We start from the raw sequence: 115,587 nt of genomic DNA, 5'->3' as shown, positions 1-115,587 counted from the left end.
TCAGGCCATCTGCTGACAGAGGACCAGAGGAGGAAATGAGCATGTGGCTAAAGCTGCTGCCGCTTACCAACAGGGCTGTGGTTCAGCGTGTGTCGGAGTGTCTCTGGATGGATGGTCCAGAGCATGCGTTAAGGTGACTTATGGTGTCTTTATCAAGGATTTTTACCCTCCAAGCTTTAGTAATCAATCTTTGATGTTCAAAGCAAAGCAACACATCGCTTGTTTTACAGTGCAAAAAACACAACATCTAAACTCTCGGTGTGGAAAGACATCAAAGTCCCTAAAAATGGGAGATGTCCAAATCTTCACGGTGAGCGGTACTTTGAAAAATTCTCCCTTTTACATATTTCTTTGTTCTTGTTTTTGTTATTAACATTTCAGATCATTAAACAAACTGTAACATCAAACAAAGAAAGCATGAGTGCATGCAAAATGTGAATAGTTATTTCATGTTGAGTCATGAATTAACTATGATTTACCTAATTTAATTTCTTTTGTGTCTTCAGAAACATCCAGTCCTGCTCAACGAAAGAGACGACATGAAGAGGTTTCAGAAACAAAACGCATCATGCTCCATTCTGGAGAAATAACAAGATGACAAAGTCACTGACATCTACTAGCCTGGGAATGTTCACGAAACCATTTCTAGGACTTTGGGACTCAAGAGAACCGTATTGGAAAAAGAAACACCTAAACTACAGGCCTCACTTGATTTTGTTTAGTTAGTTAGTCAGTGTTCAAGACATAACAATGAAGAGAGACTGGGCAGAAATTATAGGAGAGTGTCAAGGTGAAAATCACTGCTGACCAAATATGACTCAACAACCCGTCTTACATTTGCCAAAAACTTTTCGATCCTGAAGACGTTTATAAAAAGTTGTGTGGAGTGAATGGGACGTTTTGCGTATCGTTGAATCTCATATAAAACCAACACAACATTTTAAGAAAAAAACATAATAATGATGGTCAAACATGTCGGTCGGTGCAGCTCATCACGAGGTCACAGGTCAACATCGAGTGCATCTGGCCAATGATCTGCTCCCAACAGGATCTGCCCAGTCTGGATTTAAATCCAATTGATGGAGATCCAGTTGTTCAAGCTGGGAAAACTCTCCACTGTGGCTGAATTTTAACAGCTCTGCCACTTATCTTCATAGAGTTCCTTCGTGAACAGCTCGATTCAAATTCACAGACTTGTGAGTGAAGTTTCAGCTCAATGTTTCTTCACTCATGGTCAGTTGACTAAATGTGAGTGACACTGGTTTCCTTCGCTGTGTTCAATGAGTAAAAAAGCTGTACAAATATACAAGATGTCACCCAAACCAATGATGCTCATTTTCTCACTGAAAACAAGACTTTGAATCTTACATGTGGCTTTGAGAAAAAGGAAGATGGCCTTGATAAGCTGAACATTTATCCTCTTTGAGTCATTTTGGCTTCTAATCTTTCTAAAAAAAAAAAAGTTACATTTAAAAGCATTTCGGTACACAAGCCTGCTCTCGGTTGTTTCATTTAGCTGATCTGAGTGGATGTGCGTTTGGTGTTTTCTGTTGTGGACCCTCCACGGCTGCATGTGTGGGTGGCTGCCTCCACCCATTAGAACGGGTCACCTCTCGCTCATGGAGAGTTTTCACGGCTGTGGAGCGGATTAGGAGCAGGCAGAGGGACGGAGGAGAAGGAGGAGGAGAGATTATAGGGCCGTCTGGAAGGAGGAAGGAGGGAGGCACAAAGAGAGAGCATTAGCATCACTTCAGCATTTTTTTGTTTGAGCTGGAGCTCACTCTCATCCGGAGAGCACGAAGCAGAGGGGAGGATAAATAGAGGAACAAACGAACGCTGCCGCAGAATCACGAGTGGCCTTCACGGGAGAGGAGAGGAGAGGAGGTCTGGAGAGAGGACGGAAAAGTAAGTTGGGTCAAGAAGAATCTGTACTAACGAAGTTTTAATTGCATCTGCACCACATCTTAAACCTACTCTTGCTCTTTAAGTGGTTTCAAGCTCCTCCGCATTCACCTTGTGCTCCTATTGCTATCTGCAGACATACCTGGCTCAATCAGAAGCAACCAATCAGAGCCAGGAGGAGGGTCTTAGCGCTGTCAATCACCCATGTGTATGTAGGCTACAGCTAGTTTTCCACAACCGAGCCTGCCACGATTGGCAAGGCTTGTTACCATGACCACCAACGACAGCAAATAAACAGTTTTCCTGTAACAGTAAGTTGTTTCTCTGCCGTTTGCGCAGCTGCAATATTTCTCCGATTTCATTGCCGTATCAAATGCTCTCAATAACATTCCCTACAGACACAACTGTAAACTTGCGGATTTTAATAAACCCTACTGGGATTTAACTGATGTAAATATAAGAAAAAGCACATCATGCCGAGTTTTAGATCACCCTTGGGGAATGTTGTGTCATGCCATTCTTTCCCAAATTTGCTGGGAACTTTTGTGAGAGAGCATAGCAGAAGAAGGAGAGTTTTCTCAGATGAATATCTAAAACATAAACCCCAAATCAACACAGAAGGTTCACTACATATAAATAACCTTGTTCTATGGCTGCGCCAAGACTTACATCCTGTAGAAAATTTGTTTGTAGATCTAATAAGACGCGAGTATAAGACAGAATCCAGGATTCTGGACTACCAGACTGAGAGTTTGAGAAATCCCCTTTACTCTAATTAAAGGAGCAGTTTTACGCGTTTTCCAGACACATAGTATCTTTTTTTTATTTTAGCATAATCAAGTAACTATGTTCCCTTCAGTTGCTATAAAAATGCTGTATATATCAAATACGACCTAAAAGAAATTTGACTTTGCAATTTAACGCTTGAAATTGGGCCTCTGTCTTTTTAAGAAAGTCTTGCTATTTCCAACACTCCACCTTCCGGAAGTCCTCACAAGATGGCTCCTCTATTAACCCTTTAACAATGTTTTTACCAGTGATTTATTGATTAGTAGCTCGTATAATGAGCTCAGCAGGTGCGTATCGCTACCAGATATTTGCTAATTGCTGTCAGCTAGTCTGGAGGAGCTGAATGAGGAAGTCGTTTTGCACAGCCGAACGGTTGCCACGGGATTTCTCAAACATGCATGAAAGAATCAAAGCAACACTCTTTTGATGAGGGAATAACATAAGAGCATGATGTAAAGCTAAAAAAAAGTTAAAAAAAAAAAGTCACACTCATACATAAGAGCTCTTTAGAGTGTTGAATTAAGCAACCAGTCATGTCTGGACTGTGACAGGAAGCCGGAGTACACGGAGAGAACAGATTGGAATTCAAACCCAGGACCGTCTTGCTTTGAGGCAACAGCGCTACCAACCACACCACTGTGCAGGGCTCATTGTGCTTCACATCACATGAATGCTAGTTAATATAAGCAGTCTACAGACACTTTATTACAGCAAACAGTTTATAGTGCTGGCGATATTGATTTCAAACTTCTACAGTAGGCTATATTCCAGTAAATCTCTTTCTCGGTGATGGGAACATAAAAAATATTCCGCCTGATAGCGAAGCCGTCGGAAGAAAATTTGAAAGCACACCGCTTTAAAGCATCCTCGTGTCCCGCCGCACATTCCCGCTGATTTACAGCACCGGCAGTCGGAGACGCTTAACGGGAATAGACGAGCGTTTTTATGGAATGTTTACTTCCCGTCTCGGTGAGCGTCAAAGTAAAAGCCTGAAGGTGATTAAAACCTAAAGTGAGCCCAACATTAAACCAGACAAAGTTCCTCGTTTACAATTAAGAGTTTGACTGATGGCCTTAATGGCCGCCTCTCTCTGTCTCCTCTCTTCTCGCGCACACACACACGCACACACACACACACGCAGACACACTGAGAACCTGCTGCCAGTTGGTCTTAAAGAGGCAAATTCCTCTGCAGCATTTCCTCAACGTCGTAAAGCGACTGCCGTTAAAAGCGATGCGTTTCCGATCCGTCTGCTCTCCCTGACACTCCCAGATAAAGTTGGCGTTAGGTTGATTTGGGGGGAATTTGCACACCATATGCTGCTGTGTCGAACAGCGACGTTTAGGCGGGCTAGGTTTCTGCATTCCCTAATAGCTGCATCATTGGAGCTTGTTTGTCTAATGTGCTTGTAAACGTTATTTATTGGGAGTCTGCCCACCACCCAGCTCCTCCACGCATGCTAAGGAGACAGACATAAGATATGCAAATGCTAACGTCGACCAAACTTCGCGGCAGTAAAACAGAACATTTGCATTTGATGTAGTACATAATAAACTGGTTATTAGCATTTTAAACGCGCGGAACAGCATTGAAAAAATGCAGCCTGAGCTGGTGCAGTTTTTGTTATTGCTTCGCACAATCAAAGCCCACGCAGGGGCCACATGTGCCATGAGACCCGTCCGTGTGTGTGACTCGGAGCGTAAATATAAAGACAGGTAGATATACACCAGATAAATCGAGATATAGTTTTTTGACTGTCAGGGCTTAATAGCGGAGGGATATTTCATCATTTGCAGCTGCAGTGAAGAGGCTCTGGTCTTTACACGTCTTTTGTCTACACCTGATTACCCTTGAAGGGTCACGGAAGGTCAAAAGGTGGGGTCATGTAAAAATCCTTACAATTAATTAGTCTGTCCTTAAAGCTGCATGATCTCATGCTGAATTTCTTTCAATCTAACCTTTGAGTGGCTGAATTTCATGTTAAGAAATAACAGTTTTTTGTGCTGGTGCTTTTAATTTTTGCCTAAGTTAATCATAACTTAGGCACTTCTTAAAGATAGCCCATGACCTTCTGTTTATCTGTAAATTTGATATGACACAGTTGCTAATTTCTTTTGACCTTTGGCCAGAAGGATGGATAACACACACACACGCACGCACGCACGCACGCACACACACACACAAACACCGAGCAAAATTTGAGAAATAAATAAGATGAAAGAAATAATCAAAGTCAACAAAACCCCTTTCAGAACCTCCTTTGACTTTGAGCCCTAAATGTGTTTATTGCTCCACACAATCAGAACGAGGGATTGAAGTCGGCCAATCCTGAGCCACCTCAGAGCGAAGTCATGAACCTCTATAAACTGAAAGGGATTGTAGATCCACCGTTTTATGTACAGCGGAGGATCAGTGATGTTTTAGTTACTTTACGAATCTGCGAGGGTTGCAGCTTACACCTTCGATCAGTAACTGTGGTTTTTTTTGGTCGTTAGAGATAATCTTTTACACTCCAAGATAACAACAATCTGACCTTTTAGACAGACGGACGATCATCTCATGATTGACTTTAATGCAAAGTTCAGCCACCATCCTGTCATTTCAAGAATGTGAACGCTTGACTGGGTAAAACACAGCATTCACCTTCACAGTTTGACGCAAAACACAAGCAGCTGAATTTAGCGTCTTCTGGTTCCTACAAGGAAATCAAAGCAAGATTATTCATGTGGATAAACCTCTATTTCAGTTCTGTCTAAGAGAAACTTCCAAATATCAATAATCACACAATTTAACTGAGATAACTGGATAAACGACCTGTCCTGATGGTTGACTTCTTATGGATTCTCTTGAAATCCTGTGATTAGAAAAGCTTGCTTTGACCAAATCTAAAAGCGATTTGACGTCAACTGCAAAAAGACAGTCAAACGAGTTCAGGTGAGTGTGTGTCGTTGCTCGCGGTGACCTGACAGCTCCTCAGAGAGCGCTGTGCTTGTCGACGTGCAGCAACAGAACCGATCCTGGGACTGAGCGCTACAGGTAACCCCGCTGCCCCCCAAACTTCACCCCGACACACCGGCTTAAATCCAGCACATTAATCTCTCCCCTTCTCTCGCCGTCGCCTCAGACATGCTGGCTTTCATTCCCCCCGCTTGCAGAGACCTTCGCCTGATTTTCTGGTCATGTGCACCTATTGCAGAGGGGGCGAAGCGGACACAAAGTGACACAGCAGAAGCAGAATGGGGGGGGGAGGAGGAGGCGAGGCTGCGGCCTGAAAGGCGTTTGATTGTCCTACGCTGAGAGGGACAGTTAAAGGACGAAACTTGTTGCTGAAACTTGAGGAGGGGGTCGATCTAGAAGCTGGTTATGTGTTGCTATGTTTATTTTTCTGTAGGTCTAACAACCAGGAGGAGAAGGACTGCTGTCCAAAGAGAGGATCAGCTTGAAAACAGGGAGTAAAAGAGTTAAAAGACTAGCATGAAACATTGTGACATGCATAAAGAAGATCATTGCAGGGTTTTACATTGGCTTCACATGAGGGTCTAGCTGCTGTATCCTGAGTCTGACAAAACTTTGTCAGAGTTTAGAAGTAAAGCACAGAATCAAAGTGAAGCTGTGGCTTCCCAGACAGAGATCAAAGCGCACACCTAAGCGAGGAAAAACGCAATCCGAGATGCCAAATCCTGCCTCCGTTTGCTCGAACGGAAATCAATAAAAAGAACATGAAGGTATGCTTCTTCATCACTGAAATGTTAATTTAACTTGTTTTTGCCTAATTAACGGCAGTGTCTCCCAAGAACAAAACAGCCCCACCAATAATAATTAGGACGTCAATATTCATGTTGGCAGAGACGGTTGTGAGGTCTGTAATTACCGAGATCCTCATCATTTGATCGTCTCTTTAATTAAAGGCTTGCTGTAATTTCCGAGCTTTGTTTACGTCTCGCAAAAAACGAGAAGTCTTATTGATATTCGCTTTCACACGGAACTCGAACCAAACAAATGTTTTTAAAAGTTGCCCCGGCATTTATTTGTTTTGTGCATTTTAAGAAACGTCAAGTCGTCGTCTGCATGAAACGAACCTCTGAGCCGGCTCTGGCGACGAGTCGTGTTGCTGTCTTCCATCTGGCGCTCAAACACTGCGGGCTTTGTGAAGCCTCCTCTGAAAGCTTCAAACTGTGGATTGATGGGACCTTTGATGAGGAACATGAATAACTGTATATCCTCGCTCACTTAGCTGAGTGGCTACCCAGCTTCCCTTCTATCATCTGGATGAGTTTTTCTTTTGGTGGGGGGGAAAAAACTACTACAATCCAGATCCAGATGAAATATTACAGCTTTCTGGTCTTTCAGTTGTAAAGTTAAAGTAATTCATGTACTTTTAGTACACTTTTAAGTTGTTGTGTTGCTTTATCACAAAGATGAACATGTAATTAAAGATTTTTTCTTTTCTGCAGTTAGAAACAACCATACCGTGTTTGTTTTTTAAAATAAATAAATAAAACTGGGCCAGGATATCTCCTGTAACAACAGGATTATAACTCTTTAACATCTGAATGTTTTCTACAGATTTTAAAAAACTTAATTTTCAGTTTCCTTATTGACATGGTAATTTTTATTTTTTATTTTTTCAACTTCATTATTTCATGACCATGACTGGTAATGATGATAATTAGAATAATCACAGTCACACTCCAGTGGGACCAAATCAACAGATGTTGATTTGGTCAACATCTGTTGACCAAATCAACATCTGTTGATTTGGTCAACAGATGTTGACCAAAACAGGTAAACAGGTAATTTACCTGTTTAACCTCAGTAACAGATGTTGAGCAACTAAACAAAATAACCAAAATGCTGGGATTTAAAAGTACAGTTTTGAACAGGGCATGAGTGTCATTTTATTTTAGGGTGCATTTAAAATACATGATACATTTTATTTTTATAAACACTCAGGCTAAAATAAATAGACAAACACTCTTGCTGTAAATATTCCTGTGAGAGTTGTACTTACGCCGCGCATGATCTCAGATTGGATGGTTGATTGACTTTGCATCTTAAGCGTAGTCTGAATTATCCATCCAAATTTATGAAGAGATCAGAAACAAAGTCTTCTGCTTGAAATAGATCGGTCAGACATTTCTGTGGCTTTTGTACTCCAGAGAACCTAAATGTGAGTTTCTATCCACTGGGGAAAAACGTTTACCTGCTGCCACATCACTTACCTCAGGCTCGTTTTCGGTAGATTGTGTTTAACCTCTTCCTGAGACAAACTAAATTATTACCAACATTCATTTTTTTTTTTTTTTTTTTGCATAAAACAACTTTTAAAAATTTGTAGACATCCAAGTGGCATGACTGTGTTTCATAATGTGTGTAATTAACCAGATTTTTCATCATGAAGGATTGTTCTCCACAATTTATTTTCAAGGGAAATCTAAATCTTTCAGAACTTTGCCTTCTGCATTCAGTCACAACTCCACTGGCTTTGGAGGTCAAAGTTCATGGCAGGGTCACAGGGCTGACCTGAAGGGTTGTCAGATGAGTGGCAAAGAAATGCATACTAAAATATAACTCTCATTTTATAAATCAATAGCTTTAAAAAAAAGAAGTAAAAAAATAAACATTTCCAGATAAATTCACTTCTAGCAAAATTATTTTTTCCCATGTTACAAGTAAAATACTAGTACTTTATCATCAATATTAAGGAATTATTGTCTTAAAACAAGTTCCTGAATATTGCTGAAATGTTATCTATAAGTTAGTTTTTGTCTTATTTCAAATTGATCTACTCTAGGAACCAGACCAAAAATACTTTGTGAGATTTTGTGTTTTTGCAGTAAATCTTGTCAACTTATTTTAATAAACATTTCCTAATGTTACACTTCTCCTCTCACTATTTACAGACATCTTATTTCAGATTAAAATTCAAATCTGAATCTATGAATGCAGAATATCTGACTGTCATTCAGACGAGGAACTCTGGTGTTTCTCTCCTCTGCCACAAATGCAAACAATCTGGACGTCTGCATCCACGAAGCACAGCCATGTCTCGTTACAGTGACACATTTCCAGAGTTTTGACGGATTTTACATTTGCTGTTGAGTGAAACGTCCATGTAAGAATCACTGTTTTTTGCTAAAATCATCTTTTTGTGTGCAGCGGGATCCTTATTTCCTTTTCCCTTAGCAACACTTTAACGGACCACAGTGTTTCTGAGGAGGAGCGGTCTTCTCTTTAAATGTAAATAAACATAAATAAACATCTGTGGAAATGCAACCAACTCACTTCAATGATTCCTATGGACTTGTAAAAGCCAGGTTATTGTCAAAAACCTTCCAAGTTATAGAGTGTAAATACCTTGAAAATCTTTTGTGAAGAAGGACAGTTCTGTCTTTCAAGGGTTTCACATAAAGTAACGTGTGAATTATTTTTTTAATTCCATTCTTTGTGTTTACTACTTTCAATACAGGCCTACAATATTAACAGCAATAGCAGGAAAAAAAACAACAACTTTTGTCTGATAATTTTTTTTTTCTTTAAGAAGGAAGAAAACAGGCAGAACCAGAAGGGAACCAGTAAGACGGCCGGAGTGATGAAGACGTACGAACAGAGGAATAAAAGAAAAGTGAGGAGCTTACGCAGTGAAAAGAGCACATCATGGGCAACCTGCTGCGATGGCAGGCTGGGAGAACGCTGAATAACTGCCTTCATTTAGGCCAGCGTCCTGGTGGTGTGCAGCTGAAGGCCTCAGATGGACACACACACACTGAAAACCAGCACTTTAAAAACCTCTGTGTTCCTGCACAAGCTAATACCTGACACAAACACACACACACACACACACACACACAGCTCATTCAAACATTTCTCCACATTGGCCGGATTAGGAACACTTTCTCTTGGATGTGTGAGGCTGCTCCACGCACAAAGAAACACTTGGGGACAGGATTAGTAGGCTTAGAGCGGATTCACATATGTCCAGTTCAAGCAATTGGTATTCAAAGCTTTACACTTTCAAATGCCACCAGGAGAGAGCAAAGCCGACCAGCACTTTTCTTTGCATTGGCAGCATCTTTATGAGGAGGCGCTCCTTTGCCGGGCCCACAATGAGGCCGTGAATACACATTTTCACTGCTCTACCAGGGGGATCCGGTCGGGGAAGGGCAGAGGCAGACGTTATTATCCGGTTCTGGAGGGCAGTTTGGGTGAGAGGGTGCAGACGGACAGGACGGACAGATGACAGATGGAGGGATGTCGACGTGGCGATCAGAGGAAGGGCGCTCCGGCTACTTCCACGTGTTATTTGTTGGTGGGCAGGTTCTCCACTCCACCTCCACAAAGCAGGTCTGGAGTGGATCCTTCAGAGCAGACAGAGGCTCTCAGCGCCTCAACTGATCATGCCCAGTCCGACCAGGGAGCGGTAGCATTTTAGACGGCCATTTTTTTCACACTCTCACTCAATCCGTTGGTGTTTCATATTTGTAGATTTGTTTTTTTGGTAGCCAGAAATTCTGCTTTCACTTTCCAACAATTTGAGTGATTTTGTGTTTTTGACTGATAAATATAGGTAAATGGAAATCCCGCCGTATGATTTCAGAGCTGATGGGATGACAATAAGAAGATCAACACAGTCCAGCCATACAAAGTGTCATATGTCTGTGTTACAGAAGATCCTGGGTTTGATCCAGGTCAAGCTTTGTTTTGGCTACTTGCTGATTTCAAGAGACTGTGGTGACGTCACTATAAGATGCTGTAACTATGAGCTGTACTTCAGTTTGTCAAAGTGTGTTGAGATGAAACTTTCTCATCAAAATTACAGCAGCTTCCCGATGAATGGTGCAATTTTGTGTACATTTTATTGCACTTATTTCACCTGGATTGCACTGAAAAAATGTTTTCTTTGAACCAAGTTTAAAAACTCACTCTAATTTGTTGCAGCTAATTTTATTACCGGTAGTTTTGATCAAGCTGTAGTTATGATTTCAGAATGATTCAGATCAGAATTAAAATTTGAGCAAAACCAATAAAAATTGTTGTCACAAGTTGGAGTAATTTTTAAAAAAAAGTTGATTCAAAGAAACAAATTTTCAGTGTCGTTAAAAAGAATAAACTAAGAAGATACTTTAATCTTCGTTACAACCTGTGACTGTTTGCACAACATGGGAATAATTTAATACTTTATTTACTTCTAAAGAAGATGGTTTAGTGCAAATTTCAGTACGGATTATTTTTGTGTCAAACTTTTAATTTGAATCTGGTTGCAATTTTTGACATGTGGAAATGTTCAGTTACGGTTTAAAGAGACACATTATTTACTTCTAAAGCAAATGCTTTAGGAAACAGAATCTATTTATTATTGACTAACATGAAAAAACTAAAGCTAACTTCTGATTGGTTGCTCTGTAGCACCAGAAAAAAATTGCTCAGCCCAGAGAATCGAGCTTTTTCAGATGAATTTGGAGATTCAGACAGAACCTCTGAATCCATTAGGGAACATTTCAGCTCTGTCGTGGTCAGTTCTGGTGAAACACTGCTAATGGACCTAGTCTGGTTCAGAAACATTGTCTCTTCCGCTCCTCTTTTAGGTTAAAGGTAATTATAAGAACTTGGGACGAGACAATGGAGTCTTCTTTAAGTTTCAGAAGGACTGACAAAGTTTAAGGTGCAGATCAGTTTCCTAATGAAACATTGTTTTCATTTTCAAAGCAGGGCACAGACAAAGATGTGCCCCTCTAAATTAGATTAATGTAATTGTGATTTTATCCAATCAGGGAGCTGGAGCTCATCCAAAGAGACCCGACCAAAACCGGGAAAATGAATCATCTTAGTTAATATTCCCGCACCGGATCCATGTTTGTAAAAGTAAAGCAATGTTTTAAATCTTGTTTATGTGTTGTTGTTTTTTTTTGTTTTTTGTTTTTAAACTAGAATTAGTGTTGGACATACAAACACCTTGGAGATGCTTCTTTGGTTTGAAACACGTTGATTCTTCAGGTCGTCTCAGATGTTTTCACAGAGCGATCAGAGCTAAACAGTGTTTTGTGTTCTCAGCTCTGAAACCAACTCACTGAAAACCTGAGATATTCCACATATCCGGTCGACGAAGTCTATGATTTAGAACAGGTTTGTAGAGAGGGCCAAAAATATAGATTTAGGCTATATTCAGTTTAAATTTTATTTTTAATTTACTTACTTTCTCCTATTGTGTGACACATGTATTTTCATCTTTTAACCGTTTCCCTCTAGTCCTGAAAATCTATTAAAATTATTATTATTATTATTATTATTATTATTATTATTATTATTATTATTATTATTATTATTATTATTATTATTATTATAGGGACTGCGAAGAACTTTCCAGAGTCCGTAGTGATCTGTGTTCACTACACTTACGGGAGTTTACAGACGGATTGTCTCCAGACTGAGGCAGCAGGAACCGATGAATGGAACAACTTACCTTCCCAGTCCTGCGCATTTTCTGGTCAGTCGCGCAGTCCAAGGCGTGTAACTTCATGGAACTCACCATTTTCTGTTTTATAGGCTTCACAAAGTTTGTTCTTTTTCCAAGTGAGTTTAATGTTTATTGTTTTCTAGGCAAACTTAGTTTGAAAATGATGGCCTCCTTCAGGTTTTACGCGCAACTCGGCTGTGCGTTAAGTGTTTGTCGTAGTTGCGGCAAAACTTTAGAAATGAAGCTGCTCAACTTTGTGCGTTGATGCTATTGCTGTGAGGTCACTAAGTGCACTGCTTTAAAAACCGGCCGGCTTGTTCCTGTGTTTGCTGGAGCAGTGGAGCACTTTGGGCCCCTGGCAGCGTCCTAACAATGCCAGGGGATCGCCGCGCAGCGCGGTCAGTGGGACAGTCAAAGCACGCCGCCCCTTTCGCGCCGGCACGTCACTCTTTTAACCAGGCGTTATGAATGGGAAAGCCGCTTTTGTCTGTCCCCGCGTATAAATACGCGCCATGAGTGTCCTCCTCATGCGCACACGGAGAGAGAGAAAGTCGGCAGCCACAGAAGCAAAGCGGCCACTGCAGAGCGGGACGGGACGCACGCAGGCGACATCAGGCGACCAGAGCGAGTAGAAAGGCTCAGGAAGACAGAGGAAGAGACCGACTGACGGAGTGACACGAGAGAGGGGAGGGAGAGGAGAGAGGGAGGAAGCCGACAGCGACCTCCTACCCGACAACCTCGGAAGCAAACCCATAAAATGAATTCAGACTCCAGCCCGAGCAGCAGAGCTTCGTCCCCGGACATGGACGGCATGTTTCTTAGAGACCACCATCCGCACCACCACCACCACCACCACCTCCACCAGCACGTCGGCTCGTCAGTCACCTCCTCCACGCAGAGCGGCGAGCAGCAGCGCCAAAAGATCACTGGCAGCGAGCACCTGCGCGCAGGAGACGCAAAGTCCGCGTCGGTGGGAAGCAGCAGCAGCAGCAGCAGTAGCAGCAGCAGCAGCAACAAGTACAAACTGAAGAAGCAGGTCACCGAGGAGGAAATGTACCAGCTGAGACTCAAGATCAACGGCCGGGAGCGGAAGCGCATGCACGACCTCAACCTGGCCATGGACGGGCTGCGCGAGGTGATGCCGTACGCGCACGGGCCGTCGGTGCGGAAGCTCTCCAAGATCGCCACGCTGCTGCTGGCCAGGAACTACATCCTAATGCTCACCAGCTCCCTGGACGAGATGAAGCGGCTGGTGGGGGAGATTTACGGAGGGCAGCACTCGGCGTTCCACTGCGGCACAGTGGCGCACGCGGCCGGCGCGGGCGGACACTCGGCGGTCCCGGCCGCGGCCGCTGCGGCGGCCGCCGCCGCCGCCGCGCACCAGGTGCACCCTCTCCTCGGCGGCGCGCTGACCTCCTCCACGTCCTCCACGCTGTCCAGCGCGCTGCCCGGACTCACGTCCATCAGGGCACCCCACGCGCTGATGAAGGGCTCCCCGGCGGCGCCCCCGGCGCTGCAGCTGGGTTCCGGCTTCCAGCACTGGGCCGGCCTGCCCTGCCCCTGCACCATCTGCCAGGTGCCTCCTCCTCCGCACATCCCCATCACCTCCACGGGCTTGACGAGACTCACGATGGAGGGAAAGGACGGCCTGAAATGATGTCCGACACGCAGCAGAGACTGAAAGATGGTCCGACGTCTTGTACATAAAGAAATCAGGGCATGGGATGCATGTTGTCGTTTAGTCTGTTTTCTTGATAAACGTATATAAGAGAAAAAGAAATGTAACCTCCTTGTAACAAGGACATATAAAAACTGACTCTTGATTTTTCACCCCTCGCAGGTGAAAAAGCGCAACAGGACTCCACGTTCCTTCCTCCGGTGTTTGGCTGAACTTAGTTTCGCGGAACATTGTGACAAGTGGCGGAGGCTGCGTGAACGTTCTGTTTTTTGGTTTCGTATCAGGCGTCATTTTGTGAAAAACGAAGAAAGCTTTCCGTGCCTTGTACCAAGGAGTTTATGCTCTTACACGAGAGTTAAGAGATTTACGGGGTTTGGCTGAAATGAGTAGGGGTGAAGCTGTTTTAGATCCATTTCAGCAGATACTTCTTGTCTGATTGTAAAACAGTTCAGTTTTCTTTTTCTTTCTTTCTATATATATATATAAATATATATATAAAAAGTTGTTTTTTTTCTTGCATGTTTGTGTAATGTTCTCGGCATTTCTGTTTTTGCGGAAAAGACTTTGCCCAGAGACAATGTGTGTTTATTTTTGTACATTGTTGATGATTAATTCAAACAAATATTTATTATCGTCCAGCGTTCCTGGAAGAAGTTTCAATAAAACTGGAATTATGGATCATAAATGGTGCCTATTTTTTTCTTTCATAAACATTATTATTAATTATTATTATTATTATTATTATTATTATTATTATTATTATTATTATTATTATTATTATTATTATTATTATTATTATTAATTTTACTATTGAATGTGCTATGAATTCGTTTACGTGTTTACACCATATTGTACATCTAAAATTTTACTCTAAGAAATACAGAAGGATTTAGCAAAAAAAAAAAAATCAAATATGTTTATGAAAATATTTTCAACCAGATTCTTTTCTCAGTCATTTCTATGCTACACACTAACTTTACTACAGCTATTTAAAACATATATTCTTCAAGGTTAGCCCAGAAAAGTGTTAGTCAAGCGTTTTGCAAATTCTAAGTAGGAAAAAGCAAAAACACAAAACCACAACAAAAAAAAACTACATATGTGTGTGTGTGTGTGTATATATATATATATATATATATATATATATATATATATATATATATATATATATATATATATATATATATATATATATATATATATATATATATTAAATGTGTTTACTTCTACTAGCCTTTCCTTCTTAACGTTAATAATAATAATAATAATAATAATAATAATAATAATAATAATAATAATAATAATAATAATAATAATTTCCCCAAAGTGCAAACCTTTTCATTCCAACATCTTGCTTTTCACTAAAAAGCATTTTGTTCTCAGAACAATTCGTTTTCTTTTCTTCATTTTTAAAACTTTTTTTTTTTTTTTTTTCATTTTTCTGGGAGGCCTCACGTCGCACAATAATCTTGAATGAACATCGCTCATTTCAATGCGCTCAGAAAGGAGAGACGGACATGAAATGACGCAGCAGCAGCAGCAGCAGCAGCTCCATCAGACGGGACGCGCCCCGCCTGGGGAAGCGCAGAGCGGTTTGTCCGCCGGCTCCCATGGGTGTTCCCTCCCGTCTCATCTCCGCAGCCGACAGAATGCGTGTTTGTGCAGATTACAAGTTAATTGTTCATGGGGGACCGAGAGGAGCAAAATCACATCAGAGAGAGGCGTCGGGATTACAGGCTGCTAAATGTAGAAGATTATACATTCACACCACCACCCCGCTCCTCTGCCTCGCCGCATGCAAATGCGTGTGTGGATTAAGTAGGAGGGCGGCGGGGGGAGAGGGCGAAAAATAATAAAGAAAGACTGAATAAAAGTGAGCTGAGAAGGCCTTTTGTAATTTATTCGGCCGGGAGAAAACACAGCAAGTTGAGAAAGAGTGAAAGAGTTGGTTTTCTGCGCCTTGTTTTGTCTTTAGGAATGAGCGCGGCCTGGCCGTCCCCTCCGCAGGCCGCCAGATGGGATGTAAATAGCTGGGAAGCCGCAATGGCCTTTTAACCGCGCAACACTGAGGAGGATGTTGTCAAGGGAAGCTGGCGGTTTGCGAGTTAATAGTCATGAGTTGGGGTAATTACTTAAGGTTTATTATGCTCGGGGTTTCAAAGGAAATGGACTCTTCAATGGGCCGAGAAATACTTCTAATTAGGAGCCTCAGTAAAGCGGACACAACTGCTGCTGCTGCTGCAGCGGCGATCAGCGGCCCTTTGTGAGTAAACAGAAATAACGCAATCATGCACGTGTAAATTGCAGGCAAATACACATGCAAATCAGGTTTTAAAAAGGAAAAGGAGCAAATGCCAGATTACAGATTATCCAGTTTTTTTCTCTCTCTCTCTCTCTCTCTCTCCCTAAGAGTTTGCAAAAAGCATTCTCATTAAACTTTTGTTTTTAAAATCTTGCTGGTGTTTAGATCCACTTATTGAAGCAGACGGACAAATCGGATATTATGGAAAATTGAATATTAGGACAAATTAAATAAATGTGGCAAAAAGAGAGAGAGAGCGAGAGAGAGAGAGAGTAAGATTCCAACTTATTTTTGTAAATTTAAATATTTCCCACTTGTCCCCCCCCCCCCAAACACTTTGGTGGGACTTTTGTTGCTTCTCCTTCTATTTCACAACTACTTCAAAAAATAAATACAATACCCACGTTGCATAAAAACGTACAAAACCGGTCATCACGTTAAAAATACTGAAATATGAGAAGAGAAAATGCAGGAAATAGGCGTTTATGGGGAGAAAAAAAAATCAAGATTCTACAATTCTTCCGATTGCAAAACAGAAGAACATATAAAACCACACACACATAAATAAAGCGTCTGGGTAAAGCTGAGTGACGGAGAAGCCGCTGAGTGTCTTTTGTCGCTGATTACTGGAGGGACTTGTGAGCATCAGCTCCTCTTTTCACAAGGCTTGACAAACGACTGGTCCTCCAGAGAGCACACACCTGTTACTGCGAGCTACTGGAGGTTTATCACTTAGAGCAACACTGCTTTGTTCAGTGTTGCTCTAAGGAGAGCGCGTGTGTGCGCGCTCTCCTCGAGCGCGCGCACACACACACAAACACACACACGCACGCACGCGCGCACACTTGAACAAGGACACCAACAAAATGCTGTCCGCCTCTTTCCGTGCACTCAAACCTCCAAACTGAAACTCTGAAAAGTTTGTTTTAATTAAGCTGTAACTGCCAGCTCATTTACAGAAACGAGTTTTATTTATTTAACTTTATTTGTTTTTTTATTTTTTACGGAGAACTTTCCTGTGACGGACATGTCTTTTTACTGCTGCTGCGTTCATGGCTGCAGGGTCGACGCGGTTTCAGTGTGAAGTGGTCTTCCGCTGGTTTGTTTGCTCACTCGGGCGGCGAACCGGAGCGGGGCAAGGGCCCGAGGGCAGCAATTGAAAATAAATTTCAGCTTGAATAAGGGGCGAGCGGCCGCATCAGTGGAGCGGCTGTAGAACAAAAGCAGTTAGGGGATAAGTTATTGGAGGGGCTGACAGGCTGAACGAGGCTGATTATAACCGCCTGGTCCTGCTCGCTCTCTCTCTCTCTCTCTCTCTCTCTCTCTCTCTCTCTCTCTCTCTCTCTCTCTCTCTCTGTCTCTCTCTCTGCGTGTGTGTGTGTGTGTTGAAGTGAAGCAGGTGCAAAGGCCATTCCCTCCGTGATTCTACCTCGGTGTGTCCGCCCCCTCCCCAAACCCTGCCCTCCGGGGGGGGGCTTGGGGTCCTTCCCCCTGTCCTCAGCTGATTCCATCGACTAATGTTTAAGCCATACTGCCAAAAACAGGAAGCATATTTCCATCATAAGAAGCGCTCAGCCGTCGCCATCAGCGGCTGCACTCATTTGCATGTTAATTGCGTGGATGGAGAAGGGGTGTTGACACCTTCTTTTGTCCACGCGGGGTCGCGGGAAGTGAGAGGACGGGCCTGCAGGAGGACGTCCGTGTGTGTTGCTGTTTCAGGCTGCCTGCGTCATCTGTTAGCATGGGGCGTTCAAACAAAAATAATAATAATAAAAATGTTCAAGCTGATTTATTATTGGGGTGTTTATAAATCATTACAAACAAACTGCACACTTCACTCCAGCTCAAGCACTTTCAACGCACTCACTTTCCTACTGTATTTGAATTAAAATGTCTAATTTCTTGTTTTCACAAAGTGCATCTCTGAATCTAAACTCTAAGCAGAGTCTTGTTGAACTCGTTAGATTCATCTCCGATAGTTAATAAAATGTCAGAGTCAAATGTATTTTTCAATATTGTGTTTTTTATCATTTCACTCATATTTTTTAAATTTTCACAGTATGTAATATGTTTGAACTGTTATAATCCAGATAATTACTGATTCACATAAAGTGGAGCTCTGTAAAGACGAAAGTTTAGAGAGTCTATGCAAGTGATTTACACGCGAAATAAATGAAACAAAACAATTTAATTTTTGTAAATAAATGACTTCTTAAAATGTAGGAAAACTTACTGATGAAAATAGAAACTTTGGTTTTGCAGCTCTTTGGATTACAACGTACTGGATCTGATGGGAATTTACATAACTGGTTCAAACAGGGAACTTACCTGATATACCTAAAGGTGTTCCACAGGGTGCAAGGTTGGGTCCAATCTTTTTTAAATTGGAAAACCAAAATTTTACAGAATATAAATCTGTCACCCACGTTGCATCAGTACTATTAAGTCTCATCGCCAAAACTCAGTATGATGCTGATTTTATAGAAAAGAAGGTAAGAAGCTTCAAAACACTCCTTAATAAAGAAATACACAGTTTCACACAGAGTCTCACAGTATGTTCATTTGTGGCTGGTTTTTATAACTGGTTTTTTACTTATTATTATTATTTTTTCTTTCTTTGATGGTGATGATAACAATGTTCTTTATTTTTACTCAGGACGGCTGCATCAGATCTGTAGCATCTGCATATTAACCACATGACTTTGGTGACGTATTATAGACAATAAATGGATGAGCTACATGACCAACAGCTGAGCAGGAAGCACAGCTGACAGCTGACAGCGGAGTCCTTCATCTACATCCTGAGGTTGTGATGAATGTGTGCTACCGCCACCCACAGCAGTTTGTTGCCATGGTGACTGAATGCCGGTTGGTGGGTAGACATTGTTGAGCAAGGAGTCAGATAAATTTCCTAGCACAGAAACATGCAGCATGGGGACATGCCCATAAAGCTTCCTGAGGTCTTTTAGTCAACATCCTGCTCTGTCGAAGTGAATTTTGATGCTGCACATTAAGTAGCAATAGACCTGGGGAAAATTCGGCTCAGTTGTCATTTAAGGGAGAGCAAAAGCAGAAAGAAAGAGAAAAAATTCTGTGAGCAGAGGATTACTTTCTTTCCACACCACCGCTTATGTGAAAATACGATAAATTACACGTTAGCTGTTAGCATTCCAACTCTTGAGAATAAGAATGACAAGAGCATTCAGTTCAGTTTTTGTAAATTTCGTAACACTCCTTCAAACTCAGCCCATGATATTAAAAATAATGCTCGGTAGGCCCATTGATCAGTCCTAACAATTGTCTTTTTTTTTAAATCACCGTTTATTGAACAAGTTTTCTTTTTGAATAAAATAAGTGTCAGTGACATGTTGCGTTTTTGTGTACACACACTTCCACTTGTTCACACACAGGCCTGTTAAAGAGTCAGTTTTGTGTATTAAATACAAATTCAGTCAAACAGAAAAGCCCCTGCATGTGTGCGTACGCGTGTGCAGTGTGTGCGCGCACATGTGCGTGTGTATGCGTGTGTGCGTGTGTGTGTATGCATGTGTGTGTGCTAGCATTAACATCCTCCTACAGTGACTGACAGATGGCGTTCAGTGTTTGGCCGTAAATGTGCTCTCTGAGTGTTTGTCTGTGTGCCAGTCGCCTGTAGTTTGGAGACTCCCTGTGAGAGTCTAACTGTCCTGACACTGCTCAAAACCAACTGTCCTTGATTGTCGACCATGTACGGACCGCAGCGCAAGTGTGTGTGTGTGTGTGCGCGTGTATGTAGGTGTGTGTGAATGCAAGGGTGTTTGTAATGTGGTGTGTACCAGCAGCCTCCTGGAAAGAGGAGCAGAGCAGGCCGAGGGAGCAGCTGTTGATGGGAGAGATATGTCTATCTAAATCTCTGGCCGCCACATGCTTTGAATCTGCCCAGAGGAACGAGTCTTGCACCATGATGACAAGAGGAAAGCTGAGCAGAAGGAGTAGTTTTTTTTTTCTCCCTAAAATATTGAAGATGGAGCGAGGAGTGTATGTGTGTGTGTGTGTGTGTGTGTGTGTGTGTGTGTGCGTGTGAGAGAGAGCGCGTGCGTGTCAGTGCGTGCCAGCTTCAGGCCTGGCACAGTGCTGGGTGGCAGTCCCCTCTCAGCGGGGGGGGCAGCCGGGCGACAAAGTGAAACATGATCGCGAGGAGAGCGAGCCACGACTGAAGCCAAGAACAGACAACACAAATAGAGAGATCAAACCACGTCTTTGTGGGCTCCGGTCCGAAATGGAATTAAAAAATGTGTTTGAAAATGTCTCTCTTATTGGAGGAAAGGGACAAAAACTTTTAAAATGAAAGAATTTTCCACTATGACCAAGTTTGCTTCTTTTTTTGTTTGTTTTGAGAATTTGAAACCAAAACAACTTCTTTCTGTAATGAGAGAAGAAGTTTTACTTTTTAGCTTTAAACTATTTTGAACAGAAACTGTGTTCAGGAAGCATTTCTCCTTCCAAAGAAGTAAGACAAGCGTTATTCAGCATCAGTACGGAGCCCAAATCCGTTGAAACCTTCTACAATAGTTTCTCCTCACAGTTTTACTTTGCATCCTGCATCATACCTTAACTGTGGTAATAAATCCCAAAGGTGGATCACAGCTGGGTTTGATGCGACTGAAGACAAATGGGTCAGATCACTGAAATGACAACAAATGTGACAGATGACTATTCCAGTTTGTATTCAGATCTGCACACTTGCAACGATTTCACATTTCATCATGGAGGCTCAGTCTCTGTTTTCTAAGGAAAATAAACTTTTCAGCATCATTTCCTCTTTTCTCTGCCATCTTGAATGACCACAAGATGGTCATTCATCCATCTTGATGGATGAATGACCATTCATCATTTGAGCACATTGTGCTCAAATGTTCTTGAGCACAATGTGAATCATTTTTACCTCTAAGATACAAAACCAGTCAAATCTCAGTTTTGAAAAAAAAATTAAACGACTTGGGTCGGTATTGAAATCACACTTTGACCAGTGTTAAGTTTCACAAAAAAAGACCCCGAAAACAAATACCATAGGTAAAATGGATTGTTATTATACACAGATGTTTATCGGAGGAGAAAATGTCAAATCAAAACTAAAATCATATAATTCTTTCCCAGCCGTTCATAGTTTTAAGGGGAATGGTCTGTCACGCATCCTCATGTTGCATGTAGATCATTAAGTTTAAATCTGAACTGAAAAGCATCTTCTCCCACTTGTGTGCGCAAAAAGTCGTTAAAAACATGGATATTCTTTCTTCTACCATCCCGCACACTCTAAATACATCAGTGTTTGTAGTTGTGATGCAACAAAATGTAAAAAAAAAAACCCATAAGTCTCATTTTCAAGGAGATTCTAGTTAGAAATAACTGCAGGAAAACGCTATAATACAAAGTAAAAAGCAACACTTTGTTGCCATCTCACAGTTTATGATCCTTTATTAGGACGTGAGCAGTTGTCATGTGCTCTGAAGTGAGGCTGGGCAGGAAGAGACCTTTGTTTCAGCTTTGTGTTTATCTTTCAACTGAACTCAAAGACGACAAGCTAAAACATCCCTGAGGGAATTGATGTAACATCTCTGCTGGCAGCATCATAAAGACAGACATAACAACCTCCAACTGGAGGTACGTGGCTTGGCATCAGCCCACGTTTGCCTCCTCCTCCCCCCACGCTCCGTCTAACCTTCCTGTCATCCGTCAGCTGGCAGAAGAAGAAACACACTTTACACCTCTCCTCTCTCTCTCTGAGACCAGGTGTTGTGAACATTTAAAGAAGAGGGCTCTACCTCTACTGAAGTTGTTAAAGCTTTTCATGACGCTACCTCTGTGATCCGAAGGCTCTGCTACTCCAGCCGCTAAGCCTGCTACCTAGCCCTCCCCATTAACTGGCGCTGATGTTAAGGCAGACGTTGTTCTCCTGCCTTTGGCCTGGATTCAGCTGGCGCAGTCAGACCTCAGTGTCGGCGCTGCCAGGCCGACTCTACCGTCACACTTGGTGGTTTTGATCAATATCAACATTATCAACACCCAGACAGCTTGTTTGGAGAACAAACAAACAAGCAAATGATGCATCAGCACCTCGTGATGGTCTGGATCAGGAAGGTATCGGTCAGGAACGCGGAGACAGACACAAAGACGGCTGGGTAGAACTTTACAGATGTTCATCATCGGCACAAATGAAGTTTTTTTGGTTTATTTCAATCACTCCTTTTTCACAGTGGGACGACGACACAGTATTTTAAAAGAAGTGAATTGGGTGCTCACAAGGTGTGCTTCCTGTAGCCATTGGAAATATCTGAGCTTTATTCTGAATGGATATCTCACCAATCTTCTCATTAGAAGAGGTAAAGGCTTCTGGCACATCATAGTGAACCTGCTTCATTCGATCAGAAACCAGCTGTGATGCTTTGGATCATGGTTCTGTTGATCCAACCGTGTTCATGTTTTAAACACTTTGTTTATTGTGTAAAGTTGACCTGTTTTGCGCTTTACATCCTGTATCAATGTTATTTTCTCATCAAAAACATAGCTGCCTTGATTCTTTCATGCATGTTTTAGAAATCCTTTAATCTCCCATGGCAACCGTTCTGGGGTGCCTTTTCCACAAGGCTGCTCCTTGGAGCTACAGTCTCCAGCTACACAGAGCAACCCTCCACTGCAGCTACTCCACTGTGCTCCTTCAGACTAGTGGTAGCAATTAGCAAACACCTGGTGGAACTGAGCTGGTTACACAAAGTGAAATGCACTTGGCTTAATTGTTGTGATGACCTGCTGAAGGCGGAGTACTGGAAAGAGCAGGAGCTTCTTAAAGAGACAACAGCCAATTTCAAGGTGTCAAATTTCTTTTAGGTAATGTTTGATATATATGTTGTTTGTACAAACATTGAAGGTAACATAAATTGATTGGGCTATGCGCCTCAAAAGTATATTAAACAGCCTCTTTACTGCAGCACTGTCACTAGGAGTTAAACCCCAACCCTGATGCTACTACCACCATGCAATAACCTTTAACGTTATTGCTAAAAAGATTTGTACTGTCATACTGGACAATACAAAACCTGCCGGCCATTTTTGTCCTCATATCACTATACTATTTTTTTTTCTTCACTTGAAAGCCCTGAGGTGTGGAAGCATTGCTGGGTGGGGAAGCGTGAAGGAAGGAACAGCTCTAATAACAGACACGCATTATCGTGGGCGTGAAACCATAAGTGACAGCACCATTGGGCAGCCTTTAAAACACACACGCGCACACGCACACACGCGCACACACACACACACACACACACGCACACGCACACGCACGCACGCACGCGCACACGCACACAATCAGTGGACGTATGGGCCAGAGTCATCATATGGACAAATCACAACTGTTCTGGCTCAGTAATGTCTGGCAGATGTTAACGCTTTGGACTTAATGACTCCCCTGAGAGCTCACCCAATCAGACAGGACACAGTCATACGCCGGGGGAAGTGTGCCCACTGTGTCCATGTGTGTGTGTGTGTGTATGCGTGTGCACATGCATGTGCAGCAGAGAGTGTGTCTGTAGTAAAAATGAGGATCTGAAAATTGACACACATCATTAAATGCTGTTCATCTGTAATATTTTCGGCGCACGCGTCTCGGCTTAATCAAGTTCAAGTAAGTAGTTTAAATTATTTTCGCATGTCACACCATTCTGCTCCTCGAGTTAATAAATGCCAACACATTTTATTACAGTGTGTGATAATGATCTACTGTGATAACAATGGAGTTATGTTTACAGAATTTACCCTTCATATTTTTCTAAAATTATATATTTTATATGTTTTACAACAGGGAAAAATGTTGTAACATTTTGTAATGTGGCGTTATTTTGTATCTGATAATAATTAGGTAAAAAGTTTGATGAGTTGTTCATCCATTTGATAAAACGAGATTTTCTTAATTCCTTATGTTAGCTCTGTCGTGTGTGTTTTATAATGTCCAGATGAAATAGGAACTGAGAGCAGATACATAAGAGTGATGTTTACTGCAAACATCAATGCAGAAGCAGAATATACTAGAGGTGAAAACGGGTTTCAGTTTAGTCATATCAGACATTTACAAGCCAAATTGCATAAAGATATAATTCGAATCTTTGAAAAAATTAAGTAATTTTGCAGACTGTAGCAATACTCCTTACTAATGTCTTACCTGCTAAATATGACATATAAGCAGAAGCTCTCTGTTCCTGTGGAGTCCAAATACAGAGAGCAAAGCTCTTGTTTGCAGCATTCAGTTTAAACTAGAAAGCTTAAATTTCTAAAATCTAAATTGGAAAATAAAATAAAAAAGTCCAAAAGTCAGAGGCCCAAGAGTCTCCTTGTGTTTGTCCATTCAGTATGGCTCCCGTTGTCAAAACTGCAGAAACTGTTTATATTTACTTTGGAGGGTTTGTACCGCATTAAGCTAGAAGCAGGTACATTAAAGTACAACCTCTAATTCTTTACCATGAAATTGTTGTAATTGTTTTTGGTTTATTTTTGCTGATGGTTGTTAACTTGATCACCGACCACAGCAAACAAATAGTTTCTTGAAAGCACCCGACTGGGATGTGACATCATTCTCAGATTTGACTTCTTCCTAAATCCAAAAATGAGAAGAGTGTGACTCGATTGCAAGTCTGAACTGATTGACCTGGTGACGAACGTTAACCAGAGAAGCAGCCAAGACGTCCTTGGTAACTCTGGGGGATCCACAGCTCCGATTGGAGAAAATATAAATCAGACAACTGTAAGTCAAGCAAGATAAATAAACTGTTAAATCTCTTCCTCAGTTTGCCATCAGCCTTGTTGGAGACACATCAAGCATGAGGAAGAAAGTGCTTCACTCAGATGAGAACAAAATGAAACTTCTGGACCTACATAAAGACACTTGGTGGAAAACTAACACTGGACTACTAAGAGGAAGGGGCAAAAATCTCTGTCTAATGTCCAAACCAGGTAAAGACATCCTGAGAAGATTTGGTTAATTACCAAGTTGGAAACAATTACCAAGTTGCTCCTACAGTATTTTCTCCCTTCCTGAGGAACCCTAACCCACCGAATGCAGTTTGTTTGACCATAAAAAAGATTTTATCTTGGGAACAAAAATTTACAAAATAGGACCACTGACCACTGTTCATCGCAGAAAAAAGCATCACTGATCACGGATCTACAGCGGATCTTTTATTTTTGAAAAACTTTTTGTGTTTTTGAAACCAACACAACTTCGTCACAATCATGCAGTCCTTGTGTGTCGCGCAAAATGCCAGTAAATCTTTGGTTGCAACAGGAACAAAATGGGAAAACCCAGTTCAGTTCATGAACACGCCGTCCTCAGAGCGCAGTCACTTTCTGACACCTCACCAGAGCTGTCACTCATCCCCCACCCCACTCACCCCACTCATCCCCGTTGTCTGTCAAACAGGAAGAGTGCTCCCCCCCACCCCCAACCCCTCCATCTGCTATCATCTCCCTTTCTCAATGAATCCTGGGGGCCGGCAGGGGCCGAGCGCAGGACGGTTATCCCGTTAGAGGCCTATTAACGGCCCCCTGCTCTCTGCTGGGGCCAACCAGAGAGAAATCCATATCAATACCTGCCTATTTTACCTCCAACTGCTGGACACAGCCGAGCCGCCAGCCTGGCACAGGCAGCACTGCATGGGGCTCCTGTGGAAACACTCAGGGAAAGGGGTTTCAGCGGGAGCCTCCTGTCGGTCCTCCTGTTGCACCGACGGACAATGCGGAGTTTGAATAGGCACACTTCCTAGTCCTGTTGGTTCCTTTAACAGTGGTGGTTGTGTCTTTCAATCACATCTGGCCAGCAGAGCTTAAAGCGTGCCACTTCCTCTAACGAGGCAACAGACAGGACAGTGAAGGCGAGAAGAATGGACAGGAAAGACATCTGTCAAGACTTAGCAGATAATCATCCTAAATTCTTTGGGTTCGTTTTATTTTCTGCTGTACACGTAACAGGTGAAACTGGACGTTTACACACAACAAATAAAGAATTTTCTTCATTCATCAAGCTTTCCCCCCCAACAGTTTGCTGGAGGTCTGACCTGTTCTCCCTAACAGAACCCACTTGCACACGGCTTTTATGATTTAACCTCAACTTCTCTAGAGGACAGAGATCAAGGTTTTATGACGACCATGCTATAAGATGAACTTTATTGCCCTGAAGGAACTGCTTTGCTCTGTTACTGCACCTGACCTGCACCCAAGCTTTATCTGTCTGTCTGATGTCTTTAGCCGTTCTAAATAACGTTCTTTATTTAAGGTGACGTACATGACTTCCTCCTACAACAATACAGCTCCACACCATGACGCTGCCACCGCCACACCTCACCGTTGGGATGGTACCGGCATTCTGGTTATTTCTCCAAATGTAACAGTGGCCGATCCAAACTGACCTAAAGCGACAGAAGCTTGATCCGATTTGACTCCAGAGAGTGGGGAGATAAAAGGTAAGTGTCTGTTTATTTGTTATAAATGTCTGGTTTCAACTGGACAAGCATGCTGTCCCACTAAACCTCCTCCATTTTGAAACAACAAAATTCATTTCTGTTTCTTTCGTAAATTATGGTAACGACTGGATGGCATTTCAAAGCAAAGTCAGCAGTTTTCTTGATTTTTTTTAACCAGATTTTAGTCTAGTGCTGTCTGTGTCGTCATAATAATGTTTGTCAATATCTTTTTATCCTACAACTGTGCAGTGACTTGGGTTAGTTATGTTACAGCTGCTGCGATAAGCTTCCATGAGCACATTTAAATAAAACTCAACCTTCTGTCTTTGATTTCTGATCATCTACAACCAATCACGTGCCTTTTAAAGGACTGACCAGCACCGACCAGATACTTTCTCCTTCTCATCCATCACAGCAGTAAGGAGTTTAAAACAAACACGCCTTGAGCATCCATCTGTCTTGATGTTAGCAGAGCACAGAGGTCTGTTTCCTCATTAGCAGCCTATTAACAGCCCCGGCTCAGCAGAGAGCGCTCTCCCTGGAGGGCTGGAGCCCCAGGAAGATGGGTGGGCATCCAAACGGCAGAGAGAGAGAGTGGTGTTTTGTTCCTGGACCGGCCCTCCCCGGACCAGCCCAACCCAGGGGACGCTGTGTTATGCATGCAGGAGACGAAGGGGAGCCAGAGGAGAGGGACGGACAGAGGAGGAGAAGGAAGGACGGAGATGACGGAGGGATAGTTGACCCGAGGTCATCCGTCACACTCGCTGTCAATTTTCCCGCCTCCTGCCGAGACGCAGAAAGAGAGAGTTTAAATCTTGGTGCCTTCAAAACAAACTAATGAATCACAAAACGTCAGAGTTTTTACCGAGGCAAAAACTCGCGTTGCGATGCCTCCTTATTCAAAGCAGGATATCAAAATTCTCATCTTTGACATTAGCTTATCATGCTGTCATGTTTTACTTTGAATGAGTGCAGTAGTCTGTATGAAGAAGCAAAGAGGGTTAGGAGCTGAGTGATGGCGCTGAAAGAGTGGAGAATAACGTGATGCCACGTGTAAAATGTGAATGCAATAGATTTAGCAGACAGCTTTTTTGATATTTAGCATACTTTTGCTACATTTAGCACATGTTTGTGCTGAGAATGGGAGAGCTAGGTAAGAGAGGGAAGGCCGTTCTGTTTCTGGACCTCCACAATAAAATAATGGCGAGGGAGAAATGTCTGGTGTTTGAGTTACGATACTGATGTATTGGTATTAGTCAGAGTGGTTTCATTTTATTGTTTTTAAGGGATTTATCATTTATAAGTATTGAGCGTTGGGTTACCTTTAATCATGTTATATTCATGTTTATTGTGTGTTTATGTCAAAGTTTCTGTTTGGCAGGAAAGCTGACTCACCTAACTGTAACCAAATCTGCTTAACGGAATAAATAAAGCTGATTTATTGGATGATTTTTTTTACATCATGTTCACAAAAGAATACATCAGTTTCAGGCTACTTTGATCATCAGAAAAGGGTGACAGATGTACTGTTTATGAGAGATGTTGTGGTAATATAATTTGCAAATTGTGAAACTGTCCTGGTTGCTATTTATGGGGGGGATGCCATCCCCCCTTATTAACCAGCCACCCCAGTGCTCCCAGTGGGAAATAATGGGGCCATTAGAATATGGAAATCCCCGACTGTGTTCTGCATGTTTTACTGCAGACAGGTCTGTGCAGGTGTAAAAAAAATAAATAAAATACGTTCAGTTTGCAAAAAGCTTTATACTCATTCAAAAACAAATACAACACATTCGGTTTTTAAACAAGCAAAAAAAGATTCATAAAGGACAGATGTTTAAACTTGCACAGGGCTTTTACCCTGCAGCACTTTTACATATAACACATTTATTCCTAATTACATCAAATAAGACAAGCAATTAACACAATTATGCAAAACACAAGCTTGCAAGAGTTGGGTTTTTTTCTTGTACCTTTTCCCACATCTAACGGTTCATATTTAAATCTGTTTGCTTTCTGCTTGTGTGTTTGCCTACAGAAAATTGGGAATGTTTACTTTGCTTTTACTTGTTGAATGCTGCTTCGCCATCTTAACAAGAAAGCGAAGGACGTATCTGAGCTGCTATCTGTCTCCTGATTTGAAAAACACATCTGTTCGCTGGGCGTTTGTGCCAGCACAGACATGTGTTGACCCCCGACCGAAGCTGGACCGCGCAGCCCTCGAGATATATACGCCGGGTTTGTGCCGCCAATCAGGGCCGCCGAGTTCAGGTCTCTGCTGATCAGCGACCATCTGTCCAGCCGCTGATATGTATACTCTACATGTAAGAGGACCGACGGATGCAGTCGGTGTGATTGCAGACACACACACTTGCACGCACTCACGCATGCAGGAGTGCATATGTTCACACACACCGGCACATTCAAGTTTAGCAACAGACACGGGCGTCGTCCCAAAGCACACACGTTTTAACAAGGAAAACACCATATTCCACTAGTTAACCGTCTAATTATACAGTTACCCTCGTATTTACAGTACTGTAGGAGGCAAAAGCAGATGACACAAGCTGGCAGTTCCTCGCTGTGCTTTACTGGGCTCTGCAAGGCAGCTGGTAAGCAGAGGGTCTGAGTAGGAGGAGGGAGCTGGCAACAGCTGCTGGAACGAATGCGAGCAGTTAAACACAAGTTCTCCAGAGGCTCCGAGCTTGGAAGGATCACCTGAAGCTTTTTTTATCTCCACCGTCGGCGGAGGATGGAAGATGAAAACTCACGCTGTGGGCGGGGAGGGAGACTGGACTGTTGGGTGTCAAAAGTAGCAAATTGTTGGAGATAAAACCTAAAAAAAAAAATAAAAATAAAAAAATAATATAAAAAGATGGATGGTTGGAATTTAAGTCACAAAATCGCCTCAACACAAAATCAGAAATGGCAGATATTTCTAAAAATAAGAAAAATGTTTTATGAAAAGCAGAGTTTTAACATTTTGAAGCTCTTTGTGATCCCTCCTCCTAATCCCCCCCTCTGCCCCCCGGTCCTCATCTTCTTACCCAGCATGCCTTGCGGTCCCGGAGGCGCCAGCCGCACCCTGTCCCGTGCAGCCTCCCGCCGGCCCACTGAAGACCGTGAAATCGGCATGATTAATAATTATAATTATTGGCAAACGTGCCAGCTGCTCTGTGGCGATGGGCACCTCTGATTTATGGTTCTGTAAACGCAAACAGTCATTGTCCACATTCAGGCAGAGAAAGGCAGGATGGCGGGAGGGGAGAGCGAGGCAGACTGGGAGTTTTGGACGCCTGCCCTCAGAATATGATGTTATCTTCGGAAGTCAGCAGCCCTGTCCCGCGGCCTTTGTCCCCGTGTCCCGCCCTCCTCGCTTCCCAATCATCTGTCTCGTATTCTGCTCACACTCCTCACCTAGTCTGGGATTCATTGAGCGTCGCTTTTTGATCTCAGTGGGCTTCAAAGGGGCCCGGGGCCTCGGGGTTTCCAGCATTGTGCCTGCAGGCTGCCACTTTATGTAGCGCCTGTTAGCGTTAGCGTTGTCAGTGCAGAAGTGTCCATTCTGCTCACACCGCAAACAACGCAAAGTCTCACCAAGTACTTTGGGTTAGTTTCTTGTGCAAATATCTTAGTACACTTCAAATAAGACAAAACTAGCTTACATGTAGCTTTTTAGTAAGATATAGGAGCTTGTTTTTGAGTTGATAATTGATCAATATTGACTGAGAAGCACTTGCTCCACTGGCAGATAATTTCACTTATAACAAGACATTATTGTATGATTGAGACCCTAAAGGATCTATTGACCCTCGTGCCAAATGGTGGAAAACACCAGAGTGAAGCATAGGGTGGCAGCAGTGTTGTGCCACACGGTGGTGGCACCATCATGCTGTGGGGATGCTTTCATTTCAGCAGGTTTTCTTCCATGCTTGGCAATAAATCACATAGTTAACATTTCCAAAAAAATCTGTTGAGAATCAGTGGAAAGATCTAAAAGTTGATATTTGCAGACATATGTAAACATCAAGTAGTTTTTCATCTGCATCGGACCAAATTACATCAATGTGAAAAACTGCTAAATGTTGCTTAATCTTAAGAAGTGCAAATTGAATGCTATAATGTTTCAACAATTTTTTAATAGGTCGTGTTCCTTTTGTATTTTGCCACAAGCGGCCCTTTAAAGACGTTAATGATCTTTAAAAATGAGATTGATGAGATTGACACTCCTGCACTTAGGCTACTGTACTTTTTCATTTATTTATTTATTTTTTTTCCAGTTCTTGAAAAGCCGACTTGTACATTTCCAACATGTTCAAAGCCAGAGCCACCCTGTAGCCCTCATAGTGCTGAAGCTCGTCCTTCTGTACAAACATAAAGACACTTTGGCAAATAAAGAAGATGAATGTGTACAAATCTGAAGGCAAACAGCCGAGATTGTCAGCACCGCCGGTGCGCGATCGGGGCCAAGTGAATGATGATGTCGCTTAAAGCTCGCTGACAGATGACTTAGTGGGCTCGACGAGGCTTCTTCCAGATACTCGTCTTCTCCTCGCCTCGCTCTCCCTCCGTCTCCAGGGACGGAGCCTTCGTCCGGAGCCATTTTTCAGCCAATTTATTTCTTGATGTGGCCTAACCTGGGGCATCTCCCGCTGGGAGGGCTTTATGTGGTGATTAATGACGGGCATTTAGCTCAGGTACCTGGGGGAAAACCGGAGCCCATCTGTACACACACTGACAGGTACAGCGCTGCGCTCCAGGATGGGGCAGGACTGCGGCCGACTGGAGAGTGGCAGACGGGTGTGTGCCGAGTGTCATCGTGACACCACCAACCACGCTACGTCTCCTTCTCCTTTGGACGGACTTTTTCCTTCTCCTCTTTGTTTTTACAGCTTCCAAATTTGTCGTCCAAACCATTAAAGCGACGGAAGCCGCGCGATTTAGACATCCATTATACGCTTGAACGGCTTGTCTTCTTCACTCCATCACGGCGCATCTCTCTGCAGGGCAGGCCCAGATGCCGGGACCCTAATGAGATTAGGCCGCGGACAGGTTGGTGGCCAGTTACCTGTCACAACCGCTCTGTCTGCGTGTGGAGAGATTTATGAGTGTGCGCGTTTGCGTGGAGGCAGACTTTTGCGAGCTCTCTCGGTGCTAGCGTGTCGGCTGCGAGTCTGCTGCCATGTTGATGGTGATTAATGAGCGAGGTAATCCATAGTCTCGTTCTGTCAGTGATAGACACATCAACGGACTCCCAGAGCCCGATGGGCAGGCGGACCCACATGCAGGTACCGCAAAGCAGGCGGAAAAACCACTGCTGACTTTCTGACAGATTCTTGATTGTTTTCCAGGTTGTTGTTGTCTCAGAGGCTTTCGGATATTATCCCTTTAAAATAAATCTCACCGGAGCAAATTTTCATACAGAGGCTAATTTTGCTAGGATCTCGGGTTGGTTAGTTTAGTGTGGTTCCTTTTCTTTCATTAGATCAGCTATGTTTCTGTTTTGCTTTGGTTCAGTTGCTACTTAGTAATTCTAGTTATGTTTATTTCTTCTTATGTCTAGTCCATTACTCTAGTTATTTCTTAGTGGTAGATTTATTTCCTGTTCCCCTGTGTACATTCCTCAGTCTGTCTTCTGCTCACACCTGCAATCAGTTAGCTCATCAGCTAAGTTTTGTTTAGCATCAATCCTTTCCAGTATTTAAAGCACCTTATCATCAGTCACTCCTTGCTGGTTCCTCCTGTTAGTTACTCATTCCGCCACATGTTCTCCTTGCTGGTTTCTTTCCTTTAGATTTTCCTGGGCTCCCATGGATTTTTGTAAGTTTTTGTTCTTATATTTTCATTAAATCTTCACCATCAACTCAACGCCTCCGTCAATCTACATTTTCCTGGCTGCTGTTCAAAATGGGAATTTCCGATTCCTGTGAATGAAGGCAACAACCGTATGACATATACAAAAATTACTTGAATAGAAATATTTAATCTTCTTTCTATATGAAGGACATGAAGAAACACCACTGCTTTCAGAATTAAGGCAAACAGGTCGAGTTCTCACTGAAAACTTGTAGAGTTTGCTTTGGAAAATAAAAATTACTTAAGTTTAAAAAATTAATAATATGCAAATTTCTTTACCAGGCATTTTAATTTAATGACATCTTTTCTTACTGACTTTAGTTGAACCAAAACATCTGGAAACCAAAATGAGACAAAGACACAAGAAGTTTGAGAGTAGAGAGTCAAATTAAACTGATAAGCTTACCATCTTTTACTTAAATTAAATAGTTTAATTTACCACTGTGGTGTGTTTTTTTTAGTGATGACCCCTGCTAATGTTATTATCACCCAAGTATGAAACAATACTCCCTCACAAGCTCAGAGGAGACAATAACAAACTGAAAGGAAAAAGGGAAACGCTGCCTTTGGTCACAGACCATGTGATTTAATCAGTGATTCAAAATGTACTTAATCTACAAAGATGTACTGAATTTCAAAAAAATACAATCAGTAATCTTAAGAATAAGAAATTGAAAGAAGCACAGATAAGGTCAAGGACAGGTTGCAATCCAGTTGCACAGACCTGTCCAGTCCCGAGAAGCTCGTCTGTGGCTGTCCGGTCCGATGATTAATGACCGAAGGGATCCGCTGGTCCAGCGCAAACCTCTGCCCCGGTGACACCGGTCCATCTTGCACCGTATTCTCCAACACCTCTGGGCGGCACAGTCTTCAGGTGTCAGCTGCAACCCATCAAACATAATGAGGATGATGTTGCCTTAAATGGACACAAATCAAAACCTGTAGATGACGGATTTAAGTTGCTTCTTAGTAGTGTATCTCCAGTACTGAACCTTATTTTCAATGTTTACTCGTAGCAACAGGGAGCAATGTTCCTACGTTGTAGAACATTTCTTTAAGGGTTTTTGTGTTTGTGTTACAGCCGGTGCTTTAAAATGTTGTACAGTAGAACAATAAAGATTGAAATTCTTTGGTAAGTCTGTGGAAATGCTCTTTATTTAAACAGTAATGTATCAAACAGGTTTTTGACAGTGAGGATATTTGATGTGGGCGATATGGGTCACTGCCAGAGCAGATTCCTTAATTACTGGCAAATCCTGTGTTATGTTCATAAACCGAGGATTACTAATGAAGATAAAACTGGTATTTGATCTGCTCCTTTCTCTTTCACTCTAAAATAAAGAGGTATTTTACTTTCTTCTTTAATGATGGATTCTTTTACATCCTTTACTTAGACAAGGCAAAATTTGCCTGAATAATTTCACACTGAACAGAAATTGTTCAGAACATAGTTTGATAGGCTTTTTTCTGCCTGTGAGAAAAATCTGAAAGCCCGTAAAGCGTTAAGCGTCAAATAAGCAGCTGAAAGTTTGATTATCATTTTGACCAAAGCTTCTTTAAATTCTGATCAGTAGGAGTCAGAGATCTTTGTGAATCACAAAGGTAATGACTTTATACTCAACTTAAAAGCACAAAGACTTTGGAGTTGACTTTTGAAACACCATTTTGCAGAAACACTGAGCCTCCTGCCCGACCACAACTGAAAATAAAATAAGCAAATATAAGATTGTGCTATAAAATTACAACTTGGAAATATTCAGCACTGGTTTTACATGACAACCCAAATCGGCGTTACTCACTGACACTTTGGACATTGTGTCAATAATAAATATCTACTTGATAATTGAGATTTTTTTAATTATTTAAAACACAAAAAAACCCCAATAAAAACAAACACAAATGTATGTACACAGTTTGATGCAAGCCATATTCAAATTGACACAGATGATGGTTCGCTTCGGTGAACGGTTTTAAATGTTTGACAATGATCTCTGCAGACACTCCACCTTTGATCAAGTCTCTCAGTGCAGCATCTCTGCACGTCGTTTCTCAGAAACACGCACATTTAAAAGGACGGCAGCCCATTACGCACTTTAAAAGGAGAGGCATGGTGAGCAGCCAGGTTATGCTCTTCTATTCTCCGTATTCTTTCTTCAGCGGAGCGGCCGGTGTCAGTAGGAGACGGCAGAACAATAGAGGTGAGCTCTCTGATCTCAGTGCTCCTATTGTGACTCGTCATATTATTAATGTTCGTCTCTGAGAAAAGTCATGGCCTCTGCCTCGCAGCTCCTGAGTCGCTCTGTCATCTCCGCTCTGCTGGACTTCCTATCTTCTCTCTGTTGTCCTTCATCCACATGCGGCTCTGCATCCTCTGTGCCGGATCGCGCAATAAATCTCCCAGAATTAAACGGCACTGGGAGAAATTCGTGACAATCTCGCAAATCTTCTTGAAACTTTTAGACCAAAGTGATTGAGGTAAAAGCGAACCTGTTGAGTCTTTAATGAACTCAATAGCTGTGGGAAAGTAATAAGCTTAAAGAACAATCCTGAAAAACAATTTTTTGTTCTTTTACAGTTCTGCTAGAGGGGGAATATTTTCCGAGTCTGTCATCTGAATTCCTTTTGAAATACAGCAGGAGGAGCTGCTGTTCATTTATCAGTGCTACCATGGACTGCCTGTGCCTTGCTGTGCTGTGCTCCAGGTCAGGCGTCCTTTACTGAGGACTCAAAGTAATTATTAACCTTATGGGATTGTCCCAAAGCCCGCAGGTCAATCACTGCCAAGAGCCAATCATCAAAGGTCATGACATACCACCGTCGTGGAGATAAATACTCAGGTTGGAAAAACCCAAGTGAAACCAACAATTTACACAAGCTCATGAATGGCCGCAGTTTAAAATATTAACTGATGACAATGTGCTTAGAAATTAGTGTGGTTGTTTTTAAATTGCAAGTTTAAAGTAAGATATTTTGAAGTGTAGCAGTAAGGAGAGAGGTTGGATTTTCAGCAGACTTCACAGTGACATTTATGTCATTTTGATGTATTCAGCATTAGAGGTCTCAGCCCTGATTAACACGTCCATCCCTCTCTGAAACGTGGATTTAATGAAATATAAAAAGGCAAAAAAGTGGTTATAATCTGACAAATTAAATGTTGAAGAAAAATATTCATGATCATGTTGCTGTCATCCAACAAAGTAATTTAAATCAGAACTACTGAAACAGAGAAAACTACTCTTCTTTACTTAATTTAAGGTGTTGATAAATATAGCAATACATTTATTGGTTGAGAAAACATTTGGCAGATTCATTGCTAAGCAACACAGATCTCCTTTTCGTTCAGGTGTAATATTAAAGATTTTTGTGATGCTGCAGCTTTCAAAAAGAAGAACATCAAACACAACAAATATCCTGCAGCCTCTTGAGTGCCACACAACTTGGGGAAAAGTTTATCTTTTTTTTTCTAATCATGGGAAGAGAAGACTGTGAATGCTCTCTACATAAAACTCCCTACCTCAAACCGAAGGTAATTTATGCTGCTGCGGCATTTGTTGCCCACGGAGTCTTTGTGATGCGGCCAACAACAACTCTTCCAGAGATGTTCGGGTTTCGCGGGGAATAAAGCACCCGGTTCCTCCGGTCCAGCTCTATATCATATTCGGCTGGCTTGTTGGTGCCGCTGCGACAGTGAATGGGACGCCAGAGGCCCAGCTGCTGGCGGGTGGTCTGACACCGAAAGGTTAAATATGGTTCAGCCGTGGACTCTCTCAAAAGATGCTGCTGTTGGAAAATAAGTTATGTGGGTTGTACGTCTTCTCGCAGTCAGGAAATTGACAATACTGCCACAGCGAGGCAGAGGGCTGTCCTGGAGCTGAACTTCATGGTTGACCATCCAGTTGGGACAAAAAAATAAAAAAGAGAGAGAGAGAATCCCAAGATCACTTTCACGGGGTGGATTTATTGACGGCTCATCAAAGCCCCGGCTAGACGAGAGGTGTAAAATCAGCACAATTGACCAAGCCTCTAAAATTGTTATATGGTTATATTCAGCGAACTCCTTGGCAGCTGAAACTATGACAACATATTTGAACTCTGTGACATGATGCAATTAAACAAAATGAATAGCTAAAATCCCAACAAAGTACAAGCATTTGGTGCCTCAACTTACATTTATTGTGACTGCATTACTTGTATAGTTGTAATTCTTTTATCATCAAAGCATCATTAACATGTCACCAACATGAAATAGCATTTGTTTCTTTACACTTTTTCTTTTTTATATATTTTCCCCTGTGATGGATGTAAAGTCTTCAACTAAACAATTATTATAAACTTGTCATTTCTTCACTTGTGATAAAGTTAAATTTTTCCAATCCACAGTTTAAAATCAGTGGTACCAAGCGCTGGTTCTTGAGGAACGCCCTGCATTTCTATGCCTGTTCAGTGTGTTATGTTCTACAAAGGTTTGTTAAAGACCCAGTTATTTAATTTGGGTGTATTCACCTGGTTTAAATTTCATCGATAGTTACTAAACTGAACTGTCTACAAAGATACTTACATCTATCCATTTTCTTGACACCCTTGTCCCTCAGTGGGGTCAGGAGGTGCTGGTGCCCATCTCCAGCTAACGTTCCGGGCGAGAGGTGGGGTACACCCTGGTCAGGTTGCCAGTCTGTCGCAGGGCAACACAGAGACACACAGGACAAACAACCATGCACATACACACTCGCACCTAGGGGCAATTTAGACAAACCAATTAACCTGACAGTCATGTTTTTGGACTGTGGGAGGAAACCGGAGTACCTGGAGAAAACCCATGCATGCACAGGGAGAACATGCAAACTCCATGCAGAAAGACTGGGGCCGGGAATTGAACCCAGAACCTTCTTGCTGCAAGGCAACAGCGCTACCAACTGCGCCACTGTGCAGCCCAAGATACTTACATATAAAAATTAAATAAATTATGGTCTTGACCTTGACAAGATTATGTTCGTAGAGTAAATAAAAGTCTGATAAAACTCAAAGTTTGCAGCATAAACACATGTTGCCACCGTGGTATGATGGAAATGTTTGGTGTGTCTGAAGTGAGGTTTTGTCAAAGAGTTGTAAGATATTAATAATATACCAGGAGTGTGTCTTCAATCAGTGAAATTAGTTAGTCGTGGAGACTCGTGCAAAAGGACCCAAAGGCAAAGCAAACCACCTTAAAATGACACCAGCCTTGGGTTGCTGTGGTGGCACAGGGGTTAAGCACAACCCACATAAGGAGGTCTTAATCCTCAACGCAGCCATCACAGGTTCAATTCCCGGCCTGGTGACCTTTGTCTCATGTCTTCCCTCTCTCTCATTACCCTACTTTCCTGTCATAGTGCTTTCAAATAAAGGCCACTAGAGTAAAAAAGAACTTTAAAATAAAATGACACAAGTCTCCAAAACATCAGAGCAATTGAATCAACATTTAAACAGTCAACATGTTTCATTTGGAAGGCAATTAGAAGTCACTTTGTGTTTACAAAATGAATGGAAACAGGAAGTGGTGCTCCACCTCAGAAACTACCTTACAGAGAAGTAATGATCACTAAAATAAAGTTAAATTGCTGAATGGTTGTACTTTTCTAATTCCCATGTAAATTATGACTGGTTTCAGAGTAAATAACCACCCAATGCAAACATGATGATGATTAAAAGGGACATAAAACACAGCTCCTTTGAACCATTCTGACATTTATCTTGACCCCTGTTGGACTAGCTGTTGGCTTCAGTCTCTGGGAACAATGACTCTGGATTCAGACCAAAAGAAACATTCAATTTACCTCAGACATCCAAACTCTGCTGTGAGTAACTTGTTAACTTTGCAAATAAATAGCTTATTCAACTAAATTTGTCTATATGTTGTATGTGTGGGGGAACAAAGGCAGGAATAAAAAACAAACCTCATGAAGCATTCATGTAAATTTGGCCTCTATTGTTAACTTTCTTCTTTCTCTCATTATTTAAAGCACTAGATCAAAATAGCAATAACAGACAAAATAGGAACTTTTGTATTAAATGTCATCTTCTGAGCACTACCTCATATTAAGTGAAGATGTTAAAAATCACATTAGTGAATCAAATTTTGTGTAACGTGTCAGGACGAAGAATGAATGGTAATTTCCACAGAATAGCTTTGACAAATAATTAATGAATCAGGAGGGATTATATGTTCTTTTAAAACTACTCTAGTCTACACATGTTAAAATAATCTGAAAATAGAGGTGCAATTAAAGGGCTGGACTTGCAGAGAAGAGGTGTGTGTGTGTTTGTGCAGAATGGTTCACAGGATGGGAAGGATCTTCAAAGTATGGGGAAGGGGTCTCTTGCCCCCTACTGCAGCCTTGTTCACATGAGAATCAATCTGGTCCCAGTGTTTGATGTGAACCGCAGATAAAAGAAACGCAACAAAGAGCGACAGCGGGAAGATTTGGAAAGATGGGGAACAAACAGACAGAAAGATTAATGGGACACGCAAATAAAATTTGGAAGGTTATGAGGAGTGCCAGAGGTCAAATTTTACTACTTGGTAAGAGTTTAAGAAAAAAGAAAACAACCAGGGTGATAATATTGGCGAGAATCCAAAGAGGGATGATCAAACCAACTGATTGACAGAAGCATGCAGGCAGACTGATGAAGTGTCAGTCTGACACAACCCATCAGTCAGAGAGACATCAGAGGTTCAAAGCCAGCATGGTGGACACTAACGCAGCGTCTCCTCACACAGTGTCCCCCGTGACGCCAGGAACTCAAATTATCATCACAATACAAACTGCCTTATCATCATCACCATCACCATTATCATGAAAAATGAAAATCGGATTGAGCTTGCCGCAAAGGTTTCAAAAAAGGACTCGTCCGTTTAAATCGCTATCTGTCTCGCCCATGAAGGCTTTCGCAGTAGCTCGTCTTTCCCCTCGTGGACTTGTGTAGGAATGTTGTTTTATTTGTTCTCACCTGAATAAGACACCATTGGACTACATGGGGACAATGAGAGTCGAAGAGAGCAGATTTTTTTTGTTTTTATCTCATCTAAAACCGGCTCCAACAATGTTGTTCTTTCTGCTAATTAAGATGTTAGAGAGAGGGGCTGGTCTGACAGGGCCCTGCTTGGCAGGGAGGCAAAGAGTCAATGGTCCGGAGCTGAACAGGAGACATTTATGGGCTGCCTCGAGCCTTTGTCTCAACCCCCCACCACCACCGCCACGGATCCTTTCAGGCCGGCTGCCTCTGTCTCGGTGACCTGTACAATGGGAAGAATGACACACCGAGATCTCAGAGTTGACCACAAAGAGCAGTCCCGCCGAACGAAGATTTCACGGCACTGAGACGAATCCGGACGCTGCCAAGATTCCACGGACGGTTATCACTTCTTCTCGGCTACTCCGTCCCTCTGCGAATGTGTCCCTACGTGAAGACGGAACAATATTATGTGTGCAGTTGCACACTCACTGGCCACTTTAGTATGTACACCAATACAATTGTTTGTTGACACAAATGAGTCAGTCGCATGGCAATGACTGACTACATTTAGGCATCTAGACATGGTGAAGATGACTTCCGAAAGTTCAAACAGAAGGAGGGAGAAAGTGTTTTCACACCTGAAAGTCCAGTAGACCCGGTTCAATTTGGGACCAAAATTGCCATATTTGTTACATTTTCAGGTGCTGCAGTTCACATTCCCACATCACTGTGTCAAACAATCCAAACCCTGTGGAAAACCTGCTTACCCCCTCGCCACTGGAGGCGCCTCACCAAGAACTACTACAGGAAATGACACAAAATCCTAAGAAGACACTGATCGCAATGTCTTACTTCACAAAATGTAATAAAAAATGGAGTGGCATCAGAGTTTAGCTTATGTAGGATTTCGCTGTTATTTTTGGTAAGAGGGCAAAAGCCATTTCTCCGCTAGCACTAGATTTACACGCTTGTTTTAGTTGTATTTACCCAGAATTCCCTGTGCTACACTTATTGCTTATAGTAGCAGTCTCTGATCTGCTTGGCGTTCACATATGATTTCAAACCATTTTAACTGAATATATGTTTTTTGGGGCTGCACAGTGGCGCAGTTGGTAGAGCTGTTGCCTTGCAGCAAGAAGGTTCTGGGTTCAATTCCTGACCCCGGTCTTTCTGCATGGAGTTTGCATGTTCTGCCTGTGCATGCGTGGGCTTTCTCCAGGTACTCTGGCTTCCTCCCACAGTCCAAAAACATGACTGTCAGGTTAATTGGCCTCTCCAAATTGCCCCTAGGTGTGAATGTGTGTGGTTGTTTGTCCTGTGTGTCTCTGTGTTGCCCTGCGACAGACTGGCGACCTGTCCAGGGTGAACCCCGCCTCTCGCCCGGTACACTAGCTGGAGATAGGCACCAGCAACCCTCCAGATCCCACTGAGGGACAAGGGTGTAAGAAAATGGATGGATGGATATGTTTTTTGGTGGGCCAGGGTCCAATAGCACACTTGTACTTCCCCAAATGAACCAGACTTTCTAGGCAAATGGACAAGAGTTCAACTAAAGTGGACTAAACAGAGCTGGCGTGAATGCACCCTAAGTGACTTTGGACGTTGCATAGCTGTTGGTCCTAAGTGAGCATTTCAGATACTGTTGTTGTTCTGATATTTTCATGCCCAAACATCTCAGGTTTATTGAAAATAAGTCAACAAAAGCAACAAAGTGCCGCCGACAAATCTGTAGGAACTGAGTGATGCAATAACGTCAATGTGGACCAAAATCTCTGAGAAATCTTTTGGATACCTTCTTGAATCTATGCCATGAAAACTTAAAGCAAGTCTGAACACAAAGGATATCTTAACTGTGTATTTGCAAGTTGTACCTCAAAAGCAGTACATCTAAGGCAAGATCATACCACATCTGCTGTAAAAAGTAATGCAAAATGAATTGGAAAATACAGACGAACATCAAATCTGAAAAAGCTAATAGTAAAATATATCTTTCCAGAAGGGATTAAAAGACTTTCAACACAGTTTTCTCTTTTGCAGCAAGTGTTTGAGCCACCTGTCTTGTTGCAGAAGTGTCAGATCACCCCAGCAGGTTAAACAGGTGAGACTAAGGCAAAGCTCAGCATGGGCAACTTGCAGAACATCCCAGTGCATGCACATTCCTTCTGTGATTGCGTGTGTTTTATGTGTGTATATGAGCAGAATCCAGTCCATTTGATGGTCATCCAAGCATCTCAGTGTGTCAACTTGGACTTAGAGGCCGATCGTTTTTCTCTCTTCAAGTCACTCGGCTCTGTCGCTGGCTTGAAGATGAAACTGCGTTCTGCTCAGGAACACTTTTTTCTTTTCCTGTCTTTAAATTGAAGCTTTCTGTCGACTTAAAACAAATCATTTCCATGTCAACACCACCTGTTCCTGTCTTATCTGCTTGCCAGTTTCGGCTTCTTTAGTAACGGCCATGTGTTGTTGTAATGTAACTCCATTTACCACAAAGTGTTGAACAGCACTTTCAGACGAGCCCGCGCCTCGCACAACAAAGCGGCCCAATTATAGAGCCATTTATGTGTTTGTCAGGGGCTTCAAATGGGCACTGGTTTCTCAGGGTGGACATATTGGCGAGGTCAGGCACGGCATCAAAAAAGGCAGCTTTATTACAAAACGACCCGTCCCTCTCTTAGATGAACACCCAAGAAGAAGAAGAAAAAAAAACACACACAAAAAATAGGAAGAAATAAAAAAATTACAACTTTGTTCTTCACAACGGTTTGGCTCAGGCTGTCTGTCTGGCTGCTCTGCGGAGCGCAGCAGCATGTGTTTCAGGGATTGTTCTGGAAGGGGGAGAGCAGAAACAGCAGGGAGCAGAAGACAAACAGGCAATTCGTGACTCATTAAACACTGCTACTGTGGCCAGCACGGCGTAGGGGTGTGAGGACCACGTTCCAACCGGGCGATAAACCCCACCCCCCAGCACCAGCTGGAGCAAGCATCTGTCTGCCGCACGCCGCACAACGCCTCGCCGCCGATTATCAGCAACAAGCCACATCCCTGCGGCTGGCCGCCGCCACCGCCATTTTCAAAAGCCCTTACATAACCCGCCTGATTGGCTCACATGGGACCTTCAGGTCCACCGACCTGACTGGATTGTTGAAGCAATCCCTTTGACGACGGAGGAGCAAGAATGCCTTTCTACTGTAGGTGTAGGTGGTGCACAAAATAGCCACTTGTTTATCATCTGTCTCACTTTCAGGGTGCGAAGTAAAGTCCAGAACACACTCTTAATGTCTTCCCCACCCATTACCTGTTATTACCAATTAAGTGAAAGCCATGTGAAATCTCAACAAGGAGCAGAACTGGGACAGTGCCTTGCAAAAAAAAATGTTTACCCCACTTGAATATTTTCACATTTTCTCACTAACCTATAACTGTGTTTTATTGGGATTTTATGTGATGGATAAAACACAATCTAATGCATGATTGTCAGGTGAAAACAAAACGGTGAATAGTTTTTTATGTGAATAGTTCACATAAAAAAAAAATCCTGAACAGTCCATCTTTTATTTCTATACACTAAAATAAATTCCAGTATGACCAATTGCCTTCAGAAACCACCTAATTAGTAAACAAACAGAATCGACCGCTGTGTGATTGAATCTCAGCATAAATCCAGCAGCTCTATGAAGGCCTCAGACGAACGTTATAAAAAAAAAAACCTAGCATCATGAAGATGAAGAAACCCCGCCGACAAGTCAGGGAGGAAGTTGTCTGCCGCACGCAGTGATAAAAACAATATCCCAAGCTTTGAGCAGCTCCAGGATCACAGTTTAAGCCAATCATTCAGAAACGAAGAGTGTGGTACAACTGCAAATTGACAAGCCGGGCGAGGAGCGCACAGGGATCCACAGCAATGTGCCATATTGGCTAAATAATAATGTGTTTTGTGACTAACTATTTTTCCCATCATGCAGATGTCAACAGTTACTGGTGAACATTTAGTTTAGTTTAGTTGTTCGGTTTTACACAAAACCCATCTATCAAGTGATGTCCATAATTTAATGTCACAATATGAATCCTATGAAAGGCACAGCCATGACACCAAGTGCTTAGTTTACCTTTTTTTTTTTCACTGATTTTATTATCCAAACAACAATGGGCTTTTAAAAGTACCTGCTAGTGGAAGTTTTTCATTCAGGAACTCTCCATTAGACCATCTGCCTCAGCAAGAAGAAACAGAGATCAGAGCAGAATATTAAAACAGTCGTGCTAAAGCACAAAGACATCATTAATCGACAATAACTTATGGACGCAAGGCAATTAAAAGCCTCCCTCAACTGGAAAAGCTCAATATCAGCACAACTTTGCAACGCTTTAAAAGTTTGGTCCCAGTAGAATTTAATGAGCTGCTAACTGCCTAATTAAATGCTGAGAGCAGATAAAAGCATGAAATATAGATAAGCTGGAAATGCTGCCTATGGCTTTGTGGTCCTTGTAGAGAAAGACTGTGATGTCTCCTGAAGCCAAAATCAGCACAACCACTAAACAGCGCGTCACCCTCCTCCAGCTGTGACTGTTTTAATAAATAAGAGACGCTAAGCAAGCTGAATCACCCTCCTATGGAATAATGTGTTCAAAAAAAGTCCAACTATGAGCGAAAAGCTGGCGTTGATGTGCCGCTCCAGAAGCCCGTGCCACTTTCTGGGACTGAGGGATTGGGGAGGTAATGGCGCTAGCGGTGTGACAGAAGGGGCCTCTCCTCGGCAGCGGTAACCGGGGTTGTAATTCTGACTTTTTTGAGGTCTTTACGAGTCCCTCTCCTCGTTTCTCTGGAATATGAAAACATCAGCATATGGCTGCTGACAGCACCGAGGCTAAGGAGTCAATTTCCCCTACGTAACATTGGGACAGCGGTGACATTCGCTTTCACTACTGCCCCCCTGGCTCAGGAAGGGGCACAGAGACAGCCAGGGAGAGAGGCCGAGACAGAGAGGAGACAGATGGTGAGCCGTGCAAGGACAGAGAAACTCAGATGGAAAGAAGGAGCGAGACTGACATGGTTTGCCTGTATTTTTTTTTTCTTTTGCAACAGCAGGTCTTCACTGCCACTCTGTTCACTGAGTTTCATGTGGCTACCAGGAGCAGAAAATCTGTCCGTCAGCTGCCAAAGGTTCCAGCTCTGCTCCATTCCTCTGAGCGCCCTTAAAAACCTGCTGTTTCACACCCATGAATTACACTGTTTATGGCAATGGCTGGAATGGGCACTTTCTGGGCACCGTGCATATGTGCGCCTCTATTTCTGCACGCATACGAGGGTTGCCGTGTGGCAGATGGGAAGCAATATGGCACACCTCTGCCCGGACAGATGTGTCACGGAGCATCACTGCGAGCCAGAAGAGAGACGGAAAAAGCTCAAGAACATCTGGACCCGGGTGGCAGCCTTCACCTCCCTACCAACAAGCAAGCTTTTCTGAGGTGCCGAGAACCAGAACAGAGAGAAGGGAACATGGGGACGGGCTCGTTAGGTGGCGCTTACATCATTAACTCCAGCGCCATCATGACTGACAGACGAGGTGTCCCACCTCCCTCAGTGAGTGCCGTCAATCACTGCTCCGTGGAGCGCCTCGTTGAGGCCGGTCCCAACATGGGCCTGTCATGGCCTGCTGCACAGCAGAACATTCCCACCACTCAGGGGGCAGCCGGGACAGGAAAAACCGGGAATTCTGCAAAGGCCAACCTGGGGAGTGTGTAAAGACGAGACGAGATCAGCGACCGAAGAATCTCTGGTTATATTTGGAGAGAAAAAATAAAGTGAGAGACTCTCAAAACTGCTGTCGTTTCTTATCTAATATAGATTATTTAAAATCTAGTTAAGGAATCTTTGTTTTTGTGAACACCTTTCGTTTGCCATCTATAAAAGCTCACAAAATGAGGGATCGCTCATTTTGTACTGGAATAAAATCCACAAAATTATCAGAATGCTTTCTTATGTCTATATTATGTACTTCTCCAGCTCTGACACCCAATATGTTCAAGGGGTTCTTTTTTTCTCGAAAATAACAATTTTCTCTGAGGTGCAAAAATGAAAAATATAATGTTCAAGATATTGAACGAAAATAGTCTTCTGTTATGTGAATAGTCTGTATAATACTAGTATAAAGCTACTAACTAGCAACGGCTTCAGCAAAATGGTGCTTTAGCAGCACAATTAGCGTTCAACAGTTCATAATAAATGGCATCTCTAAAAGAGGACAAACATGACGTCAGCAACATCACTTCTGCTTCGTACACGGAAAATAATACAGTTCAGACAATAATTACCAAACATCTGGATTCTTCACCCTTTTTTCCATGAAGTCGTACGGAAGAGGATTAGGGCCACTGGAAAAAATAAAACAGTTCTGACTTTAATCTCAGATAGTCAGATTTATTTTATTTTTTTCCCAGTAGCCCTAATCTATGGAATATGGATACCCATTTCCGCCATGAAAGGAAAAATAAAAGACCAACAGGAAGTCATAATTATGATTTTCAAAGTCATAATTTCGACTTTCAATCTCATAATTATGACTTTGACATAATTATGAGATTGAAGTAATCATTTCAACTTTGAAAGTCGAAATTATGACTTTGAAAATCATAATTATGACTTTGAAAGTCGAAATTATTACTTTAAATCTCATAATTATGACTTTGAAAGTCGAAATTATGACTTCCTGTTGGTCTTTTATTTTTTTCTTTCATGGCGGAAATGGGCTTCCATACACTAATCCTCTTCCGTAAAGTCCGACAGGTCTCGGCTCAAACATGTCTATGGACTCAAACACATATGTCTTTGCTCAAACATAGACATAAATACATGTCCTTCTCTTCAGAGGTTTTTTTCAACTTCCGGTGCTTTTAGACCTCTCTGTAACCACAGCACCACATACCGACAAAAGCAAGAATTACATCCAGTACGTGAAATAAAAGCAAAACAGGGTTTACAAAATATATATTTACAGGTAACAGTTTCTCACCTGGTTACATAATACTCTTGGAAAAGTTAGGTTATAATATGCTATACATTTTTTATTTTGGTTATTTAAACCAACTAATTAAACAACCTTACAGTGTTGAGGTTGTAAAACTTATTAAAAGACCTTCATTCATTTTGTTTGACTTCATATTTATGCAGTTGGAAGATACTTTTGAGTGAGTCCATTTACAAATGAGGACGTAGCAAGGTAGTTAACACCAGACTTAATAATAAGGTTTTTGGAGTGAAGGTCTCTAATCAGGCTATGTGGCTTTGGTGCAAATATTTAAGCAAATTTCATTCAAGGTAAAATAAATAAATAAATAAATAAATAAATAAATAAATAAATAAATAAATAAATAAATTTTGGAAACAAATGAAAATTCACCATATATTTTAGACTCAAATTTGCAAAAACTGCTGGTAAGGATTAATAGTGCTAATAGCTAATAAGAGCAGATCAGATATGATTTTAGGATTCAGAAATAACAAATGACCTGCAGTGAACCCCAAGTATTTGTAAGAGTTATGGACCACAACCACACAATACACAGCTGAGATATTTTCAGCAGATCTTACAGCACAGAAAAGTCAAAATAAATCCACAGTTGACTTAAAAAGCCAGATCAATTTGAATTTTCACGTGACTTTAAATACATTTGAGCCTGTTTGTGACATTTGCTGAATCTGAATTTGAAAAATGTAAAACAAGAACATGCAGGTTTTCTTTCTTTCTTTGTTTTTGTCAGAAACTTCCCCTCCTGCCAAGCCTATGAGGTCCTGTTCGGCTGATGATGTTCAGTTCAAACTGCACCATAATAATAATAATAATAATAATGATAATAATAATAATAATAATAATAATAATAATAATAATAATACACTGGAGCAGGCAGCGAAGCTCAATTAAACAATCTCGGAACAATTTCACAGCAGAGCAGTCAACATTGTAATTAGCTGACTTTCTTCAGTGAATATGAAGCCTGCAAATTAGCAAAGATTTGGTTTACGTGGAAACAGACAGGACTGTGGTGGAAATCGTTTAGAAAACTCAAATCTGTCTATCACTGTTTGATCACTGACTCGTCCATTGGCGCCTATGTCTCTGTCGCTCTCATAGATTTGCAAAAACGGTGGTGTGAAACAAGAACAGCCTTTTATTTACATAAAGTTACTTGAACATTAATGGTGTAGCTCAATGGAGATACTCCCATACAGAGTGGATCATTTACTATGAGTCAATATTAATGAAGGATCATATGAAAAACTTTTTTAAAAATTAACTGTGTTGCAAAATAATAATATTACAAATAACCAGCACATTATTTATGTATTTATTTTATTCATTAAAGTATTACGTCACACGTATTACTCTTTTATTTATACATCAGAAAAAAATGTACATTAATCTCTAAGGTTGTGTCTGATGCATTTGCAAAAAAAAACTACAACAATGAAAAAATGATTTGTAATAAGAGGAGCTGCAAGTATCTTATCCAGACGCTATAAAGAATCATTAAGCAATTTATGATTTCACTGAGATTTTTAAACAGCCTGAAAAACATTCTCTACAATCAATGTGGCAATGAATACGAACGTACTGGCGCAATATGAGGCGCTGGTTTTCCACTGAAACAGCTTATATTTCACCTTTTACGTGGAAATAGTCTCAGTTTATTTGCATTTCAAACATCTGGCAAACAAAGGTGAGTGTGCACGTTTGAGCGCCACTTTGAAAGTTTTCATTTGTCAGAGGGAAAACCTGAACATTGAAATACAAACGACTGAAAAACGCAGTATAAAAACTAAGTTAATTATTTAGTTGAATGAAGTAAGGAAGGAGGTCAAGAAGTCATTTAAGGCTGCTGTTTACTGGAACTAGGGAATGATGGTGTCCTTTTATACCGCTGTCAGCTGATTCACTAAACATTAATCTTTAGACATTTTTGCAGCATGTTTCACCCTCAATTAGGTAACAACATTTGCATCTGATGAAGAGAGGAGTGGAGAAAACCAGATGTGAATGAAGATGTGGGACATCCAAGCAGCATCTCCTTCAGAGTCAGAGCCATTTAAACGTTACTGCGTAACCAGCTTATTAAAGTTTAAGCAACCTAAATGTCAGATGTTATGTAAGGCTTTTAAATGAAGCGTTGGTCTTTTCGGTTGTGCTGAGCTTTCTGAAAGCGTCCCTGTGTGATCTATGCACATTAAGCAGTGGGAAAACTGACCAGGAGCCTCGTCTCCTTCCTTTCTCCAGCCCTCCTTCAGGTTCCCTCGGCTCTTTGAATAATTAGTGATGTGTGTCAATATTGTGGCCCATAGTAACCATATGGTGGGTGCAGGCAGACAGGCCATTGTTGCGAGCTGTGAAATATTGTGTATCCCTGCGAGGGCTGGAGCCAGCAGAGGCAGGAAGTGTTGTCGGGACTGACAGGGACATTGTGCGCCTGAATGGGCGAGTCCTCCGTGGCAGGGAGCGCCACGGACCCAGACAGAAAGTCTTGACCCTGGCGAGAAAGGCTGATTAGGCATGGTGCTGCAGGCCGCTCCTTCATCCACCCCCGCCTCTCCTCCACCGCCTCCCGCCGCTGGACGCTGCTAGGCTGATACAACAAGGCCACTTAACTCAGCGCTGCCTTTTCAGTGCACACATAAAAACACTCATATATTCGTGTCAAGGGTGGAGAGGAGGACCAAGATGCGGACCGGAGGCTTTGGTCTCGGAGAGAGTCCACGCTGAAGTGATCTGTGGGAATGCTGACTGAATTCGTAACTTGCTTAAAATCTCAACCAATTTCTTTTTTTTTTTGGTGGTTTGTTTGTTTTTTGTTGGGGGTTATTTTTTCACAGCCTTCCAGCCTTTAAACAGAAATGTAATGAGTGTGCTAAGGAGACACCAGATTGGGAATGATGCTTTTTGTTGTTTACAACTGCTGCATGTCGCCAAAGTGCAATCACACAAACACATTAGTGCAGATGTAAGAGAAGGAGGCCAGCATTCATTTTTTGTCATTAACAAGCTGTGTGCTGCAGTCCCCGTATTAAAAAACCTTAAAATGGCACCAAAAAAGAAAAAAAATCTGACAAATATCACACAGTTAACTCTCCATCAGCCTTTCCACTCTCTGCAAACATTTAATTTCAGGATACACTTTTGTTTCTATTTTGAACACCATGAAACAAACTTTTTGTTTGGTTTAAATTTTAAAAAGCAATCCACTGAAAGTGTACATCATTTTAGATCAAACTGGATGATAAATTGTTTTTGGATGTAAAACCAAACTATCTATTTTGTGCATATTGAAGGAACTAAACTTCTTTCTTGGCAAACAATCTGGACAGCTTGAGGCAAAGGAGCAACTTCATCTGCTTGAGTTTTTACTTCTACTGATTCGGCTGACATCTTTTTTTTTCTCCCCTCCTCCTTCTCCTCGTCTCTTTCGCTTCTTTCATTCCATCAGCCTTTCCACTCTCTGCCAATTATCTCTCTGTAACTCTGTCACACTTTGTAGTGTCATAAAGGCAGCCCAAACTGGTGCCCGGCCCACCTTTATTCCCCCGATAAAGCGCGACAATTAAGGCTCATGTCTCTTTGCTCAGGGGCTTTGAGGAAACACAAAGCTGCACTGAGAAAGAAAAAAGGAAGAGGTGATTTAGCAGACATCTCTCTGCCAGTAGAGGAACGTGGGCGCGAAGATGGAAAACAAATCTGATCACATTAAGCTGAGGCCAGAGAAACTCTTCCCGACACAAACTCATAAGGTCGCTTGAACTTTAACCTTTTGAACTGGAATCTTATCTTTGCTTGGATGTTTGGTTTTTTTCTCAATTAAAGGTAAAAATCATTATTTAGAAGACCGATCTAAAGAGAAAAGCAACGTACATTTGGGTATTTTCCTGCCTTCCTTTAATTTCTCATTACATATTCATAACTTAAATGGCATTTCAAGGTTTTTGATATGAAGAATTCAAGTTTTGCACAAATAAATTTAATTAAATTTTCTTTTTGGAACCAGTGCAGAGCTGGATTTAGTCAAATAAGGGATGCTTTGTGCCATACCCCTCCGCCCCCCCCAAAAAAACCTTTTATGCAAATCACAGAACATTAGCAGGTAGATCTCCATATTTCCAGGTACAAACTGAAGGAAAACGTCTGGCAGTTGATTCCATGTTGGTCCCAAAAAGATTATAATTTTCAAATATTTTAGTGTTAGTGTTGTAATATTTTAATGAAAGACCACATGCAAAATGAGCCCGTGACTTTAATATGAGATCCAATGTTTGCAAAACATTAACAGTATATACAAAATACTATTTTTCTGCTGGGGCTATCCCCCAAAACTTGCAGCCCTGGGCTACCGCCCAAACCTTTTTTAAAGTTTGTCCCACTCCTTGTGAGCCACCTGCTATTTCCTCCCTTTCTAATAATGAAAAATAAAAAGGTTTAAATATCGAAACAGATTATATACATATACACCGCTCAAAAAAATAAAGGGAATACTTTAACATTTAAATAAAGTGTTCCCTTTATTTTTTTGAGCGATTATATATATATATATATATATATATATATATATATATATATATGAAAACATTAAATTTTCTAGGGCATGTTCTTAAATAAAATGGAGTTATAAAATTATTCATCTGACCTGTTATGAGATTGTACATCAGTTAAACCAGAACCAAAATGACTGCAGTTTGGACCTGCAGCAGAGAAGAGGTTATACAACATACATCACTGGTCCTGTTATGCACTGAAGGGCTTTTCCGTCATTAGGTCGGTAATGGCCAAGAGTGTCTGCTCGTTTCCTCATTTAAACACTAATATTTGTGTTAATGTAATGTTCAATAGGCACTTAATCTTAGGTTGCAGAATGCCGACTTGGAATCAGAAACACATGGTGCCGGCTTTTAATCGAAGCATTGTCTTTGACTTTCCTGAACTGGTTTATTTTATTCCCAGCACATCATTTCAACATGTAGCAACCAAGTAAAAAAGGATGGTGAATAAAGAGCAGAAGTCCAAACAGAGAGTAAAAAATTATAATAATGAAAAAACACATCTCAAGTTTGTACCTGATTGCTGAGTGCAATTTAGTCAAAGTAAAAAAAAAAAAAAAAGGTTTTCTACTTACCAAGGCCTGAAAGTTAAACATGAAAGAAAAGTCTTGAAAGAACAGGCAATCGTGTTCGCAGAGAGAGCATTTCAATTTCTGCTGATGACAATTAAAGCAGAGATAATTACTGAGCGAACGCTAAAACATTTAAAACAAACAAATGAAAAAAAAAAAATAGAGGAACATTTAAAAAACACAGCATGAGTCCCTGCAGAAATGTCCAACGTGCTAGTTTTCTGTTTATTGAGCTTTCCCCTCCCTCCCCCTATATGCCAGGACTCCGGGGGGTAAGCTGAGAATGTGACTAGTCAGTGAACGCAAATTGAAACGTGTGAAGGAAAGCAGAAGACACAACGTTGTTAAAATCCATCTTCGGTCTGTGGAGGATTCAGGAACGCAACCTGTTATTATGCAGCATCTTTTCAGCAGAGATGATCGGAGGAGGTGTAAACACAAACTTTTCCACTTTAACTTTCACAAATTGATTCAGGAACAGATAGAAATGACTTAAATACAAAGTTTATTCAACTCGCTCTCATGGACTCTGTCGCTGCCTTTAAACCATACAGCTAAAAGGAAATCTGCAGAAAAGTCACAGCTTGTATAGAAACATCATTTATTTTGTGTATAGTATAGGAAAAAAAAATCTTTTATATGTACATATATCTTCTGTGCATACTTAAGTCTGCTTAGGGCTGCAGGGAGATAATGACAAACCATATGAGCGATCGGATGGATCCCAGACAAACTGCCCGTACATGTCAGGGCCAACACAGACAAACAAGCAGTCGGTCCTGAGGGACACTAGAGAGTCATCAATCCAACACGCATGAGGGAGGGAAAGGAAGCCAGAGTAACCAAAGAAAAAGCCACAAATCAGAGGAGACAGCATCAAATATCCAAAATGGACATGAAGGAAAAGTCTGAGCCACCACTCTACTGTTCAGCTTATCGTGGAAAATGAATTATTCTCCTAAATGACTCCCACCAAAGTGATTCAGATCCTAAATTGTGTGTTAAACTCTGTAGAAGAATCAGTTTGGGTGTTTTCTGCAGCCTGGAGCAATAACACAAAGCCAAGAAGGAAAAACATTAGCAATGAACTTTAAGAAGCAATCTTTGACCTTTAACCTTAGAAATTTTTAAATGCAATGCCAAAAACTGCAGGTGTAGGTTGAAAAATTTACTTTGACTGCATTGTTTTTATTATTTATTTTTATCTTTCAGAAATTGTTGTAAATTTGTGGCAGTGTTTAGATAACAGTTCTGATGGCATCACATATGACGAAGAGGTGACTATAAACTTAACATGGCTGCCTGCTGGGATTTTAATGCATGCTCACCTCTCAGGTTTATAGCGATTGGTCTAAAAGAAAAAAAAAGTGTAAATATCCAGCAGTTCTGTGCATTCATGACCGGACGGTACCCCGTCTTTCCGAAGGTTGTAAAACAAATACTGCGCCATGCAATGTTTAGATCAAACTGGTTTCTTAAAATGTACTCCAGAAGACCTAAATCTACCTGAACACCTTTTTGGATGTGGCCAACATGAGCGATTTACTACATCTGCTTCCGACCGGCTGCAGCTACTGTGTGATGCTATCACACAGTAGCTGTGATAGCACAGTAGCTATGTGCTACTGTGGACCAAAAAAGCAAAGGTATTGCTAGTGTCCATAAACGACACTAGCAAGATGTACCTACAAAAATGGCTGGTTAGTGTATCCCTATCACATATTATTTAAAATACACACTAAAAAAAACCCCTGAACTTTTTTTTTTTTTACAACTTTTTTTATTTTATCCGATATACGATATAAAACATAAACATGCACATACAGTTTTGAGTATTTTGCAGGGGAGGATGATACTTTTTTCGTTTTAATGATCTCTCATGTCTGTGACAGGTACCAAACCGACCTCTGTCAGCACAGATCTTTGATCCAGCAGTATCACGCTGCGCCACCTCTTCGCTGTATCAGACTTGCTTTCCCGTCTCATCAGAGGTTATTTGGAAGTGGGTGTGCTTTATGATCCTGGAAAAAAAACAAAAAAAACAAGAAAAACAAGTGAAAAAAATGCTTCAAAAAATTGGCAAATTATTACAGGAACCTGTACCTGATGCATGAAATTTTCATTTGCAGTAGATAACCTAATTTTTATTTGACTCATTTCTATCATATTAAGGGAAGATTCCTGAATAATAGCCAATTGGAGCGACGACAGCATGAGAAAACCTCTAAGACCCGGTTTGGATCTTTTCTAGAGCCGCTTTCTTCTTGGCGATCCAGGTTTTTCCAGACCGTGTTTTCGCTCAGAAGAGCCAGCTCAGCAGTTCACAGTTACCTGGGAAGCGGGGCCTTGCGGCCGAGCGATGCGGCTGAAACAAAAGCTCTGACAGCAGAAGTGTGGAGAGAGTGATGAGACCCCATGCTGGTGAGTGAGCGCGCCTGGCCTCTGAGCCTCCTCTCCGGCTTTCCCTTTCACATCGCTGAACCCAGAGGGCTTCGCGCCACGGAGGCAGGAGCTCCCCGGGTTAACAGCAGTCACCTCTCAAGCTTCCTGTGGCCTTTGCAACATCTGAGATATCTTAGAAAGCCTGCTTCATTCATCACGAAGCAAAAAGCAAATGCACTTCAAATTTAAAGGATGGTATTGTGTTTTTTTGATGGCTTGAGAGTGTCCTGTGTAATGAAGATCGTATAGGACACAATGTGAAAATACTTCATCTTTTAAATATTAACATGCCTCACAGCCATATCATGTGCAACAACTATATTTCTGTTGTTGTTTTAATGAGGCACGTCCTGATGAATACCGCCTTCTGTTGATGCTAATGAGTGTTTTCTTCTTACTCTGAATTAATCCGTCCATTCCTGTGTCAAAACTGTTGCTAAGGTCCTGGCAACGGGAAATGAAGGTTGTTGGGGGTTTTTTTCTGATTATATGATTTTTCTGTTGCTATTTTTGTAGCAGAATAATTATTTTAGGAACCCTGACATGGGACATCTCAATGTGTTTAAGATGACGTGTCAATCACTCGATTGCGCTGCTTCAGAATAATCTCGTCACCTTGGAGACCTGGCTTTCAACCCCTGCATATGTTTGATACGAGGAGCCACGGCGACACCAGCTTCCACCGCCTTTGCCAGCGTCTTGTTGTTGCTGCGCTGAATGTCAAAACAAGCACTCGGCTGGCTGTAGGGACGGAGCGGGGCGGGGGTGGGGGGGACGTCTGGCTGCGACGGGGCGTGTGACATGATACGGGACAATCAGACACCATGACAACCTGGCTGCAATGCTGTTGCTTCAGCAAACTGGCCGAACTGTATAAAGAGCCCGAGAGGGGAGACGATAAATCAGATGCAGGGCTGACACGGGATGTTTTAATTTATGCAGAGGATTTAGCAGAAGTTTGAAATGCGAACGTTATCCCGACTCTTGCTTTCTGTCAGCTTCCTTATGTCACTTTAGAGATGATTAAAAAGTTAATGTTGAAGAGGATTAACATAAGCGTAGCATGTGAAAATTATAATCCTAGTGGACTTGCTTTCTCCCCCCCGTTTGTTTGTTTATTTAGGTTTGTTTCTTATTCTTCCAAGATGACATCAAACAAAAATCTTTTAATAACTCTGGAGTTATTTTGGAGCTAATCCATCTACAACCCTCTGTGTAATCCTCCTAATATACAGACCAGAAACTAAAGACTCTGCAAACAACGGATTTAGATTTTAAGACTTGAAATGAGTCAAAATCTCACCCTCCCAGAATATAGTTTTTATCCTGAAAAAAAGTTAGTTTTATTTGGAAAAAACATAAACTTAAGAAAAGGTCAAATAAACAGGATGAGACTTTAAATTCAGAAATAAGCGCCTTTTGTCGATGCCATCAGCTACAGTCAGTCTGATTAAACTGGAATAAACATCAGCTTTGCTGGCAACATTTTACTGCCAATTACTCATTTACATCACTAGAGTTTAGAAAAGTTAATGTAGAACTGTGCCAGAAGAGTACTGATTTATCCTGATTATGGGTGGATATTTCATTTAAATAGACTTTTCTCAGTTCATTTATTTGGTTTAACAGAAACATTGATGCACACCCAGAAAATCCCAATGATGCACCTTCAAAAATGAAGTAAGTTATGTATTGAATAACAAGGGACAAAGGATAAAATTAAATTGCTTGGTTTGCTGGATCAAACTGATATTTTTCTGCTGCAGCAGAACTTGGTGGTTTCAAGAATGTGACTATGTGGAGAATCAAGTAAAATTGTAAAAAGAAGCCAAAATTCCAGGTCTGACACATTACACACTCTAAGACCTTGATGGAAAATGTCTCACATTGTGGTGAAACAACATTTAGTCTGTCAGGACAAAATCCCAAAAATTTAGTTTAACACAAAAGACCTTGAAAGTTTTGGACATCAAGATGTGCTGCGGTAGAGTACCAGTTTAAGGGCATACAGGCTTCCTGAAACAGATTAAAGAGAGATTTTTTTTTATCTTCCTCCAACAGATTTGTGTCATTAGTGTACCATCAAGGCTTCATTTGATTGTAATGAACCAACTATAAAATCTAGCCAGCAGGTAATTAAAGGAGAACCTTTGGAAGGGCCTATCTGCTGACTGCAGTGCAGTGGTTGTCCATAGTTTAGTTTTTAGATAAACTAAGCAATGATTTAACAGCATATAACAATTATTTAGTTCTAAAATTCCCAGTTTGTCCTTGTGGATAGGCTGCGTTTAATAAAAGTAGCTTTAATAACGTGAACCTTAAACGATGACAGCAGACAAATGGCAAAGCTACGCAAATATGTACACGCCTACATTGCCACCTAGTGGTAGCAATCTGAAGTTTCTCATTTATCCTCAGCTTCATAGACGTAACTTCGTTCCTGAGACTACAGAGAGTACATTAAATGCCAAAGAGGGTGAAAAAAAATAAAAGAATTGCTGCAACATTTAGTTAATTTAAGAGGTGACATTCCTGGAGATTACTGTTAATTTTATACTGCAAGGTCACTGCGAGTAAAGTAAAGGAAGATCATATATAAGGACCCTAAAATTAAGAGCATGGGAGAAATAGTATCATACATAAAGACATGATTATACAATAAATAGTATCTATTGTCCCTGGAAGTTATTTGCACTGTTCCAACTTATAAACGTTATCTGCGGTAGGCATCGGTTCAGAAAGTTTTCTGTTGTGAAAAAAAAATTACATTTACGAATGTCTCTCTTCTAACTTCGGCTTAATTTCTGGTTCAGAGCTGTTTACTTTTTATTTAGCCTATAAAAGCCCAGAGATGGCTCTCAGAAATGATATTTTCAGTCTGGTGTTTTCTTTTGTTATTGTTGTTTTTGCGAATTAAATCAGATGCTGTGATTGGTCACTCAGTTTGGTACTCTGTCGTGACTATGTCCACCTTTTATAAAAACCCACTGATTGAACTTCAGTAGAAACAGATTGAAGACTGAAGTGTACCGGCTGCGGACACTAGAGGGAGCCTTTTGTTTAATTTAATCAGTGAACATGTCCGCAGAAAAACGTGACGGTATTGGAAATAGACCATCAGTTTTAGAGGCCGACTGAGTTGTACTCCAGTTTTTCATCAGTGGCAATAATGGCATGAATACATTTAAGAAAAGAAAAGCAAACTTACTCTTCAAACAACGTCCAGGTGGATAGGATCCTCAGACATCTCCTGTAAGACGCGTGCTGTTGCTGTTTACACATCTGGTGACGTTAGCTTCTCCTGAACCTCCCTCTAAATTTATCAGGGCCGGTTGTCACGTGTGTTTCTCGTGTTTCTGTGGCCGGTGGGAACAGCTAAATTTAGCTCAGCCGCGGATTAGCACAACAGGTTTGCCCTCCTACTTACTCTTTAACAAAATCTATTATGATTCATGCGTTGCTCTTAGAGTGATGAACCCCCATCGTCTACATGTGCCCACCTTCACCTTTCCCCCGTCTTTATAACTCTTCCTGCTACAGAGTCGGCACGTGATTGGAAGAGGTCAGGTAATCAGACAAGGACGCAGCATTTAACAATCGGATCATGTCTAGAATGTACCGATAAAACTAGATATGTTTTGCCATCGCCTGCCCTTAGTTTCATACAGGAACGACTAGAGAGTGACCCCTAAATGTCACATCTAATCCGGGGATGAAGACGGATCTCCTGGTGGGCTTGCCCCTTGGAGAGAAGTGGGCTCAATCAGATTCTGTTTATATAACCCATGTAAGTAAAGAAACTAAAACACAACCTATTCTACCACAGGATTCCTCACATTGAGCTCCACCGTTCAGCTGTTTTTAAGTGTTGTGAAACTCTTCAAGCTGAAAGTGCATTTGGCAGCTTTTCCCAAAAAACAGTAACCTAAGCACACATGTAGAAAGGCCAGTGTAAACACACCTGACAGTTCCTGCTAACACAAACAGCCTGGACCAAGGCTACTGAGAACCAGCTAAAAACAAATAACTGCAGAAAGCAAACTTTATTTTGCTGCCACTTCCAGTTCAGTCGCCGTTATGAAGGATTTGTTTGACTCCAGAAATGAGTCAAACAAACAAACAAACAAAAAAAATCCGAATCAAATTTTTGATCACATTAGCACAAATGAAAATGCAGTTGTATGTGTTGCCAATATAAAAGATGATGAATTAATTAAAGTCATTAATGGTTTCAAATGGCGCTATTAAACTAAACCGCCTGCCCTGTTCTACGAAATTCAGCATTATAGAGCCCGAAGAACAGCTGCCCTCCTTTTTCTGCATCTGTGTCAGCACTGAGGCTTTATGGGTATTTATTTGAGAGTCATCACAACTGAGAGCAGTGAAAAACATTATAAACTGCAATAAAACGCGGCAGCATTTCCCTCTCTGATGCATCACAGTCGTAGAACTTATCAGCAGCTTATCTTACCTGGCTGGGCAGAATAATAAACGTAACCTTTGTGAGATGAAAGCTGTTTATATTTAGATCATAAGTAAAGCATTAAGGAATAAATGTCCTGAGTTTTTTTTTATTTTTATCTTTTTAGATTTATTCATCTGGCATTCTTAGAGAGTTGGGTTATAGTAGAAACAGAGTTTCTACTCTGCCAGAGGCCGACACGTTTTTTGTTTACATCTTTTTGAAACGCGAGATGGCGTGCGCTCCAACAAGTGCACAAGACCATGTTGTTGCTGCAGACACGAGTCAGGCAGGGTCATGCTGAAAGGGAATTTTAATGGAGAATGAGAGAGCAACGAACTTAATGTGCAAACAAAATTGAGCACAAGACGGACCCGAACGGCGAGGCACGAAGCGGGTCATGTTGGGATCTGACAAAACTGTGGAAACTGTGCCAGTGTACAGCTGAAACCAGATCTTTACAAAAACTGCACAAAGAGTCACACCCTTATTTCTTATCGTCTCACATAAACTCAGTCTAAAACTCTTTCTGTTTTAGGTCAGTTCCAAAAATGAGTGAGAGAATTTTAAAGTACCGTATATATTTCCTTAGTTTTCAGTAGAACTGTCTTTTAGCTGTATGACTTGAGTCAAATCTTCTGTTTCTATGAATTTGCTGAAATTCTGGTCCACTCCTCCTGACAGACCCAGTGTAAGTGAGTGACGTTTATAGACCACCTGCTAATACATAACTTTTCAGCTGTGTCCACATATTTCCCATAAGACTGAGATCAGAGGGAATGGCCACTCCGAAACATTGACTGTGTTGTCCTTTTGAAATGTTTAAGCTAATTTATTGGCATAATAAAGGCAAATGTCCATTGAAACAACTTTTTTCTAGTTATGCTTTCACTTCCTTTTCCAAAAAATTGTATCTTCTCATGACACCAGTGCCTTCTGCAGCAAAAAAATCCCAAAACATAATGCCAAAAACCCTATTTTTCAGTTTGTATTGTTTCCCGGCCTTGCATTGTCATTTTCAAGCTGTAATTTGTTTTTATCTTGCTTTTAGATTAATGGCTTCTTCATCTCTTGAGTGGCCTATCAGTGCATGTCACTACACTTATGTTCCACTGTGGATAATGACACTTTCTGACCCTTCTCAGCCTTCACCTTCACAAGCTCTTGCTGTTGCGGGACTGATTTTTGCACCAAACAGTTAGAACAAGTCTCCTTCCTGGAAAACATAATGACTGAACATTCCTGTGCTGTTAATACTTGCATGCAATTGTCTTTGTAGATGAACGTGTCCCCTTCACGTGTGTTGCTCTGTCTCCAAGGATGAACCAGACTTGCGCCACGATTGGTTTCTGTAGATTTTTTTTTTCATGATGTCAAACAAGGAAGCAGTGTTTAAGGTGTCGCTTAAAGGGTTTATTTGGAAGTTATTAGTGGTAACTATTTCCTTAACCTGCAGGAGTAGAAAGATGTCATGTCACGTTGGAAAGGTGAATACACAGAATGGTGGAAAGCTAACACATACTATCAGTCAGCTGATTGGCCAAGATAGTGATCATTTTTCAAAAAAAAGCTATGAGAGCAGAAAATCACATGTACATACCAACAGTCTGGCGAAATAGCTACAAGTTTTATCCATTTTTGATGGAGATAGGTTGGATTGAGTCCCAGCTGATCTGGACTGATAAAGCCCAAAGGCTAAACTAGCGCTAGCTAGCTTAACACGGGAACAAGAAAACTGTTATCACAAATTGTAACAGTTGTCTTGTGACATTGTTATTTTGTCAGACTTTTACTATTCCCTTACATACCACTCTGTTTCACTGTTATGAACGGTTTCAGAGTAAGTTGTTTCAAATTTAAAGTCAGTGAAAAGAGAAGGCCTACATCTGGCTAGCTTGTTAGCCTTCCATCACTAAGAAGATTGTTTTACATTCCAACAAGCTCAAAGTGACATGACGTCTTCTTCAACAGGTAAGGGAACTGCTACTTAGAATAACATCACAAAAACTTCAAAAATATTTCAACGAACTCTTTTGGCACATCCACGGGTGAGTCTCCAGTTTCCCAGTCAGAAGATTTCAAAGTCATGACATCACCGTCTGGGCTTTCCAACCTAAATGTCATTCATTGTCATATAAATGACAATGAATGACACTATATTCTATGTCCATTTCTGACTTTGATTAAATAAAATAAATTAATTAATTTAATTAAATTAAATTAAAAAATAATACCTCACTAAAAAACTAAACATAACACAGAAATCCCTCTAAGCATAAGAAGAACAAACCAGACAAAACTAAACTCAGACACTTTAATATCATGACAACAAGAAAAACAGGCACACATCATCATCCTCTACCGTACCTAAAAGTGGGTGTGAGGTATTTTTTCCTACATATTTTCTTTTTTCCACCAGGAGTGGATTGTTTTTGCCAAAAAAAACCCACCAAAAATCACAGCTCACGTAAAAGGTTTATAGCATTTAGAGAAGTCTACATACTTGTAATGGAAAGATATAAATACTTTCTTACTTGCCTCCAAAACAACCAGTTGGCATGTAGATATGGGCAATTATTATGGAGATATGGCGATCCCAATCTCACATTCTTTGCTCTGGTTCTCTGACTGATGTTTGAAGTTGTTCCCAACCCTACCTGCTAACTCACTGTGAGTATGCTGCAGTAGAGAAAATATATACTATGTAGAAATCAAGCTAAACAGGTCCTTAGCCAAAACTTGTTTCTCATTGCTCCAGTTGTTTAAATCTTTTTACATTTTGGTCTGACTATAGATATGGGCAGGTTTGGGCAAGTAATATTTTTCATCCCATACACACATCTGTCTTTCTTGAATGGCCTGTTTCTCTTTCTGGGGAAACAGAAGTTGTGGATTACTATTTCAAGCTTCCTGGAAATGGTGAGTGACTTAAAAACAAAGTGTTTATGAAGAAAAGTGTAAATTAGATTATAAGGATTTTATTAGGTGCAAATGAATGTGGCACATGTGATATACACATGCATTTCTTAATAAACAAAACTTTTTACCACTGTTTAAGCGTACTCAAACGAAAGACAGAGTTTCTCTATAGCTGTGAGACGATGCTACTGCAGCAAAATTTGAATTATCTTGAAATGACGCATCCTGACCAAAGTTGCCATACAAAAAAGTGGGACTGAGACTGGACAGACTGCTGAGACCTTCTGAGGAAATTATGCTAATTTCCTCAGTGATAATGGCTCAGATATCTCAGTGGAATGTTGACTGAGATAAAATACACTGAATGGGATCCTGTCAAGACAAAAGAGGAACACGGCCAAAGTTTAGTTGAAAACATTGCCATGAGATTCTGAAGGAGTGGTAAAAATGTGTTTTCAGGGATGCAGTTATATTTTATTTTAAATATTAGATATTCTATAGTTCATTCGGGACGAAACTGAAGGCTGTCTTAGTAGATGGCACCAACCTTCAAAGAGCAAATTTTACTGTAAAACTGAACCATTCAGATAAAGTTAGAAATGTAATATCACATATGATTCAAATTTTGCTTTTTAAAAGTCTCAATAAAAATGTTGCCAAAAAATATGTTTTGTTGAGTTAATAATGTTGCTAGAGTTAAACTGTTAGTCTCTCAGTCTATTGCAGAGACACAGTCGTGGTTATATGGTTTTGAACACTATTCACACTGTAAGGCTATATCTTGTGGTTTTGAAATTTACCTTTTTTCTTTCTGTTTTTAAACTTCCTAATTTCATTTCTTATTGTTTCTTTAGGTCCTTAGCCTCTATAGTTATTTTTTTATAATAATGGTTGTTTAATTTTATGTATATATTATATATTTAGATTTTCAATAATACGTTTGAATATTCTAGCAAAAACACAAATCATATAAAAATCAATAGTCTAGTGGTGTACTTCCATAACATTTTCAGCATTTGAAACAAGTACCACTCACTTTTTTATTTAGAATATATTAATGAGAAATATACTTTCAGTGACATTTATATATGGGTAAGTGTATTCAATTTACACTTTTTGTAATACATATTTCTAATCATTGAAAAAAAGTCACTTTAATTTAATATTTTGACCACTTACTAGAAGTAAATTTGTGAAATATAAATAAAACTAAAATTGTTTTAAGCATATGTTTACAAATTATGTATATTTAATTCTAGTAGGTGTAGGAATTCCTGCTACATAGGATAAGTATTACTGAAAGACCAGAACGTCTCGAGAAGCTCAACAAACATCATTGTCCAGTATCATTAATTCTCTGTTTAATATCAAGACCAACGGGATCCTCTGTCTTGGTGCCAGATCCTGCTCTGTCCAGGACCTGATGTGTAAATATGGTGGCAGAAGGCGCAGCATGGACAGGATGTTTTATCTTTGTAAATCATCAGTGGAGCTCTTTCCAACCACATTTTGTGTTCTTGCTTGTTGGAAACAATAATAAACACTGTATTTACAGTAGCAACAACACATTTGGCTGGTGTACTCTTGTAGAAGTACATAGCTTTTCACCACGGCCAAAGAAATCAAATTTAACATCCGCGTAATATTTTTATTTATTTATTTATTTATTCAAATAAGTAATAAAACGTGAATAACCAACCAGTTTAATGATAGAAAATGAGCAGATGAAAAAAAAACAACACAGCGCAGCTTTGCAACTGCTGCAGCCTGGGGGCGGAGCCTTTTCCGGCAAGCAGCGCGAGAAGAATTAAAAATGCTTGACGTCAGCCACGTCAGATTTCAGTAGTCCAAGATGGCGAAGGCGAGCGGGCCGAGGAATAGAAATCACTTCGGTTGCAACTCCAAAAGCCGACTCGAAGACGAAGGTAAACTCCCGCTGAATTATTTAGTCGAAATTTTCGAGAAAGAGAAAATAAGTGCTACGTTTAAACGGGATAGAAAGAGAAAGCGTTTTATTAAGGTGGTCTTTGTTCCTCTCGCTTTTCCGTTAGTCAGACGTTTCTGTTTTCAGTTGGAGACCCGCGGTGTTGTGCCAAATCTGGGTTCCCCGGCCAGAATGCGTCCTCTCTCCCTCTGAGACCCAAGCAGTAGCGACAGGCGGATGCAAATAAGCTCTGGTTCGGCATATTCGGTCTAGCCGTGTTTTGGCTGAGCATGTGTTGTTTGAATCAGATACTGACCCGGATACAAAACTCAACCCCGACACCTGTCGCCTCATTTATCCTAGCATTAACTTTCACCTGGCCGCTCCTTGAAAACCGCCAGTTTCCTGCTGTTTTTATCTTTAAGTTGGCCTGTTTTCCCTTAGGTCGCTCAAAAAAAATGCCTAAAAACCATTGACATTCCGCAGGGTATATACTGTGTATACGCTAATCTTATCCCAGTACTTACTCGGATATTTTTAAATGCACTATAAGCGGGCTGGAGAGTTTGCCAGCAAGTTTATCCCCTTAACTGTGAAGGAGCCCAAACAGTGGCATGCAGTCACTGGCTCCCTTGTTATCATGAAAATAACATCAGTCTGGTAAATAATCAAATTATAACTACCAGTGTTTGTTTCATGTTTATTTGGTGCAGTCATATTTTACAATAAAATCTCATACTTTCAGCTTAAAAAAAGGTGGAAAAGTACAGCTCAGTCTCGCATCCCAGAGGACGGGTCCACTCATCAGTCCAGTCAATCTGGTTCATTTTCTTTTCTCAGTCTATGACACGTCTGTAATTCAAACGAGAGATTTAAAAAATGAGTGTGCCTCTATTTTCTGTTAACTTTTTCAACTGAATACAACTGTTTACTTGTTATATATTCTGCCATGCATTTGTAAATGTGATGCATGCTGTGCTGGTGGTCTTCTACGCAGAAATTGAGCATCAAAATATTAGCTAAAAAACATCCAAAATCATGCAGTGCATGATGTTTATTTTATTTTCTGACTGAAAAAAAAATGTCTGGTAGCTTTTAGTATATGGACTAATAACTAGAATAAACACTTGCAAAATTTAATAGTATTGTGCTCATCCTCCTAATCAGCATTGGAAGTGAGGGATTGCTTTAGTTGGATGACCTAAGTGTGTCGTAACAAGTGGGGGTGGGGTAGAACTGTGTTGCTCTATACCAGGGGTCTTCAACTCCACAATTCAAGGGCAGCTATCCTGCTTCAACACACCTGAATCTAGTAATCAACTCTGGAGAACTTTACTGCATACTTTAAAAAAAAATCAGTCTTTTGATTCAGATGTTTTCATAATATGTAGCAGTTATACACTTAACCATGTGGTCTTATTTAACCTTTGTTTAACCGGTCAGGATATCAACCTTGATATGTTTTATTTACTTCCTGGAGTGGAAATCTTGTGCCATTTTCTTCTGCTATATGTGATACCATTCATATCTTTGGATTTTAAAATGTAGGATTAACAGTTTTAAAGACTTGGTTTTAGGGAAACTAAGAAAATATAATTTATTTTTTTTAGCCATTTGCTTTTTCACTGTTGCCCCATAGTTGCTCAAGTCGTCTTAGACCAGTTGTGTCAAACTCCAGTGACAGAACCCAGAGTCCTGTAGGTTTGAGACGTTTGTCTGCTCCGAAGTATCGCAGACAGACTGCTGACTTACTTTCTCAGCATGCATCACGCTCTCCAGAGGCCTGGTAATAAGTTATCATTCGATTCAGGTTTGCTGAACTCGGCGAAAGCTCTAACAGATGTGGGATCTTTGCTCTAAGGGTTTGGTCGCCACTGTCTCAGACTTTGTATTTCTGAATTTGACCATATGGCATATGAACTCAATTGTTAGAATCTGAATTTTAACTGTGGGGATTTTATGTACGGATGCCGCTCAATAAACTAGAATATTACCGAGAAGTAAATTTATTTCAATAATAGAAGGTAAAGAAAACAAAACATTTATGTTGAATAGATTCGGTGATACATTTCAAGTATCACTGAAATGTATCACTTGCTTTTGATCATGGAAACCCAAAATTTAATCAGAAAATCTGAAATAAAAAAAGGAGATGGCAATAGAAAAAGGATTTTTAAACAGAAATGTTGGTGTGCTAAAAGTATGTTTGTGAAAGCACACTTAGTACTTGGTCGGTTTCCGTTTTGCATGATTTACTGCATCAGATTGAGGTGGCATGAAAAAGGTCAGCCTGGATCAGCCAGCTGAGGAGGTAACGTAACAAATGTCTGCAATGTTGGATCTGATGTCCCTCGTATTATTAGTATTACAGCTCTACAACACTGGGAAAATATATAATTTGACTGTTGAATATTTGGATGGAAATATCAACTAGGAGAGCATGATTTCTTGTAAACATGTAATTTGTCATTTTCCTGACATTACTTCCTTTTCAGTCATTACAGCGGTTCCACCATAGAGATGAAGCTTTAGGACCTAACTATTGCAGCTTTGCCTTGCAGTCCTCTCAAAGCCATGGCTATTTCTGCTGCATCTTTTCCTAACATGTTGTCCTTCCACTGAACTTTGCATTAATATGTTTGGATGTAACACACTTTGAACAGTTTCTGTAGCTTGACTGGGGAAACCAAGCAAGCAGTCTTGACCATGATTGGGTGCACAACTACGCAGCCACAGTGTCTGCTGCAACCCGTAAGCATCTAAATGAACAGACTCTTGTAAATGATTACGCTGTGTGTAATGCCTTTTTATAATAAAATAGGCATTTCGGATTGAAGCAATGAAGTAACCTTATTTTTCAGTAATCATAAGTAGTCTCACTTGTGACTGGATGGCAGTTGTAGCTGCCTTTTTAAAACCTTGAGGTGGCATTTACTCAAAATAATGAAACAAAATTAATTTGAAGATTTCTAAGCGTATGTTTTTGAATGTGAAAATTGATCTTTTGGAGAGAAGTGACATTTAGTTACATTTTCGGAGTGATTTTTAGAGGCTAACGTACATTACGAGTATAAATCTGTTATCATATTGACCTTTATGTCTGATTTCATACAGGCTGACTCCATCTTAATCTGCACTTTGTCCTTGTTAGTTGGCCTGAAGCAACCAAACATTTGCTCTCCCTGAAGCAAGGATCAGATGGTTTGATACTGTAAATGTAAAAATGTTGAAGTGTTTGAAACATCAGATTGCTTTTACTCTCTGCATCACTGTTTTTGTTCGAGTTGAAGCTTTAGGACAGAGTTTTTTGATCACTCAGATAAAAGAGTAATCAAGAATATTTCAAAATAGAACTTTAGTTGCTTGCAATTTTGCTTCCCATTTCTTACTCAATAAGTGTCATTACATCATTTTTTTAAAAGTCTAGATTAATGATTTAGAGCATTGCTATAGTTAGTGGACCTTGGTGTCATCAAAGGCTATGTCAGATGTAGAGCAGGAGTCACGGGAGTTGAAAGCTGAGTTTTGTGTTCGGTGTACTAATGTAGGTTAGACTGCACAGATGCAGAGTGAATGATGGAAGCTTATGCAAATTACAAAAGAGATGTTTCCTGTTAACATACATCGAACCAGTGGCATCCTTTGGTAAAATTGTGAGGCTATTTATTTATTGGGTCAGGTACAGGACGCAGTGTGTGTTGTAAAGTATCTGCTGCTCTGCAATAGTCCTTCTAGCCACTGGGGAATTAACCAACACGGTCCCTGGTTGGACTTTTCCTGGTAAAACCTACAACAAATTCTACTAGTAAGATGTTAATCCAGGGGTGGACAATCCTGGTCCTGGAGGGCCGGTGTCCTGTAACTCTTAGTTGTCTCCCTGGTCCAACACACTTGAATCCAACAGCTGAATCGCCTTCTAAGTGCAGTCAGGTTCTCCAGAGTCCTACTAACGACCTTATTATTTCACTCAGGTGTGTTGAAGTAGAGACACATCTAAAATTTGCAGGAGACGGCCCACGAGGCCTGGAGTTGCCTCCCCCTGGGTTGATCTAAAGCTCTCCATTACAAACAAAGATAAGAGACTAATTTGACTCTTCAAGTTATTGATAAACTAAACATGAAGGGATACTTTCAATAACTGCCCCAAATGGATAGAAGATGTATATAAAAAAAAACACTAGAAAAGCATTTCAGACTAGATGTGACTGCACATTTTGTTCCTGAACTAGCAAATATTAAACCTGTTTCCCGAAAAGATACAAATTTACAAGAGTTCAACTGAGCAGCTGGTGTTTAACAGCTTTCCTCCTTTGACACAGAACGATGACTCTGGGCAAGACATACTTTGCAAAATTGGTAATCATTTATTCTGTTGCAGTTCTGTAGTTTCCTATCGTAATTCTAAAACAGCAGTGATGCCAGTGCATTTAAATACAAACCTTTGGTAACAAAAAAAAAGACAATGAAGTTTGCAACAAGTCTACACATTATATCAAATTGCAACCATCTCCTCAGTTTCAGAGTGTGCAATATTGTAAGCACAAAGGACTGTTTGGATGCAACATTATTGCAGCCTATAATAGTTCAGGTTCCAGTATTAGTTTGCCTCTTGGTTAGACTTTCAATGTCTTCATGCCCACAACTGATGCAGCTTTAATTATTGAGATGCCAAAGCTCAAGGAGAGTTGTTGGGATATGATGATGATGATGATGATGATGATGATGACGACGACGACAAGGAAGACACTGAGCTGTGAATAAAATGTCATTTAAGGACAGTTGAAATTTACTACATTTACAATTAATGTAACAATTTCTTATTTTGCTTTTGCCTTGCAACCCGATTTTCTTAAACATAAAGATTTTCATAAAGAGTCTCTATAGATTTGGTCATTTATCGTTGATTTGACACCATAAGCTAAATGTAATATTAAAAAGAAGACAGTCACATGTCTGTTACTTCTAATCATAAAACGGTTCAGAATCAAAATCAGAAATCCTTTTCTTCCAACTTTTTCATTTCTTAGAGTGCAGTGCAGTAATTGTTGGCTAATAATATATTCCTAGTGTTATGAACTTGCATATTTCATGCTAATGTAATACTTTGCCAGTTACAGTCTGACTCCAGCAGATGTTCACAGCGGACACAAAGGACGTTGCTCAGAACGCTAGAAGTCACAGTGATAAGCATACATGAGAACTAGAAAAAAGGTTCATATCTGATGCGCCTAATGACAATATTGTCAATATTATTCCCATCTCAAGATTTTCTAATCCAATGATCTGATATCTTGGTTACTTAAGAAGGATCAAAGTATGATGGCAGATTTTTCTTTTTGTTGTTTTTTGTTTTGTTTTTTGTTCGTGCTTTGACCTCTTTATTATAAAGGTCCAGTCGGGATATTTGAACCATGCTGTGCTTCCTTGTGTACTTTCTCTCCTCCTCCACATGTTCTCTGTTGCAGTGCAATGCTGTCTCCTTGCAGTCTCTGCAGAATGCTGTCTTTGTGTCAGTCCGCTTCTCTCTACGGCTCCAGTCTGCTCCACTTTATTTCGCTAAGTGCTTCTCTGGGCTGGATGGGAACCTGCAGTGCCACAAACTGAGGAAGTGTTCAGGGCTCATTTGTGTGCGGAGCAGATTACAGTAACCGACTTGTGCTTTAACCTTGCAGCAAGTCCAGGTTGATTACGGAATGTTAGATTTACTTTTTTTCCCTGGTATAATAGTGTTGCCTTAATGTTTTTAAATATTCCCCTTAACCAGATTCCAGAGTTATTGGTATTATAGTATGTAATTAATTATCCTTTGATCTTTACCATTAGAAAATGGGGGGAAAAAAATCAGTCAATCAAACTGAAAGTTAAAGATTTAATTTCTTTGTCAGCAAGTTTGACTTTGAGGAAGCGTCTCTTAGACTTGTAAACAAACTAAAAGTGACGAGTCTTGATGGGAGTTATTTGAGATGCTTAACTCCCCAGGTAACTTGGGGCGGCTAAGTGATTGAGTGACTGAGATATTCGGATGAGTAATGTTTAAAATTTGTGGTTCAACTTGTCTTGATACATTTTTGTCTGAGTTCAGGAAGTTTTATTCAAACCTTTAATCTGAAAGAGTTCCCCGATTGAAAAGAAGGAAGGGAGGTTGAAATGTTTTGCTTTCAAGAGACTTGATTTAAATTAGCAACAGATTTACAGCTTGAAGAAGGAGCAACTTTTCAATTGTGCACATTTAAGTGCCTGAACGACTGCCACCAATATAAGCTAAAATATTGTGACACACGAGATGTGCAAACTGGTCGGTTATCCCTGAAAAATCAATGTGACAGACGGCCAATATAAAAATACTGTCCTGGTGACATACTTGCTTCTTGTCTTTTTTTTTTTTTCCGGCCCTTTGTGTATTTCACCACAAGGCTATTTTCAGTTTGACCTAGATGAGAAGTTCAGAGTGAAAAACAGTGTTCGGTGTATCGCAGAAAGCAAGAAGAAAGCATCCTCTCCAGTTTGATGTAGTTTATTATTTTTCCTCGCAATAAAATGTTACATCTTGACTATAAAAAAAAATGTGTATGCCTTAGTTTCGGTCTGGTTTACCTTCTGATTCCAACATTGACCTGTCACGACGAGGTGACTTTTGTTTGTATGTTTATCTTTCTCTTTTTGCTTTCTAAAGGGTTTAAAGACATGGATGATGGCCCGATCATTCGCCACAGTCAGAGGGCTCCTCTCGCGCGGCCAGAAGACCTGACGGACGGGTTAAACATCAGGACCATTACCCCAGAGTCCTATCAGACAGACAGCATCAGTCCTTCACCAGATGAAGGGATTGACGAGGAAAAGGTAATATTTTAACATGTTTTTTTCTTTTAAGCTCCTTAAGGTCTTCAGTTTTTTTTCCTCCTATGAAAGACGGATGGTTTTAAGGTAAAATTGTATCTGGAAGACAAAAAGATGATCATTAAAAGAAGGGAATCTAGAATTATAAATGTGTATGGCACAGCTGGTCGGTGGGGAGAGCCGTCTTAATCTTCATGAGCTCGTTTGGATGCCAGTAAAAGCAGTTTTTTAAACTCCTTTAGCCTGTGGTGGAGGAGAGGCCGGGGCCCGTCCAGATCGTCCGAGCCAACGAGAGCGATGGCATTTTTCAGCTGGACGTCGCTGCGCTGGAGAAGATCCTGCTGCAGGATCATGTGAAGGACATGAACTTGGTGGTCGTGTCTGTGGCTGGAGCGTTTCGGAAGGGCAAGTCCTTCCTGCTGGATTTTATGCTGCGCTACATGTACAATCAGGTACGGTTTAACATTTGTTTAGGTTTTTAAAATTACAAGGGCACATATGCTATGCCAGGCAGAAGGTCACATACACTCACTGTTTCATGAAAGTCATTAATTTTAGAATTTTAGTGATGCTTTGAACTCCCCCTTTTCAGGGGGGAACATGTACACAACCAACGTTTGATGTTCAGTGATCCAGAAATTTTACTCAAATAAGAGTGGCGATGCTTCATAATAAATTACTCATGTAAAAGTAAAAATACAGCAAAAATTCTCCTAAAAGTAATTTTTTTTCAAAAAACATTGCTTGAGTAAATATAGCTAGTTACTACCCAACTGTGGTTGCAACACACAACTGGGTTCAAGACTGAACTATTTTCTTAACAAGACGTGCGTTCTGGAAAAAGCACATGTCTTTTTGTGGCAGAGGTTAATAAGAACAATCACAATCCATCATTAAAAGCCACACATTAATATAAGTTCATAATGAGTGTATGTAAACTTTTTGTTGGCACAGTATATGTTGGGATTAACTAAATTCAGAATAGATTTTTATAAAATTTAAACATCCCAGTAATAACTTGCATAACGAGGTATTGGTGGAACTTGACAGTGTGGATCATAATTTTTTTTTACTACCTTCAGTAACTTGGGTGATTTCTTGGGTGATCTTTCTCCCTGCTCCATTTCTGCTGCATCTTTTTCATTTTAACACTCCTGTAAAAAGAAAGAAATGCAGCAGAGCACTGGCTCTGTGTTGGACCCCATGGCGGAGACCTGCTGGTGAAAAGTCCACGTCTCAGAGTTCGAATGTGTCTTATTTAAATGCTGAACTCTTTCTTTTCTCAGAAGTATAAAAAGGAAACTTTGCTAAGTGTCATGCTTTTGAGTCATGTTTCTAAATGGAAGTTTAAAGTTCTGTTTCTTTTGACACAATGAATGTTGCTATGGATGAGGATTTTCTTTTCTTCTGTTGGACGGGACTGCAGCGGTGTTCCTTTGTTTGACAAATTATTTAACAGTTTTGGTTTGTAGTGCAACAATACTTGAAATATGGCATTTTTTGTAGACGTGGATGATGATAATTTTTTATTACAACTGTCTTTTCCCTAATGTTTTTATTGTTCGTTTTGCAGAGATCGGTCTCATCCAAAGTAAGTTTAAACCACTGTTTTTGGAATAACACCTTCTCTTCTATAACATACTCTAAACAACTGCTGCTTGTTTTCATTTGTGATATTCTGGGTTGCACTGTCAAAAGGAGCCTTAAGAGACATGGAGACATCACCTGCTGCTAATTAGGAGGATATTTACTGCTCACGCAATCCTTTAAGACCTCAAGACTCCGTCTCTAGAATGTTGTTAAAAAGTAAGCCTCCTGTAGCTTTTATAGGATTTGCTGCAGGGGGATAAACGTTACAATCCAACAACTTATTAGAGCATTTGAGAGTGCTGAAACATGAAATGTACTGCAGGTGTTGTGTGCCAAGTTCTGCTTAACTTGGGTCGTTTAAGCATTTCCTTTTTTGTCTCTCCCACGCCGTTTTTCCACCATCGTGCAGCACAGCGACACGTGGATAGGAGGAGACCATGAACCCCTGATTGGGTTCAAATGGAGGGGAGGCTGCGAGAGGGAGACCACAGGAATTCAGGTGTGGAGCGACGTGTTTGTGGTTGAAAAGCCTGATGGCAACAAGGTAAGTTTTTTTTATTTATTTATTTTTATTCCCTGATGCAATTGGAAAGTCTTAACCTCCTTATTTAGAGTGAATTTTTCCACACTGACTTGTGTTTTGTAGGTCGCTGTACTCCTCGTCGACACTCAGGGAGCATTTGACAGCCAGTCCACCATAAAGGACTCTGCTACTGTGTTCGCTCTCAGCACCATGACCAGCTCTGTCCAGGTAACAGAAAACATGTCATTTGTAGGAATGTTTACGTTTTGTTTCTGCTAGAGACATAAATGTGGGATTTTTATTTTTTGCTCCATTTGCTCGTCTTTAGGTGTACAACCTCTCCCATAACATCCAGGAAGACGATCTGCAGCATCTGCAGGTTTGTGTTACTTCTTTCTTCAAAAACTAAATGGTTATTTTGACTTTTTATTCTTATTTTCTGCTTTTGTTTTTCATGAAGCTCTTCACTGAATACGGACGGCTGGCAATGGAAGAAACTGAATCCAAACCTTTCCAGGTGCTCACTGTTTGATGTCTGAATCCAGAATATACAAGCATTTAAAACTAATTAAACCCAATGAAGTATCACCATAAAACATGCCTATTAATTATATTTGTCAAATAAAAATATAATATAAAATTACTAAAAAAAAAAAATTTTTAATGAGTCTCATACTCTATAAAGTGTTATTGGTGTTGCTGCTAGGCACTGACCAGAATCAGATTTATACTTGAAAATGCAGACATAAATTCTTGTTTGTGGGGAAAATACATCTCATCTCAACGATTCCTTACAGGTGCATCTTTTTTAGAATCTTATTGAAAAGTTTTCAGTCCTTCAATTCAAAAACTGAAACTATTAGATTGATTACACTCAGGGCTATTTGATCGTAGCTAAGATGACTGACTGGATCTTTGTCCAGCAGAAGGTCATTGACATGGAGACTGAGCTGCAGCATGTCCGTGTAATTGAAGCTGGCTGTTCAGCGTGCGGTATCCAGTCAAATTAAGCTGCTGGAACAACTTTTGCAAAATAACAAGTTGTGGCTGGAGTCACTGGTTCAAAACCACCACAGACATACTGGCCTCTCTAAGACATATGGGCTAAAACTGTCACATTTCTTGAGTTACTCCTCAACCAGAGACACTAGAAGTTGTTTTTATTTTTGACCCAGAGGAAGGAAAAATGACAAGACGGTTGTTCAAGGGCACAAAGCTTTCTTTTTAAAACTACATTTAATCAAATTTTAGAGCATTATGTTGGTCCTGTTGCTTACAGGATGCTGTAAAGACGCTGATCTAATGTTTTTGATTCCAAGAATATACATTTAAATTTTATATTATGTCTTGAGATGTACCTTTGTTTATAGATGCTGAATAGCAGGGTGGTGTCTGAACTTAGTCGCTCTGTTTCTCCAGCAGCCTGTCCACTTTTTAACCTTGGTTTATTCCAGACGATTTCTATTCTTTAAACAATCCTCATCAAAATTCTTTGTGAACACGACATCCCGTAAAAGCCCAGAAACTTGTGTGTGTTCATTATGAACTCCAAGGTTTTTTCCTAACCATCGTTTTTCTTTTTTTTTTTTTTTTAGTCTTTAATGTTCCTGATTCGGGATTGGAGTTCTCCGTATGAATACGATTATGGACTGAAGGGAGGACAGGCCTTTCTACAAAAAAGACTGCAGGTGAGATTTGTTGGAAATGTTTGCTTGTTCCTAAAATGCATGGAGACGCGTGGAGTTGATCTGAATAAGAAAACTTGCCTCCTGACATTTCTCCACAATCCATTTTCTAAAAGATTTAAGCAAAATGTAAATCTGTGCATTTACCGACCATTTTGCTCTGACAGGTTAAAAACTGCCAACACGAAGAGCTGCAGAACGTCAGGAAGCACATCGACTCCTGCTTCAGCAAGATCAGCTGCTTCCTGCTGCCACATCCAGGCCTCAAGGTGGCCACCAACCCAAAGTTTGATGGGAGGCTAAAAGGTGGGCCTGAAATGGCGCTAGCTTGTACTTAGAATCCAGGTTAATATCCATGTGATGCTTGTGGTGAAACGGTTTTGCGTGTGTTCGTCTCAGACATTGAAGATGATTTCAAGACGCAGCTGGCTGAGCTGATGCCTGTGCTGCTGGCCCCAGATCAGCTGGTGGAGAAGCAGATTGGTGGAAGCAAAATCACCTGCAAGGATCTGGTGGAGTACTTCAAGGTGCTGCAGCGATTTCTGAGTAGCTTCAGTGTCGGTTTTGCTCTCACTTTGTACTAATAAGTACACAAATTATACAATTTTATTGATTCTAAGAAATATGTCTGTTGCCACCAAAGACTTCTCATGGTGTTATGGATGGCAAGTCCTGTTTGAAACTTCCTGCTTTGTTTCCTCGGCGCACCTGAAGATATTTGTCTGATTATAGATTTAAAAGTTTTAAAATAATGTTTGATTTGCATGTTGTTGTTTTTCTGCAGGCCTACATAAAGATTTACGAAGGTGACGAGCTTCCTCATCCAAAGTCCATGCTGCGGGTCAGTCGACGTGTCTTCAAATAAAATAAACCGATTAATGGAGTCTGTTGAAAGCTTTGAAATAAATGTATTTAGTTTTTAATCTTTTCACCTCTTAAAGCTGGATGTTTTCTGTTGCCGTTTTATCCTATATTTAACTGCATGTTAATGAGCTCATGAAGTCATTTCACAATGATGAACACGATCAACTTTCAACATCTGCAGAGCATCAAATTGTGCAAACATTCAGAGAGTGTTTGAGTATAAAGGGCGAGACTAGAAACCTGTAGATGTTTAGGAAATGCTTCTAAAATCACAGGTCCGAATGAATTAACAAGTAGAACATTTTATGATTGTCATATTTGTAAAACCTTTACATTTTTCTTGGTTTTTTTAAATTTTAAATGTCTTTTTTTTTTTTTTTACTTTTTGTGATCAGGCTACAGCAGAAGCCAATAATCTGACTGCCGTGGCTGGAGCCAAAGACTTGTACGGCAAGAGCATGGAGAAGGTGCGTACATTACGATAAAAAAATAATAAAAAAAAACTCTCCAAAGCCAAAAATCATCCAATAATATGAGAAAAAGGGCACAAAGCATTTATTACCAGACTGTTTAACGCTAAACCAGCCGTTCACTCATTCAGGTGTGGCTGCAGAAGTGACAAAACCTCAAGACTTGTAGTCAAACTGAGAAATGTCATTGGATTTCTCATAGGATGTTTGATAATAAGCTTTTAAGTGTTTTTCTCTTAAAAGCGGAAATGCCACTATGTTGTTGAGGAATTTAACTCCACGCATAAAGCAGTAAAATTGTTTTTGCTTAAACTGGGAACATGTGTGACATCATCCTTGATTTATTTATTTTTATATAATCACATATTTTACCTAAAAACATCCAAAATGGGACTACATCTATTTATGAAGTAACTTATGGGATTTACGGAAATGTAATGGCATAAAGCCTGAAGACAAAATGCTTGGTTCTATTTTGTCCATGTGACTGTGAGCTTCTGGTCAAGTGGATCCTGCAGCTCCCCCTAGTGGCTTCTGACAGGCAATTTGAAAAATTAATGGATAACAATATTGTTTATAACAAATCTGAGCACTGCTGCAGTATGATTTGGAAATTAAAGTTATTTCATCAGTCTGACAGTCTGACCTCCTGCCCTGGAGGGTGAAAAAAAAAAGTAAAATGTACTGAATCAGAATCATTTGTTCTTGGAGGAGTCTGCTCCTCTCTCTCTGTACATCAGAGCTTCTGCAGCAGAAATACACAAACACACTCTGGTGTGCTGCTGATACTGGTTGCAATAAAATTTGCCACAATTCATATAAATGTCACCCCTTTCATTATTTCCAAACTAAACCGAGCTGCGAAGTCAGGGCACCCCGAGACGGCAAAACCTAAAAACAAAAAAAGTTTTGAACAAGTTTCAGATAAACACGAAAGAAGTGCTGTAGCTCGCTAAACTGAGGAACCAGATGAAGCGTTCGTCTGCACAACTAAATGGTTTAAACCTCGATGTTTGAACTGAGATTAGAGACCCACATCCACTGGTCATGTAAACGTCAAATTGATTTTTATCCTTTTGATCTCTGGGCGATTAAACTCATTTTTCTGGTAACACAAAATAGGTTCATTTGTGTGTCTGTGTGTTTCAACAAAATAAGCTCCTAAAACTACAGATGCATAACAAGAACGAAATTATTATTTTTGTACAACCTACTAATGTGAAATGGAGGAAAGGAGACGATGACGCGAAGTTTCAGAAAAGTTCACTACTGCACTTATTGATGGGAGCCTTTATTCTGAGCTCATGTTGAAGAAAACGGTTCAAGACGATTTGAGCCGTCATGAACTCGGTCAGGAACAATACTCTGGTCATGTTTCTTTTATTTCTTTGTTTCCCGTCCCGACAGGTTTGCGGAGGGGACCGGCCCTACATGGCCCCGGCCGACCTGGAGAGGTACCACGAAGCTTTCTGCCAAGACTCTGTCACGTTTTTCCGCTCCGTAAAGAAGATGGGCGGCGAGGAGTTCTGCCAGCGCTACCAGGACCAGCTGGAGTTGGAGCTGAAGGAGGCCTACACCAACTTCTCCAAGCACAACGAGGGCAAAAACATCTTCTATGCAGCCCGCACGCCCGCCACGCTCTTTGTGGTCATGTTTTTCACCTACGTGTTGTCGGGGGTGACCGGCTTCATTGGCCTGAGCGTCTTTGCGGCGCTGGCCAACCTGGTCCTGGGCGTGGCGCTGCTGCTCCTCTGCATCTGGGCGTACGTGAAGTATTCGGGAGAGTTTCGGGAGGCGGGAATGTTGATAGACCAGTTGGCCGAAGCGCTCTGGGAACAGGTGAGTGATCAGAGTGAAAGCTGGGCGGAGTGTGTGTTTCCCTTCATGTTGTTGTTGAGTATAAATGGATTTCTGTGGGATTATGAAGCTTAATTTTGTTTAAGAAATTCATCTTGGTCAGTAGATAAGAGGTATTCTGAAACATTTGACCAAATGGAGAATCTTGACCAATGAAGTGGAGCATTTTATGGTTTTTATTTCAGGATACACCAACAGGAACAATCTGATTGGGACACTGTTTTTGAAACCTGCCTCAAAAATCCAGTTGATGCTAAATCCAGTTTAGGCGCTTAATGCTCAAGTAATTTTCATCAGGATAAAACATCAGGTGATTTTTGTGTAATTCTTGGCCTTTTTTCTCTAGTCTCTCCATTTCTTGCATTTTGCTTGAAATATGTTACATTACGTAAAGTCTTTTGTTCTTATTTGGATGTATTTTGGCATCTAAGAAAAATAGACCATATGGAGTCTTCAGAAACGGATAAACACCTGAGCAACGTTCCTTATATCTGACATTTTCAATTTTTGGCAACGCAGGGCATGAATGAATAGTATTTTTAAAGACCTTTGGCCTTAATTATGAGCATCATTGCATCATTTACTTGCAGTGCTGTCCATCTGTGTGTCGTCATGCTCTCATTGTTTAACATGATTCAGTTTCCACTAAGTGGAACACTGCAGAGGAAGCTGAGTGGTTAGACTGGACACTAACGTTTATCCTGGGTTAATTAATCAGAGCAAAATGCAGGTGTAAACAAACTGAGAGCGTTTCTCTGACCACATGAACTGACAGGTGAACTGATGCACCTTCATTTGGCTAAATGTCTTCAGAGTCGATATCAGTTTTATCGAGTTGAGTTTTATTACTCAATGTTTGTTTTAATGAGGGCGCCAGGTTTACGCTTGAGCTCTAGAGCTCATGTTGTAGTTTTTCTTTCCTCCCTAAACCCGCCGTTAGCCAGGAGAAGCAGCTCTGTTTTCTGTCCCTCATGTCTCCTGTTGCTTCTCCTTCCTTCCTGTTTGTCTCTTCTTGTCTTCCCTGCTTTTCAGAGGACAGTCAGAAAGGTGAGACGTATCGGTTCCCGTTTCTCGATCTTCCGCCTGCCCACCTTTCAAAGCATCTCGTCTGATTTTCTTCCCTTCTCCTCCTCCTTTCTTTTTTATTTATGTGCTTGAATCCTAAGCGATGCCCCTCTTTTTTCTTTTTCCCCCCACTCCAGTCTCGTCCCCACGTCCCTCTCTCCCGCCGTCCATCTTCACGCCAGTCCTCCTCGTTTAACTCCGCTGTTCCTCCTTGCTTTTCCTTCCAGGTGATTTCCAAACTCTTGGAGCCTGTCAGGAGCCACCTGGCGTGGCCCCTCTCTCTGCTCCCTTCCCTCCCATCAGGAGCCACGCTTGGACTCAAAGCTCTGGTTCCACTCAACAACAACTACAAGAAGACCAACTAGCTGCTGGCCAGCTGCTGGACTCTCAGACTCTTAACTTTGCCTCTCATGTAGAAATGTCCTCCGTTTGCAGCCGTCTCCTTTAATCATCTTTCAGTCCTTTTTGTGTCGGATTCTTGAACTTTGTTTTGCTCGGTGCGGAAACCTGCAGAGCTGCAGCCGTCTGTGGATCTTAAAAAGGCAAACTGTTTATAATCTTATTTAAAGTAGAAAAGTGGTTTTTATTTGAGCATCTTTGGAGCATGTTGGAGTCTGCTTCCTGTGTTTCTTCAGTTTCCCTTTCTACATGAATGAATGCTGATTGTTGTGTTTTTTTTCTCCTTTAGGTTTTGAAGCCACTTGTTGAAAACTACATGGAGGACAACGTCCGGCAGACGGTCTTCAACTCCATCAGAGCCAGTTTGGCAGAACAGGGCACCCAGCCCACCAGGTTAAAGACTGACTGACCGCTCTCCCTCTTCGTCTCCCCCATCATCATCATCGTCGTGTTCCTCCCACCGCCGTCTGTCCACTGCTAGAGCTGTGGGACTAGATCAACACCAAAGCTGACCCTCTTTCTACGTTGTTTTTGTCGGCGCCCCGTCCGTCTCTGTTTCGTAGCCTTGCAGCGTGACCTGCTCTTCATCGCCCCCTAGTGCCTCACTCAACATGCTGCACAATCAAAGGACCGAGCAGAGCGTCGTCTGCCGTGATACATGTTGTCTTTTTGGTGCATTTGTTGTTTTTCGCTGGAGTCGGACTGCACTCAGTTCAAGATGAAGGAAACTGACACAGCTGTGGGCAGCTGCTAACGATGGATGCACCCCCCTTCAAAGTGTGTGTTTTCTTTTCTGTTTCCCTGACATCTTCTCAGCACTACTGACTCATCCGCTCGGAAAACCAACAACGGGTCGATTCCTTGAAATCTGTCGAAACGAAAAACACAAGCTACGGAAATAAAGCAAAGCTGAATTTCTTTCCCAACACTAGGAGGCGACGTTTTTAATGATCAAACTCTTTGGGGTCAGGCTGCCTTCACCTTTCCCTGTGTCCCTTTAATACTTCCTATAAATTACTGAAGAGCTGCAGGTAGCACCAAGTGTTTCCCTTCTGTTGTTTCTTTAAGGGGTCTGTTGTTTTTTGATTGTTTTTAGATAGCAAAGTGTGCTTTGAAGCAGCCTTTGGTGTCTCACAGCAGACGTGCCAGTATTGAGCTCTGTGCATGCTGTAAAGAGCTTTTAGAGCCCAGCTATAGACGAGAGGTTAATTTTTAAAGTTGTTTTTTTTTTTTTTTTTTTTCTCATCCATGCCTTCCATTAAAGCTGCACCAGCACACACACGCTGGTTGCAGCCTCAGAAGCTGTGGGAGCTCCAGCTCAGACGGTCGGTCTCATTCACGGTTTGATTTGATGTTATGTGAAGTTGGTTTTGGATTTGTTGAATTGTTCCTTTTTAAAAATGAGCTGAACTTGAATCTCTTGCTGGATGTTTCTCGGCCAGGGCTGGAACCTCCCAGAAGTAGAATGAAATGGATTTTATTGCACAACGCGAACCTCCCTGAGGAACTCCGCCATGTTTGTCGATTCTTTTAGCTTTTCACACCAACAGCTTGCACGTGTCTTTCACGCTGATTCCATCCTCACCTCGATCAGCAGTCTCATAATGTACAGTTTCTTTTCTGTGCTCTTATATTAAATCAGGCATGTATGTTGATTATTTAAATAAACAATGTACACATTTTATAGATGATCAGTTTTCCATGGCTGTTTTCTTCCAGTCTGGTCTGGTAAAGGAGAAACTCCTGCTGTAGGTTTCCATTAGCTGCTCATGGTCACCAGGACGGGCTGGACGGCTGCATGTTGTGGATACTTGTATCCAGACTGGACCGTTTGCTGGACCGGAGACATTAGCCTGACTTTTAAAGATATCTCTGGTAATTTATTTTTGTTTAAAATGTTCATTTTAAGAATAAATCATACACACAGTCCTCGTGGCTCTTTTTTTTTCCTTCTGGAATCCCTTTAAAGCCTTAATTATGACACTTTATGGCAACAAGGAGATAAATCAAACATTTGAACAGATGCTTTACAGATTGTAGATATTACAAACCCAGATTTCATAATCTGCTTTTGCGATCTCAATTATGAAATCAAAAACGTTTACCAATCACTTCAAATGTTTTCTGAGGCAATTGCATAATTTAAAGACGACTCGTTTTGAAATGTTGCAATGGTTTAATTTAACCACATGATGGCGCCAAGTGTAAGGAAACTAGTGGTAAGCTAAAGACAACCAATTGATAAGACAGAGAAATTTAGAAGGCACCGATTAAAGACCATGATCACTAGTAATGACCAAATATGAAACAAGCGGTAAAAGATAAATGCTACGAACACATAGTAAATCTCGGCGTAAAACGTAAATTTGTTTCTTCCAACGACATGAAATTCTCTATTTTCCTAGTTTACAAGATTGTTTACACCATCTTAAATGCAAGATATTGAGCCGTCTTTAAAGGGAAGTTGTGGGTTATTTGCTGGAGTTTAATGTTCAACAGATCTATATCATTGAAAAGTTGTCAGGAATTCAGTTCACAAAGTGAAGATCAGATTCATTATACGCAGTGATACGAAGTTCCACAAATGACCACCAGGAGGAGTCAATGTTTAAAAAAAGATTTATTCTTCCATTAAATACTGTAAGCTCATAACACCTAGGCTGCTTTTAAAGCATTTGTTGGTTACGTTGTGTACAACTTGGTGGTTTATATATGTTCAATACTGGACATCTAAAGCAGACTTATAAAATACTAATAAACGTAAACAAAAATACACACATATACTGTAGTTCTGAAGTCAGCGCTTGGAAGACGTTATAAACTATTGTATAAAAACCTAATTTTAAAAGAAGCATAAAAAATGGCACTCTTCCTGATTTAATCACTTTTCAAATTAACGTAAGCTGCATGTTATACTGCAGTCATTCATATTTTCAAAACCACATGCTTGGTGTAACAAAAAACAAAAAATAACACGAAATGTGGGATTAAAATCTGAACAGACAATACTTTCCATTCAAGTCAAAATGCCATCTGATCTAAAACTAGTAATGAATCCAAATCACTGCTGTCAGAGAAAAACAATCTTCAGGACATAATTAATCTTTACACTGTTTCTGTTATTGTGGTTTGTTAAGGGAGCGTCCCTTCAGTTCATTGTTTTCCCGTCTCGTCTTTGTGTATTTGGTTTCTTCACAGGAGCTTGCAGTCCAGCACCGAGTGGCATTTTTACATCTGTTATAACTAACATCATATTCATGATCACAGCTTATAAATCGTACCTGCTGGTTATAAATACTGGCGCGTTGAGGATGTCGGATGTCATCTGAACGCATCTATAACGAGGTTTGTCATTTCTGAAAACTGATAAAACTGATCAAGAAGGACAATAAAGTTTTATAAAAGCATTATTGCTTAAATACTCGACTGTAGCATCTAGAGCTTTTGTAACACATTTGGTTTAAAGTAAACACATTTCCTGAATCTGGAGTAAAAAAATAAAAACATTAAATTAACACATTTTAGCTTTTAGCAGGACGAGTTCCTGCTCAACACGTGAAGGGCCGATGGGGTTTTTTTTTTTTTAGTCCTCCCTGGTTTCTGCTCCTCCGCCCCAGACAGGCCGATGTCGGGTGGAGGTGATGAGGGTGAAGCGGTCTTATGTACAACACAAACTCAGGGTTTAGATCACGGCCCGGATAGCAAAGGAGACCGCAGCGCCCAGCGCCAAGCCGAGGGACAGGAAGAAGGCCATGATGGCGCCTGCCGTCTCTGCCTGATGCTGCGGTACCTTCCTGCAGAAAAATCACACAAGAGTTCATTAGGAGAGTACCTGAAACACCTGAGATCATAGCAGAGGATAGAATTAGCTTTTGTCCTCTTGGAAATATCTAAACACGTCATAGTTTGTCTATTTAATTAAATGTGGCTCTGACTCAGTCCAGACTTCAGCTCAAAATGGTTCAAACATTTAAACCAATCAACCTTTGACAGCTTTCCATCTAATTATGGCTGAGCAGCGTCACCGGAGGTCAGAGCGGTTCCGAAAGCCTTACTTGGGTCCGAAGCACATGCAGAGGCTGGCCAGGTATCCGTTGGAGAAGGAGAAGAGGATCATGAAGACGATGTAATAGGCGTCGTGTTTGAACCACCAGGGGAGGTATTTCCGAGGATGGACGTTGCAGAGCATGAAGAGCGGGATGAAGACGACTCTGACGCCACACAGGACAGGAAGCCAGATGCTGTCCTTACCCGGCTGGACACACAGAGGGGCGACATGGAACGGGTCAGAACTGCAAGTACACCGAGTACCGAGTGATAAACAGAGTAAGGGCAACTAGCTACACTTGGAATTTCACGTGATATTTTGTGGCAATAATATAAATGGTGATAAGAGCTTTTATGTTGCTTCTTCTTTAGGTGTAACTGTATGTCTGTGACTGCATGGCAGTGTGATCATGATAAATGACCCACAAATACTGATCTGGACCAACATTTCCATTTGAAACCGTCTTCTTCAGGACGTCGAAGTGTGATTTATATCACTAGTCACTGCATTCAAACATATTTTGAATTTACTGTTTATTGATGCTCTCTAGGAGCCAAAAGTGGAGAAAATAACAAAAATATCATTTTATAAATATTTTTTTACAACATTGAATCAAAACACTTATAAAAATGATAAATGAGAACGAGAATATAATAAATGTCCAGCTCTAAATCAGAGCTTAAATAATTAACTTTTACATTTTATACAAATGAAGAGGAAGTTCAGATTTTCACCCTTATGTGAAGTATTTTTTTTTTTCAGGTTATTTTGGGTCTTGATTTGAGAACATTTGCGACCAACAGTTTTACAAATTTCACCAGTGAAAGTCAAGATAACCTCCTTATCCCTGTCGGAAACATTATCTGCCACCATCATTCCCCGACATCATCGTCTTTGTGCGCCGACCAGGCAGCAGTTCAGTGTTAATCACGGGACGAGGAGATTTCACAGAGCATTCAACTGCAGGACCAGGAAAATGCAATCAGACCCGAGCGTCTTCATCAGACGATGATAAACGAGCTCACATGCTCCCGCAGCAGCTGACCGTCACGGAGCCGCATTCCTCCGCGACGAGTTTGTGCCGTAACTGTACTCCGTTTATTCTTGATTCCTTCAAATCCGGTCGGCTCGTTTGCAGGAAATTAAAACTTCTGCGTTTTTCCTCCCGTTTTTTTTTTTTTTTTTGACTTTCTGTATAATAACCTCCATGTTGTCTTGGGACAGAAGCCAACATTTCTGGCAATATTTCCATGAATTAGCCAATGGTTTTTACTGTGCAGAAAAAAAAGAAAGAAAACAAATCAGAGAAAACATGGAACTATTTTCTATCTAGCTTTGTAAAAACATGTCTACAAAATAAAATATGTCTTTTTCAGATCAAGCTGAGACAGAATGCATAAAGCAGCACAAGCGTCAGCATAATCCTATTTTTTATTTTCCAGCTGAATTAAGATCTGGACTGAATGTCATCCAGTTGAACCGGCCTGTGTTGATTTGGAGAGATTTAAGAGCCGGTTAGGAAACGAGGGGAAACCTCCAGGAAAATGACTTCACCATCAAAGAAAAATCGTCTCCAGACATGATGTTTTCCTTTTGCAAACTTCCCACTTTGTTTGGTTTTGACTGGGAAGAAACAGCATCTTTTACCAAACTGAAGACGTTGCATCAGTTTTTCCCCGTCATGTCAGCTGACGGCTCTCTTGTTGACTCAGTGTGCAGATACATTTGCAGAGTTTGCAAGTGTTTGTCCTGCAAATGCAAATAATACGATGACTCATTGTTTTTTGTCAAATATTAACCTCTTAAATATGCATTTCTGTGTGTTTTTAAATGCATTTACAGTGGATCAGTGTGTATAGTAAGCCGTCTTTGTTCATGGTCTGATTGGATGAATGCAGCTCTTGTGCAAAGTGCTTTGAGTTGTCAGTTCTAGAAAACTGCCGTATGAATTCCTCCATTTATGATAAAAGCTGCAAATTCATGTTTCTGCACTATAAATGTTTATCGCTGCTGAGAAATAATCCACAAATGTCTGAATGACTCCAAGAGTCACTGAGTTCAGTGTCTGTGACCCCTCCGCCATTGTTCTTTCAGGATCCCCCACTGATTTTTTTTCCTCTGACCTTGATGGAGACTTCCTTCGCTCGGAGAGAAAAGACACAGACTGCTCTCCAAAGCAAACCTCTGATCTCAGCAAATAAACTCGCCTTCTGGACTTTCAACAGGAAACAAACTTTTGTTTTTCCAGCGTTCCTCACATGAGGCATAGATCAGCGAGCGTCTGAGTGCTCTCTGCAGTTCCTGCAGATTCATGGACGGTTTAAAGAGGCTCCCCTGCAGACGTACAGGTGGGTCTCTGTTGGTGTGTTGTGGTTAAATCAGCGTATCGGCACCGCTACTGACCCACATGCAGACGGCCGTCAGGCTCCTGCCGGCCCAGTCCATCACGTTGAAGAGGAGGAAACATGACACGGGGATGAAGTACGTGCCTGGAGAAAGATCAAAGCAAAGAGGCTTTTAAAACGGAAACATGACCGGGTGATAAATCGACTATCGACTGAAGTTTTGGTTTTTGAAGTTATAATTTTTACAGGTGTACCTCTGGTCACCCGTCTGCTGATGGGAACAATGTAAGCACGCCCAGGGCGGCCATCTTTTATTTGGACTTTCAATTCAGATCAGCTCAAATATTAAGGACTTTAAAAATAAAAAAATACAATAAAGTTATAATATTACAAAAATACAGCTGTGATAATAAGAAAATAAGATTGTATGACAATAAAGTTGGAAAAAATACCAGAAGAGCGTTTCAATATCGCCAGAGCAGTCGCAACATTGTGCGAACTCCGACACGCTAAATAAAATAAAACGAGGCGTTTCAGCATCTTGTGAAGTTGTACTCTGGTATCACTTTTAAAGATAAAGACATTCTTAATCTTTCAGCATGTCACTATCAAAATAATATCAGCAGCAGGACTTTGAAACGACGGACTGAGCTCCTCTAGCAGATCTTGATAACTCTGCAGAAGCTTTTTTTTTCCTCATTAAAACGCCTTTTTACTTGTTGTTTTAAGACGTTCTTCTGGTAAACGTTGATTAAACTTGAAAACAGGAAACCAAGGAGATTTTATTTTTAAGCCATTTCACCCAGCCCTTCTTACACTGCACTGGAAATCAAACATTTATGCAGAATGGAGGCCGAGGTGAAGATGATGTGAAAACACGACATTCTCCTCGTTAAGTGACATCCATTAAATTTTAATTTCAGTTTTCAGGCAGCAGCACGATCTCGTGCTAAAAACCAAAGTTTTTGGCGCGAGATTTTATTTAAGTTTGACTAAAATTATTCAGAAATGATTCACTTTATTTTTCACAAATTTACTCACAATAACTTCCAAACTTAAGTCAATTTTAGACAAAACATTACTGATGGTACTTGAAGGAACACCTTACTAAATTAGGATAAAACTGAAAAATTACTTGATTTTAGTAATTCAATAAAAAAAAAAAATAATTAGATTTAAAAGAGATTATTTCTCCTGAAAATCCTGAAATATTGCAGGAACCTTTTTAGGCACTGGGAACTTTATTTTATTGCATTATGGGTCATAATCTCCAGTCCCGCACTCACCCCAGGTTTTGTTCGCCACCGTCGAAACGACGTCGGCGGTCACCGCCGGGAAAATTCCTATGGTGACGGTGAAGATGAAGCACACAGACAGAGCCATCACCCAGATCTGATCAGAGAGCACAAGGATGACATTAATGATATTATTCTCCGTCTCCGTCGTACGTCTGGTCGCCTCTCTGCAGCGACGACACAACATCTGCCAACATGCTAATTTAAAAACACTGAAACGTCTGATCACGTGTTTTACTACATTAACTGAAAGCTGAGAGGTTAAAGGAGACACATTAAGCTTAAATTATCAACATTTCTGTAGGTTTTTCCACTTTAAGTCATTACTAATAAGATGTGAGCAGCCGATGATGCGGACCTGTTTGAAGATGTTGAAGACAGACGTGCCGCCGCTGGATTCCTCCTCCATCAGATCCGTCCCCGGCCGCTTCTCGTCCTGATTTTCTGAACAACAAAATAAACAAACAAAGATAAGGCTTTAGTCTGAGATCATCAACAACCCAACACACACACACACACACACACACACACACACACACACACACACACACACAGTCAAGTCACAAGCAAAATATGATTACATTTTCCCACTGCAGACGGTTTCTGCCCAGACAAGTCACATGGATTTACTGTCTCCAAACGGAAAGTTGGAGAAGCGTCTCGCTTTCTAATCTCTGCTGGATCAAATGTCATTTCAGGAGTTTCCAGTCGAGCAACAATCAGAGTTTGAAAAATATAATATTTGCCAAAGCAGAGTGCAGCACTTTTTTTCTAAAGTCTGGTAGAAAATATACTTGTTTGCTTTGCCTTTAGGAGGAAAACAGGCTCCCGGTTTGTGCAGCGACAGGTGGAGACAAATTTGGATGGAAATGCTGTTTTGTTTTTTTAGTTGAGTACCAGATGAGCAACAGGATTTAAATTTTATCTCCAGACTGCAGAAAGAACTGAAAACTTTGCATTCAGCAAAAAAATAAAGTAATGCTAAACTTTGCAAAAATAGTTGGATGTTTCTCATGACGTAAAAATAAAAACCGCATGCAGACTTCCTGGCATTTCTCAGATAGAAAGCTAAAATCTACTAGAGGCTGACAGGCTGAAGAAGTTATTTTTGTTCACAGATATTGCAGCATCTTTCTGCTGAGTAACTCAGTTTAACATTCTCCCTTTTAAATAGAGCAGACATGCGATATCGTTTCCTGTACCTTTCTTCAGCAAGTCCATCTTGTTTTCCTCGTCAGCAGACGGTGCCGGTCTGTTACTCTCCATGTAGTACTGGAAGAACTCCTGGTGACAAAAACACAACCATCACGACGTTAAAGAGGACGGCAAGAAAAGCAGAGCCGGTGTCAGAGTTGGTGAGTTTTACCATCTTGGGCAGCATAAAGTAGGACGTTATGGCCAGAAGAATAACGACACACGCCGTGATGAAGTAACCAAAAGCGCTGTCCTGCAGCTTTGACCCACCTGAAAATACAAAATCACTAAATTATAATGTCTTTTTAACATCTATATTCAGAAAAAAAAAATATCCGGTGGTGTAATTATTATAAAATACATGTTTCAATGTGCAAATGTGTCCAAATTAGAAAAATATCATGTGGATGATTCTAATTTTTAATTAAAAAATATTTTGCTCTAGGGAATCTGGTTAATAGCAGCGATAATTGAGAAATTAGGGAACTTTATATGAGGTGGTGTGATGGGTTAAGTAAGAAATAAAGTGTAAATCCCTTTAGAGCAGTAAAATGAGGAGGCGAGTGGCTCGTAAAGCTGGAGTTAGCAGCTAAACTAACCGAAAAAAGTCCCAGCAGTTTTTATTGAAAGATAAACAACTTCTAAGAAACAGATTTGTTACCGAGCAGCCAGTCCTTATGGGGGCGTTTATCTACAATTACCCAAGACATAGACTCATTACTAGGCATATTTAATAATAAAGCATGTGTGTGGGAGTATCAGTACTGATATGAGTACTGAGGTTGCTAAATCATCTTGTTTCTTGTACCTCAAGAGCCTCAGTGATGATTAAACCGGATCTATTCAGGTTTGTGTGAAACAGAAGCTGCAGATTCATCAGCTGTGAGTCGAACCTGCAGCTCTTCCGCCGTACTGGCCCGCTTCGAACCCGTACAGTTCGAAGCGGGCCAGTACGGTCCACAGTACCAGCAGAACCAATCGACATACGGCACTGAAACCATTTGATTGACAGCTGATGGCAGTCATTGATCGTCTCGTGATTTACATCACTGACGACTCCAAAATGACCCTTAGCATTTAGAGTTTAGCTTTAGATCACGTACGTGCTATCAGAGAGCTGCATGCAGGAGTTTAATCATGAGAATAATCAGGAGCAGCAGCAGGAACACATGAAATAATCATCTGGGCCTTCATCATTATGTTTGGGCCAGCATTGAATTTCTATAAGACAAAGTTAAATATCTGGACTTATTTTAATCCAGCAGAACCAGAACCTCAGCAAACATCAGCAGAGAGCCGAACACAGCAGCTGCTGCTGCTGCTGCTGTTCACGTCCCGCTAACAATACGAGGAACAGACGGCGGAACGGAAAAGCTCACTACCTGGTGTAAAACCGAACCAGTGGAAATGTGCCTTAAGTAAACCAGAATCACCCCTAGTGTGCGCAGCTGTGCTTTGACTGGGCCAGAACTTTGTAGAAAGTGCTGCCATCAGAGCGTCAGAAAGGTGGGTGTGTGTGTGTGAGTGTGTGTCTGACAGTAGATGTGGTCTAGTGGTGTGTTTTGTGAGCGATGCGTACTGGCCAGGGCGCAGATCATGGAGAAGGCAGCGAAGGTGCCGGCCAGACCCTGACCGCTCATGATGGGAGTGGTGTAGGAGGCGGGCAGAATCCCTGCGAGTCCAAACAGACTGCCCTGGAGAACGGCGCCGAACGCTGGAGAGACACGAACATCAAACGGCTTAAAACACAGAGGAGCACATACAAAGAACACGAGAGAAACTAAACCATTACTCCGCTACAGAAATGACTTCCTTAACCACAGAATGATACGAGTCTGAGCTGCATGCAGAAATAATGAGCTGAATATCAAAGCTCCAGAGGTCACCATGTTCTCCTTTAAAGAAAAAAATAAAAACACATCGGGCTCCTGGTGCATGAGAACAAGCGGGTCAGAACCAACCCAATGGGGAGAAGAAAGAGGATGAGCTTATCCCTGCTGTGCTGTGACTTGTTGCAAATAAACAAACACAGCGAGAAGAGAGACTGCGAGAATCCCAGCGTGAAGCTATGCTATATGTTGCTTGGAAGTTTTCCCATCGCCATAAAATTCCTAAAGTGAAACGGACCTGGAAGAAGACAAGTCTAATTCAGTCCGACAGAGAGGAGCTCCACCATTTATACAAGGTTGTATTGTGCTTTAACTAGGCCGAGTTTTGATGCTGAAGTCACGTTGCCCTCAGTTTAACAGTATTTGCTAATGTTGCGCATATTATCCCCTGGAAACCTAAAGGAACATATTAAAAAACATATTTTGTACATTACTATCCGTACCACTGCTCTAATGAGATACAAATAGGCAGCACTGAAAATGATCTGTTTGTTACTGCATTTAACGGAAGCCATATTGGATCATGGGGTCAAAGTTGGCGAGAGTTCTCAACCTTCATGAATCCCGTTTATATATTTTTGTCTTTAAAGTAAATGCATGTTTCAAAACATTTTAAGAAATGATAGTTAAGTAATCTATGAAAATGTGTCAGTGAGCTAACTCTCAAAACACCTGACCTTCCTGTTTGTATTTACCTATAACCTGATTATTGAGCTCCAGTAGTTTAGTATTTATTTTATTTTATTTTATTTTTTTGCTTTTGTAACCATACCATTGCATATTTGCCTTTCATTTCAGTGGCATAAATAAATCAAATCAAATAAATACGATTATGAGCAACAAAAGTAAAACCCTCAGTTCTGACATGGAGGAAGGCTGCAGATCCACGCCATCGATCTCAGTGTTCATGCACTATTTAGATGAGGATTGTATCAAAAGCTAAACTCAGTCTTTAAAGACGTGAAAGGACACGACCTCCCACACAATCTTCTTAATTTTCTCATGCCAAGATATGTAAAAATACGTCAACATGTGTTGCAAAACAGGAACGTGGTCTGTGGGCGACTCCACAAAGGGGTTTATCGTTTTAAAACTTCAGATGTAACAAAACCGCTTACAGTTGATGCAGATAATCTTAATCATGGTGAGGGTGAAGAAGGGAACAGGCTCTACGTCCACTTTGGCCATGATGGCCGTCACCATGAAAACAAGGAAGATGACAGCCAGGCTGCCTGAGATGCGCAGCTTCTGAGGGATTCTGAAACAAAGAAGAATGATGCAGAGAGTGAGAGAAAAATAATTCGCCTGTTTTCTGACCACGATTCCAACAAAATAAGTTTTAGAATAAATGTAAAGTGCAAAAAGGGAAATGCTGGAAAGTCACAATGTCCCCGCTTTTCTTCTGTGGCGGGAAGCGGAAGGAAACCAAAATACAGTAGGTGTAAAAAAAAGACAAAGAGAAAATTCAAGGTGAAAAGAGGGAAGTGGGAAACATAAATAGCATTCCTGCTTGTGTTTGTTCAAGGAAAACATTCACTGAAGTCTAATGAAAGCAAACCACATAAAGACACACATCCCTTAGGAGAGGATAAAGCGGATGCTTTGCCGGGTCTCATGTTGCATGATCTCTCCTTCAGTAAATATAGCAAAGGAGCAGCTACTTTAAAAAGTAAAAAAAAAAAAACATCCTGTGGATCTACCACAGTTAGATTTCCAAACCGTGACTGAGCATGTTTGACTTTGTGTGGCGAAGAAGACGAGCATTACCTTTGGTGTATGAAGGAGTTGAGGCAGGTGAAAATGAGCAGAGGCACCATGGCGCACAGCGTCATGACGTTGTTGAACTTTGACTCCAGCACGCTGCGTTCCGTAGTCACATTGCTGTTGTTTTTGGCCATCGGATCTTTCAGTCGGCTTGTGAAGTACTGAAGGAGAGCAGAGAGAGGAGTGCGGATGCATTAGTGCGGTTCTGCCACTGCCTCAGAGCAGAAAACAAATTACTAAAATGCTTTTTTGGGGGTTCGTCTCTACCGGCTTTGCACATCTGGACTGACGTTTTTGGCCATTCTTCTTTGCTAAAGAAGCTAAAACTCAGTCAGATTAAACGGGGAGAATCTGTAGACTTCACTTTTCAAACTCTTCAATCCCTCAAATCAAAGATGCGTCCTGCTGGAAGATAAACCATTTCCTGTAAACTCTGGCCAGCTCGTTTATCACGGCTGAAGAAAATGGTTCCCACAGCATGGCGGTAGAAGTACCGCCATGTTTCATGGTGGGGATGGTTTGTTCAGCGGTTCTTTTCCGCCAGACGTAGAGTTTACAAATGGGGAAAAAATAAAAATGTGATTCTTGTGTTCAATACTTGGCCTGGAGAAAACTACAAACAGGTCAGATGTTTTTCTCACAAGATTAACAGAGAGAACAACCGAAAGATGCACTGGTTCCTTTTGGTCTCTTTCACATTCATATTTGTGAATTAAACATGAAAAATGTGGAAGTACTGAAAAAAAAAAAATTATGTGAGGCAATCAGGCTGCCATGAGGAGAAACTACTTCAACATAAAATTTCTGTAATTTTCCTAAATTAGTCTAATTTTGAGCAAAGTCAGCATTTCTTATTGCTCATAAAAATAATTTAAATTTGTAAAGGATCAAGATAAATCCACCCAACTGGATTATTTCAGATACGCTGATTAATCTGTGAATCTAAAGAGTTAATTTAGGTTATGGAGTAAAACTTGCACTATTGCAATAGGCTCTCTGGTAAGATGAAGAAACATCTTACCATTGTTGCTGTCATGAAGAAATTCCACGGTAAAAGTGTTCCCAAGCCCAGGATGAAGAAAATAATCCATACTGCGTGGAATCTGGGAAAGGAAATCCAGACGAGAGTTCGTCAGTGAAGCCGTTCGTCTTTAGATCAACAAGCTGATTTCATCAGGCCTGGTTGTCGACAGACAAATGCTAAAGACGGGAGCGTTTCGTTCAACACAGAGATGTTATCTCTGGTTTGCAGTAACGTGTCTCACCTATCCTGAGGTGCGTTGATGGCCGTCATGGTTTTCAGTCTGTGTCTGGTTTGTGTTCAGTCTTTGATCGGGGGGCACCAGGTCTGAAATGAACAGAAAAAAAACAAAACCATCAGAGAGCTAAAATTGATATTTTACCACAATCAGCAGAATCTATTCCTTCTTCATGTAAATAGATGTTCTAAAACATGGAAAAAAACGATCTGGTTCATACTGAATATTAATGTTAAATAACATGGTTTCCCTCGGTGTATTATAAGCCTGGCGGGCCACCAGGCTTCACTTGTGCCCGTACCAGGCTAAGCATTGCTTATGTATTTTAGTGTTTTTAAAATGTTTGCCTTTATTAAGACTTTATAGTCGGTGTTCACGTGTTAATCTTTGAATAGCACATTATTACTGAGTGATAATATTTACAAATTTCCTGTCAACTTTAAACATTTTTTAACTCAAAAACACGACGGGCCGCTGGATGTTTAGCAAGTTTTCTGGGGGAAACTTTGAATAAGTAACAAATATTCCGATCTTTGTATGTTTGTAACATCTCCATTTGTTTAGATTTGGTGTTTTGGAGGCAGTGCTGTTTATTTTAAATGTTCAGAGCTGCTTCCCCCACCCCAACTGGTAACTAATTATATTTACATACTGTCTCCCAAGCTTCTGCTGTAGGTTAATTAATTCACAAATTGTTATTTTCCAGGCAGCGACATTATTTATAAAAGAAGAACTAAAACTTGCAAGCTGGCACAGGCTGCTCAAATAGACATCAGCAGAAAGAAGAAGAGCCGATTTGAGCCTATCAAACGACCGTGGAGTCTTGTTTTTAGATGAAGCCGGCAGATTAACTTTTCAGCAGAAATCGCTGTGGCTTCTGGCCAGCTCAGTTGGCAGAGCATCACAAATCTTAAGAAACAGATGTGGCAACAACTCTCCTTCCTAATTGGAAACATTTCAGTCATTATGCAGCCGCAACAGCAGAAGGTGGTCAAAAGCAGCCAACAGTTCACAGAAACCTTACCGCTTGTGGATAAAGTTAGGCAACGATTGCAAAAGTCACAATTCAGAATGCCGCAATATCTCAACACATTTCTCTACACTCTCTGAATAACAAAACGTGACAAAGTACCCTGAAACAAAAGAGACTTACTGTCCAGCACTGGAGACTCCAGCTTCCTCTCACCGACTAACGCAACGGCTGAACAAGCCCCGCACGCCTCATTTATACCACAGAGGTTCGCTAGGTTAACACCCAGCTAAACACTAGACCTGGCCCACTCTGCATCTCCTCCTCCAGCCTCTGGGTTGAGGACTCGAGGGATCTTCAACCCAGCCCCTGTTGTGCAGCTTTACATTCACATTCCTCTGACACACGTGGCCATCCCTGGCACGTTGACGTAAACTCCTGAACAATTATGGAGCGATGTTTGGTCCTCAGCGAAATGACCACAAACTCCTCACACAGCAGCCCAGTCTGCTCGCTTTTTATTGTTTTTATCCTGTTTGCACCGTCCTAGCTAAAATAACACTCAATGTGACGGGACGCGTGCATGTTTTAACCTCACGTCAACACATCATCTACAATTTTGCAGTTGCAAAGAACTAGATGAAGGCAAATTTGGTTGTCAAATAACTCGACCTGTGTGTCTTGATCATTCTTCTCTGGTTCGAAAACTATTTTGTTTTGTTCATCTGAAGAACTTTCATCCACATATTGATTTGTTCTAAGCATCTGTTTGATGCCACCTGGTGACATAATGTAGAGCTGAGTATCATCTGCACAGATATAGTAGTTAATCTTATTAACTTATTATAATCTGAGCTAGAAGGGGAATGTAAATATTAATATCCAAGATGGAGCCCTGGGGAACGCCGCATGTGATTTTTCTCAGCTCCAATGAGAAGTTACCCAATGACACAAAGGAGTTCCTGTTCTTCAGGTCAAATCACACTTATGGACTATACCAGAGACAAAAAGTTAATGCATTTGTTAATTTGATTTAAAATAAATCCCAGAAACATTGTATTATTGCCTTAATTCACAATTGTTTTTTAGCATTTTCATGAATTGATTGAAAAGTGTTTGGATCATCAAGGGGAAAAAAACTAAACCGGAGTGATGGTACAAAGAAAAATAAACTAATGCATCAGTCTTCAATTAAATACACAAACATTGGATCCTGCAAGATGCATGAATATAAATACTTGTGCAAACTTGAACCTTAAAAACGTCAAATGTAGTTTACTGGCGTAACAAATCACATGGTGCATCTGACTGGTCCTGACTACACCAGGACTTCGCACACAGAGTCCTACATATGAATGCGGCTAATGCACGATTAACCCATTACGAATCACGGATCGCAGCGACAGGACTGAAGAACCACTGTCTGGGAAAGGCATGAATGTGGGCTGGGAAAACAACTTTACTTCTGCAACAAAGACATTTCTGGAGAACCCAGGAGCTATCTTGGGTTCTTCCATGATGATAGCCATCTTATCATCAGTGTCCAAAATGTTTTAAAAGCACTGAGAGCTTCATTGTGTTTGTGTGTAGGCTCAATTTTAAATCCAAAACACCCGCTGGAGATTCTTTTCCGAAGAAATAGAAAAACATCTTTCAGCAGAACTGGAAGAGATGCTATGTCTGACATTATGTAACGGTTAATTACAGACCTGCGTCTGTCATGTCTACTGGTAATTGAACAGAACCAAGGAGAGATGCCGAACGTACACATCTATTATCAAATTCACCAATAATTACATTTCGACCCAACAGTAACTGCTGTTCAGTCAGCTCTGAAACACACACACTTCTATTTCTGACATGGTGGGAGAGCAATTTAGTTTCTTACCCATCATGTTTCTCCTTTAAAATCTTCATAAAATGTAGTAATTTGTGTGGAAAACAAACACAGAGACACAATAGGGATCCCATTAAGTTCAGCTCCACCTAGCTCTGGTGTAGGTGTGGTTGCTTTGACCCAAACTTTGTGGTTTGGAAAAATCCTCCACAGTCTGAAACAACTAGGAAAATGTGAAATCTGATTCAAACATTTTCCAGGTCCAAATAATAAAAAAAGGCTATAAAGAACGAATTGTATTCTCAAGAGTTTGTTCTTGGTTCTACTGTTAATGTAATAAACATGATGTAAAATACATTAAAATAAAGAATCTCAAAATCTATCCATCCATCACTAATCCAAAAATCGGACCGCCCATCCATCCATCGTTGTCTATCATGTGTATAAACTCTGCCCCAACCCACACTTCCATTTGTCATTCATTCTTGTTTTAATCAGCTCCACGTTCTTGTCCAAACTCTTCCTGGACTGAAGAAATCATCTAAAACTTCATCATGTAATATTTTGTTTTACTCCAATAATGTTTCAGACTTTGACTCAACTTCCATCTAGAAAAGTCTGGGACTCCGTCCAGGAAAAGCTGCAGGAACTCCTGGTTTTTGAAGAAAATGTTTATGAAATAAAACGTCCATGCTGACTCTGGTTGTCACCACAAGCGTCTAATCTCTCTGCTCCGCTCAGCCAGAAAACCTTATCATAGCCAGCAGCATCATAGACAACAACAGCGACAACAGGGCCCCGTTTAAAACATACCGCTAAGGCCATGCTCCTGCAAAGTATGTCTCTCTCACAGAGCACCACGCTCATGAGCCAATTGGCAAAGGTTGCCCGGTACTGGAGCGGTGCCCAGCAGAAACACAGCACTTTGCAGTCTGTGCAGTGGTGCACTTTCACACATTTACTGGTTGTCCTCTCTGTGACATTCAGAACTGGAACAGAAATGTACCAGGTTCAAACTAAAGCTCTGTTCTCGTTTTTCAATTTTAATATTCAGTCGTATCACGCCGATATAAAAAAAAAATGCAATTAGAGGAAAACACAACGCTGAAGTCTAGGACCCGTGGATGTTGAAGGAGTTTAAAAGGACATGAGTTCATGTTCCTTACTGTATGCCATCTCTAACAGAGTCACCTTTATTATCAGACTGAGGAATAGTTTGATGCTGGTCATATGATCAGGGGAATAGAACATCCTTCTGGAGGTCATTTCCTCGTGCTTATGGAAGCTAAACACACACACAGACAAGCAGAAACACACTCACGCACACGCATAGCAATGCCATTTCATCAGGACAGATTTAAACCTGAATGTTTTTCTCAGAAGTAATAGGAGGAAACAAATCAACACACCAAAGCAAGAACACTTTTAGAAATACGTTTAAAGAATATTTCATCTATATAATCCCAAATGAGTTCAAATATGTATGACAATAAATACTACAACAATATCTTGGACAAAACTCATGTTGAGGTTTTCTAATTGGTCCTCAGATCACCAATTAGAAAACTTCTACAGACTGATTCATGCTTATCCTGTTTCGTAGAGTTCAGCTATCTGCAACCAAATCAAATGTTTCATTTCAGGACAACAAAGAAAGGAAAGCATTGTCCTCCTTATCAGGTCATAAAACATTAATTGCGGCCTCAAAAGAACAACAACCATGTGATATTTGAACACATTGAGCTGCCCTTTAAATAATGGTCAATTCAGCATGTCTATAAAATGGTCTTCATGCATTATTTACTGAAACAGGATTAAAGTAAACCATTGACTTTAAGTAAACCACCGTTGTTATCAGGTGTCCTGATAACGGTGCATAAAGAGCTTTACAGATGGACAAAGAAACCCACTGGTGACAAGAATCAGAACCAGCTGTGTGGATCCTGCTGAAATATGACCAACTCTTACCGTCTGACCAGCGAAAAAGTGCAACCAGGTCACATTGATAACCACATTCTTCTGGGTGGATGTTACTGCTGAGTGGAAAAGACTTCAAAACAGTAAATCCAAAATTGATTAAGGTACAAATGTTTCTCTGGAAACGCATTTAACAGCAGCTCCTCTCTGACACACAACATGACCTTTCCTTCACTTATATTAAATATAAATAACCTCTTGAAGCAGGAAGACTTGAAAATACATATTAAACTATGTCCTTGTATCTTCTAATAATCTTTCTCCAAATATCAAATTGGAGTTGCTAAGCTTTGAAGGCAAGAAAAAAAAAAGAAAATGTTCACAAAATGTGGATATTAAGTGCCACAGAAGCTCATTTCTCTTAACCAACAGAACATTTTTATTGCAGTAAAAGCAATAAAACACTGAGGCGCACTGCAAGCCGCACACACTTTGCACGCTCTATCCACAGACGGTTGAGATTTCATACTTGCATGCTTACTAGCAAGTTTTATGAGTTATTGGAATATATCAGCGCTGCCATCTTGATAATACCAGTTCTCCAAGTATCTACATTTCAGCTGGTTGATTAATTACGAGATCTTACGGTTTGCTAAACAGTAAACAGACCAAAACCAGAAATGCATTTTGATCAGATGAGATTAGGATTGAGCCACCAGGAAAACACAGATAAATGTCGACTGTCAGGTACGGTGGGGGATTCATGATGCTGCGGGTCTCTACCCAAGCTTGAACACTGGGCAAGGCAAGGTGGTTAAGTTACCCAACGTCACAGAGTTGAGATGAGTTTGAGAAACCGCAAATGTTCAACTGCTGTGGTTCTTCTTTTGAACAATGAGAAAATGAAGCAGCAAAATGACTCATGTTTTCTCCTTACTTCAAACAAACATCATCTAACTGGAAACCACCAGTCTAGTATTTTTTTCACTTGTGGATATGCAACAATTAACTTATTAATATTTAAAACCTTTTGAGACGGTAGACAGTGTTTGTACTGAGTGTCGCTTTCATGGGGCATAAAGAACGAATCATGTTAGTGAACCATGCGAGTGCGACATTGAGTTGAAGCGCGATCAAAGTCTGAATCAACTGTGTTTTAGGCTAGAAGTGACGACGCTTCCGTTTAAACTAAGAAGAAAACCTGAAAGACATTTGAAACCTTTGTGACAGCAATAAAGTTTTCATTAATTCATTGTTCAGAAGGAAAAGGAAGAGTCAAGATGATGTATGTTTTCTAACATTGCAACATGTTTTACTTTAAAGCTGTAGCAGATGTACGCCAACCAACTGGACAGAGAGTAAAATTAATCAATTTTCCATGATTTGGCTCTAACTGAACATCAGAAGATCAAATACTGGAAACTAATGTTTTGTTCATGAAGTGCATCACAAATCAGCATCTGATTTGATGCACTTTTTGTTCATCTTTATGAAGAATCAGATAAAAGTTATGGACACACGCTTTGAAGCATAAAATGTGATCATTGTAACCCATTTTTTCTGTTGGATTCAAAACCATTACACTGATCAGCTGATCAGAGCATCTGCAACACAATTTGTCTTTTATGGCCTATGCTTGTTATCAATTGTTCACAGAAATTAGTTTGCATTTGTCACAAGCCTTAAAAAAAGAACAACCACTTTCAATAAAAGTGGAAATTAGGCTGATATTTGAATCATTAAGACAAGCTAAGAGAAAACATCCTTGAACTTAAGACACAGCAAATACTTCAGGAAGCTAACAAAGTACATACTTCCTCCTGTTTACTCAGCCCTGGTATGTTTCGCCGTTTGGACCCAAACAATATTAAACGTAAGTGATTTCAATCCTGTGAATCACTGACATTTTTATCTCTGGTATATAAAGATCCAATCAAGAACAGGAAAAAATAAGACAAGGAAACAGTCATTTACAAGATACTTTTAGAGGAGTGCAATTACGTGAGGCGGAGGATTAAAAGGTCTGACGTCTTTTGTCGTCAGCCTGCCAGCTCTCCACCCCAAATGATTCCCGCCACTCTGAGAGCAACAAAGAGCCCACCTCCAGCTACTACTCTGTAGTTTGCAGTGACGTCTCCTCACCATGTGGCAGTGAGTAAGAGGGCAGTGGCTGGTACTTCCTTCTAGTTTCAACCACGTTTTTATACCTCAAAACGACAAACTCTGTACATCCTGCCTTCACAGGCGATGTCCCTCTGGCTTTGATTTAGCTTCAACTCACCGTGCAACAGGTGTGAAAAAGAAAATCCCACCGAGGGGCAGATGTCAGCTCACATCAGCTGTTTGCTGAAAAACAAAGAAGCTTCTCTTTTTCTCCTTCTCTTCAGGGTGAACGGAGTTGGGGAAAAGCACAAACGCTCTGTCAGGACGGAATAGAGACACTAATTTTACTTTATCTTTGGCCTTTCCAAAAAGTGTCATTTTCTTCACTTGAATTTATTCTCTTGTAAAATTAAGGCCTTTGCTTCATATTCAACCCGAATATGAAACAAGAATGAACTGGTAATTGGAACAGTTCATTCTTGAAAGCAAAGAAAAGCAACGTCAGATTATTATTATTCAGAACTGAATATTTCTTTACCATCTATTTATTGTGCCACATGTGAAAATCTCACTAGAACAGCGAAGTTTGATTTCAAGTTATTTAGGTGTGTAAACAAGAAGATATGAAATGTATTTGTCCTAGGTTATGGAAGTAGTTTTTTTTAACACATCTGCTTTGTTTTTTTTTCCCCAAATTAAATTGTACTGGACATATTCCACATTTAACACTGGAAATGTTTGCCTGATGTACTATGATCAAAATGTTCATATCACCAAAAGTAAGCAATCAAGTGTAGACTTTTGACAGTCACTACACATGTAAGGTACATAAAGACTTACTGTTTTAGTGAAGGAAACAAACATGTTTTTCTTTCAGGACACCGACCAGCTGATAAAGCTTCGTCTCTTATCTCTGCTCTGTCCTGTGATGCAGCAGCCAGGACCACGTGTTCCCACTCAAGACTTCATTTATAACAGCGAACCACGTGTTTTTATACTCTATGTTTACGCAAAGATTTTAAGGTTCGAGCAAAAATATCCGACCGCCCTCCGACACTCTAAACAACGACGCCGTTTTAAAACATTTCGCCCAAAAGAACAGAGTCTCAGCCCGGCATGGTTCACGGTTTTCACCGCTTCAGGAAGAGACCGGGTTGTTTTACGTTCCGGTGGGTTTATTCACTATATTACACCGGCACGAGGAAGCGAATGGCGGTAAATTTAAGCCAGACAAAGAAATGCGGCTGAAAACAGTTATTTAATAAAAAAAAAAAAAAAAAGTCACATATTCCACCTCCATCTATTTATGACTTCTGAAACAGCAAAATAAGACGACAAAAATAGTCTTACAACCACTAAATTATGTCCGCCGGCGGCATTTTCATCATTCTGTCCCGTTATTTTTCATGACTTGAGTTTCTGAAGCTGAAGACAAACTTCATCCAGAAGAACCGGTCCGAGCCAGACTGGCTGCGGCGTGTTCATCATTTTATTCACGTAAAGTAGCAGCAGAGAAACGCCTTACCGTGTTAAAGTCGGTGTTGTCCGTCTGAGTCCGTTTAGATACAGGGACAGCTTCAATGTCCCCCCTAGAGTTTCGCAGCTCTCTTCACACTCACTGTGAATGGATGACCAGCGATATGGGCGTGTATCACAGACAGTTCCGACTCTTACGGTTTGACACATTTATATATCTGATGTAAGTCTGAGGGGATCCTGAAGTCATTACAGCACTGTGCTCTTCAAATTATCTTTTTGTATGAAAAAACTACGTTTATATGTAGGGAAACAGTTTTAATCATAACTTTCCAACTTTCATACCTCGAAAAACTGAACGGAAATCATAAATTATATGTTCTAAATGTACCTGAAGTGTCTTAATGTAGTTTGTGTAGGAGGGGGAGTTTGTGCGGTGTTTCAGTAACCTACATTTTTCTGGGTGCTCTTTTCAAATACGTTTTGTGGTAGGTAAACTTTTCACATCACCATAAGAAATACACAGTGGCCCATAAGTTTCCATACATAGGAGAATGTCAAATGCATATTTTTTATATGTATATTTCAGATACCCAAGAAGACTAAAGTATTTGACTAAAGAGCAAGTTTTTTTATTTGCAAGTTTCAGAAAACTGGAAATGTTGCAGATCAACGACGAAGTGGTGCACGTATTAATATGTGTATTCAAAACAACGGTAATCATTTAGAGCACTTTATATCAATAAAAACGATTATCCAATATAAATGTTTATTTTTTCTATGTATGGAAACTTATGGCCCAAACTATACTAAGGACTTTAGACGCAACAACTCATTAAAATCAACTGAAAGCAAGTTACATTTAGAAGTGACCTAAAAATAGAGTCCAGCTGTTTTCAGATGTAGTGTAATATAGCTATACCTCACAGTTTGGATACTTTCTCGTTCAGTGTTTCATTTCTAAAACACAGAACAAACCAGATTATTCCCAGTTGCCTTTCTTGGTAAGACTTTCCAAGTCACCATCTGTAAGTGTTTTTTCTTACATCCTTGCAGGAGTTTCTGCACACGCAACATTTATTTCACTCCCTTCTCAAGTCCAACTTATCCCATCTGATTTGAGTTTAGTTTGGGTGTGGAGGCCGGGGGTGTCTTGTGGCTGACCGGCCTGCTGGACGCTCACAGTAATCCAGATGGGATGGCAGCAGTACTTGGAGATAATATCCATCCTTTAATATATATATTTTACAAATCTAACCATGTTGTTGAGTCTAACTTTAAATGAGTTGTGGGGTCTGCTGAACTTCGCTTCCTGCTGTGAGTTGAACTTCACAATAAATAAGTTTGACGTTATGTAATGTTGTGATGCAAGATAAAACTGGAAACCACAAATGCAGCAGCAGGTAGCATAAATATGAGCAGCCCAAATGCACAGTTCACATGTAAACGCCCCAAGGCTGCACAGTAACTGATGGGTAGAGGATTGATCTGAGGTCAAACGAGGCCAAAAACGATGGTTTGAGTAAATGTATCAAAAAAATAGAAACAGCAAGGCATGTGAGAAACCGAATAACAAACGCTGTCCTTTGTTCAAGAAATACAATGTCTGAAGAAATGCATGTGAACCAAGGCTGGGGGTTCAGGCTGACGTCAGTCTAATGCAAATGAGAAAGGAATAATCAAAAGCAGAAGATAACGGCGTGTCTGGGATGAAGGGGGACAGCACAGAAACGCACCAACATCCAACCATCGTCCTTTATGTAACGGAGCACAAAGAAAGACAAATACTGTACTCACTTGATGCCATAAACTCATAAAGAAACAACTTGTTTTCCCTACAAAATATCACAGGTGTTTTCATCTGTCTGAACCGACAGTGAAGAGGCGTTCGGTCCAGAATATGAGCCTGCACACGTTGTTTACCCCCGCAGATCCAAGTCATCCACACCCTGTCTCTCCCCCAGGCTAAAAAAAGCTCTCCGTGGTTAAAAAACCCATCTGTGACGAAGAGCTCGAGCAGTTTGGCTGTGTTTTCCTCCAACCAAAAACCCCAGTGAGGAGGAGAACTGAGCTGCTTCTGTCTGGTGTGAGAACCCAAAATTGCTCTTTATTTCCTGAAGGGCTGCATTTAAATATGTTTACGCCACAAAGGTGAAAATGGCTGTCTGCGTTTCTTTGAGGCCTTGTTTACTTGTTTCTCTGTGACCAGCGGAGAGACAGACAGTAAGGAGATACTGTGGAGCTCCACCTCGACTGACTTTTTCCACACAGAGGAAAGAGACCGAGGAGAAGAACAGAAACGAGTAAAGTAGGGCAAAGGCAGCAGTAAAAGTTGGACTCTATCAAAATAATAGGCACAAAGCTTGAATTTTTTTTTAAATGACAGGAGATGTAAAAATGGTTGATAAAATGTACATAAACTAATTGAATATTTAAAAATAAATACTTAATCAAACCTTAGCCTCAACAGCAAATTTCCACGTGTCATATTTGGATTTTATCCAATCTTAAAAGTGTCTTTCGCGGTGAAAACGTCAGAACAAAACCTGGTGTAGCCAACCACCTTCTAACGTTGCCTAGTTTGTAAATAGAGTCCATGTGTGTGTTATGTAACCTCGGATGTGAATCTGGCTCTTTTGTGGAGGCTTCAGAAAAAACCAGTGGAGAAACGGCATCATGGAGGCCAAGCAGAGCAGGGAGCAGATGGGCCAGGGAGAAACTCAATTTCTAGTAGCGTTACGGCAACCAAACAATATCACAAAATGGAAGAATCTCACTGAGAAGTGGCAGAACTAAAAAGTGATTTGACAAGCTGAGCAAGTATTAATGACAGAAGCAGTGAAGGGGCCTGTGCTAGCACTGTGGGAGCTGCAGAGGGCCACAGATTAGGTGAGAAATCACAAGAACGTGAAAAGTCTGGTTTAAAGCTTGGCCCAAGTTTTATAGGGCATCCAGCAGCACAAGAACGCAGTGGCAGCATCATGATCTGGGATCCCGTTCTTCAGTGAGAGTGTTGGATTTTTTCAATGGTCAGAAATCCAGTTAAAACAACAAAAAAATGCAATTAGAGTTGATCTCTTTGGAGAAGCATTTAATTGTTGCAAGATAAATATTATGAGCACATAAAATCCAACTGGGAATTTGTGGCAAAATGTAAAATATATTATAATATGTTTTCCATCCAACCAAAATCCATCCAAAATGCCAGTATTCAAATGTGAACATCAGGTAGACACAGCAGTATAAGACCTACTACAGAAATTAAAAGTATTGACTCAGGGATTGAACACAGTGGTACAATTATGCATCACTGATACAATTATCATACAGACAATTATTTATCTGTAACATAAAACCCTAAAAAAAAAACACATATGGTTAATAGTTTTGACTTGACACGATTTGCAAAGGTTTAAGAGTTAAAAATACTTTTGTAAGTTCTTGTATTTGGAATATTATCCCTACAGGTTGTAAAAAAAAATCCATTATCCATTATTTAGCTCCAATCACAGATCATAATTCAGGACTTTTTCCGCACCGCTTCAAATAGTTAATTACGAGGCAACGTGTCAGTCAAGTGATCCCTTTAAAACAAAATCTTTCAACGGCATGAATATTTTTGGGCTTTACTGTGAGCCAGAGACTGATTAATTCCTTTGTTATTTTCATCACAGATGTTGTTCATTTGTTCAGTATATTTAAAAAGTTTGAGCAAATTAGTTAACAGCTCATACACCATGTTTACTCTGTACTAGATCTTTTTTTATTCTTTTAGGATAACGTTTGACAAATATTTCTTTGTGTTAGTCGTTCATATTTCACAAAGCATCCCAACCGTTCAGGAAGGACGGTTTAAAACTAACGGCTGTGGTAAAAAAGCTCACAACCACAACATAACAGACATGCATCGCACCTGTGAGTGACGCTTTTTCAAAATGCAGATAATCAGAAAGCCACCATTAGGGCGCCGCTGGGAAACCGCAGCACATTGTTAGAGGACCTGGCCTCCTTTAATTGAGCGCACTTCCATCGCTGGGTGAAAATCTTAACCCCTTTGCTTCCTGCCGACACAGACGGTTCCTCAGCAGGCAATTTTTAGAACAGAAGAGGGACAAATAAACACCGCACAAGTCCAAGTTGGGAGCATCCTGCAAAATTTGTACCATCAGAGTCGTGCTTGGAGGGTGAGGAGGAGGAGGGGGGCACGACAGGAAAGGACTGGAGCTGGATTTCTGAGCACATCCTGAGGTTTTAGGAAGACCGTGACGGGAGAGGAATTCCAAAAGAACCATTGCTTTAACCCGGGATGACTCAGACACAGTGGAGCTATAAACTCTGCTGGGATTAAGGATTTATGGCCTCTGTTTGGCAGATTATTGTTTATCTCAAGGTGACGACAGGCATAGAAAAGGGATCTGCTGGAGACGCTTAAAAACAACCAGTCAACAGTTCAGCCGCTCCAACTTTACAATAGTTGCTCTGTTCTGCTGCCGTCTCACACGTTCCTCCATTAAACCTCCCAAAAATAATAATTAAACTCTTTTCTTCAGTTACCCTTCATTCCCTCCTCCAACATATACAAACTGTATTTAACACAAAGCTGGTCTCTGCTTATCGCTGAATCAGATTACGGGTGTAGGCTTCTCTGAAAAATGAAATAGTTTTGCCAAACACGTTGCACCATCGGATTAGCAGCCAATGAAAGAGTCGAAATGTTTATTGCTCTTAATTAACCCGATCGGTTTTACTGTTATTCCCAAGTAATTAAAGCCAAACAGCATGTATTGACTTTGTTGTGTTTCTTTTGGAAAGGACAAACTGTTTTACTTGCATATAAATAATGTCGAAAAGGCAAACAAACTCTTGGCTTGATTCGTGATTCTCCATCCCTTGTGACTCATCATAAAATTTGAAATATACAAAAAAAAATCTGCTCTCTCTGTTTCATGGACGTTCCTGTGGATTTTTGCTCGAGTGCTGTTACATTTGTAGCAAGTGTGCAGAAACATTTGAGGTATACAGGGCTGCGAAAAACATTAGAAACCAACTACAATCAGGGCCAGCTGATCGTACTTATATATATATATATGACTTGGCTTGACACTTGACTATGACTTTGACTTGACACGAGTGTCAAGTCAAAGTCTGCACAGTGGGGCTGCACAGTGGCGCAGTTGGTAGAGCTGTTGCCTTGCAGCAAGAAGGTTCTGGGTTCAATTCCCAGCCCCGGTCTCTCTGCATGGAGCTTGCATGTTCTCCCACAGTCCAAAAACATGACTATCAGGTTGATTGTCCTCTCCAAATTGTCCCTAGGTGTGAGTGTGTGTGGATGGTTGTTTGTCCTGTGTGTCTCTGTGTTGCCCTGCGACAGACTGGCGACATGTCCAGGGAGATCCCGCCTCTCACCCGGAACATCAGCTGGAGATAGGCACCAGCACCTCCCGACCCCGCCAAGGGACAAGGGTGTAAAGAAGATGGATAGATATATATAAAAGCACATTTTAAAGTGAAAGGTCAACCTCGGTTTGAGCAGAAATTTTAGCAGTTCATCTCTGGAAAATGTCAGGAAAAGGGAGGCAAGGAAAGCTTTAAAGGAGGAGTGTTAGAATTTAAGTTATGAAACATTTCAAGAAAAAAACATTCCTCCTTTAAGATCCAGGTCAACAACCCAAAAGTAAAATAAAAAAAAACCCCACTTCTAAACTGATATATTTTTCAAATTAGTCTTGTTTTTGGCAAAAATATTTAACAACAAAATTACAAACTCATCTTTTTACTGCTCATAGAATATGCCAAAATATGTTTACTGGTGGAGCGCTGACGCTTCCTGAAGCGCAGGATGATCGGACCTTCCCATGCAACTGTTTGTGTAAATATTAGGGTAAAATTCAATAAAACTTTTGGTTCAATTCTAAGTCTAAAGTTCTCTAGTTTCCTCTGTTCCCCGACTCAAACCGTGATAGTGCATAGTTGAGAAAGACAAGGGGAACAGGAAATAAGCAGGAGTTGAACACTATAGGTAATTTATCTAAACAAAATACACATTCAGGGGATTTTATTTGAAGTTGTGTACAAGGGAACAACAAAATGCAGGCAATATTCAGCCGTTTTTTTCCTAATGAGATCTGAGCTGCAGAAGTGCAAAAGGCATGAATGTCAGGAAAAAGGATGTTAGAGGGTTGAGGGGGCTCCAGTCGCTCCACTGTTGTGCAATCATAAATGAAAAACAGATTGGGCCGAAAACTCATGAACGTGAAAATGGCACCACTGGACAACCGGTTCCCTAGACGTAAAGGAATATCAAAGGGAAACTAAATCTTTAATAAGTAAGTTCAAATCTCTTGAGTCTTTTATGCTGAACTGTTGGGATTTTAAGTCTTAAGCTCAACTAAGCAAATAGCAGAACAAAATTTGAGGGGCGAATTTTGTCACAATTGCACCTATGACCCACGAAGGCAGATCTGGAGAACCTCGAGTCATTTTTTACTGCACAGGATTCCCTTTTGGCACCTGTTCCAACCTGTCACCAGAACCATAATGAATATGAGTTACTGTAATCTGACCAGCTGAAATTTAACAGTGGTATTTGACTTTTCTCCACATCAAAGTAAAGACAAACTTGCGTGTAATGTAACGTGACAGTGGGGGGGTCCCATGCACGTGTCTGTGCGTGATAAGGAAACTGGGTTGCCCAGTTGTTTATCATGCTAGCAGCATGCGCGTTGCAGACGGTTCCGATGTTTCAGCCCTTTCCTTCATAATATGCGCAAAGCTACATCAGTACTTGTGCGTCTCCGCTCGCAAAACATCACTTGCAAGGACGATTCCATGAAAGCTGACTTCCCTCCTGACGGGCAGTATTTTAAATTCTGCTGCCAGCTCGTCATCATCTCTAGATTTCACCTCAGGGATGTGAGTCTTTGAATGGGAACCTCATCGGCCGTCACCTTTTATCTTATCAGAGGCTGACAACCATCCTGCTGGCCTGTCCTGATGGAGGAAAGCACCCGACCACAGGAGGATGTTTGGCCATTTGAAGCCCATTAGTCAATTGTTCCCCATCTCTTGTTGCGTGAGACACACGCTGTGTTTTCGCCGTACCAACTCATCGAGCTGTGAATGTTTTCTACCAACTCAAATGAACCTGAGGACCATCTGTGAAAGCCATTGGATCCGCAAACACATGCACAGTTGTTTTTTCCCGCTGTTGCCATCAGCAGAGTGAAGAGAATAAAACAAAATCCGTGCAACCAGTTTCACCTACTTTGTAAATAGGAAGCAGGATTAGGAAGAAGCCATTGTAAAGTTAGCCACCAACCACTTAGGAGACACAGCAACTATTTTGGCCTATACTTAAAACACTGCAGCATCAAGCTGTGGCAATCATTCTCTCCATCAGCAACGGTGAATGCATGGAGTTAAATACGAGGCAGTCCTGGAAGAAAAACTGCATAAGATTTGAAACTGAGGAGAAGGTTCACCTTCACCCTAAAAATGCAAAAGAACTAAAATGGAGTGATTTAGATCAATGCAGAATGGTCTAATAGTCACAATCAAGATGTAAGCCTGACTGGAAATCAGTGGAAGAGCTGAAAATTGCCATTCAGAGAAGCTCTCCAATCAATACAAATATTTTCTGTGAAACTCGGAAATGTATTTTGAATTGCATCTCCATCAACCGTTTCTAATACTTCAAATTCCAAAGCACAGCTACTCTCTAGCAAAGTTGATAGAGACACACCTATGGAAGTGAATTTACTAAGTAGTCTGATTCAGGGACGCTGAATGCAAAAACCCACCACACTTTTCAGATTTGCTTTGTAAAACATTTTGAAAACCAGTTCATCGTACTTTTCCACCTGCACAATGATCAAATGTAGAATGGTTCCAGTAGTATGATGACTACTATAATAAATAAAAATAAACAAATCTCAAGTGGTGTTCCAAATATTGTGAAGGAGGAAAACTTGAAAAGTTGTTCCAAAGCTTCGATGCTGGTGCCGGTACTGACCTCTCTGACTGTCTACATCCAAAATAAGTTCTTTAGATGATTTAAGACTATAATGAAAGAGTTTGGGTATATATCAAGGTGGCAGCCCACGCACTGCTTTAAAAACAAAATAATGAACAAAATCTGTTTCCCGAATGAGGCTGTAACTTCTCAGGGTCAAGTTAGGAATCTGGCTGCAGTTATGATGCAGGAGCAGCTTTACAGACAATGTTACAATGTTAAAATATAAAGAAATGTAATAATCTAACTATGAGGTAATTAATGCATCCAAAGCTGTCTTTATGTCACTTTTAGAGAGGATGGGAAAAATATTTCTTAAATCCAAACCATGAATCTCCTGGACACATCTGGGACTAAACAGGTTTCTTAGACAGGAACAAATAAATGATACATCATTTTACCCCTGAACCTGCCTGATTTAATCAGCAAAAGAGATAAAGTCATTTGAGTGGCGTAGAACAGATCTATCACACAAGCCACACGGCAGTGTGACACTAAATTACATGTATCCTGAACATATACATCAACGCAACACGCACAACGAAAGGAAACACGCTGAAGAAAGAATTGAGTTCCCCATTCAGATGGAGAAAAAACCCTGAAACAGCTGTTATATTCCTGCCACTTTTTTGTCATTACATAATAATCTGGTAAAGAAACTTCTTCATTTATTAGTCAGTGAACTGTTTCCAGTCCTTTGCCAGTGCATTTTAAAAATGTGGAATTAAATGACCAATCATGTGACCCACTTCTGCAGCAAAATAATAAAATGTTACTATTGTTATTACCTCAATTTAACATAGAGCATATCTCCTGTTTAGCTGACTACATCAAGATGAAATTAACTGATAATATGTTAGTCATAAGTCGTTTAGTAACACGGCTGTCTAGTCTCGTTGCGTAGTGTCTACAGAAAGAAGCCGCAAACCATATTGTGTTTCTCAAAACTTGTCTCTTTCTCACACGTCTTCCTTCGCAACAGAATAACAAGAAAAGCTGAAGTAAAAAAGCAGCATTAATCCCTTTACATATTGTACTCTGTTTCTACTAAGTTGTCAGATCATTAATAATAAGCAATTTTTAAATGGTGACTTTATTTGTTAAGGGGAACAAAGCTATTCCAAGCAGCCTGGCATTATGTTTAACTAATCTTGGTGAAAACAGCTGCCTCTAAACATCTGCTTTAAACTCGTATTCAGTCCATTACACCAAGTGTTTAAGAGATTATGTCCACTCTTCCTTGCAGAATTGCATCAATTTCTAGCATTTATTTTACTATTAAACTTAAAAGTGTTTAATAGTCAGCTTTCAGTTTCATGAAACTGAAAGCTGAGCAATTGTTCTCCTTCAGGGCGTTCTTCATGTCTATATGTTTTCTCTTGTCTCTTTGGGTTGTCTTGTGTTTTATCAAAGCAAAACCAAAAGCTTTGCACTCTGTAGTCTGCAGTGTGATCTGCCACTCACCACTTAATTACATATGTTAGATATGGTCTGGGAATAACATTGAAGTTTAAATCAAAATTAGCTGTGTTTCACTGCAAAATGTGAACATTTTGTGGATTTTGCTGGTTGATATGTTCGCTGACCAGGTTAAATCAGGCCAATAAGTCCTTTATCTGCATTTTGTATCCATAGCAACATAATCTATAATTGCATTTAGATTGTACCCATCATATGTGTTTGTTTTAAAGAGATTAAAATCATGTTTATTTATTTTAATTACCATTTTCACTGTGTTTCATATCTAAAGCAACCATGTTGGACTTTTATCTTAATTTTTCCATTTTCAAACATGGGCGTTTTAACTCTTTTCAACAGAAAAAGGAGCACATAATTAAACCACATATTTCCACCACTCATGCCATGCCATGCCTTTTTCTTTTCTTTCAGCTGGTATAAAATAAATTTATATAAGGAAGAAAGTTCCTGTCCAGGGTTTCAAATGCGGATGTTCTTACTGTGAGGCAGGCGCTTCATCCCGTGCGGCGCACCGTCCTGACATTTGCAAAATGTACAAAATGTACAACTTCCTCAGAACTGGACTCACTGCAGCAAAGTCTTATAAAATGAGGAGGAAGACATTCCAGCTTTTCCCCTGGTTTCTCTCATTCTAACCAACAACTTTTTTTTTTTTTTTTTTTAGAAATAATGAAATTCCCTTTTGTTTTTAACATCACCAAGATGTTTCTAATGCCAAACACACGTGATTATTTCCCCTTCAGGCACAATGGAAGAAGTCAGCTTTAATCTCTTGATGATCATGGGTTTTCATCAGTGGATGGATCCCTTACAGTCTTTACACACAAACATTATAAGAATATCTCCCTTTCACTTCATAAACTACATTCAAGTGAGGTTATTACAAATCTGTGTGGATATTTGTTGACAGAAGATCGTCAGAGACCAGCCCTCCTCCCGCTGAACTCAACATCCTCATCAGTGTTTGTGTACGAGATACTTCAGTCGAGATTCAACAAAACAAACCTGAGATTATCTGCTTATGGAAACTAATGAGACCACATTCCAGCGGCTCTTAACTAAACTGTCTTGTTTTCTGAATAAATGCGGTGAAGCATTTGAATTATACACATTATCAAACCAATCATTTTCTTGCAGATGAATACAGGAGCCCTCTATGCTCTTGATTCTTTGTTTTCCACTAAATAAACACTCCTGCTGTGGAGATGTCTCCACTGCTTTCTGAATCTGAGGAATGAAAAACATTTGCTACCAATTAGAGGAGCTCTTGTCCATCACTCAAGATGCAAAACAGGAGGGAAAGTCAGGAGATAAGCAAAGACAGGAGCATCCATCTTGAAGGCTTCATGAAAGTCCATGAAGATTCACTTGTTTCAGGGAAGTACAATATTCTGTTCAGCACAACAGGTAGATCAACGAAAATAAAACCAACAACCAGATTTTTAAAAAAAAATCTAAAATCAACATCACCAGTAATCAAATTAAATATGTAGCTGAACGTCGTATTAGTGAGCTTTTGGAGACATTCCTTAAATTGGGTTTAGCTGTATCCATATAGAGATGATGGATATGCAAGCAGCTTCTCAAACTAAATTAGAAAATAATTTAAACAAAAAGTATTTTTACACAAAAAATACCTGTGAACAGATAGCTGCCACCCTTTGAAAGTACATCTGCACTTATGTCTCCCAGCTTTCCGCGGCTCCTTATGTCTTTCTGCGGCAGCAGACATCCGGCTGAAACCGCAGTGACAACGACCCGGTCCAGATCAGCTGGCTCCTCTACCCCCTCCAGCATCATATTACTCTGGTGCTTTGCCCATATGCTGTGTACTTTTGCCCTTGCCTGGTTTTCAGACCACAGAGTCTAATTTTAGTTGTGTAATTGTCCTGGCACAGAAGGTGCTGGTTGGAGATCAAGTGTTTGGACAGAGCCGCAGAAAAGGACGTCGGTGAAACTGGGTCAAAGAAAGCAGCGCTGAAGGCTCGTTCCAGGGCTGGAGCGATGCATGAACGATGCATGAGCGATGCATGAGCGATGCATGAGCGATGCATGAGCGCAGCGTAAGCAGCGAGTTTTTGGACCAAAACAAACATGTCTACATGATGTCCACTGAAATCTAGATTGAGGATGAATTTGGTTTGAGTGTTTAGAAGATATTTATCCCAAATTACAAATTTTACCAAGCTCAATGATTTAAGGAGTTCAGTAAATAACAAATTTTGCATTAATTCTTATTCGTTGTGCTTTGAGGAGCTTTAAAACACAGAGTTAAGCTTTACTTTGACTATGACTATGTCTTCTAGTGCATAAAAAGAGAAGCTATAAAAACCTCACCTTCCTCTTAAAATTTGTCAGCTGAACCAAGGTTAGCGGAGACGTGGCGTCTACTAAAAGACTTTGACAAACAACTTCAGCCAAGGCACAAATTTAAGCACTAACCTTTTGAGAACAAAATAAAAACAAAATGCATTTATCAAGTATCTGTAAAAAAAAAAAGTGATGTGTATAGAGGAGCTGCAGTCAGTCGAGAGCTGCGTCAAAAAAACGATGCGCAACAACAAAAACACATGGAAAAAGCCTAAAGAAGAGAAAATCACGAAGGATGATGTCATTACACACAAAACGTTCTTTTTAGATTGACTGACTGAAGATGGTGATTCTACTGATTTTTATTGATTAATCTTAAAATATGTCTAAGAAGAAAATAAGGCTATCAAAAACAACCAATTATCTGATGGGGTGTCATCACAGGAATGTGATTAGGGACATTTTGGACCCATCAATACAGCTGCGAGTTAAAATATGTATAGATTTTTACCATTAGTCTTCCAATAAAATGTAAAAAAAAAAAAAAAAGTTTCCAAATCCTGTTTTAATCCTGTTAATCTAAAACAGTGTTTTCATCCAGAAAGATAAACTGTATCACATATAAGATCACAAATATTTTAAGTTATAACTTGTGCCGATTAAATTGATAATTAAATTGATAATTATCACAACACTGCAAAAACACAAATATTACCACGTATTTTTTGTCTAGTTTATAAATTATCTTCTAACATGGGAAAAATGTCTTGTTATAAGTGAAATAATCTGCCAATGAAACTAGAACTTTTTCATCAATATTAAGGAATTATTTACTTAAAACAAGCTTCTATATTCTGCAAAAAGTTACTTGTTAATTAGTTTTGTCTTATTTCAAGTATACTAAGGTATTTGCACTAGATACTAGACCAGTGGGATTTGGGGGTTTTGCAGTGAACAGTGTTGGAGCAGAAGCGTAAAACTGTCAGGGGCCAGATTTAGATGGGGCCTGCACTCCAAGGGCTCAGGCAGTTTAATTATCTCACCCTGTCACCATATTCTGCAGGAGTCTACTAATGACCCATTCATTAAAACAAATGTATTCAAGCAGGAAACCACTTCCCACCTCTCCAGGAGCAGAACTGCTTTCTGCTGAAACATTTCCCTTCTTCATCTTAACTCATTTAAATGAAGAGCCATCAGAGGTCTTGGACTAGGTCAGACGACAAGATAATGGCTCATTTAATCAGATGGCTTTGAACAACAAAAATCTTAAACATGCAGCACGTTATGTTCTGAGAACTCTTATCTGCTTTTCCTTGCTAATTTTCATTTATGCATTGTTTGCAGTTATTGCCGCCCTTAGCTTTTTGTTATCTGCTTATTCCTTCTAGGATAGTGTTTATCTGATTACAGAATATCTCGTTCCTGAATGAAGCCACTGAGTGGAACTATTGATCCCATCACCACTGTGTTCTCCCTTCATTTAACTTTCCTATAGAAAGCAGTCGTGGCCCTGCTTCTTTCTGTATTTAACAGTGTCGAAAACTAACTCCCAATAAAACAACTTATCCCCGCTGAGCGTCACGGCTTCCTCTAAGCCTTACGAGTGACTTCAAAAGTTATCGCACTCCACCGGCAACTGCATAAAGCCCACTGAGGAAGGAGTTGCTTAAAACAGCGTGCAGCAAGCGACAACATGCGGTCAAGGATTTACATGGTGCAGGAGTAGTTTTTAGCTCAGCGGGGTCTATTCTCGGAGCTCTTTCATGTTATCTGCTGCTGCAGGGGAGCTGTGTGCAAGGGTCTACATTCTCACACTGGCACCTGCTGTGGAGGTTCAAATGCAACTGTGTTCAAGTCCCAACCTCTGCTCCAGTGGTTCAGGAGTCCTCTTTCAACTTCCTGAGCAGCTGTCATAACACGCACATCGATGCAGGGGATAATATTAACACGGAAAATGATAGATAGATAGATAGATAGATAGATAGATAGATAGATAGATAGATAGATAGATAGATAGATAGATAGATAGATAGATAGATAGATAGATAGATAGATAGATAGATAGATAGATAGATAGATAGATAGATAGATAGATAGATAGATAGATGTCATTTTTCACTTTTGAATGCAGTGCATACTCCATAACTGAGACTATACGCAGCTCTTCAATTTAGCATTATTGAATCAAAATCTGTGAATTACTAACCAATTTCAGTGTCACTAGCCCCTTACTCAGCAATATCTTTCTTATGTTGCTTGCCTGGACCTCTGTCTAACACAGGCGGGTTTATTCCACACTGCTTAGACATGCAAAAAATCAATAGAAAACTCTTGGTTACAACTACAATAACTTTTTTCCCCCTCTTAGCGCCCTCCCAGCCCTGCCGCCCAGGGCAGAGAGCCCCTGTCAAAACGACCCACTGCTTACACCTGACGTCACTGCTCACACCCCGTACACCGATGCGCCAGTTGCGTCCCATTTGACCTTGTCAGCGTTTTTCGCTCTACCTACTACTGCACGCAGGCTTATTTAAACTAAACATTAGCATTTGTGGATTTGCGGGCCAAGAATCACCACTTTGTTGGCATTCCACCCCACGCACGCACTCCCACACCCTCCATTCACTCTGGGACTCTATCTGGCCGCCTGAGTCAGCAGTCTGCAGCACATTACGCTGGTCGTCGCATGCGAAACGCAACACATACTTACCCTCATGAAGATGCCGTCACATGCGTCACGGTGGGAGTAAAAAAAATAAAAACGTCGGTGCATGCGGTCGCCAGCTCCTCCGTCTCCCCCTCGAACAGCTGCAGAAACTCAGCGCTCCGTTATCTAGCGGCTGGCACACATACGGGCTGCAGGGGGGGGGTTGGTGGGGGGGACGGCAGGGGGGCGAGTTCTGACTGGCCCAGATTCCGACAAAAATAATAATATGGGGGGAAAAAAAGAGAGATAGAGAAAAAAGCACGGGGATTATATTTGTTGTAACCAAGCCGAGCAGGTGGTGGTGAAATAACGTCACACGGTTTTTTTCTCTCTCTCTCTTT

At 40.6% G+C, this 115,587-nt stretch overlaps 3 protein-coding genes and 1 long non-coding RNA gene across 12 annotated transcripts; 2 read left to right on the top strand and 2 right to left on the bottom strand.

Annotated features, from left to right (window-relative positions):
• The first annotated feature begins 12,054 nt into the window (after positions 1-12,054).
• On the top strand, positions 12,055-14,502 carry olig3 (oligodendrocyte transcription factor 3). The gene has a single exon (XM_081616682.1). The coding sequence runs from the start codon at positions 12,903-12,905 to the stop codon at positions 13,800-13,802; it is 900 nt and encodes a 299-aa protein (XP_081472808.1). The 5' UTR covers positions 12,055-12,902; the 3' UTR covers positions 13,803-14,502.
• Positions 14,503-33,026: 18,524 nt separating this feature from the next.
• LOC103476689 (uncharacterized) lies at positions 33,027-58,466 on the bottom strand. Its single transcript, XR_535533.2, has 3 exons — positions 57,253-58,466; positions 53,508-53,623; positions 33,027-33,346 (listed from the first exon to the last, which is right to left on the bottom strand). It is a non-coding gene; the product is annotated as an uncharacterized LOC103476689 (long non-coding RNA).
• A 4,748-nt stretch (positions 58,467-63,214) lies between these two features.
• LOC103476688 (atlastin-2-like) lies at positions 63,215-80,568 on the top strand. 5 transcript variants are annotated; one of them, XM_081616610.1, is made up of 17 exons: positions 63,215-63,350; positions 70,023-70,189; positions 70,429-70,638; positions 71,760-71,777; positions 72,186-72,320; positions 72,423-72,527; positions 72,628-72,678; positions 72,760-72,816; positions 73,895-73,987; positions 74,152-74,290; positions 74,384-74,511; positions 74,769-74,825; positions 75,244-75,315; positions 76,726-77,157; positions 78,208-78,222; positions 78,468-78,782; positions 78,929-80,568. In XM_081616610.1, the coding sequence occupies exons 1-16, from the start codon at positions 63,278-63,280 to the stop codon at positions 78,603-78,605; spliced, it is 1,890 nt and encodes a 629-aa protein (XP_081472736.1). In that variant the 5' UTR covers positions 63,215-63,277; the 3' UTR covers positions 78,606-78,782; positions 78,929-80,568. The 5 variants fall into 5 exon arrangements, with proteins under 5 accessions (XP_081472736.1, XP_081472738.1, XP_081472737.1 ...); XM_081616612.1 differs by lacking the exon at positions 71,760-71,777; XM_081616611.1 differs by lacking the exon at positions 78,208-78,222.
• A 672-nt stretch (positions 80,569-81,240) lies between these two features.
• On the bottom strand, positions 81,241-115,378 carry LOC103476687 (equilibrative nucleoside transporter 1-like). 5 transcript variants are annotated; one of them, XM_008429180.3, is made up of 14 exons: positions 100,786-100,916; positions 99,439-99,576; positions 92,440-92,522; positions 92,196-92,277; positions 91,178-91,335; positions 90,529-90,668; positions 89,101-89,235; positions 87,694-87,791; positions 87,530-87,611; positions 86,686-86,771; positions 86,319-86,424; positions 85,091-85,176; positions 82,695-82,894; positions 81,241-82,433 (listed from the first exon to the last, which is right to left on the bottom strand). In XM_008429180.3, exons 3-14 carry the CDS (start codon positions 92,466-92,468, stop codon positions 82,322-82,324), a joined length of 1,314 nt encoding a protein of 437 aa, XP_008427402.1. In that variant the 5' UTR covers positions 92,469-92,522; positions 99,439-99,576; positions 100,786-100,916; the 3' UTR covers positions 81,241-82,321. The 5 variants fall into 5 exon arrangements, with proteins under 5 accessions (XP_008427402.1, XP_081472741.1, XP_008427400.1 ...); XM_081616615.1 differs by lacking the exons at positions 99,439-99,576; positions 100,786-100,916 and adding an exon at positions 115,250-115,378; XM_008429178.3 differs by lacking the exon at positions 99,439-99,576 and having other exon boundaries at positions 100,786-100,938.
• Between the last annotated feature and the right edge of the window lie 209 nt (positions 115,379-115,587).

The sequence above is a fragment of the Poecilia reticulata genome, chromosome 15 (assembly GCF_904066995.2).
Source record: "Poecilia reticulata chromosome 15, P_reticulata-male-v2, whole genome shotgun sequence".
Classification (NCBI taxonomy): Eukaryota; Metazoa; Chordata; class Actinopteri; order Cyprinodontiformes; family Poeciliidae; genus Poecilia; species Poecilia reticulata.
The sequence above is the reverse complement of the archived record's forward strand: the minus strand, read 5'-3'. Positions and strand labels throughout refer to the sequence as shown.

Bases quoted from the DNA above. Each gene is read 5' to 3' on its own strand.
- olig3 (XM_081616682.1), top strand. From the start codon at position 12,903: ATGAATTCAGACTCCAGCCCGAGCAGCAGAGCTTCGTCCCCGGACATG.
- LOC103476688 (XM_081616610.1), top strand. From the start codon at position 63,278: ATGGCGAAGGCGAGCGGGCCGAGGAATAGAAATCACTTCGGTTGCAAC. The intron at 63,351-70,022 runs GTAAACTCCCGC...TGCTTTCTAAAG, and splicing joins AAGCCGACTCGAAGACGAAG to GGTTTAAAGACATGGATGAT. The intron at 72,679-72,759 runs GTTTGTGTTACT...TTTTTCATGAAG, and splicing joins ACGATCTGCAGCATCTGCAG to CTCTTCACTGAATACGGACG.
- LOC103476687 (XM_081616615.1), bottom strand. From the start codon at position 92,468: ATGACGGCCATCAACGCACCTCAGGATAG. The intron at 89,236-90,528 runs GTAAGCGGTTTT...GTGTCTCTCCAG, and splicing joins TAAGATTATCTGCATCAACT to CGTTCGGCGCCGTTCTCCAG. The intron at 87,612-87,693 runs GTAAAACTCACC...TTTTGTCACCAG, and splicing joins ACTTTATGCTGCCCAAGATG to GAGTTCTTCCAGTACTACAT.